General features: G+C 29.9%; 2 protein-coding genes across 2 annotated transcripts; one reads left to right on the top strand and one right to left on the bottom strand.

Annotated features, from left to right (window-relative positions):
- Positions 1-36,654: 36,654 nt before the first annotated feature.
- Positions 36,655-66,791, top strand: LOC129966880 (glyoxylate reductase/hydroxypyruvate reductase-like). The gene is made up of 9 exons (XM_056081486.1): positions 36,655-36,812; positions 51,090-51,220; positions 55,837-55,909; positions 56,021-56,137; positions 58,564-58,655; positions 58,755-58,835; positions 60,896-61,055; positions 63,063-63,193; positions 65,346-66,791. The coding sequence occupies exons 1-9, from the start codon at positions 36,742-36,744 to the stop codon at positions 65,468-65,470; spliced, it is 981 nt and encodes a 326-aa protein (XP_055937461.1). The 5' UTR covers positions 36,655-36,741; the 3' UTR covers positions 65,471-66,791.
- Positions 66,792-69,783: 2,992 nt separating this feature from the next.
- LOC129966207 (glyoxylate reductase/hydroxypyruvate reductase-like) lies at positions 69,784-106,390 on the bottom strand. The gene is made up of 9 exons (XM_056080620.1): positions 106,320-106,390; positions 100,728-100,858; positions 98,445-98,517; positions 88,505-88,621; positions 87,132-87,223; positions 83,105-83,185; positions 80,748-80,907; positions 75,875-76,005; positions 69,784-69,911 (listed from the first exon to the last, which is right to left on the bottom strand). The coding sequence occupies exons 1-9, from the start codon at positions 106,388-106,390 to the stop codon at positions 69,784-69,786; spliced, it is 984 nt and encodes a 327-aa protein (XP_055936595.1).
- Between the last annotated feature and the right edge of the window lie 927 nt (positions 106,391-107,317).

Genomic DNA, 107,317 nt, shown 5'->3' with positions numbered 1-107,317 from the left:
ATTGCTATTATTTCTCTATACTACATATTAAAAGAAAGTAAAAATTCTTTTAGGTAGATGACTATGTTAAACCGCCGAGGGGGGGGGGAGCATAGTATTTGAAAATCGAATTTCTGTTTTAGATGCATTTTTACCAACCAATTCAAGCAAAAATTTAACATAGAACTACGAATGTTGTCACCAAATCCCATATACAAATTTGATAGATTTAAGTCATTATGTTTCAGAGTTAATCGCGTTTACATGTTTCTGAAAGTACAGACAGACAGATGGTCAACTCCTAGTTGGATTTGGCTCGAAATTCGATGGATGTGTTGCGATTGGTTATAGGCGAGGATCGAATTCACAACCTTATGGTTCGTAGTCGAGTGACATGACCAAAAGACAAAAAAAATCTCTCATGTCTCGTAGCTGTTATCTGGCTTATAAAGCGTCACCACATTACTTTCTTTATAGTTTCTTTTATAAAACCGCTTGAATTCAATTTTTATATTCACTACATATAACCTAAAGTTATAATACAGTGTACACTTGTTCATTTAGCATAACATGCCATTCAGATGCAATCAATTCAAAGTTGAATGCATTTTCTGTCAAGAATGCATTAGGCTTAAAGATGCTCGAGTGTGAAACATCCAACAAAATCAACTAGCTCTGGTTTATAAAGTGGGAGTGATAAAAGGAAGAATTCCATAGAAAATTATTTTATCCAAAATGCTCAATTTATTTATTTCCTAAATTTTGTGAAAATAATTTCTTTTTTTACTTTCTCGTATAAGAAATATAAAATATGTATTGCAATCGTCAAAAAATTTCAACTCCAGATTTTGATGAATCTCCAAACACATTTTTAAAAAAATGTCTGTCTGTTTGTGACAAAAGTAATTAAAAAAACGCTGTGAGCTAGACGGACGAAATATGGTATTCAGTTCAGTTTCACTTCACATAGTTGGATTTCTATCAAATTTTGAATAAAATTAATTCAGAATACGTCTGTCTGACCGGCTGTCCGATTATACGTTATAACACGATAACTGCAAAACAAAGAGTTAGATTGAAAAAATTCGGTACACAGATTGTAGACACCTGTCAAATTTTTAGCCTATTACAATGAGGGGGGTGACTGTCTCTCGGCCTGTACTTTCAGAAACCTGTAAACGCGATAATTCATAAATACATTGACTTAATATATCAATTTTAATACACAATTTTATAACTACAAATGTATTTCTGTGCTATTTTTTTGTTTCAATCTGATGGGAGATGTACGTCTAACACATAAAATCGATTTTCGGATGCTATTAACTGTATGCCAGGGATTTATCGTCAAAGTGCTCGCCAAGGACCATAGGACAGATTCAGTAACAATCCTAAAATCAAGCCAAATGCTAATATTGCGTAAATACTATACACTAGTGCAATCCAAGGCATTATCCGGGACAACACCTTCATTAAAGAGTATGTGAGGAAATTTTGAGAAAACTACTCATACTATTTTTTTTTTTTTTTTAGCTTTGAAGAATGGAAGAAAATGATACGATCACATGTTTACCAAACAAAGAAAACGGCGACAATTTCAGGGTAATGATTTAATTTAATGTAAGGAAATCAGACATAAAATACATGAAATATTAGCTTTTGCAAAAATTTAGAATTTTTATAGAAACTATTGTGTGATCTTTGGCGAGATTTTTAGTGATTAATCCCTGGTATGCGCTAAAAGGCATTCAAAAATCGAATTTGTGTTTTAGACTCTTATTTCCCAACCGATTGAAACAAAATACAACTCAGAACTGCACTTCGCAACCGACTCATACAAAAACTAGAATTGTAGTCACAAAATCCCATACCAAATTTGTGTTTTTGAGTTATTGTGTTTACAAGCTTCTGGAAGTATAGACAGAGAGATGATCAACTCCTTGCTAGCTTTGGCTCAAAATTTGACAAGTGACAACATAATAGATGTTAAATCTGTACACCGAATCTTATCTATTTAGCTTTCTTTGTTTTGCAGTTATTGTGTTAACTTATATTCGAATAGCCGGACAGTTGGAATTCCTCTTAATAGATTTTACTCAAAATTTGATGAAACCCTGCAAATTTGGTGTAAAAACAACACACCAAATTTCAATCGTCTAGCTTCTCAAAGCCTTTTTGAGTTATCTTTGTCACAAACAGACTGAAAGACATTTTCCAAAACTGTGTTTTTCGAACTCAAGGAGGTCAAAATCTCTGGTTTTGGGATCTCGAATTTTTTGAAGATTACTATATTTTCTCTACTGCGTATATGAGAAAGTAGAAATGTTATATTCACCCTTTTTTATAAAATCTGAAAAATTGTATTTTCTCTGTTACTAAACGTTTTGGAAATTCAGAAATTTAATTAAATGATTTTAAAAAATTTTTCACCCAGTTATTGGAGTCATTTTTAGTAATAAAACAAAACTTCTGCACTGAAAAAGAAATAATTTTAGGAATGCACACCACTAAACATGGACTCGTGCTATTGTTTGTTCATATCTTTAGAGTTTTCGATTCGTCCTCCCGGATTTGGTTGTTTTGTGTAATTCATCGGTATTCACCGATTTTCTGAAGTGTGATTTAGTTTAGATTTTAGAATTAGTAATTTATTAAAAGCTGTTTGTGTCAGTTATGTGTTCTCAAATTTTAATTAAAGAAACTACTATTTCTAAAATAATAAACATTAAATTTTTTTAAATTATAATGAAGATAAATATTTAAATTTATGGTGATTAATTATTGATTGAATTATCTATATCTCATCTTCAAGTGTACTGTTATATAAATAAAAATACATTAACTATTACATTTTTTTATGTTTCAATACAATTTTGCTGGTTAAAAATGGGAAATAGGTCTGTTTAAAAAGTATATTGAATAAGAAGTAAAATTAAAATTGATTTCATGTATTAATTATGTTCCTGAGAAATTAATTTCATGTTAAAATTAATTTCATACATTATATGCCGCTTTACAGCAAAAATCTCTTAAAAGTATTTTTTATAAATTTTTGATTTTATTGTAACTTTCTGCCTTCTCTCTCTTTTTTTATATTACACAATTAGTTTGTCATAACATATGTTTTTTGTCTCTCGAATGACAGGTAAGTAGTAAAGTTTGTTTTATTTTCAAGAGGTCATCATTTATATACAGAATATGTAGTTATTTGATAGTATATAATTCGAGCCATTCCTTTTTATATTAATGAATTAAAGGGAAAGTAGTTTTTCCACAACTTTTCATTTGCTTTTTATCTCATGCAGTGAATATTTTATAGCTTTATATAAAAAGAATATTTTCTACATTTGTGCTTGGATTTATCAACTTAAAAAAAACTTCATATCCTGTGTCCATATTTAAAAAAAAAAAAAAGAAAAGGCAAAAATATCAATAAAATGTGGTAAAGCAGTAATAAGCTGAAGAATTAAAAAAATTTTCAAGTTGTTATTATTCTTTTTTAAATCTTTGCTTTTGTGTAACACGTGTACTATTTGTTTTTTATCTTTGATTGCATTATAAAGATTTTAATTTTCACCTGTTTTAATTAACATTCCTAATTTCAGGACATCTTACAAGTTTGCTAAAATTCAAAATGATTTTGAAATAAGCAAACATTTACATATATTTATTGAAAGTAGTATTATTTATCCGGATATGAAATTCAAATTTATATTCTAATGAATGAGAGAACTTTTTATTTTTATTTTGCCAGAATAAATTGTTGCTTGATTATTGATAGTGGACTGAATTTAATTGCATGAATTCTAATAAAAAACATTAATTAATGAACTAATGGAATGTTTTCCTAAAGAAGACAAACAACATTAAATTATAACATTAATTAAAAAAGATCATTTATATGATATCTAATGTTAGTAAATAACATATGTAAAACAATAAATAAAACACATTTTTGTATTTCATTGTTTTTTTTTTTGTATTTGTTTAAAACTTAAAATAAAATATAATTTATCTGTATCAAATAATTTGGCTATTTGTTAAAAATTTTTGATGCTATAAAAAAAGTTATAAACATTCTAAGTGTCCCGAATATATAATCTTATACGCTGTTTTTACATTACTTTCATATTATTGATGAGCATAGTTTTTTCATTTTTCCAGGAAATCTTTATTCTGATTATCTTAGGTTTTTTTTTATGTAACTTGTTTTGTTTTAAATCATAGTTTTCAAAAAAATTGTATTGAAGAATATATGAATTATCAGAACTTAAAATGTTTATGACTAATGACTAATTTATATTTATAACTTACAGCCATTAAATATTTTTAGTTCAATGTGTAGATATATATATAAAAAATTTCTTTGTGGAATTGTAAATCTCAATGCCTCTGGCATTGTGTATGCATGCTAAGAAAAATTTTAATTTAGGAAAATCTTAATATAGCACTTGAATATTATAAAAAGAATATTTGTAATAAGATTATGTTAATTGTATGTAGTAATTTTATATTATTACCCAGTATTGTCACTTTTAATGTGCAAACAGTTTCTGTGAATTTTAGAAACATTTTAAAATTTAAAATTTTAAACTTCTTAATTTTTTTTACTTTTGTATGTTTTTTTTTAAATTAGTATTTATGATATTCTATTAATTAATACTCTATTGTATCTGGATAATACAATTTCCTTTCAGTTGTTCAGTAAAGTAAGTATATGGATGCCACATTTTGAATCATTATTTAAAATTAAAATTTTAAAGTTCAAAATTTGGAAGTTTTTTCTCTATGCATATGAGCTTACTGAAACTTATAAATTTACAAGTATATTAAAATACATGATTATGAACTTTTAATAATCCACAACAATTTTAAGAACTTTTTTATTATCAAAGGCTGTTTTTATGTATATAATTGTAAAAATATGGTACTTGTTAATTAAAGGTGTAGGATTGCTGATTCGTTTGTGATAATATTGTCGTCTTTATTTTTTTTCATCTTTGACATCATTTATATAAACACCTTTTAATATTAGTTTGTAGATTTGTATATTATGCATTATAACATGCACTGAATTGTCTTCCCATTTTGCATACATTGGTTTGATTGCATTTTAAATTAAAATAAATAGGTCACACAATTTATTGAACTTATTAATTGTTGTATCATTAAAATATTTATTTTGTCTTTTTCAGATTTTGCTACATTAATGTCATGCCTATGATATTTTTAAATCATTTTCAAAAATCTGCTTAAATATGTTTGTAGATTAATAGATGCACTAGATAATAGTTTGTAGAATAGTGGGAAAACTAAACTGAAATTTGCAATTATAAATATTTTGATTTATTTCAATGATTTAATACATATTATTGTCACATTTAAAGTTATTATTCATTCTAGCCCTCATAAATAGTTTTTTGAGTAGTATAGACAGTTAAAATAAATCATGCAGATCAGATAATAATTATTAAAAAGTTAATTTATAATTAATTCCAGCTTTTATTTGCAAAACAAAATACTGTTTTTGGATTTTCTTTTTTTGCAATGGTTTTACCATCTAATTATTTGATTAGTATATAACTTTTAACTTGGGAAAATAACATATAACCTTTTGAAATGAAATTTCAAAAATATTCTGTTTGTTTAAAAGAAATGCTCAAGCAGTTTTTGTTTTGTTTTCAAAATTTATTTACAGAATAGTATATTTTATGAATTAAATAACTACACAGTTACTTTTTTCCTTTTCTATGTAAAATTATTTTGCTGTTGGCTGCTATGAAATTATTTTTTCATTCTTAATATATAAAGGAAGGAATATGCATATCCCCTCTCATATAAAATATGTATAATTTGTCCTGAAATGCCAATCTGTACAAATATGGTGAAGTGATTTTTTCTTACAGATGTTAAAAATTTAAATTGTTTTTTGAAATAATACTGGCCTGTTTAAATAGGAAGGTTTTTTTTTTTTTAATCTTAAAAAAAAATTTTCTGAATATCTACAGTAATTGAAAATGTGTTTAGATATTAAAAGAAATATTTTTTGTTTAAATATTAAAGAAATACTTTATCATAAAATATTCTCTTTTTATGTAAGTTAATAAAATGTGAAAGCAGTCAGCATTAACTTTTTTTAAATGCAAGAAACTATTTTTGCTGAAAAAGTAATAGATAATTCAATAAGACACATTATTCTTAATTAAGTATAAATTTCATTGGTTTCTTTAATTTTATGCTTATTACCTGCCGTACTAGAATTCCCCCCCCCCCTTTTGAACAATGATCTTTTACCTGGAAAGAAATAGAAATACATGAATTATATATGTTTTTTTAGGTAGTTTTGCCGTAATTAATATGAGTTAAATACAACTTACAATGTAGTTAATAGTAGTAGCAATTACTTAACGAGTTAAACACAACTTACAATGTAAATCATTAGTAGCAAAATCAAAACTCAGGAGAATGGTCTGTAGAAGAGCGATTACTTAGTTATCAAAAGAATGTGTTTAATGGTAAAAGTATCATGATAATTTATATATATATATAATAGTAAAATTGCTGATTATAAAAAATGTATCAATGTAAAAATTGTTACAAAATAAACAATCAGTTGCTATATTATAATAGAGCACGTGGAAACAAAAACATTTATTGAAATTATATTAGAAATAGCTTTATCCTTAGGATGTATTTTTAAAATTAAGCACAATAAACTTTATTATTTAAGACTTAGTTTAAGAATACTTTAGTAAAAATTAAGATTATTGTTTTCAAAATCTTAGGATATTCATCTATCCATTTTTTTGTGTTTAAATTAAAGTTCAATGCGTAAAATATAATAGTTATTTTAATTTTTATTAAAAAAAAGATCAGTCATTCTTATGAGCTATTCCTACTGTATGACAAGTAAATTTTATTTTTTCTTCTCTTAGATGTATGGAAGCGACCTGAATTAAGTGCTACTACAAAAGGAATTGTTCAAAATTCTTTCAGTTCAGAAAACCAAATGTATGCTTGCCCTTTTTGTAAATATACTTGCTATAACAAGGTAAATTTTGAGTACCACATTATAACTCATACTGGGGAAAGACCTTACAAATGCACAATATGCAATAAAGGTTTTACACAAAAACATAATTTGCAGTATCACATGTTAATTCATCGTGGTTTAAAACCTTTTGTTTGTGAGGTATGTAATCAAGGTTTTAGACGAAGCTATTGTTTAAAATTGCATAAGGAAAAACATGGGCATGGCCAATGATTTGGGCTTGCTAAATTAGAGAGAAATTTTCTAGGCAGCATATATTTGTGAATGATTCTAGCGGCCAAAAATAAATAAGTTATAGTTAAAAGATATCTGAAATTTCATATTTATCTGTAAGTTATATATTTTTCTGTACAAAATGTTTTTTTTAAATGTATAGAGTTTAAAAATTTTTGTTATTTAAGTTTAAAAAAAATTCTTTTCTGTTATATATTTTATACATATATCATTTTTTTTATCTGAAATCTTTTTCCTGCAAATTAATTAGTTGCCTTTTTTTTTTTTTTTAGATTTGATAATAGTCTCTTAAATATATGTATTATGTTGAGAAATACCAAATGTTGAAGCATATGGGATTTGATGTATATAAAAAGAGTGAAGGGGGGGGGCATGTTTCTTTTGTTAAACTATTATTATGTCAGTGTTTTCATATAATATATATATGCATGACATAAAGCAATGCCTTTTGATAAAATTATTATAATCTGTAAGTTGTAAATTTTTACAGGATATATAATTGTTTTTCGACTAAATGAAATGAAATGAATTTTAAAAGAACCATTTTTCTAGTCATTTATTAATTCAAGTTATTGAAATTCATTAAAAAAAATAAGAAAATAAGAAGAAGAGGGAAAAAAGATTAAAACCTTCCAACTTTGGTTAATCTTAAAATTAAAAAATCATTTGATCTTTACAGAATACAAAATATTGTTTATGGTTGATTCACATTTGAATGATAACCTAATGCCTGAAACTAATATTGAGTACGTATTTCAAAGTTGGCGTTTATGTATTACTGCTTTTAAAGTGCACCTTTGTGCTGATTTTTAATATCAGAGAAAATTTCATTCCAAAGCAATGAAATTTATATGATTTCTTTTTGATAACTGTCCTTTTAAAATATGTGAATGTTTTCGATAATGTTTTATTTCATAAACAGCTTTTTGCCTCATCAGAATTTGGCAGGTTGCTTTGGTGTATATGTTTCGAATTGAGAATTTTTTATGTGAAAGATATTTATATTAAATCAAATACACAACATTAAAAAATATTTTATAAACATCTAATAGTAAACTTTCTATATACTTCCCTCACTCAGGAAAACATAAATGCTTAGAATCTATACAAGTGTACCTTTCTCTAAGTACAATATGCAGTTGTTTATAAATTTTTAAATGTATACTAACTTTTAATGTGCAATTTTTTATACATTTTGTATTTTCATGGGCAAGTCATTTCTAGTCTTTCCTTTGTAAGTGATTTCTATGTGTTGTGTGATTGTCTGATTTTGTGGAATTGATTGTTAAAAAAATTTTATTATAAGAGTTTTTATCTTTTATGAATTTATTATTTATTCTATTTTCTTTCTCATAAATTCAGCAGCTAATATGAGTCTATCTATATCTGAATTTATGAAATATGAAAAATAGAGTTTGAATTGTTTAAATTTGTTATTGGTCAATTATATATCTTTAATCAGAAATAAGATGAAATTTAGTTGCTGTTTTCTGACCTATTTGTTGTGCATTCTATTTCCTATATACAGAGGCGGATTTAAAAAACATCTTTGAAATATTTACTGAAATTATTTTGGAAACTTCCTTTTTTTTTTAATGGTTTTATTATTATTTTATGGAGCAGTCTTTTGAAACACGTTATTACAATAATTTATGAATCTAAGAATAGTTAAAAAAAAAGAAAGAAAAGAAAGTAGAAAATGTTTTAATTGTGAAAAGAAAAATATAATGATAGATAAGTTATATTGGCATAAATATTCAATATAAAACATCTCATTTTTTGTGTTTATATTTAATTTTCATTTAGAATTAATTTGTGTTTGGGATTTATGATTCATTTAATGCTATATAGAAAATAAAATTTAATTATAATTCTAAAAATAATTTTTCCCACGAAAAAATATTTATAATATTATATTTTCTTGTAGATAGTGAATTTTGCTATTCTGATAATGCTTTTATAAATATTTATACATTCAAATTTCAGGTATAAATTTTAAAATTTTCATATTTAGAGCATGCTAATTATTATAGAAAATTAATTAATAAAATAATTATGGTGTATTATTAAAAGAAATATAATTATAACAATTAAAAATTGATTAAATTATTTAAAAAATGTAATTGGTTATTTATGTAAAAATGTAATGAATAACAAGTAGAAATATGCATATACCTATTATCTAGATTTTTTCTGTGTGAGAGATTATCTGAGATATTTTGATTGAAATATTTTCTCTGATTTCTGTACATGGGCTTGACAAAAATTGAATCTGCCTCTGCATTTATATACCGTTTCTTAGCAATTTATTTATTTTAACTCATGTTCAATGAGAAAATGTTCTAGAAATATAGTTCAGTGTAAATCATTTTTTTAAAGAAACGTTTTTATTACATTGGATTTGATAAATTTAACTTCATTGGGAGAATAAAGCTGGCATTTAAATATTACCTCACTATTATTTAGATGTATAATTTATTATTCCATTTCATATTATCTATGCAAATCATAAAAAAATATTTTTAGATTTTGAAATGCTATTTCAATATTATAAAATGATTCATTTTGATTGTGTATATATATATATATATAATATATTGCAGAGAAATAATTTTATGCATTTGACTTTAGGAACTCTTGTATGCTCTTACACTTCATAGTACAAATATACCGGTGATTAATATTATATGTCTAGATGTATGCATTTATTAAAAGAGTAGACATAACACACATTTTATATTTTAAATAATGAACTTCAAGTTCAAGTCAGCAACACTGTACTATTCAAAGTCAAATCTGTTGGCTTCCATAATATAATTCCAATTGTAATTTTGTGATACTTTTTGTAGGATAAAATTGTACAAATGCCAAAATGGATAAATTAAACATAAATTATGCAAAAACCTGTAACAAAAAAGAATGACATTTTTTTTGAAACCCATGTGTTATTTTTGTATTTTTTTAAAATACATTATTTTTAATATAATGGTGATTCTATGTCTTGAAGAGCAATAATAACTTTTGAACTCTTATTGTTTTATAATAATTATGCTTTAAATTTTTAAAAAAGAAAAAAGCCTTATTTAAAAACACATTTTTGATAAATATAGTGAAATACAGTTATGCAATATGTACTTTGATATTGCTTTTGTATTAAATATCAGTGCACTGGTTGTAAATATAATTCAATTTTTCCTTCCTAATTGTTCAGATAGCATTTTTAAGCTTTTAAGAGCTGAGAGATTTGTACAAAGTTAGAACAGCTTTTGATTCTTTGTCCACTCAGTTAAGTTTTTATTTATACAAACCAAAAGAAACATTGAAGCATTTCAGAAGTAAGTAAATTGCTTGTTGTAGTTTTTATTTATATGTATTTCAATAACAGAATTTTTTTTTTGTATCATAACCTGTAATTAAAATATGACTATATTAAAGACGACAATGTTTCTGATAAGATGTATGCAATGTATACAGATTGTAGAAATAAAGTTTTATGGCTTTCTTGAATTTATTTTCCTTATTGATGATGTGTTTATTCCATTTTCAAGAGAGATGTTACTATTTTCTTGTGAATTTATTTATTGAGCTAAAACATAAAATTTCAGATGAAGCTATATTTTTTATAATAACTCAGCGCATTTATTACTATTCAATATGTATATTTCTCAGTTACGATAAAATATTATTGATTGTTTCATTCTAGTCATATACATATCTATCCATAAAAAATACTACTTCTAGTATTAATAATTTTTTTCTGAAAATTCTCAATGAATTCTGTAGAAATAGATATCAGAAATTAATTTAATATTTCGATAATCGTTCACTGCCGTCTATAATACTGGATGGAGTTAAAAATATCATCCAATCATTTGTGTCATTATCGTGAACGCAAATCCTAATTTTTGTTTTGGCATCAAGAGAATGGGTCAGTGTTTCCCCCCCTTGTGCATAAACTGACTATTTTATCTATGTACGGATAAAGCTATTTATGAATAAAAATTAGATATGGTATCATAAATTCCATTCTATTTTTTATGCTGGTTTCTAGCAAAGATCAACAAGCTGAGATCTTCAATTTTATGCTGATTCATTATAGTCTCACTTCAAGGCCAGTTAGAAGTTAGCATTTTTTTAAAAATTGTTTTGGGCAATACAGTTTTTTTTTTCTGTTAGTAGATCACTGTTTGTTTCAATTCTATTTTGGTGATTAGTTTTTATTTGAGTTAGTGAACCGTACGCATAAGCAAGAATTCATTGCAAGGCAACGAAGGTTCGTAAGTGAGACAATTGCACCACAGACGGCGAGACAAAGCTAAATAACATTTAATCAGTTATAAGATATTGTTAATAGTATTACAACTTGTCAAGATGAACACATCTTCTAGTCTAATACTAATAAACGATATGAAGATATTAATAATGTATTTTGATGTTTTTAAAATTATATCAATCGAAGTCTTTAACACCATGGTTTTATTGCAAGCTTTTATTTTAAGCGATTGTGTTATGATGTAATTGAATTTTATGAAAAGAAAATAAATATATTAAATAGTATACATGAACTTATACGTAAAGACATGTTAGTGTGTCTGGCAGTAACTACGAAAACGGTGAACGGCGATTTCAGCAAAGATAGGGAGTGATCTCCCCTCACTTTCTCGTATATTTAGACAATGCAGCACTTTCTTGTAAGAGTCTGTATCCTCTTAACGTATATTTCGAAGAACGGAGGGGCAGACGGCAAACCACTGAATGTCATGACTAAGTGGGAAGGTTTCCCTTACCTCCGGATCTGACATATCATTTTCATATAGACCATTCACAGATCATGGAGATCATTTTAAAAGTATGTTTTTCGGACATGAAGATGTCTGAAGTATTGAGATTTGTCACAATCCTCAGATTGAAATTTTGATGACAACGATACTTTTTCTCCGTATTCGAAAGAGTAAAAAAAACCTTGGATCCCCCCCCTCCCGACTATTTAGAGAAAACAAAATATTAAATTGAAGAAAGTGTCATATTTATTTTTTGTAAGACGTGAAGGTATAATGGAGAAATTCATTAAATTTCTTAAAACTGTGTGCACTGAATATTTTATTAAACGAATATTTTACGAAAATTCTATTTCCTTTGTTGCAAATTTTCTTTATTTAAATTTAATCGAGTGGATGTGGTACCAATAATGTATGCAATGCCTACAGAATGTAGGCATTTTATTCAATACATGACTTTTTTTTAGGTAATGTATGACGTACGAAAATTATTACTTATTTTCCGTAGGCAAATATGTAATACTTAGTCATTCTATGTAATGGCAAATACTATTTAGGTAAACTGAAAAACAGCAGCATGATAAGGCTTTTATTCTGTTTTGAAACAAAAAAATGCACAAAATATTCTTACTATATTAGCGTGGCCACAAAAGATAAACATTTTTGATGACAATTTACATACGCATTGCGGGTTTCTTTTAAGCGTACACAACAGGTAGTAAAAACATAAATATTTTTTTAAGCATATCATCATTATCATGTTAGTTTAACCCACTCTTAAATATAATTTCATCTATTTTTCTCCCCATTTGAGAAGCATTTTATATTTTGCCGATTTCACATTTGGCATTTTGGAGAATGCCTTAGAGATGAGTGAAATGTTTTTTCATTTCATACATTGCCCGACAGTTTTCCGGCATTTTACAGAATCTTGGAATTTATATATTGACGGTAACATATATATTTGAACATTTTAAATTTCTTGCATATATCTCAAGCATTAGAGTCTATAAAATTTATTTCAGTTTAGAGATATATGGAGTCGTTTAGAGAAGTATAGAGTCGTAATGGATAAAAAAATAAATATATAAATCGTAAATATTTTTTAAAAATCATTAATAATTTTCAAAAAAAGCAATTTTTCTGAAACAAACTTTGGTTTAAATCTAATTTAATATACCTTTCGAGTTTGTCGCCTTATGGTAACCCAAAACAATCAAGCGGAGTAGTTCCACTAGCAACCTTCGGCTAATTTTTTCTCCCACTGCTGAATTGTACATCCACCGAGGAACGGAAATTACAAATTATTATTGATTTAAAACAATAAATTAGAATGTGAGTCCAATTTCTTTTTAATGAGATTATTTAGAAAAATAATAATAACCTTTTAACTCTATTTTTAAAGCAAATTTCGAAAAGATTTTTTTCTTTTTTCATGATGAATGAATTATTTTTAAAAAAATCGTCTGCCTTCAAGTTTTTTGAAATTGCTTGCTTTCATTTCGCAATTCTTCAATTAAGTTTTCGTTTCAACGGATTTCGTGAAATCCCCCCCCCCCCCCTCTTCTTTCTTCAACTGATTTTACGGTTACTTTGAAATTTTGGTATGATATTTATTGATAAGAAATAAAGGAAAAATGAGTAGATTTTTATTTTAAAATCCTTACTTTCAATATTCCTAGGAACCTACTGCGTTGCCTCTTTTCGATTACCGAAGGCATAGATTATTTTTTAATCAAAAATTCCGCTTGTTGATTGCTTGAAATGCAGCGGATATCGCGAGCTCTTGTAATTCTCCATAACAATGGTTGGCGCTACCGGATCAAAAGAATTCTTATTTTCAGAATTCAAAGGAATCGGAACAATTAAATCCTAAAAGCAGAGTTTAGAAAATGGGATTCAGTGTTTAAAGGTTAAAAATTTAAAAGATTATACATTTAAATTCTCTAGTAAAAATGAAATCTCAGTAATCTTTTAACTTTATTGGTTTCTCTGTAATATTATTTGGCATTCATATCTTTCTTTAGTTTAGTTAGTTAGCAGCTTGGCATGTTTTGAGAAATGAAAAGATAAATTAGATGTCTAATTAAAATTGATATTTAAAAAAAAATATTTTATTACGAAATTTTCTACAGTCTTTCATGAAATTTGGCCTTATAGTTAGAATAGTCTCCATTTTTCCGATATTTAATTTTTAGATAAAATCTAGATGAGCTATCATATAATAAGATACTGTAACAACTATTCAGTTTTACAATTCTAAAACTGGACAAAATATATTTTGTTATTGAAACGTCAGAACGGTCCAAAGAAAAGAAAATACCCGATGCTATAATTCATTGTGGTGTTGTAAAGCACCAAAAATTTCATTTTCCCAATAACTAGAAAATTTGATTTCAAACAGAAACATTTCAGCAATTTGCTTTTTTAACTAACTAGTTATTCAATAGATTGCATGTGTTCAAGTAGATAAAATCATAAATTCATTTATGATACTTTTTTTATAGATAATCTTATTTATATGCTCACATGTTCATGAAAGAATGACGGTTTATATAGTTGAAATAAATGAATTACATTTATATAATTATGAAAATATAAGCAATTATTCTTAATTATGTATGTGTCGAAATTTAACACAAATTAACTGCATAATTTACACGACGTGGCACTTGCACTCAAATTTAGTAGCATCAAGTACTAGAGAAAACAAACACTTAAATGCACTTTTTTGGAATCGACCCTATACCAGTTACGTCATGTTTGAAGCAGAAGGCAGTTTTGAAAATATAGATGAGCCATTTTACATTTTTAAATTCATTTTAATCCATCGGGAAAGCATAATTATTTACAAGCAGAGACGCGGACAAGGCACTTCCGCCACATTGCGACATAAAAGCAGAAGTAGGGAAGAAGAAGAGAACTAAATTATTCCTCGTCTTATATAACCTGAGATTTTGATAGGGAAAATATTTCTTTACTGTGCTAATATATTATTAAGATTCTGATAAGGATTTCCGACGCATGTCAATCACAAGTAAGAGAAACACAGATCTTTTAAAAAGAATGTGCTTACTGGGCATTTTCCTATTCCTTCAATCGGAGCGTGAGAATGTGTCGGCGTTCAGCCGATTCAGCAATTTTATAAAGCTTCTCTTGAATTAATTAAGTAGAGAAAGTGGAATTGGATCAAGAAATAAGAGAATAAACTTACTATGGGCTCAATTAAGATAAAACTTTGGAAATTAATTAAATTGAAATTAAAGTTAAAATATCATTACATATATATAAATTTTTTATTGCTAAATGTTGGCCATTTAAGTTAACTATCCTATCGACATTAAATTTGGATTTTAGAGGCTGATAAATTAACAATTCTTCAAGTAAAAAAATGAAAGATTTGATAACACAACACTCAGAAATTCAGCGTCAAAAATTCCTATCAGAATCTTAATAATATATTAGCAGTATGAAGAAATGTTTTCCCTATCAAAATATCAGATTACATAAGACTAGTGATCATTCGTTTCGTTCCTTTTTCGACTTCTGCTTTTGTGCCGGCATGTGGTGGACGTGCCTTCTCCGCGTCTCTGCTTGTAAATACTTATGCTTTCCCGAAAGATTAAAATTAATTTTAAAATGTAAAATGTGTCATCTATGTCTTCAAACTTGCCTTCTGTTTCAAACAAAATAATGGTTATATATATATATATATATAACCATTCCGCCACAGTTATATATATATATATATATATAACATTATTTTGGTTGAAGCAGAATGGATTTGAAGCAGTTAAGAGACATTTTACATTTTTAAATTAATTTCAATATCCATTCAGGGAAAGCATAATTATTTACAAGCAGAGACGCGGACAAAGCACGTCCGCCACAGTGTGGCACAAAAGCAGAAGTAAGAAAAAGGAACGAAACAAATGATCACTAGTCTTATATAACCTGGGATTTCCGGCTACGTATCAATTTAATACTCGTGTTGACCTTGAACAAGGGCAACGAAAAGTAAACATCGAAAGCGCAGTACTTTTTACACAGCCCCTGTTGAATTAATTAAACCGAAAATGGAATTGGATCAGGAAATAAGAGAATGAAATTACTATGGGTAAATTAAGATAAAGCTTTGGAAACTAGTTTGGTTTAAATTAAGAGTTTAAAATATCATTACACATACACACATACATATATATATTTGAAATTCTAGTCTTATTTTAGTTTTATTGAAATACAAAAAATTCTTTGACTATTCGTTTCATAAATTCAACAATTTGAGTATGGAATTTTTATGGAATTTGTTAAAAATAACAGTATTGTATTTATTTGACTCATTCCATGAAAATAAAGCATGATTCATTAATTTTTTCCTTATACATAAGAAGAATATAATATTATATGTCTCCTTGGACCTTATACTCATATTCGTCTAGTTACCTGTCTGATTTCCTTGGTTCTGGCTTCAAGACAGCGATCGATATGGTCTAGCCATACTTCGATAACTATTGCTTGTCTGATTTTTGAAAGTAACTTCCACAGAACTAATAACGTTTTGAAATTGCAAATTTAAAATGCCCTAATTTATTAAAAAATAATTTAAATGTTTTTTATCACGTATAGAGTTAAGAAAAATTAATGTAGCGTTATATTAATTTATCTGTATATTCCTAGGCTAAATGGGTTGTAAATTTATTATACTGATTTTGATTTCATTTTGGGCCAAAAAATACATTTAATTATGAATTTAGAAGTGTTAAAATAAAAATTTTAAAGACTTGTAATCGATTGCGCAGTAGGACTTGTAATTGATCCATCGATTTTATAATGTTATATAAGCATGTATACTAACTCAAAAAATATAATCCTTACCTTTGCGTATAACAGAAATTATCTACATATTAACAAAAATTATTAAATGACTACAGAAATTATAAAGTAAATAGCCGCACACTAATTCCTAATATTATAAGTAAAGCAAGATATTTATTTCTTTGATTACACTATATAAAATATTAAATGCTGAATTACAATTTGGAAAGTTCTGTTGATTATTTTATGTATAATTTTATTATATTAAATTAAGAACAGAATATTTTGATGTGAATATTTCTTTATACATTATTAACCAATATTTACCCACGAATATCAAATATGAAATAATCGTGATTATTTATTTTGTTAATAATTGCATTTTACGAATTTATTTACTCTAATATTATTCACATTTTTTTCTAAAATTTTTTTTTGAAACTAGATAAAAATAACTGACTAATACTAGTAATGTAATAACAGTAATAGTAAACTATAATTATATGTAACCATTAAAATAAATCATGTATATGATTAGAGGAAAATGGCAACTGGTTTGCAAAATATTCTTTTTGAAAAGTTTTCTATTTGCAAAATTGTAAGGTTGTATATATCAGTGAATCAGTAATGCTAATGCATCAGTAAACTGGTGAAATTTTTTTCTTGCTCTTTTAATATTTTATTATTACTGCATTGGGATATCAGTATTCAAATTCCTATTTTCGTGTGTGATAGTTATTGAATAATTTTAGCGAAATTTAAAATTTTGTTGAGACGGCTCTACGTAAAATATTTCCTGCTCTCAAATTTTAACATTATGTCAAACATACTCTTAATATGAAAGCAGGCTTGCTTCAAGATAAATCTGTCGGGACTGAGAATTTTACTTCTGGTGTGGTGTGGGAGTTGGAGAGAGAGTATCTACTCAGGCATTATATTCGTCATTTAACCAATGTTCAGAATTACGTGATCTGTCCTAAAATTACCCTAATTTTACGGGATGTTGATGTAATACAAGTGATTATCAAAATAATTGAAACATCTTAGATTTATAAAGAATCTTTTATTAGTATTGTGTAGGACGCCTTTGGCATGTAATAGAGTTTAAATTCGAATAGGAATTGATTCATACAAATGTTGAATAGTGTTTACAGGAATTTGCACCATTCTTCCTGGAGATATTGTGAAAGTTCTGGGAGAGATGCCGGTGGAGGATATCGGTTCCGTATTGAACTCTCTAAAATAAACTAAACGGTTCAATTATATTGAGGTCGGGTGATTGTGCAGGCCAAGACAAATGTTTAAATTCATCCTCGTGTTCATCAACCATGATTGACAACTGCCTCTGTATGGATACGTGCATTATCATCCTGGAAAATTCTACCTCTTGCTGTAAACAAAGTTTGCATCATAGGATGGACCTGGTCAGCTAAAATACTTCTCCACAGTGGTCCTTCCTTTCAGGAAAGGAAGGATTAGTCCAGCAGAAAAAAACGACATGGCTGCCTATATCATGACAGATCCACCTACATGCTTGGCAGTTAAAAGGAGATAAGCACGATCATACGCTTGTGATTGTGTCCTCCAAACGTGCACTCGTCTTGTTGTAGGGAAAAATGTGAAACGCGATTCGTCAGATGATATTACTTTCTTCCATTTATGAATCAACCAGATTTTGTGAGTGTGACACCACTGTAGATTACTTTTACTATTAACATCCGTGACAAGTTGGTTGACAATTGCTGCTCTGCCATAAATGTTCTGTTTATGAAGGTGCCTTCTAACTGTAATCACTGACATTGGAGAATCCAGATGGGTATTGAACTCTGCGGTCACTTTTACTGCAGTTGTTCGCTTTTAAGTCATTACAATCCGCTTCAATACCCGATGGTCTCTTTCACTGAGCTTCTCTTTTCACTCACTATTTTGCTTTTCCGAGCTTGTCTTGCCTCGTTGTGAGTATACTGTAATGTCTTTGGACACCGTACCTCTAGAAGCGCTTAAAAGTTGGGATGTTTCGGTCACACTTGCTCCAGTTAGACGGGCTCCTGCAATTTGGCTTCTTTGAAAATCTGAGAGGTCTGACATTTTACTCTTTTGTAAAAAATCCAAGAATTACAGAACTTAAATAAATCTAACACATACTGCCAGAATATATACATTGCTGTTTATAAAAAAAATTGGTGACTATTATTTTATTTTAATGCTTACGAAAACGCATTCAAAATTGTCACTTTTATTCACATGTGTTTCCATTATTTTGATAACCACTTGTATATTATAATATATATTAAGAATTGCTGTAAGAATCTCTGCAAAGTAGAAAAGAAATATTTTTTGGATGTTATATGTTGTATGTGTCATTTTTGGAATCTAAATACTAGTTCAAAATCCTCTTCAATTTTTTCCCTTTTTCTTCTTCTTTTTTTCCTCTTTTAAACATTTTCCTTCTTCTTTTCATTGCCTATTAATTATGCAGCCATATTCTCTTTCCATTGCTTTTTTATCAGGTGAGTAAATTAATATTTATTTTTTATTAACTGAGCCTTCGGTGATTTATTTTATTCTATTTTTTTTTTATTTAGTGAGGCGAATCCTTAAGGACAGATCTGATCTTTGATGGTGCATGTTAACAGTTAAAGAAAAAGTATAATTATATGAATCAAACGCAAATAAAAATAAATATCTCAAGATGTAATATTTTATAATTGACGCCATCAAATGATTTTGGACATTTTTTTGATTTATAAAAAAAATATTGTAGTTATTAAAAAAAAGCCGATTTTTAAAATTTAATACGAATACAAAGTAAATAAGCAAAAATAATTTTAAAGAAATCCGATCAATTTATATCAAATTAAAATATTTAATTTGATATAAATTAATATATCTTTTCTCCATTTACCAGCTAAACGAAGCATGTGTTCCCAGTTCCTCGCTACCATTTCCGATTGGATATCTTCCCATCATAAAAAGCATGTTTATCGAAAATATTGATTAAAGTTTTTTTTTAAAACAGATGTGGAACGCGAGTGTTACTGTTAGCTTCTAACACTCCTAGCAAAATTACGACTAGTCATTCCAAAAAGGATTTTTTTTCGAATCCGGGGAGATATAAAATGTGTTAGATTCATCAAAATCTCGAATCGAATGCAAAACGGAGAGAGTTAGTTGGACGGGTAAACGTCCTTTGTATTGATTTCGCTCCAATTTAATGTGAATCTATAAATTTCGAGTATATACAAAATGTCATTCAAAACGTTGATTGATTTATTGTATACACAGCCAGCCAGAAATAATTTCAAAAATGCGTTCTTCGGATTGAAGGAAGTTTGAAACTTGAATATTCATCAAAATATCAGTCAAATTTTTCGACGATTAAATTTATATACTTCATATATAAGAAAGTAACCAGCCCGAGTGGTCCCCCCAAAACTTTCTCGCATACTCTCTAATAAACTTGACATGCCGGAGGAGGAAACCTTACATGGCACTGGTGTACAGTAGTTGAGGAAACCTTAACTTTATGGCGTGGATTTAGCATTTTTAATGAATTCATCTCTTCATCCTTGGCGTATTATTTAGAGATTAATTCCTGCATGTGGTTAATAGCCTTCAGAAATCGAAGTTGTATTTTAGACGCGTTTTTTTCAACCGATTGAAACAAAAATTTGACGCCAAACTACACATGTAGTCAGAAAATCCCCATGCCAAATTTGATAAATTTAAGTCGTGTTTTTGAATGATCGCCTTCACATGTTTCTTAAAGTACAAACCGATAGACAGTCAACCCATCGTCGTATCTGGCTCAAAATTTGGCAGTATCTACACTATAGACATGACGGCGTCTTGGCATAGGAATAGCGCGTCTTCCCCGTTATCTGGGCGTCCTGGGTTCGAGCATAGTTGTCCCGGTTTGGGCATGGTTGTTCTTCCATTGTTCTATCTGTGAGATGTGTGAATGTGCCCTGTAAAAAGAGGTTGTGCAAGCGAATGAGTGATGCGTGAGTAGCTAAGTCGTACTCTTGGCCCTAGTTGGCGCTACTATAAAAACAAGAGACGCTCCCCCACCTGCTTAAATCGCTGTCTTATAACAGCGGGCTTGTCCAAGGCAAGTGCCATAAGAAACAACACACTATGGGCATTAAATGTGAGTACCAAATTTTATACATCTAGCTCTAATTGTTTAGCAGTTATCCTGTTACATTCGAACAGCCGGACTTCCTATGAACAGATGTTATTCATCATTTGAAAGAAACATGCAAACTTGGTGTAAACACCGTATACCAAATTTCAATAATCTAGCACAAAACGACTAGCGTTTTTTGAGTTATCTTTGCCACATACTGTTATTTTCTAAAAAATGGGTTTTTCGAACTCAGGGCGGTCTAAAACGTGTATATTCGTCAAAATCTCGACTTCGGACTTTTTGAGGATTACTATACTTCCTCTATACTTCGTATGCGAGAAAAAAAAAAAATGGAGACGTTAACTTTTTGCAAAATTAATTAATTGCACGAAACCCCCAGAAATGGCCTTGTGTGCTCACACCAATTGATGCTGTGCTCAATGACCCTTTTGTTCAATAAATTAGTAACGCTTTGTTCTCATTAGTGATTTGTCGTCTGTGCTCAAAACCTTTGTGTCCAAAGGTTTCTGGATGGAAAAGAGTCCTTTTACTTTTAAGTGTTTCTATTTCTAATTTGTATATATATTGTCACGTAGGTACTTTAGTGGGGAACTCAAGTTTAGTGACACACACAAGAAGTAGAGCTAAAGCAATTTATTAACTCAACTCAGAACACAGTGACTGACAGATCTTCTGCTTTTATACTAGCAGGGAAAGTTTACAGAATACTTTTCTGGAGACAATAAGAAAAGTCCAGAACACTTATCTGGTAAACTAACTGGTGTGATGTGGTGTGGAGAGGGGGATGCCAGCTCAGGTGTCGTCCTCGTCATCTGACCGCGGTTCAAAATGACGAGGTCCGTACCAAAATAGCCCTAGTGTTGCTTCAAACGGGACGTTAATATAACTAAACTAAACTGGTAAACTAAAGAAAGATCCAGAATCTTCTGGAACATGAAGTAAAGGAAAACATAAAATGAAGGAATTAAATAATTACACAGACTGCGAATCGCATTGCCTTCAGCGGGATTTGGACTTACGATCTCTTGATTACGAGACCAGTATTATGACCATTCGGCCATGAAGAGTCGACTGCCTCTTTTCTATGAGGCAATATTATCATTTGACGACATGATAAGGGCACCACTAAAAACATATTATTTTTTCCTTCAGATAAAGCTGCCTTTCTTTTATCGGAAAGATATTTTTAAAAACTTATTATTATTTTTCATTTATTTATGTAAGTTGGTTTTCTTATATATAATTTTTGAAATATATTTTGTAGCCAATAATTCTTAAGATGTCGATGGAACACATTTTGGTAAGGATATATAAACAATAACAAAATGAATTTTTTAAAACAACTTTGTGAAACGATGTTGATTTTCATTTTCATGTATAATAGAAAAGAATTCTCAAATTTATTTTTCGTATTGTGCAGAATCATAACATTGTCAGAATAGTAATAGCCAAAATTTAAACTGATGAAAATATAATTGGCCATAGCTCAAGAAAGATTGATTGGTCTGCTAATAATATTAGGCAAACAGAATAATGTAGTTATAAGTAATATCAGTTCAAAAACTCCTAAATGTAAATTAACTTAAAAATTTTTTTTTGCAATAAATAAATAATAGGAGTAATAACAATATATTCATCAAAATAATATTAACCATAAATATTAATTTCTCGCAATAAATATTATTATGTAAATTTCAATGAAATTGAAGTATTAAGATAATTAAAGAATTATCTGTATATTTAAAATAAATAGGAAAACAAAGAACCACCTTTCCACTAGCTACTATAATCGATTTCGCCAATTTTTATTCATTTGAATGTTTATGAGGTCTAGATATGTAATTAATAGTACTTCCCTCATTTTCGTGAAAAGTCTGAAAAAAAAAAAAAAAAACCAACAACTTCGTTATACAGTATCTACTGCAAAATCCTACGATATGGGTCCAATTACTAGGTCATTTGTGCTCCAGTTTTTATTTCATTTGAAATTTCATAACCTTTAGTATGTCGTCAGTGGTCTCCTGCACCCCCATATTCTCTATTTTCTAGATATATCGGAAAATAAAATCTGGACACAACTTGATCTTCTTAAAACTTTTCAACAATTGATCCGATTTCACGATTTGGCCAGCATAGCTAACCAATCGGAATGTTCTATTTTATTGTATAGACCTAATTCAAAGTAGTTTCATCTCATATGATCTATTTCATCAAAGTTCGTAAACATTACTTAATTAGTGCTACTAAAAAGCTGGTCGAACAGCTAGTCACCAAAGGCGGCTGGTTGATGTTTAAAATATAAACTAATGAAGATTGCAGAAACATGTTCTCCTTTTTTATGCATTACAAATGCAGTTTTGTTATTTTTGTGTATATTTGGGGAAACCTATATTTTTATTGCAAGCTAGTTTATTTCTCCTCTTTCATTGAAGTAATTTTGTTCATGAAATTGTTATAGAAAAAATTAACTCTATTGATTTGCTCTCCTGCAAACACTACAGATTATTAAAAGTATTTGAGCCTTATTTTATCTTCAATACAACATTTCGCTAATTGTTATTTTTATATTATAATATATTTTATATTATAATATAAAATATATTTATTTTCTTTGCTATATATATATATATATATATATATATATATATATATATAGAAATATAAATAAATAAATATATTTATTTATTTATATTTCTTTGCCCCTTCTCCTATTTTAAAATATTAATAAAAGAAAAGAAAATTTTTCAATGCAGTTATTGGATATAGAGGCAAAAATGCAAATCTTCAATATTGGCATTTTTCAGATATCTCGTGGATCTGTTTAAAACTGATTTTAACAAGATATTCGAAGGTGTTTACGATGATAAACTAAATGGAGTGGTCAACTTGAAACGTTCTCACACATTTTCTATTTTTTCTAATAAAGGTATTATTTCTCCTAAAAATTGTAGATTTTTGGCAACGCCATGAGCTCCCCGAGAGTTCAGAACTTTAGTTTTTGAGTCTCGCATATGAGCGTTTTGTACTGTTACATTATACTAAAGGGGGAAAAAAAAAAAAAAAAAAAAAACCGAGTATCAATTTGAACGGGTTTTTTTTCGATCAGTTGAAATCAAAATTTTATTTACGAGGTCACGTATGAAATTTAATTTATTTAAATAGTTTTTGGGCTATAGTTTTAACATGCATGCGAATGTAGTACAGACAGACAGACGGTCAACTTTTTGACGGATTTAATTCGAAATTTCTTTCAAATCTTTACTTTAAATGCTAAAATTGTTTACGAAATTTTATCTATTTAGCTCCTTGCATTTTATGGTCATCGAGCACATTTGCATTCGGGCAACAGACAAGTTTCTTGTGAATGGATTTCATTCAAAATGTGTAGAAATTCTATAAATTTGGTATAAAGGTTATATATCAAATTTCTTATGCCTAGCTCTAGCGTTTTTGATATCATGTTTACAGATAGACATTATTCTAAACGTAGGCTTTTCAGACACAAAATGGTCTGGGACAGGAATCAGGAGAGAAAATTTATTTGGCGATTATAATATTTTCTTTTTTGTATACTTCGAATATGAGGAATTAAAAATGTATTGAGTCATGAATTTAAAATTTTTTCCATTGCTACTGAGTGGCTCTTTATAATAATGTAAACTTTCCATTATAGATCCATTATAGATTTTCTTTTTCTCGATAATAAAAGAAATTCTGTCTTATTAGTAGCAAATCTGAATTAAAAAAAAATTTGGAATTCATAAATATTTATTTCAAATTAAATAATTCTTTACTTGAATATAATAGATAGATTGCCGAACTTTGAATTTTTATTTAAATTTTATATGAAGTTACGCCATTTTTTTGTTATAAAAGCGAAGTGAAGTATTATCCTCTTTTTTTTTTTCTTCATTGACACAAAAGTTTTATATTTTGAATACGGTTTAGTATAAATTGTTAAGTATAAGCCATTTTCTCAAATACAGTTGAAAATTCAGTGGAATAAACTGATGCTTAGTTAAAGGAAAAAAATTGAAAAGAGGAAGATAACGATCTTTAACAATTGGTCTATTATTGCAGTTCGAATTCGTAGAATATTGCTTTAAAAATTCTGTTGCATGCGAAAAAATAGACATTTTACTAAAAGGAAAAGCAGGAGAAAAAGAAGTGGAATTCCGGTTGATATATTCTTTCGTCAAGGTAACAACAAAAAAAATAATAATAATAATAACTACTTATCTTGAGATTATTTATTCTGTAAGAAATGAAATAAAACAACCAAGTTAAATTTGATTCGAGAAAATAAGTATTAAAAACTGATGGAATTTTAGACAATAGGCAGAAATTTAAAAATATTTTAAAAATTTCTGTTTAATTTTTTTTTTAATAATATTCTTATTATAACTTAAAAATGCTCTAAATGTCATTTTCGTTTGATTATTCTTTATAAAATAAACAATATTAAAAGCGTTCAAAATAAATTGTTATATTTTTGAAAAATAACCGACATTTTTTTGCTTGAGTTTTCAAAAACATTTGAATATTTTCTTAACAGACTGATTTTTCCCTAATATTATTTTATTTTCCATATGAAACAAATGAATAAACAACAACAACAAAAAAAATCATTTTAACAGAAAATGATGAATGACAGAATTATAAATTGTTATGATACGAATTGAAAGGCGAATGTCACGATTGAAATTTAAGGAAATTATGCGTTGCCGAATTTGTATTCTGACCATAAAATTAACAATAAATATCTTTATATCATATATATAAACCCTTTATATAAAATAAATTTTTTTTATCAAAAAGTATTTATAAAATATTTTATGTATGTAATATAGAAAAGGAGAAAAATTATAAACAGATTAAAATTCCACATAAATATAAAAGGAATTGCATTATCTTTAAGAGGAATTAAAAAGCCTTTCATAATATTGTTTTAACGATTGCGTTTTATAAATATTTTTTTTCTTGAAGTAGCACTATTTTGACACGCATATATTGTACATAATCGTGGGAAAATGCCAAAGTTCCTGCTTGAATTTTAATTAATTAAAATTCTAATTTAAATTTAAAAAATTGTTCCATGGTGTATTTTTTATCCTCCCAGGTCTGTATGTGTCAAATTTGGGTAATTTTAGGTCAAACAATTTAACTTGGAAAGTGTTCCCTGTTATACATTCACATTCATATTTATTATTAGTAGAGATTATCAAATCAGTATTAATTAATTTCATTTAAAAATGCTTTATCTTTTTTAGAAAAGTGGCATTTAAATAATGATTAAAAATCATTAGAGACAATTAGAGGATTAATGCATAAATTATCTTTCACTCACAATATTTCTTGCAATTAACATAAAATGGACATTTTTCTTTGGATATCTTCTTTAGTTAATCGCTTTTTCAACAGATTAGAATTGACATTTTAATGCTAATGTGGATGCGTTTACATTAACCCTTTCTTGGGTCGTGGGAAGTATGCTTTCCACCAAATTTATCAATCTTTGTAAGAAATTATGTAGGTTGGCATAAGTTCTAACAAATTTTTTTTAGTATGCTTAGATGCTTCAGTTCTTTATCTCAGACAAAATGATGTGTCTTGATTTGTTACTTCATTATTAATTAACCACATTAATTAATTAATCAAGTTAAATTTATCTAATAAGCTAAATGAATCCCTTTTCTTATTCTAATTTCAAGCCTAAAAATATTTTAACATAATATGACTAGAAAAAAATGGCCCTTTAAAGGGTTAAATTATTACAGTACATTAATTATGGATGCATTAAATTGAACTTTGAAATGCGCTTCATAAACTTTTTACTTAATAATTTTCTAATACCAATAACTCCTATATTTATTTGATTTAAAAAATATTTGATTTAAAAAATAGAACATGGCACAAATAATAAAGAAAAGCATATGTAAACAATATAATCAATTGGGCATTTTTAATATAGCTATCGTCGAATTGCAGCTAAAATAACAAAAACCGACGCCGATGTCGGAAAAAAAAATATTCTCGCCTCGAATTTTTATTACTTTTGTCATATAAGAGAGAGAGAGTTATGTATGCATAATGATTTGTTTTCTTTCACCGATTTCACTCATAAATTGACTCTGATCTGGAGTTATGATGTAAAGATCACAAAATAAGATTAATGTACCTAACACATTTGGTTTTTGTGTTGTAACTTTCGAAATTGAAGTGAGAATACACAGCATATCAACATATAGTTATTACACAATTTGGCAGAGACCCACAGTCTTTGCAAATATTATATGTAAATTTCTTCTACTTATTTGCATTTTTACTTTCTCTTATACACAGTGCAGAGATAACAAGTATATCAAGTAGGTATTATAATCATCAAAAAATTCGAACTCGAGATGTTCACGAATCTCCGAGTTTTTGATTTCTCTGAGTTTGAATAACGCATTTTTTTTAAAAAAATGCCCGTCTGCCTGTCTATGATAAGAATAACTGTGAAACGCTTTGAGCTGGATGGATAAATTTATTTATACTATCTTTACACCATATTTATAGATTTCTGTCCAATTTTGAGCCAAATGTGCTCAGGGGAAGTCTGTTTGTCCGGCTGTCCAAATATAGGTTAACGTGATAACTGCAAAATGAAAAGGGCCAGATGGACAAAATTTGGTACATAGATTTAACATCAATTATGTAGACATCTATCAAATTTTGAGCCAAATACAACAAAGGGCTGACCGTCTGTCCTTTCACAAACATATAAACACGCTAACTCAAAAACGCATTGACTTAAATATATCAAATATGGTATGGATTTTCTGACGAAAGTGTCATTTTGTGTCAAAGTTTTGTTTCAATCGGTTGTGAAAAATGCGTCTAAAGTACAAATTCGATTTTCGGATACTATTAACCGCATGTCAGGGATTAATCGCCAACAAAACTCGCCAGGGATGACATGATAGATCCAGTAAAAATGCTAAGTTCACGCCAAAGCTTAATATTTCTCAGCAATTGTACCCAATTCACTGGAATGCGTTTTCTAGGATAACACTTTTATTAGGGAGTATGCGAGAAAGTATTGGGGAGATCATTCTGGTTGGTTTTAACAATCATGTCACTTGAGCACTAACAGAATCATAATTTCATCTCCCTTTAATGGATTTTATCCAAAATTTGATGCATGACATTTTGTGCACTGTATTTCATTATTCAGTATCATTGCCTTCTTATTATGAACATATATGTAACATTATTTTGGTTGAAGCAGAGTGCAGGTTTGAAGACATAGACATTTTAATTCGCTTTAATATCCATCTCGGGAAAGCAATTTATTTACAAGCAGACGCAGCGCGGCACAAAAGCAGAAGTAAGAAAGAAGGCAAAAAGAGACGAACAAATGATCACAAGTCTTATATAAGATGGGATTTCCAATTTAATAAACGTGGTGACCTTTGACACCTTTTCAAGGGCACCGAAGGTATCACTTTCATTTAAGACGTAGATTGATTGTGCGGTAATTTTTACAAAGGAATAAATTAAATCGAAAGTGGAATTGGATCACGAAATAAGAGAATATTTTAGAATGAAGTTACGATGTGCTAAATTAAGATAATATCTTGAAAATTAATTAAATTGAAATTAAAATTAAAATATCATTACATATATTTAACTTGACTTGTTTCGTGTTTGTGAAGATAAAATTTTGTAAGAATTTCTTACTTACTTCCTGATAAGCTAGAATTATAAAGCTAGATTTTTTTTTCCATTTATGTGTTCTTTATAACATAATACTATTAAAAAAATTTCATAATTTAATTTTTGTTAATCGATTAATTTTATAAATTTTTGATCTTATTTTCGTTATATTATCCATCGTGTATTTATTATCTACCTGGTAATAAATTGATAGAAGAATTTATATTATTTATGAAAATAAACTAAAAATGTAAAAAATAATTAAATAAAAATATTTTAATTTCACATGATTTACGCCTGCCAATAGTGAATTTGTGAAGAAAAAATTATTTCTAGATTCCATAACATTTATAATTATTGTTATAACGTAAGACTGAAACAGTTGTAAGAATAAATATAATTCTAATTTCTTGGGCATTATTAGAAATATATATTTTAAGAACTGATTTACTAAATTTATTATTTTTACGGTCTGATATCAACAGTCAGACATAATATCCAAAATAAATTTCTTGGTCTCAAGAATATTCCAAATGTGAAAATTTCTTAAAATTTCCAAGTTGAATTTTTAAATATTCCTATATTTTTTGTGTACTTCATATATCAGAAAATAAAGAAATATAGCATAAATATATGAATTATATATTTAAAATAATCAGGAATATTAAAGAACCAGTCTCCGATCTATTGGTCTGACTTCGAAAATTTTTCATTTCATACGATTGCTTATGACCCCTAATACATCATCAATGATCATTTGACTCCCCCCCCTCCATTTTCGGGAGTAATCTCAAAACCATTTCTTCTCTGTATATCCTCTATGGAGTAAAACTTTGACGAAATTCTCCAGCCGCAGTCACTGTACCACTTTCGCCAACTTTCATTTTTATGAAAATTCTTAGCCCCTAAATACTCACCATGGTCGCCCTTGTTCACCGTTCTAAAATTCCGAGAAATGTCGCGTAATAACACTTTGGCAAAATCCCCTGTCATAACAACAAGATTAATTTCGTAAACTTTATTCACTAATATAGAGCGACGAGACTCTTTATAATTTCATTATGAGGTAGAGGAAAATAATAGATGAGTTTCAGGAACAGTTATTTAAATATTTTCTAAGTTCCACATTTCACAAGATAAAACAAACACGAACACGAAATACCCAACACTCACTTCGAATACATTCTAAGTGAGTATACCCCAAGAAGGATCATGGAAAATATACCTTGATGTTAATAAGGTAACGCCATCTGTTGTATCAAAAGAGAGGGTAATAGAGTTTTGTAACCGCTACACTAATTAATTTTACCAATTTGCAGATTTACTAATCTATCAGACTGCTGTATGTTCATTCTTTAAGTTAATTGGAAGTGATATTTTCTATCGTGGTAAAACACAGTTCGTCAAATTTGGTTGGTAGGACTAGGTCAATTCTATTAATAAGGCAACTGATAGAGTATTCTATTAATAAGGCAACTGATAGGGCAACTGATTTTTGAAGGTTACTGATTGATATAAAAATAGAAATAATAAAATAAAAATATCTAATCCAATGCTCCTTATGCGAATGAAATCTAATTCAATATCAGAAAACATTTGCAGTTGCAGTTGCACAACAATCACCTATCTCAAAAATACGCAGCATTTTTGTGTTTAAAATGCGTGCTAGAAAGAAAGAATAAAATCTACTAGGTGAATAATGAAATCTGTAAAATATGCTAAAATGCTCAAAATAAAATTCTACTGAGCTGTAACCAAATATTAGATTTGTATGAGAACTGCCAATTTGCTCATTCAAGTGATTATCACTAATCCGAAATAATGTTATATACAAGGGTCTCAACTTAACTGGAATTTTGAACCCTACATTCAGTCAGATTTGTTTTGTTCAAAATTCGTTGCAAACATGCATTATTTTGATGTATACATCGCATGTAAAGCATGCATTATACACGTACTTTACCTGAAAAATAGACACTATAGCTGTTAGCCTCGTCGATAATTACTTAAAAGAAAACTGCTTCAACGTTTCTTTTCATAATTCTACTTTCGTTCGAAGCCAGCGACCTTGCATAGGGGTAGCGTTCCTATTGATCTAGGCGTCCCGGGTTCGAATCTCGGTTTGGGGATGGTTCTTCTTCTATCTGTCAGGTGTGTGAATGTGCCCCCCCCCTCGTAAAAAGGGGTTGTGCAAGCGAATGTGTGAGTTTCATCTTCATATGAGCTAGAAGTCATATTTCTGCCCTCGGGTGCTCAGGGGTCTTTACCCTCAGAAGCTACTGCACCCCCTTTCCGTCGTAACGCGGACACGATATCATCATCATTCGACGAATGAAACTAAGATATTTAGCTTATATTGAAGGATAAAATCAGTAAAATAGCTATTAATCATAAAAAAAGAAATTTAAAATGTTCGATAACTTTTGATGAAATGCTTTGAATTAAGGTCGTTTTTTTACGGCTTGTTTTACTTATTTGAGAAATCTAAAAATAGCTTTAAATTGTCAAACAGCTCAATTTTTCATGAAATCTTGGAAACCTTGTATAAATTTTAGAAGTGACAGAAATAAACCTTGATGAGAATTGCAAAAAAGAGAAAATAAAAGATTTCGTATTCCATAGATTTTTTACATAAAAAAGCCTTTAAAATGTATTGCAAAGAATTTTAGTTTATGATTTGTTAATCAATTCATTCATTTCTTTTAATCTAACAAAATGAATTACTTGAATAGATTGTATATTTATTTTTGTGGGTATATTTTTTGCATACTGTCACGTAGATACTTTAATGTGGAACTCGATGACACACACAAGAAGTAGAGCTAAACCAATTTATTAACTCAACTCTCAACACCGTGACTAAGAGATCTTCGGCTTTTATACTAGCAGGGAAAGTTCCAGAATACTTTCCTGGAGACAATAAGAAATTCCAGAACACGTGTCTGGTAAACGAAAGAAAGTTCCAGAATCTTCTGGAACACGAAATAGAGGAAAACATAAAATCAAGGAATTAAATATTTACACAAACTGTGAATCGCATTGTCTCTAGCGGGATTCGAACTCACAATCTCTTGATTATGACACCAGTGTGATGACCATTCGGCCATGGAGAGTCGACAGCCTCTTTTCAATGCGGCAATATTATAAATAGAATATTTCAAGATAATGTTCATTAAAATTACAAAAATTTTAAGATGCCTTTAAAATTCTTGAATTTTGTAAATATTCAAAATAAACAGAGGAATTGCGATGGACTAATCAGTAAATCTTAGCAGGATAATGCTTGTAAGTTGACTTACTGTCTATAAATTACATGATACAAAATAAAGAGTTCAGAATACTCTATTTGGCAAACCGATGATATTTGATATGTAGTCATTTCATGGGTATCAAATGCTCACTTATAAAGAGCTTACAAGAATTTTAATTAGATTTTTAGTTTAAAGTTTATTGTTATTAATAAATAAAATTTTTCCCTCAATAATTTTGGAATATATCATTACATCCAAATTAATTTTGTGACACTTAAAATTCAAAAAATTAACTTTAAAATTATCCTAATTCTTTTCTACAATTTTTTCTCTTATTTTAATAAATTTCTAAAAATACTTTTAAGTATATTTTTACATCAAAACTTTTCATTCTTTTAGTTTCCTGGATTTATACTCACGCTCATTGGAATGATATTAAATACAATTTTTATTTGAATGTGCAGGTAATTGCTGTTGCATAATCAAAAGTAAATTTACAAAGTAAAATTATGATAGACGAATCCAACCTAAAATAGCATGATGCTATGATGTTGTGGACTAATGGTTCAAATTTCTTTTAAATTCCTCTCATTTTTTAATCAAATTTCAAGAGAGGAAAAAAAATATATCTGCCTTACTTTTAAATACTGAAATCTTGCTTTGTTTTCTTCACATTTTCGACGTTAATATTAAGAGAATCAGTCCCATATCATTTCAAGGAGCGATTTCAAATAACTACGAATTTTCTTATTATGCAGCTTTAATAAAGAGCTTTCCATAAGTCATGAATCTTGATTCGAAATCAAATAGTGAAATTAAACTTTTTAGTCCTGAAAACTATGCTAGCACTTACTATTTTTGATTTCAGATATTAATAAATGAAAATAATTTAATTTTATTGAAGACTAGATCTTTTTAGACGATTGATTAATTAAGAATATTAATTTGGATTAATTTCAGTTAAATCTTTTATGCATGATTTGATATGCAGGATTTTTTCAACGAAGCATTTTCAGCATAAAAGTTGTGATAGATATTAAAGCCTTTTTATTTTAGTAGTATCACTTGCTCTATTTATTTTGACAATTCACTTTTTAATGGAAGAGAATTTCCGTTACATTAAAAAATTGAATGTGTCGGTTATCTATTTCAGATCTCACATTTCAATCTACTGTTTGCAATTTCACTTTCTGATTCATTGCGTTGTTAAAAATATTTTTTTTTGAGACATTGAAGAAAATACTGAAATACAGCTTTCAAATATTTCATGATATATAGAAAATGGTTTGAATTTCTTTGCAATAATAAAATCTATTGTTAAATGGTACAAAGAAAAAATATTTCTTAAAAATTTTTTTTATAATCCATTGCTAAAAACTGAACAGTAACTGAATTGGTATCGCGAAAATGATATATATATATAATATATATCACGAAAAGATATATATATATATATATATATATATATATATATATATATATATATATATATATATATATATATATATATATATATATATATATATATGTATAGACAAAAGTAATAAAACCGAAGTTAATAGGAAAATCAAATTAAACCAAATAAAAAATGAATCCGGCCTGAAGACTTTTTCAAGGGTCACCCTCAGGCAGGGATTCAAAAAAAGGGATTTTTTCTGTGAAGGAATGCAGACTAAACAGTCTAATAATAATTCCTCGTGACCCGAAAATCCCCTGAAATTAAGCCTAAGAGATATACCATTTTAACAGAAAGGAAAATACAAAACAATAAATTAGAAGAATACATCCACTAATAAGAAAAAATACAGTAACAAAAATAACCAGAAAATAACACTCAAACCGGTAATGGAAACAAAAAGGAAAGTACATACCAGCAGCAGGCAAAGAAATTTTAAGCTTTCGATTGTGATTCCCGCTTTTTAACACCTCCAAGCTAACGCATTTAAGGTAAAAAACAATTGTAGGGTCCCAGCGTCATCTATTGAGTGATCTAATAATATTTTAAAATGGTTTAAAAATTAGTTTTGTGCAATAATATTTTCGGTTGTTATCTATCACAGAAAAAAATTAAAATCTCCCTTAATTGTTCATTTTTTATCAATTAAAATATCAAAAAATTTGCTTCAAGTTGCACATTTTCACTTCCAAATTATGTTTGTGGCAAATTTGGTTCTAAGTCAAATGATTTATCAAGTTGAGTGCGTGCGAGCCCACACGTACACACGCGCACACACACTAACTCTATTACTAGTAGATTTTATAAGTAACGACAATTTTATTCTTCTATAAACTTTCGCTAAAGAAAAATTTTTTGAATTCAATTTCTGTTTTAAAATTGCCCAGAAGAAAAATAAATTTTCGAAAACAATTTTATTTACTTCAAAATGTAAAGTATAGAGAAAGTAAAAAAAGCACTCACATCCTGGCTTCAAAAACAGAGATCTTAATAGCATATTCCAAAGGGAATAAAACAAATGCTTAAGTTTATACATCACGCAGAAATTTTAGGAATTTTCTAAAACGGATAATTTTACACAACGTTGCCAATAAATCTTTAATAGCTTAAAGAAAATTTGAAAATAAAACTTCTGAAATATAGAGAGTGAACAAGTTTTATTTCTTTTAAATATGTTTGAAAAGGAAACTCGTTATAAATGAAATATTTAAAACCAGCGGAGGTGGTCTCCATAAAACTTTCACGCATACTCTCTAATAAATTTGTTATCCCAGCCTTGTTTTTTGTTTTATTTGCCTTCCATTGCATTGGCGTACACTAATTACGTTCTTTTGGCGAGAATTTAGCTTTTTCATTGAATTCTATCGTGTTATCCTTGGCGAGTTATTTGGCGATTAAACCCTGGCATTCGTTAATAGTATCCGAAAATCGAATTAGTGTTTTAGATACAGTTTCCCCAACCAAATTAAACAAAAATCTGACACAAAGCTTCACTTGTAATCAGAAACTTCAATATTAAATTTGATATAATTAAATCATCATTTTTTAGAATGATCGCGTTTGCATGTTTTTGAAGTTACAGACCGACAGACAGTCAATTCATAGTTGGATTTAGCTCAAAATTAGACAGGTCAACATTACATATGTTAAATCTGTGTTCCGAATTTTATCTATATACAGGGTGTTCCAAAAAATGTATACACACTTTAAATAATTGTAAATTTGGGGTTTATTATAATTCGAATAATTTTCAACATGTTCTTCAACATGTTTCAACAACATTCTTCAAATATCATTCTATTATCTTGTTATCGCATGTTCTCAAACTGATGTCCGTTCTGCTCCAGACACTGCTGACAACGCGAAGCGATGGAATAGCACACATGATGGAACAATTCCCTTGGGATATTCGTACATTCATGTTCAATCGTGCCCTCAATTGAACAACTGTTGCAGGTTTATGGACGTCCTGAATATTTCCATCAGCTTATCTCTAATTCGAGTGATGGTAACTCGTTTAGGTGGTTCTTTGTTAAACTCCCACTTAAATTGTCTTTGCACTTCTACTGCATTTTCATACTTCCAGTAGCATTTTAGAATAAATTTCTTTTCTTCAAATTCAAGTCTGTCTGCCATCACTCGGTTCAATGGGTTCAGTCCGTAAAGAAAGAAGAAATAACTTAGTTATCAGCTGCTAAAATGTGTATACATTTTTTTGGGACACCCTGTAGTTGTCTTCGCTTTGCAATTATCGTGTTAATTTATATTCGAACAGATGGACTTCTTCTGAACAGATTTTACTCAAAATTTGATAGAATCTACAAAGGCCTTATATCAAATTCCAGCCATCTTTGAGTTATCTTTGTCACTGACAGACAGACAGACTTTTTCTAAACATATGTTATTCGAATGCAGGAAGATTTAAAACGTATAGATTAGCCTAAATTTCGAATTCGAATTTTTTGACGATTACTATACTTTCTCTATACTACGTATACGAGAAACTAAAAATAAATTTTAAAAAATGTTTGTATTTTTTCAATAAACTTTAAGGCATTATGATAAAACGCTTTAATTCTTAAATAATTTTACCTGCTTATTTATTCATATTCTGTTCTTTTATGAAGTTTATGTTCTTTATTCGTTAAGAAGTAGATAGATTTAAATATATCAAAAGTAAATTTGATACGATTGATGGCATAAGTTAACAGAAATCGTGTATTTATATATAAAGCTTTTGTAACTGTTGCTTTATCATGGTGAGATATTAATGCTAATATGAACGTATCTATTTTTTTTTGTCTGTCTCAATCACTTTGCTATTAATTAATCAAAACTGAAGTGGTTAGCATTCGCGATTTATATTTCTTTTCTTCATTACTTTGATGTCAGTGACAGCTCTCAATTCTAATAAACAAGCTTTACAATTAAAGTTTCACTTCAATAATCATTTACCAGCACTTTAATCAATTGTTATTCGTTTCCTTAACGTTTATGAGAAAATAATCATATTCATTTCATATTTACATGTCCTTTAGTCTGAAGAATTTAAATCTATTCATTTATGCAAATGAAGGTCCAAGCATCTCCCAATGTAGTCATCGCGACTAACTGAACAATGAAAACATAAATTATCAAAACCTCTGGTAAATATTTCTCATTCAAGTTCTCCGCTCTCGCATCTGTGACGTCATTACTCCGAGACGCGATCGTGGCGCCATCGCAACGCGAGATGACCTTGCTGTAAGGTGACTTCCTTTCTATCCTTCTGTCAAACGTTCACTTGAAAGGATCGTTCTGTCACTCTCTCTGCCTCCTCAGCGCAAAAGATGAGCAAGCCCAAAGTTCTCGTTACGAGGCCCGATGTGCCCGTCGAAGGAGTCAATTTGCTTAAGGAAAAGTGAGTATATTAAAAAAAAAAAAATTGTTATTTTGTAGTTTAATGTGGACATGTTGCGCTTGTATTAAAATTTATTGGATCTTCTTTTAGGAAAGGGTTGTGAGTGTGTTTGGAAGGTTATTAGCCTTGGGATTTGAATACGAAATATCATATTACGCTTTGGGCGTTGCGTGGGAGATTATTAAGCATGCATAAGAATTTTTTAAAAAGTGTTCTTTTATACCCCCGAATTTAATTAAGTGCAAATTGTTGGTAAAACGGGCAACAGATGTTCGAAGTTGGAAATGAGAAAGATATTATTTATTTTTAAGAAATATTAGTAAAGATAACAATTAAAATATGATCAAAAGTTGAAAAAAATTCTTTGGATTTTGTCTTCATTTATTGACGAGAAGAAATATGTGTTATTTAGTTAACTTAGAACTTTGCTGTGCACCCCCCTTTTTTTTTACTTTCTTTTTCACAACTGTCACCTTCAAAGTGCAAAGCAGTTATTTTTTTTTACGATTCAAATTATTTTCGGTTTGCTTGTGATTAACATTCCAGAACATGAGATCTTAAAAGAATGAATCTGTTTTTATTTTGAATAAATTCGTGAATGAACTGAAATTCGAGACGAGTTACGAATGCGCGAGTTACGAGTTCAGATACGCGTTTTCAGCGGTAGATAATCATAAATGGAGTACTAAGGAAATCGACCGCTACTCTACTTTGGATTCTTGTAGTTCAGCCAGACGCAAGCATCTCGCGTTCTGTCTGCTGTATCTTTTTCCACCCCTCTTTTCGCTTTTTGTTATTCTTTCTTTTCTTTTGCTCTTTATCGTTTGCTTCCACTTCCTTTCTAATGACGGAGGCAAGCAAAGCATTGCCATCTTCGCTTTTGAAAAAAATGGATCTAATTTAAAGCAGCTCTTACGTGTTGCGGAATAACTCTATTGCTCGAATAATTGAATTAATTCTAGAAGCAGAAATGGATTAAATTTTAAGGAAACAATACACACGTTTGTTATAAACTTAAAATTAAAGAAAATGTAAAGAAATATTAAATACTTTTCTTTTTAATTAAAACTTTGTTAGAATAAATTTTTTGTTTTCTAAAACTTTCAACAAAAGTACATAAAATCTTAATAATTAAATTAAAATTTCTTTTTTAAAAGCCAAAATATAAGCATTTAATGTGTTTTCTGCAGTATCTTCGTAAATAATGAGATATTGCTTTTATTATTCTAAAATTGAGAATCACATTGCAGCATAACATAATAACAGCTGGGGGAAAAATGCATTATTTATCGTAAAAGAATTATTACGGTCTTTTGAAATCGTCTGAATTTTCCACCATTTGTCATTTCTTGCCGACAGATGCCTTCGTTGATTGGCTTTGTAAAGTGTCAATTGCGAAAAAGAAGTGTTTTTCTTTCCAACTGTGGAGTATTATTAGAAATGGAAAAATTAAATCCGGTGAATATGAAAAGAATATTATTAATTATTTGTTACGTTCCTAATCAAGGCCGTAGTATTACTCTTATTATTAGTATGTTAAAAATCCACTGAATCAATAACATATTAATTTTAAATGTATTTATTATTTTTACATGAAGTTATTAAATTGATAAATAATTTATATGACATTGAAATGTGTTATATAATCTGAACAAAAGATCTCTTAAGAACAAAAGTTTGCATTTATTTTACAGCATTTCCATTTTAATGAATTATATAATGGATGATTAAATTAAATATTACACATTCTCTAGTATTTCGTTTGCAATCATGTATTTTTTAGCAAGAGAAATTTTTCTGGTTTATTGAAATTGAGTGTAAATTAATGACAAAATTAAATGCAATATTTTTTTCTGAATTAAATAAAAAATAATTTCTGTTTTGAGAGTAAAAATTCATTCACTAATAAAGCTATTTTTTAAAAAAAAATCGTCTGTCTCTTGCTGCATTTAAAAAACTAGTTTAAAAAGATATGAAAACGTTATTAAAAATTTAGCTGGTTTGTTCATCTGGAACATTCTTATTTTTTTTTTGGTTGTTAAATATTAATATGGAATATTATTTAAAATTTTACCTAGTCAGATGATAAGACTAAAAAATTCTGAATTTAATGGAATAATTGTATTACAAATCACTGAAGCTGAAATTAAAAAGCATACATGCTAAGGAGTAAAAGTGAAAGTAAAGACCCTACTACGGAGTTAAAGTTAAAAAAAAAAATCTTTTCTTAATTTAAAGGTTGGCAAAAGTAAGTTATTGAGTTTAATGAAACAGTGATATTAGTTTAAATTTCATTATAACAATGATATTGTTACATATATTGTAAATCAAATTAAAATAAAAAAATATTAAAATTAGAAAATGTTACGAAAATGAAAATTATATATTTAATAGATAATTTGTAAGTTTTATGATAGCATGAAAATAGTTTTTGTGACATATATTTTCGGAGGACATGGCCGAAAAACATCAAAAATGGCTTAATTTGAAAATAATTAATATTTTAGTGAACTTTTGAACTTGGGAAAAGTCGACAATGACCTTGCTTTTGACTTGAAGAGCACGTATGCAAATTTCGTCAAGACTGGATAAAAACTGAAGATTTGTTAAAAAAGCATACAAACTAATAAAAATATATAATGTTATAAATATATATTTCAGCTTAGGATAATATTTTTAATCTTTACTTTCATTTCACAACTCTTTGTCCAAATAGTTCTATTTTTAGCTTTTAGACAATTTCAATGACTTTAATCATTTGCTGAATGTCACATTATGAGTGAAGGTATGAATTATATTTTATACTCTAAATATTTAGTTAATTTCGTACAATTTAGATCACAGAGAAAAATTTATATTTATGTAAAAATTATTTTAAAAAAACTAAGCTTATAATTTCTGGTAACAGTTGAAACATTGTACTTAATTAAGTTGCACTGAAGAAATTCACTACGATGGTTTTTCAGTAGTGAAGCTGATGGTTTTTTAAAATAAACTATTAATAAGCTGATGGCAATGTTTGTTTTGTGTAAAATGATTATATTAAATATTACGGAAAAAATATCCTTGCGCAACTTTAAAACAAAATCTATTTATCTTTTCTTCTAAATTAAAAACAAGCAACTAACACTATAAATTTAAAATAGGAACTCACTAACTTTCAGAAATATTTTGTGATATTTTTCTTTGTATGTGAATTTTGAAGCAAAGGAAAACATTTGAAATGAAATTTATAACATTCTTCTGTCACTGTAGAAGATCTTATTCATTTACTAAGATTCATTCATAAGATCTTTAGTTGGTGAGAAATTTAAACTCTCTAGCCATTTTGATGTGAATAAATTTTAGAAATGTATTCACATAAAAATTAATTCACATTAGTTTTTATTAGTAGAGAAATAGTTTAGAATTGCTTTGTTTTTTTTCTCAAAATCAGCATAGAAATTTCTTTCAACAATAATAAATTGCGAAATGTAATATATCATTATGTCTTTCAGCTAAATCAATATTTTATTTATTTTTAGCTTTATATCTCTGCTTTTATATTTAAATAAATGATTGATTTTTAAATCTTTTATACTTTTACCATTTGATTATTGCAGTATAGTTAAATATAGCTCTTGCGCCAAAAAAAAAAAAAAATAATAATAAAGTTAGATTCAGAATTCTGATTCTAAATCAAAATTGAGTTAAATCAAATTCGTTCATGCAAAATGTTGTTCAAGAATAAAGCTTTCAATAGTGTTAAATAAATGAAGACTATGCATTTTATAACCATAGGTTAGACTTTGATATCCTAAAGTAAATATTAATAGAACTCAAGAAGGAAAAACGGAAGCGGAAACGTCAGAGGAGATAGAAAGATGGAAAAAAAAAAAAATGTGGCACTAACGAAATATCAACAAATAAAACTTGAGAGATTTAGTTTGATTCAACCATTGTATACATATACAATGCCGGTGTCGTGGCATAGGGGTAGCTCGTCTTCCCCTGTTCTGGGCATCTCGGGCTCCAGTCCCGGTTCGGGCATGGTTCTTCTGCGTTCTTTCTGTGAGGTGTGTGAATATGCCCCCCTGTAAAAAGGGGTTATGCAAGCGAATGTGATGCATGAAGTAGCTAAGTCGTACTCTGGACACTAGTTGGCGCTACTGAAAAAACAAGAGACGCTCACCTGGCTTAAATCGCTGACAGATAACTGTCAGCGGGCTTGTAAAGAGCTATAAGTCACAACACATATACATATACAATACTTTTTTCGAAAACTGAAACGACTAAAAAATTATAACTTCCTCTCTCTTTCAGAAAAAAAAAACTTTACGAAAAAAAATATGAAATGACTTTTTTTTTTCTCCTTTCTTGTAAAGGAAGTACATTGAGAAAAGTATTGTATTCGTCGAAAATTCAACTTCGTGATTTTGACGAATTTTTGTTTTCAATTTCCTTTTATCTTAAGGAAAAATTTATTTTTACTATTATGTCTCTCTCGATCTATATTTATCTAAGAGCACAATGACTCAAAGAAATAAATAAAGACGCTTTTAACAAAAGAAATGAAATTTAGTATGTAGGCCAAACGGCAAACTGTAGACTTTTGTTAAATTTTGGATGAAATCTGTTGAAGGAAAATATGATTATTTATTTGTTTATATGCATGCGAATACATAAAAAGCTAGAGGAAAAAATTCCTAATAAATAAATAAATGAAAAAAATTAAAAACAACAACAACCGTAAAGAGTTACAATTTGATGCATAATTTTATTTTCAGAAACATAAAGGTATATTAAATCTTGAGACATAGCTGTTGATGGACTGACTGACCATTTGTTTTCTAATTTATTCTCATTATGAGAATGTGATAAACTCATGAAAGAAACGATTAAGATGAATGAAATATGGTATGTCGATTTTTCATCAAACTTGTAGATATGTATTAAAACTTCAACCACAGTCAGTCGAAGTGAAGACATCCAAAATTCATTTACGAAGCACAAAATGTGTAGTGAATCCTGGATGAGAGGAGAGAACTTTCTCTTGCGGACTTGCTGTGACTTAGGAGAGTTTGCTACTTCCATATCTATCTCTACTTCATGATACGTTCAGGCGATGCAGAATTTTATAAGGAAAACAGAAAAGATAGTACTATATTTTCTAAGCATTTTCTCACTGGATTATCTAATTATTTCCCGTATAATGTTTGAGAGATTACTATTTTTGTTCTGTTTATATGTATCATTATGGGAATTATATTCTTCAACACATTTAATTAATTATAATAAAAAAGCATAAAACAACATGCTTTGGACTAAGGGTATAAACAATGTTATAAAATGATAAAAGTGCAAAAAGTGGTTTTTATTCTTTTTTTGCATTGAATTTTTTATAACAATTATTCATGCTGAAACTGAAAATCTGATACGTGAACAAACGCTATTATATTCGTCTTAACTTAAATTATATTCTCGTTTGTTTTTACAAATTAACCAATACGAAACTGAAAATTTTACTACTTTTAGTTCCGCTAGTAATGTTTCTTTTTATTTTCCTTTCGAAATTTCATTCCATGAAACCATAAACGCATTTTATAAAGTAACCTTGAGAAAGGTGTTTACGATTTGAGTGTGTTGGTAGATACGGTTGTGACATTTCTCGGATTCGTTTGATGAAATACTGGCGTTTCACATTTCAGGAATCGGGCTTCAATTTCACAATTTAGAGTGTAGCTGTTAAATCATTGTATCCGAAAGCTATTTTATATGACTTTTTCTAACACTTGCTAATTTTAAAAGGAGTAATTGGCGTCAATATTTTTAGTAATTATTTTTGTAATACACGAATTTAATCCTGATTTGATTAATTACATTCTAGAGTTATTTTAACCCTTTAAAGGGTCATTTTTTTCTAGTCATATTATGTTAAAATATTTTTAGGCTTGAAATTAGAATAAGGAAAGGGATTCATTTAGCTTATTAGATAAATTTAATTTGATTAATTAATTAACTTAGTTAATTAATAATTAAGTAACAAATCAAGACACATCATTTTGTGTGAGATAAAGAACTGAAGTATCTAAGTTTCTGTGTTTCTAAAAAGTTTTGTCAGAACTTATGCCAACTTACATAAATTTATACAAAGATTGATAAATTTAGTGGGAAGCATACTTCCTACGGCCCAAGAAATGGTTAATATATTTTCCGATGCGTAATAAGTATAATCATACATTTTCTTTTCTGGATGACTGGAAGTAAATATGCATCTTTTTATTTTAATAATTTTTTTTTGACAAAATTGGTGCTTAACTAATCATAATTGCTAAACAGAAAAAAAAAAGAAAAAAAGGCGGGAGTAGTCTTCCAACACTTCCTCGCATACCCTCTAATAAAGGTGTTATCCCAAAGAATGCCTTGCATAGCTTTGGAGCCTAATAGTTACAAAATAATAACCTTTGGCGCGAATTTCGCATTTTTACTGAATCTATCGTGTCATCTTTGGCGATAAATGCCTGGAATGCGGTTAAGAGTATCCGAAATTGGAATTTGTGTTTTAGATGCGTTTTCTCCAAAACATGTTTCGGATTGAAACAGAAATTTGACGCACCATTATTATTGTCGTCTCAAAATCCCATACCAAATTTGATATATTTAATTCATAGCGTTTTTAAGCTATCGCGTTTATATGTTTCTAAAAGTGCAGTTCGACAGACAGTCAACCCCCTTTTGGATTTGGCTCTAAAGTTAATGGGTGTCTACTCTATAGATGTTAATTCTTTGTACCGAATTTTATCTATTCATCTAAGTCTGTTCGTTATGTAACTATCGCGTTATATTCGAACAGTCAAACAGACATTCTCTGAGTAGATTTTACCCAAAATTTAATAGAAATTTACAAATTGGTGTAAAGTCTGTATATCAAATTTCATCCATCTAGCTCAAAGCGTTTTTGGTTTATCTTTGTCATAGACGGACCTTTTCCAAAAATGTATTTTTCATAAGTAGGGAGGTCTAAAACATGGAGATTCTTTAAAAAACCGCCTATTATTATACTTTCTTGGTACTACCGTTATGAGAATGTAAAAATCCATGTAACTTTTTCTTAAATAAACAAACTTTTTTGACCTGTCGATTATTTATATTGCAACAGATGTAAATATAACAATTTTCCATAAAAATCAACAGTTAAATCATTACTGTATGTGTTTCTCACAAAATGTAAATATTTTTACCGATTCATTACTTTTTTTTTAATTAATTGAGAGCTTTTTTCGATTATTTATGTATTTTGTGAGATAAACATGGAATGACAGATATGCAATCATTAATCAAAGGGAAAGAAACGAAAAAAAATAAATATAGAAATCAGTCAAACCTAAAACTGAAAGATAGGCATATTAATCAGGCATAAATGGTATGACAAAAGTGTATTAATTTTTATTCGTCTTGTAATATTTGATTTATTAAAATTTAAGATGAGGAAGTGATGGTAAGTGGTTTTTGACAGAAAACCAGCGAGAGTGGTCTCTTTAAAACTTTCTCGCACACTCTGTAATAAACTTACATGGCATTGGCATATAATAGTTACGAAATATTAACTATTGGCGCGAATTTAGCATTTTTACTGAATCTATCGTGTCACCTTGACGAGTTATTTGGCGATGAAGCTCTGCAATTAATAGCATCGGAAAATCGAATCCGTATTTTAGATGCGTTTTTCCCGATCGATTGAAACAAAAATTTGTTAAATATCTACACTTGTAGTCACAAAATCCCAAACCAAATTTGATATATTTAACTCTTTGAGTTCTGAGTTATGGCATTTACATGTTTCTGAAAGAACAAACCAACAGATGGTCATTCACTAATTGGATTTGGATCAAAGTTTGACAGATGTCTACACTATAAATTGTAAATGTGTGTGCCGAATTTTATCCATCTAGTTCTTTTCGTTTTGTAGTTCGAACAGCCGGACAGACAGACTTCCCTGAACGGATTTTGCTCGAAATTCGATAGAAGTCTATAAATTTGGAATAAAGAGCGCACACGAAATATTCTCCGTCTAGCTCAAAGCGGTTTTTGAATTATCTTTGGCATTTTCCAAGAATGTGTTTTTCGAACTCGGGTAGATCTGAAACCTGGAGATTCGTCGAAATCTCGAGTTCGAATTTTTTGACCGTTACTATACTTTCTGTATAATATGTATACAAAAAAGTTTTTTAAAAAATCAAAATTTTAAATGTAAAAGAATTTTTTTGTTTAGATTCCAAATATATTTTAATATCCTTATAGATTCTTAATTCGGTTATACTACAAATTTTGTTATTTTACATAAGTACGAATTAATAACCTATGATATTACAGGATCGCTTTCAAAAAGTTTAGTAAATGGCCTATTTTCGTCTAATATTCAGTAATAAATAAGCATGCATGGTTTTTTTTTATTTTTAATTAATTGCATATAAGCATATTTTCCAAACAATATATTTTTTAAAAAAATTCTTTTTGTTTATGAATTTGACTTTTTTGCGTATCACGATTTTAAAATATATTCCATTGTTTATGTTTATGTTTCACATAAGCAGAATGTATTCAAAAAAATTAATCGCATGCAAACTGTCGCAGTATTTATATCCTTAAAATAAAAAATAATAAATAAATAAATAAATAAATAAATAAAAAAACCAAGAGAATCACGCAAGCATAATACGCTGCACAGCAGTTTTCACAGTTGGAAAGAAAAAAAACAAGAGAATCACGCAAGTGTAATCCTCTGTACAGCAGTTTTCACCGCTGACATCTTATGACAGCGAAGCCGTCAGTATTCATTGGTTGTTTACAAAAAAGGCTTCCCTGTAAATAATCGATATTTACGGTGAAACCAACTCAAGGAGAAAGAGAAATGACCAATGGCGGTAACGTATTTTTCTCTCAGCATGACTGCTCGTGAAGATATTTGCACGTAAATATAGATCAGACAAAGGGAGAAAAATCAATATCTTTTTTTTTTTCTTCATATAGTTCTTGTTTCATGAAAAATAAAATCGTTCTACAATTTTCTTTTTTTTTATCAAAAAAGGTTTTTGAGTTAATCTCATTTACGAGAATAGAAAAATTCTGAAATGATAAAATAATATTAATTTAATTAAAAAATAAAATAAATTGGAATTACAAATATAGTGGTGTCTTTATTTAAGGAAGTCTCGTCGTTTTATTTAAATTCTTCTTTATAAAAAAACATTGAATAGAAATCTGTAAACTGAAGTTAAAGAAGAGGGAGAAAATACTTATTTCTATCCTTAAAAATTATAAAAGTCTGTCATATTTTGTACATGTTTTATATAAAAATCATACATTTTTCTTAAAAATTCATATTTTTGAAAATTGAAGCGCATCATCCTTAACATTTTGTTGAAACTGTGGATCTCTTTATATTGTCTCAATGCTTTTTGAGAAAGATTTTTAATAATCCCTTCATTATCATCTTTATTACTCATTGTAATGTCTTCATTATTTTTTGTAACTCTTAGCAGTATCATATTTCGTAGGAGAGACCCCCCCCTAGGGGGCATCTCGAAATGAGGATGAGATGCTTCCGGTATGGTAGATGGATCTTGCCACCCTGGAGTGTACACGAAAACGTGGGGCTTTGGCTCCTCCCATCGATGACAGGACGTACTTCCTTAGGGAAGGGTTGTATCGTGGCCGGTAATGGCCCTTAGGACTCAACAATAGTTCCTACCAGTGTTGCTGTTGCAGTGGTCCGGTCATTCAGTAATTATTATCAATGTGCTTTCGGGCGGGTCAGAGAGCCAGTGATAGGATTATTCCGTAGGTGATTCAACAATTAAACAACTCTGCAATTTCAGTAATAGAGTAAAATCGCTAGAGGTCTTGGTAAAATAGAAAGTTGCAAAAGGTTGCAACCCCCTTTCCCTCCCTAAACATCTCCAATTCCCCAACTCCCTCTGCAGAAAATCGGAAAAATTTTTTAGATATAAATCATGTCTCAAATATGGAAAGAATATTATGTAAATATTGTTCCAAGACAAGATTCTGTAGGTTATATATTTAAATGAGAATTTGTTAAGTGAAGGCTATTGCATTGTATTTTATTTCTGACGAAATGAATCATAAACCGCATGCACAGAATTCCTTTCAGTTTCGAAGACAAATCTTTTAAGACACATCGCTTCATTTGAGTAGTGATAATTATAGTTGATAAGTGAAATGAAAGATGTTATGTAATTTGTAATTAAATAGTCCGGAATATAAACCAAGTCTTATTAAATCTGTTGCAATTCTTTAAAAATTTTACTTCACATTAATGTAAATAAAAGTCATTCTAATTTTAAGGGCTTTTTTTCATATAACCTTTAAATTATTAAGCTAATTTCATCTAAATTAAGAGAAAATTAATTTAAAGTGAAAAGAAAAAAATTACTGCTGTCAACATTTCAAAATGCAAAAGTTAAGTATTCGATTAATTTAAAATTAATCTAAATTTTCACATGCTTCGGAAGAAACTTCAAACAAATTATCGCTCAAAATTTTTTTTAAAAAAATATTATTTTAAACTTAAAAAAAATCCTTTTTAATTATACCAATTTCATTTCAGTGCAATTTTTCCCCTTCAGTACTATTAATTTTTAAAATTTAATTTTTTAATGTGATTTGTAGCAGTGCAATTCATCGTTATGGTGAAATTCAAACCAACTTTAATTTTATGATTTTTTTTTAGCCCATCCATTTGGTAAAAACCTTGAAGGCTAAGAGTTAATTAAATTACGATATTTTTATTTCACTAGATCATTTTTATTATTAAGAGTTTTTTCTTTTAAATTTTTAACGTGAAGAGAAAACACAGTATGTGGCAGCATGCAAAAGCACAGCTTAGACCAAGCACAAGCCAATAAGACAAAAATTCCAAAAGCAAATGAATAAATAAGATGAGATGAGAACTGCGAAGAATGCAGATAATATTTAATATATATATATATATATATATATATATATATATATATATATATATATATATAGAGAGAGAGAGAGAGAGAGAGAGAGAGAGAAATATAAATTCTAAATGAATTTATAATTGAGATTGTGAACAACAATAAAAAAATATATAAAAATAAAAATATTAATTTAAAAACATATTGTAAATACATAACTTAAAAATTTATATTTAAAAGGAAAAATAAGTTTTATATATACTAGAAGTTGGATAGCTAAAGTGCAACTGTCAGTCGCTTTCATTTGAATTGAAACCAGTTGCTTAGTTTGAACTTCGTTTGAATGAGGTACGGTGGAAGTATAATATAATCATTTTTGAGGGTTCGAATGTTTTTAGTAAAACGCTTGTAAACCAGGAGTTTGTATAAATTTTTCTTTATTACAAATATACACCATACTATACCGTTCGTTGCTAAGTAAAAAGAAAAAGAGAATTATTCGTTTAGATATAGTTGCTAAGCAATAGTTGAGTTATAGTAAGCGAACTGGCGCCGTTTTGAAACATAGCAACGGTCCCTGGAACTTGTTATTTTTTTCTTATTTGTATCATAAATTGGTAGTTTTTTTTGGTATTGCATATACCTTGCCGAAAAATTGCAATGAAAATTATTTTACTGATTTAAGTTTTGTAAATAATTTTTAATCATATTCTCACATTAGAATTCCATAAACAATGAATTCCCACATAAAGTGTATAAATGAATTTATGAATTACTGAACACTGGCTTGAGAGATTCTATCAGATTATTAAAAGAAAAAAACTAATTTAGAAAGTTGCATAGAATGGATTACTTTAAAAATTTTACTGCCAATATATCTTACTTAATTTCCGTTTTCTTTATCAGTTATAGTTTTATTTCATTTTCCTGTTTATTTTCCTACATGTATGTACAGATAGGAGTACGAACATTTGTTTTTTAGAGAAAGGAAAACAAAATTACTTTTGAAAAGAAAACTTTTTAGAGAAAGGAAATTTTAGCGAAATATTCTGGGAAATTTTGCGATTGGAAAAAATTGTAAGAACTATTGCTATAACTCAGAGCAATTGCATATTAACGTTCAGACTTTAAAAGATAAATGCTATATGTGGTTAAATATTTCCATTTGTTTACTTCAGTTTTTATTTTAGCAGAAATAACAATCGATATAAACACCAGTAAATTTAAGATGTTTATATCGAATTGAAAATGTTCCAACATGTTTTTACTTTCTCATATTCTCTCATTAGAAGTATAAAGAAAGTTTTATAATTGTCAAAAAATTAGAGAGTGATTTTGACATATCTCCATTTTCATGCTTCTCTGAATTCGAAAGACCGCGGAGGCCTGGTGGTAAGGTCTCGGCTCGTGAGCCGTAGGGTTTCAGGTTCGAGACCCGCTTCCACCGAAGAACCGTCGTGTAAGGGGGGTCTGTTGCACAGTAGATCCGTCATGCTAAACGTCCTCCCGCTGGTGTGGTGTGGAGAGGGGGGTGCCAACTCAGATGTCGTCCTCGTCATCTGACCGCGATTCAAAATGACGAGGTCCGTCCCAAAATAGCCCTAGTGTTGCTTTACAACGGGACGTTAATATAACTAAATTAAACTCTGAATTCGAAAATCATTTTTTTTTTGGCATTATACGTTTCTGTCTATCAGTTTGTCTATGCTTTGAGCTATGTGAATGAAATTTGACGTATGGACTTAGAAGTAAATTTCATCAAATTTCGAATGAAATCCGTTCAGAGGAAATCTGCCTATTTGAATGTTCGATTACAAGTGAACTCGATAGTTCCAAAAAGCACTGACTTAGGTAGATTAAATTGGCACACAGGTTTAGCATACTGTACGATATCCCGCCCTAGCCTGCGGCCACTCAGGAAACTTGATGGGGCCGCCGAAGAGCAACCCCACCTAGCACGAAGGAACAAACTACACTTGGTGGCATTAGACCCTTGCAAACAATTAAAAAAAAAAAGAACCCTCTAGAGAAAATGCATATTGGTGCAGAAAAAGAATAGAAAAAAATATTACATTTTATATTACCTATTAAGTTGCAAAATATTAAAAATGCATAAAAACATTAAATGAGTGTTAACTTTTTGCATTAAGAAAGAGCTAAATGCAAAAGATTTGAGAAAATGTCCCTAATAGAAGATTTAATGACTGAAATTTTTATGAGGTCATTGACTTCAAGAGACATCCATTTTTTTGGTCATCTGAGTCTGTGTTCCCGAAATAGTGCACACAGGTTTAGCGCCTAAAATTAAAATTCCTATTAAATTTTGAATCATATGTCAAAGGATGGATCGTCTCTCTGCTTGTGTCTTCGCGTGCATGTGAACGTAATAACTCATAAAAGCAAAAATGCTAGATTCAAGCCAAATATCAATATTTCGTAACTGTTGTTCACCAATCCATTTAAGGCATTTGCGACCTTACCCAATGACCCCAATTTTTTGTGGTTGAAAGGGTTAAACCTTTATTGTAGTATATATTCGAAAGGTTTGGGGTATTATTTTCATTGGTAATAGTGTAATAGCGGAGTCAACAATTTAAAATCCATTGTTAGTTTTATTTGTTATCCAGCAGTATGAATCATTATGCTATCAGCGATTGTATTCTCTCCTCCATTTTCTCATATGTTTCCGAAATATGGCTGCAGGTCGAATTTTTTTTATGATTGTAATGCTTTTCATTTTGTGCATTTTGTTTAGCAGAAAGTAAAAAATAGCGTTGGTATAGTTATATCTAATTTTACGATAAGAATTTTAAAATGGTAATGTTTACAGAGTATCATACTGCATGTTGCATTATCACACTGTATAATGCGGCATGCTTGATGAAAGAATCATTCAAAATTCTCTATAACGCAAATTATTGGATTTAGAACAATCAAATTTAGCACATGGTTACTTCTTGGGTAGTAGATACAATCACTTAGCAAAAAAAAAAAAAAAAAAAAAACATTTAGAGGTACCGATTTTTCCCCTGTAATACATTTTTCAAAATATTTTTTTAATATACTTTACAAAAATCGTTTTCATTGTTCTAATTACAACAGTAACACGCTTTGTGGCGACATTAAATACTGTTTTTGTCTATACGTTAACAATAAATTTTAAAAATAAAATTAAGGTAGACGAATCAAACTAGACAAGTTTTCGTGCTATGATGTTAACACTAGAAGTTTAAATCTCTTATATTTCATATAATGACTTAAGAAATAAAGGTATCTGATTTTTAAAATTATCACCTATGTATTTTAAATAAAAGTGTCTGTCTTTTTTCCTCCGCAGATGCGAGGTGGAGATTTACGACCAAGAAAAGCCCATCGAGAGGGACGCCCTCCTCAAGATGATAAAAGGGAAGGACGCTCTCTTATGCCTCTTGACAGATCCCATTGACAAGGAGGTGATTGAAACAGCTGGTAAGGAGAAAGCACCTCCGTCCTTGTTCTTTTCCTTATTCCCTTACTAAAAATGTCGACGGACTTGTGTATCCAGGAAGAAGAATCGGGTTGACTGATGTTGATGTAAATATCATGTTCGAATGAGTCATCTTCGACAGGGGGAAAATAATTTTTAAAAACGTGCTTTGAGTAGTATGAAAATATTTATTAAAAAGAATAATTCTTTTTCCTTATTGAATGAATCATACTAATGGAATTTGTCTTACTGACAACATTTCAAAAAAATTGATGGCCGTATTTCTGATTTATAGATTACAATTCTTTCTTCTATCGAGAAAGTATTGTAATCGTCAAAAAATTCGAAATCAATCAATATTTTGATGAATCACCAGTTTTAGAACTCAATATTTTTCAAAAGGAGTTCAAAAACACCTTTTTTGGTATTATGACTGTCTGTTTGTATGTGAACACAATAATTCAGAAACACTTTGAGCTGGACGGATAAAATTTTGTGTACATTGTTTACAAAAAAATTTGTTGATTTCCTTCAAATTTTCATGCAAAATCTATTTAGAAATTTGTATAACTGGCTCTTGGAATCTAAGTTTACATAATGATTACAAAAAAAAGAGAGTTAAATGGACTAAAATTCTCTACACAGATTAACATCAACAGTGCAGATATTCATCAAGTTTTGAACAATATTCTACTAGGGGCTGTCAGTCGGTATATACAGAAAAATATTTTCAACGATATGACATAGAGAAAGATAAAAAGATGTAAAAAGATGACACAAATTGTATTAATAATAATATTTATGATTATTGTAGTATTAATATTATTATTTATAATTGTACTGAGCATTTTAGTGATTTTTACAACAAACCTTTGATTTGGAAGATTTTCTTTTAACGTTAAAGATACCACATTAGATATATTCAAATAAATGCAAAAATTTTTCACTTCAATCTGACATAGAAGACTTTAGCATTGTGGTTACAAATATCGCAAAATCATAACTTTCACAACGCCTTTAAATAAGTGAATAAAAATAACTTTTTTCAAAATCATCAAAAATGATGTTTTCCATCCACCACTTCTTTATAAGCACCATTTTATAAATAAACAAAACTGTTAAATTGTAGACGATAACTTATATTTTCAAAAACGTAACTGTTATGAAAATAAATTTTCCGCACAATTTTTTTTTTCTATAGAGAGTACAAAATCGTTTGGAAAATGTGTGAACAGTCTATGTATTTTGTTGTTTACTTTCGTTCAGCCTTTTTTATGATCAGTAATTCGAATTTTATGGGTAAAAAAAGTGTAAAAATGAAATATAGTACAAAAGAATTCCAAATAAATCTATTTCACTAAAAGTATGAAAGAAAATATAAATAAGAGAAGTTTTGATTCAAACTCTCTGAACAATTGAGATGTTTCTTTCGAAACATCTACAAGTATTTGAAAAAGAATGTATAATTTTGAATCGTTTTAACACAACTGAAGTTTATTCTGTAATGAGGAAATGGCATCTTCTTTTCAATGTTTCTGACTGATGATAACCACGAGTTGCAAGGTAGCGTCAAGGTTATCGTGTTTACCAAGGCTAGCATCTTTCAAAATAATTCAGAATATTTATAAATGAGTAATGGGGTTTTTAAGGAAGAAAAAAATATTATATAAAATATTTCAGTCACTTATGAAACTTATTTTTGTAGTAAAATATTTCCATTTGCTCGGATAAAAATGCGTATTCTGGGATTTCGATTTCGGTTACTATATGATGGAATTCAGCCGCTTCATTTGATGCTAGCTTATTGTATGTATTGAAAAGTCTGAATCAAGGTCATATTGAATAGAATTCTGAACTTTCCTTGCGTAACAGATGCAGCTATTGTTTTGATGATGAATAATTCAGGTTTTATTTTTTGTATTATAAAAGATAAACGCAAAACAGAACATTTCATTCGAAAATTCAGTAAAGCATCATTTATACACCTTTCAGGAGATTGATGTAAAACGATGCATAAAAAACATAAAGTAGAAATTCAAAGCAATCAATTTTAATGCTTCTAAAAAGTAAAACGACATTACAACTTGTTTACTTACTACTACTACTACTAGCAGTTGAATGTTGTACTAATGCTATCAAATTTCTACTTCAAAACTGATAGCATTAAACTATGTAGTGATCATTAAACAAGTATTTTTATGCGCATCTGAATACGTTGATTAACGATCACACGTTTTAAAAATAATGTAAAGCGAATGATAGCTTTAACTACAATCCCATTAAACTCTATACACAATAATTAAATTTTAAAAGTAATTATTTATCATAAAGACGTAGAATCATACTTTTATTGCCTATTTGGAATACTAATTGCAATAAACTTACAATTTTACACAATTATATGCATTTAATAATAATAATAATTATAATAAAAAACTTTGATTGTAGGTTGTTGTGCTTATTATTTGTGAGCTTTATAAACAGTTTTACGAATCGAAAAAAGTTCATTGAATCTTTTTTCATTTATATTTTTTGACAGAAAAAAATTAATGGGGTCCGTTGCGTTTTTAAAAAGAAGAATAACTTCTTCGCTTTCTTCATCATTGCTTAAATTACTTATAGAATGCTTGTATTTTATTATTAAAAATTTTTTTGCTTCTCCAAGTTTGCGGTTAATACATTCCTTGCAAGTTTTTCTTGCTATCAGCAGATTTTTGTTTTTTATAAAGCCCAGAGCGACGCATCACCGAAATTTTTCAGCCGTTGGATTAAATAAACGAAGTATTTCACCGTTGCACTGCTTACGAATGTATCAGGAAAATATGTAACAACATATGCATGTAAAAATTGTTAAACGAGAAACGTATAAAGTCATTTTATTATAATTTATTGTAATGTCATTTTATTGTATTCCAATTTTTTTTCTCGAATAGAAGTAAAACATGAGTACTATAATCATAAAAAGAAAAATCAATTTCAAGTCTCTATTTATAGATCTCTCCGAATTTCAAAAATAGTTTTTAACTTATTTATAGATTTCTCCGAATTTTAAAAATAGTTTTTAACTTATATCTTGATGCTTGTCATTTTGCCGTTTGTATGTGAATAGCTGAAACACACACACACACACACACACACACACACACACACACACACACACACACACACACACACACACACACACACACACACACACACACACACACACACACTCAAATAACAAGATGCATGCGATTTGGCAACACCAAAATTATACATTTAAATCACATCTTAAGCAAGATACGTCTAGAGAAGTTTCTGTTTCTTGAGATATGCATATATGTACTTTGCTATTGTGCAATGAACGCATTAAATATATTTATTAGTATGCAAGTTTTTATGGCTAAACTTCAAAGGAATCAATCAAAAATGCTCATTCCGACCCGACCAAAGGCCGAATGAATATTTGAATAATCACATAGGCGTGAACTATGGTTGAGTATTAGGGCCATCACCGGCCACAGTTCAATTCCTCCCGTAGGAGGTACGTCCCATCATCGATAGGAGATAGTCGCCTCACATCATTTTTGTATTCACCAGGATGGCGAGAACCAACCACCATACTGAAAGTTTTTCACCCCCAAATTTTAAATGCCACCCTGGAGATAAATTTCAGAAGAGAGAGAGAGAGAGAGAGGGAGAGAGAGAGAGAGAAAAGGAAAATCGAAAAAATAAAAAAAACCTGTGGCATTCAAATTGGCTCTAATGAATAAATATTACTTGACATTTTAAGATAACACAATAATTACTTTCTTAGAATAATATATTGCGAAATTATAACCGTCAAATTACGAAACAAAAACTATAATGGAAAATTTGAATACATTTTAAATACTTTTATTAATTCTGTTTCCGAATGTTTGCTTGCATTGCATACACTACACCACATCTCCATTTCTAGAGGTCATGTGGCCCTTTTCCGGTTTGGTATAGATGCAGGTGGACTTAATAAAAACACACAAAAAAAAGTAAGAAAGAAAGAAATAAGAAATAGAAAAAGAAAAAGAAAGAAAAAATTACATTGAATCAATTTGAAAAAACAACAACATGCAAATGACAAAATACGAATACATATAACATAAAAAAATGTCTGTAGTACAATAAAACTGGATGAATGAATAAGACAGTGTACAGTATGAGTGAAAAAATAAAAAAAATTGTAAAAATTAAGTACTTGAAAAGGCTTAAAGATATATTATGAATAAAATGCGAGGAGTATAAAAATATTGTACGGAGAAATTTATAGGGTTAATCTAATTGGAATAATTCGTCTTAATCAATTAGGAATTTAAACATGCTTATGACTCTTTTTTTAGAAGATGAATTATTAAGCACGCTTTTGTACCAAGCTTAGACTTTCTAGCGAAGATGAATTGGTAGGATGCATTACTTACAGGCAAAATCATGTTTAATCACTTTTTATAAATAGTACCTTTATGAGTATCTTTGTCACTAGATAACAGTGAAGAGGGGGAGGGGGGGGTGATCACTCCCGATATTATCGTGCATTTCCTGTCTAAAATGAAATTAACTTCTATTGAAGTTTTGTCACTCATGCCTCTGAATGTATATATTACAGGTCCTCAACTAAAGGCTATTGCCACCATGTCCGTTGGATATGACCATATTGATACTAAAGTATGCAAAGAAAAGTTAGTACGATTTCATTATATTAATTTCTTTAATTAAACATTGATTTTATGCAGTTTATTCAAAGCAATATACTAGGTACCAGTTTTATGTTCATGTCCCATCCATTTCAGAAACATTCCTGTCAGCAATACACCTGACGTATCTACAGACTCTGTTGCTGAAATGACCGTTACTCTTTTGCTAGCTGCTGGAAGAAGGCTTATAGATGCTTCAAAAGCTATTAAAAAGTGAGTTCGATTGTCAAATTTTTGTATTATTTATCTTTATAATTTCGTTCCGTATTGTTAAATTTGGAATATTTATTTCACTCTGATATTATGTATAGTATAAGAGGTGAGTGGTTATTTGGAAGTAATTGCATAGAAAATGGCTTCCGGTAGCCGAATATTGTAGAACATACTTAATTACTTTTCTTATATGCACATATATTTTAAAATTGAATTGTTTGAGTTCATTTATAAAAGTACCTTTTAAAATATTTGTTTCAACAAAGATTGATGAAAAATTATTGGAAAATAATAAAATTATTAATGCAAATTAATATAAACATTTAGAATGGATTATTTGATCAATTTTTTTAAAGATCTTCTCATGGATACAAAAAATTTCGAATAATAAATTCCGAAATTGGCTTATTTGATTCAGAAGGGACATAAAACGCTCTGAACAAAAGCCACTACAGAAAATGTTCTGCACTGCTTTTGATTTATTCGTATTTGTATTTAGTTTGAAAATATTCGCATTTGAGAATCTGGTTTATTGTTCAGAAGATATATTGGTGTAAGACAAAGAAAATCGCATAAAATCGCGATACATTTCGAAGCAGTGCTATGTGGGAAAAGTGTGTAATGTGTAAATGAATTTATTTCATTTGTTTCTTTTTTATATCGTCAAGTGGGAGTTAATTCTGAGGCATTAAGCTCTACAACGGAAGCGTAGAAGAGTCAATTTCTCTACTTGTTCCTTTATTTGTTGGAGAAATAAAACGCAATGTATTTCGGAAATTCTTAATCTCCTCGACTTTAATTTAAAAGAAACCTTCGAACTGCTCTTATCAATGGTATTTTTAATTCAGAAAGAAAATGTTCATTTGCCAGAAAGAGAGAGTGGTTACTATTAATCTTCATATGAATTGAGTAGAAATAACTTTCACAATGTAACCGAATAGAAGAGACTTTTAAAATTTTAACTTCGCTTTATTTCATCCCAGTAGGTCTACTTGTATAAAAAACGAACGATCATAAAAGATACGGCAGTCTACAAGAGCGAAAAGACCCAAGTGTTTCCCTTTATTGATTTTACTATGAGATTTTGATGGGGATTTGCTTGACACGTGTCGATTTAGGAAAAGGAATTTTAGGTATCTTTAAAAGAATGTTGTAAGGATTAAGGATTTTTATCCCTTCACTTCAATAAAAAAGTGGTATTTGGATAATATTAATATCTTCAATATTAAGGAAGTTATAGCGAAAAGAAAAATTCGATCTCCCCACCAATTCCACTCCCTTAGAGCTAGGTGGCCCATTTACGAATTCGTCCGAGATTTTTACATTTCTAACAACATATTCCAGGCCAGTTAACACTTTATTTACTGACGGTACTTGAAAGTACCATTTAAATCTGGCTTACATCTTCGTAATATGACTATGTTTGCTGATAGTATTCTAAAGAACACGGAGAATGTAACCGAAATAGCAAAGAGTTCATATAAGCTATTAAGTAGGAATTAAAAATATTTAATTAATAATTAAATTAATTAAAATATTTCTATTAATTAATTTTTTTTCTTGGGTGCCCTGGTATTATTCTGCAAGGAAATTTAACTACTGGTGAAAAAATGAAGGTGAAAAAATTGATGGCAACATAATTCGGTAAATAAAGGGTTAAAATGCAATATTCACAAGATAACAAGATATATATATTGCAGTTGCATGGCCGAACAGAAGAAACTTTTAAAATTTTAAAACTTTGATTTATTCCATCCCGGGAGGAAAGTAAAAGAAACGATCATAAAACATGCTTTAATCTATATCGCGACACAAGAGCAACAAAAAGCAAAAGAGACCGAAACTGGTGTTTTTACTATGAGATTTTGATAGGGATTTCCTTGACACATGTTGATTTAGGAAAGGGAATCTTAGGCATCTTTAAAAGAATGTTGCAAGCATTAGGGATTTTTATCCCTTTGCTCAGAGTGTAAAACTGTTGAATTCAGCAGTTTTACAGAGCGCGTGCAAAATTAATTAATTAAAATGTGGAATTGAATCAAGAAATAAAGAGAGCATTTTAAAATGAAGTTAGTGTGAGTTAAATTAAGATGAAAATTAAGAAATTAATTTAGATTTTAAAATATCATTTCTTTTAGAAGATGAACACATTCGCTCCCACATATACAACTTTTGAACAAAGGGTGGTTTCGGGTTCTGGGGACCATGATCGGCGAAGAACTACAGAAATATTCCTGAAACCTCGTCATGAAAACCATTGTAATAAGTAGTCTTCCTATAGGAATCTATATAAAATTAAATTAGCGTGGAATAATTAATTGTCAGAGCCCCCTATAAGCATATATTGAATCCTTTACGATTGTTGACTGCAGAAATAAATAATCTAACTTCTAGACGCCTTTACATTATCTTTACTTTTGCTTTAGTGGTGAATGGGTCTATGCCTGGAGTCCTCTCTGGCTCTGCGGTCAAGGGTTGACCAATGCCACTGTTGGAATTGTTGGTATGGGAAGGATAGGTAAGAAATATTTTCTTTTGAGCTTTTTATTTATTCCATTCTGTTGGCATCACGATACTTTTTTTCGAACATTTATCGTTAATTTTTTTTTAACTTTAGGTCAAGGTGTAATGAAACGAATCCTGCCTTTCGGGGTTGCAAAAGTGCTGTACTTTGACGTATTCCATCCTATCAAACCAGGTAATGCTGAGATACTGATAAATTTATTACTTTTACTAAAATTTTAGAGTTTATTTAGATGAAAACACACTTTACAGAAAACTTGAAATATAGAATACATTACAAAATGAATATCTAACATACAGATAATAAAAGCTATAGATAAAAACATTAAAAACGTATTCAAAATTTAATATATGTATACAGTCAATATAAAAACAAGTAAAAATATGTTAAGAATTTAGAAGTTGTGAACGCTGAGTCTTTGAAACGTCAAAAAAATGCATAAGCGATTTAAAAGCTAAATATATTCAGTCTTAAAAATAGTAAAAATATATTAGCTGAAATTTGGAAGTTGTATATAATTAATCAAAAAATGTGAAAGTTAAATATAATCAATTAAAAAAATATTTAAAAAAATACTATTTTAGGAATTTAGAAGTTGAAACACACATTAGGATTTGAAAATTTAATTTTATAAGTACTAAAAGACATATTAAAATTATCAAACTCTTTAGAAACATGTTTACAATTTTATAAAATTCATATAATGAGAATTTATCCTCATAGTTAAATTATCCTCATAATCCTCAAATTAAACCTGCTGATTGTAATATTCTATTAGTGCAGTTAAAGAATATAATACTTTGTATTTAAAGAATAGTTTCAGGAAGAAAAATCAAGGATGCCGTTATATTTATTATAAAGAAAATGAAGAACAATATGAATATTATGTTCAGACGATAATTTTTACTGAAATGCTGCTATTATTTAAGATTTTCTTATTTTAAATTCAAAGATATATTTCCTAACATATTTTCTTCCTGTTCTCCATCTGAACTGTTAATTTTTATACCATCTGTCCAAAACAAACAACTTTTACCACAATTCACTTTTATAAAAATGTATTTTCTCCTAAACATATATAATAGATTCGTTTTTTTTAAGTATTTGTTTTAAAATATCTGAGACTGTATTGATGCCTTTCTACTCATTTTCACCATGAAAATCAAACCATTCGATTTTCTAAAAACACATCTATTAAATAAATAAATGCATTGCACATTAAATTACCATCAGCTATTAAAGAAATTTTATATCTAAGTCCAAATAAATTATAATTAATAATTATCTATAAGAAAAGGAAGGTAGCTCATTTATGGTGAAACATGTTCGCTCTAAATGAAGACAAACATTCATTAGCAGGACGGACATTCATTAGAAAGACGAACATTCATTAGTAAGACGGACATTCATTAGAAATACGAACAATCATTAGCAAGAAGGACATTCATTAGGAAGACTAACATTCATTAGCAAGACGGACATTCATTAGGAAGAAAAACATTCATTAGAAAGACGAATAATCATTAGTAAGACGGACATTCATTAGCAAGACGGACATTCATTAGCAAGACGGACATTCATTAGGAAGACTAACATTCATTAGAAAGACAAACATTCATTAGCAAGACGGATATTCATTAGGAAGACGAACATTCATTAGAAAGACGAGCAATCATTAACAAGTCGTTCATTAATAAAAGAATAATGATACATGCATGCATTGTCTTCTGCTTGTAGGCAAGATAATAAAAAATAATTACATAATGATAGATTGCTAAAATAGATAGATAATAGATTCATAATAGATAGATAGACAAAATAGATAATAATAATTTGTATTAATAAATGAATGCAAGAACATAATTCATGAATTATGTTTCTAAATAATAAATTTTATATTTTATATTAAAAAAATATTGATGAAAGTAAAACTTTTTAAATGAAAAAGAACAAAAAATCATAAGTAATATCATCATAACAATATATTTTTAATGTAACCACCTATTGTTTTAAAATCTAAATATAAAATATTTATATTTATTAATTTGCAAACAAAATCTTTAAACAAAATTAAAAAAGTAATATTTGAAATGATATTACAAGAATTGATATTTAATATTAATTAGACCGTTTTGATTTTCAAAATTGTGGCAATATTTGATTATCATGCTGCTCTATTTTTTTTTCTTTTTCCAATCAAATAATAGTTTTTATTTTTAACATTTCTTTTGTAGCTGAGGACATGGGTGCTCAGTACGTTGAATTTGAAGAACTTGTGAAACAGAGCGACTTCATCGTCGCCATGTGCAACTTGTCTGAGCAAACACGAAACCTTTTCAACAAGAAAGCTTTCGATTTGATGAAACCCACCGCAGTATTCGTTAATACCAGCAGGTGAGTGCAACATAATGTCTTGATACATGTCTGATACACATGATATCTGTCTGAACACATTCAGAATTGTCTCAAAATGTGTATACATATTTCGAATAATTGTTATATAAATAATAACAACCTAATTATCATGCATAAAACTTCTGCATCTGTAATTAATATTTTAATTATAATTGAAATGAATGAATTAATCTCATTTATAAATTTATTCCAAACGTATATTGATGGAATTCTGGTAAAATCATATTTAGGGAAAAACTGATATATAAAGGCACTGAATTCCTATTACATGCCTAGGATCTTCTACTTGAGCCATTTTTATTTGAAAGTAAAGAAAATGGTCTAAGCATCAACAAGTTTATGCCCAATGTAATTCATTCAATTATACTGGCAAACAATAATAAAAAAAAGAGCGTTCACATTCTTCTTGCCCTAAATAAAATATGTTTCAGTTCCAATATACACTCCATTTTACTTTCGCATAAATGGTAGCCTAGAAATTCCACAATTTTCCCATGGAGAGGTTCCGTACTATGTTGCAATATAATTCCATTTTTATATTGCATATCAAAAGTATAAACTCCAACATTGTTTTGCATATAGGTGGCAAGATTAAAAATGTCATTTTTCGTAAAACTGTAGCATAGCGATTAATTAGATGTTATCAGTTACAATTAAGGTCCTAAAATTTTTTAAATACTTGTAAAAAAAAAAAAAAATGCGCGAACTGTAAGACGTAAAGTTAGATGTATTTTCCTCCCCCCCCCGTGCATACAGATCCTATAAACGCTCGTTGAGCCTCTGGTAGAACGGCTAAATGAGCTAAAATGGGCTAACTATGCGCTAATTATACATTTCTTCCGAATCGTATAAAAAGACTTACGATTAGATAACAAAAACATACTTTATCTCTCTTGCCAAGTCAGGATGACCATATTGGTATGCTTAACAAAATTGGAGAAAACTAATCAGGAATTACTCTTGTAAATCTTAAGTTTTTCTATAGATTTTTCAAATATATAATATTTATTTATCAGAAAAAAAAACACCCAATGGGAGTGGCTGCTCAAAACTTTCCCGCATGATCTCTAATAAAGGTGTTATCAACGTTATAACGTTATGTTATAACGCCTTGTATAGAATTGGCGTACAATAGTTACGAAATATTAACTTTTGACGGGAATTTAGCATTTTTACTGAATATGTCGTGTGACTCTTGTCAAGTTATTTGGCAATTAATTCCTGGGATACGGTTAATAGTATCAGAAAATCTAATTCGTGTTTTAAACATGTTTTTCCCAACCGATTGAAACAAAAATTTGATACATACTACACTTGTTGTCACAAAATACCATATCAATTTCATATATTTAAATCATTGCATTTTTGATTTATCGCGTTTACAAATTTCTGAAAGTAAAAACTGAAGGTCAGTCAATCCTTTGTTGGATTTGGTTCAAAATGTGAAAGGTGTCTAAATTATATATGTTAATGTTGTATATCGGATTTTTATCTATCTAGCTCTCTTCGTTTTATAGTTATTGTGTTAACTTCTATTCGAACAGCCGGACAGATAGACTTATAGACTTCCTTTAAGCGAATTTTCCTCAAAATTTGATAGAAATCTACAAATGTGGTTTAAAGACCGTATACTAAATTTCATCCATCTTTCTCAAAACAGTTTTGAGTTTTATTATCGCAAACAGACAATTGGACATTTTCCACAAATGCGTTTTTCGAACTCAAGAAGCTCTAAAATGTGGAAATTCTTCAAAATCTCGAGTTTGAGTTTTTTTTTTTGACAATTACTATATTTTCTGAGTACTATATATACGAGAAAGTAAAAATTGATTGTATAAGAAATTTTATTCAAATGCGAAATAAAAGGTGTCATTTTTCTGAATTCAAAGGCAGTGTCAAAAGAGGATTGCTGAGAACATTTTGTCAGTTTATATCAACCAATGTCATTTTCTTAAAATAGCATTTTAAGCACTCATGTCTTTGCAGGGGCGGCGTCGTGAACCAAGAAGATTTGTATGACGCCCTGAAGAACAAGAAAATCCGCGCTGCCGGTTTAGACGTCATGGTCCCAGAGCCCTTGCCTAAGGATCATCCTCTCACTACTCTTGAGAATATCAGTAAGCTCCTCTTTTTTAGTCTCTTTGCATATAATATGTCTTCAAAATTAAAGGAGATTTGAACTTTTAGTCTTGAATGTTGCAATATGATATTTTTCATATTAATTCTTCTATATTCATATTATTTGTGAAATTTACTTTTAATTATAATAAGGATAACATGCACACTAAAAATGCATTTAATAATTGTCGAAACGCATGTATTATAAATACGCAATTAAAAAAGAATGAAATATATTGTTGTAAAATATACTTAAAGACATTTCTAAATATTTATAAAATTAGTAAAAAATTGTGTACAATAAAATTGGTTTCACTGAAAGGTTAATTTTTAAATTTTAAACTGATGCAAGAATGATTTTTATGCTATAATGTTCTTCGAAACTACAGAGCAAAAACGTTTACACTTCTATTTTTAAAAAAAGGCTGTTTAAAATTTTTGAAACCCTTGACGCCTTAGTAAGGCAAAAAAAAAAAAAAAAAAAAAAAAAGGTTAATGTATTGTTTAAAAAACGTTTAATGTTCTTTCTATTATAAAAGTAACTATGTACCAAATATGGTACTATAAGTTGCTCTATAGAGCATTTTGAATGACTTGCAGCATGCATGTCACCATTTATAGATAGTATCTAGCCTATAAACATTATTGTGTTAAAATAGGCTTTTTTTGGATGCTTGAAGATTATGTCAATTTGGTTTTATAGAAAATTTCCAAAAAAGAAATTAACAGCTTTAATATTCAATACATAATATCAAAATAATAGGGGTTTCTCTTATTGATATTATTTAATTTATAAATAGTGATATTTAAAATTTGAGGCATAGAAGCAGTTTTTTAGAAAGAAATTAAGCAAGCTAATTCATTACAACAATTTACATTAATTGAATTTCGTTTCGTAAAGACGAATTTTTCTTAAATATATTTTTTTAGAAATTTTAAATTATATTTGTTAAAGTTATAGATTTATCAAATGAATCTAAAGCGAAAAAGACAAAAATTTTATTACATAGAAAATTAGTTTTTAAAAACTAAAGAAAATATGTATTTACGACTTCAGTTATATATTTATGGTATGATGTTTATTTTTAATATTTTTAATTATTAAAATAATTATACTTTTTTTAATAAAAAAAATGTCATTCTATAAAACATTATTTTTTACTCGAATACTCGTAAATTTTTCTTAAATATTTTTTTTTTAGAAATTTTAAATTATGTTTGTTTAAGTTATAGATTTATCAAATGAAACTTTCTAAAGCGCAATAGACAAAAATTTTATTACATAGAAAATTAGCTTTTAAAAACTAAAGAAAATATGCACTTATGACTTCAGTTATATATTTATCGTGTGAGGTTTATTTTTAATACTTTTAATTATTAAAATAATTATACTTTTTTTTCAAAAAAAATGTCATTCTATAAAACATTATTTTTTACTCGAATACCGAAACTGTATTCTTTTTTTTTTGTTTGTTTTCGAATCGTAATAAGTTATTTGTTATGAATTTTCGAGCAGCGCTCATATTAAACCACCTACTGCGGCACAACAGAGAGGTACGCCAATCTTAAGAGGATAATGTGACTTAAATAATTTCTTTTTTTTTGTTTGCTTTTTTTAAATCTTTTATTAAAGTTACAGATTTTTCAAACGGAACTTTCTAGAACGAAAAAGATAAACATTTTATGGTACAGAAAATTAGCTTTTAAAAATTAAAGAATATATGCACTTATGACTTCAATTATATATTTATAATATGGCATTCCTTTTTGATACTTTTAATTAATAAAATAATTTTTTAAATGACATTCTAGTAAAAAATTATTTGTCACTCGAATAACGAAAATGTATTCTTTTTTTTTCTGTACGAATCGTAAAAATGTCATTTACTATGAATTTTTAAGCATTGCTCATACAAAACCAACTATCGCGCCAATCTTAAGAAGATAACGTGATCTTTATAGAATAATTATTTGCCACTTTCCGGATAGTGTTGTGTCAGCTGCTCACATTTGCGGAAAGATAACTACAGCGCGCAATAGTTATTCTTGCATGAACGCAACTTTAATCAGAAAAGAGATACAATATTTTCAAATATTCTTTTCATTTGAATTTAAACCAGTTCAGCTTTTAATTCCTAATTTTATTTTCAGTTTTGACACCACACGTTGGCAGCGCTGAGGTCTCTGTTCGTGTTCAAATGGCTAAGTTGGCTGCTCAGAATATTCTGGCCGTTCTGGATGGCAAACCCATGGTCAGCCCCGTTCCTCTGGGATAAATTGCTCAGTTATGTACTTTTCCAGACTCTATGACTGTAGGTCCGCTTTCCTCTGTGCTTTCTGTCGGTTCACAACATAATTGACGCCTGCTGTATCGGAAAAATGTCCGCCCAGACTGTATTTCTTGGAAGAGCTTTGAGTGCATTTCAACAGTGAAATATGCCCCATTTTGTGAATTATTAAATATAAATTTTAAGCGAACAGCTTCTATTAGCGTATTTTGGTAATTAAGTTTTTAAATGCTTGCATTTTCTGCATGCAACTAAGGATTTTCGAAGTTGGTGCTAATATTTCGATCAAAAGGGCTTATAATTGTTTAAAAATGATCATCAAATGTTTTTGAATTTAATTTAAATAAAAAGGCATTATGGTTAGTGTATTTAAAGCACTATTAAGCGATCTAGACAAATGCTGAAAGTATATATTATAAAGAAAAAATTGTGTTAAAATTAAATTGATAAATGTTCTATAACCACACGATGATTGGATAATTTATTTTCTAACTGCACGCGTCAATTAGCAGTAACTTTTTTTTGTCGTGCTATAGAGTAGCTTCACTTCATTTCTTCATCTGTGAAATGTATTTCCTTCTCGTCAAATTTTCGTATTCCTATTTGTGATAATCTTTACTTCTAGTCGATTTTCGAATAATCTTCACATCCACTGGATTTCTGTTTAGAAAATCTATTAACTATCCAGGTGCAAAGTAAATAAACTCCTTATGCAAAGTAAATGTTTGTGATAGGTTTACATATGAATGTTACGAAGTGTTTAAAATCTTATATCTATTTTCCAACCTTTTCCAAGCCTTGCCACTAAGTAATATCTCCTTGGTGTTATTTTTATAAACTCTTAACGAACATAAATTGTACATATACATATGAAATATTTTTTATTTTAAATATCTCTCAAATAATCGTCATCCATAACTTTCTGCGGCATTTAGATTACATTAGTGAATGGTGCTATACGAAAACAGACACTTTTCTCATAGGAATACAAATACCCTCTAAAACTATATTTTCTGTGCTTTTACTTTTATGTACTACTTATTAAACAGAAATTTATTAGTTAAAAATGTTTTAATTTTGGAACTTTTATTTACAATTATTTTATGTCAATTGTGATTTTATGTTGTTTAAGTGGTTTCATGTCCATAGGAATGTTGCGTTAAATGAATTATGCATTTAAAAACTCGAGAGCCTATATTAAATTGTCATATGCCTACGCCTTTTGTATGTTTGCTTGATGCAGGCTTTTGTATCTGCGTGATCGTGATCAGTGTATACTCATTGGAAAAATAAATCTATTCCTTTCCTATCGATTTCTCCTTTTTTTGTCTTCTGTTTTGTCTGCTGTCTTTAGTATTTTCAAATGGCTTTTGTTACAATATATTCTGAACTTAACTTTTAGTCTGGGAGAAAAATGAAAACTCTAAAAATCCATTTGGTCATAAGTGCACATTCCTACCTTTCGTAGTATAACTGTTTCAAATTTGGCAGTTGGAAGAAAAATGATTTTTCCTTTAGAGTGCCAACATATATATATATACACATACATAAAGAAAAACGCGTGCACACACAAGCACAGAGAAACACACACACACACACACACACACACACACACACACACACACACACACACACACACACACACACACACACGTCTTAGATTGACTGGGAGAGACAGATAAAAAAAATCCACTTGGTCAAAAATGCACATTCCCTCCTTCCGAAGTATATATGAGCCAAATTTGGTAACTGAAAGTAAAATGGTTGGGTCTTTAGAGCGACAACATACATACACACACAAAGAAGCACACAAGCTCACACACAAACTCACACACAAAGAAACACACAAACTCACTCACAAAGAAACAGGGTTACACAAGGAAACGCACTCACACACATATGCAAGGAAACACACGCATTCATTATTATCAGTAGTAGAAATAAGATATAACAAATCTCAGTTTTCTCTAAAATAATTTTATTCTTTCCTCTATTAAAATTATTTATCATTAAAATAGAAATTAGCGAGATATTGGGAGCAAAATCTAATTGCTCTGATAGAATATAATGCCTGATTAATTTGATAATAGTTCGGAAAACGAACACATTTGAAAAAAAATTAACGACTCTTTAACAACCACTTCATTCAATAAACTTCATTCAACACAAAGAAGAAACAACGTTGTATATAATATTTGTAAATATGTATATTATACAACCATTTGATGGCGCTGACGTAGAAAAGATTAGTTAAAAGTCAAATCTCAAAAGGTTATCAAGAGCGCCATAGTAAGTAGTTGAAAATAAAATCAAAAGTGAGAAGTGGGAACTTGTATATTTTCTGAATGATTTCTTGAGAGGGATTCTGATTACAGTATGCGGCAAAAATTCATAAAGCAAATCAAAGAATAGAAGTTAATTAATTTCTTTTTAATTTTTGTTCGTTTTTTTCTATTATTTCAATCATAAAATATTTTATAATGTATTTTTAGTTAACAATTTGTTTTGGCCTTTTTACAATGCCAAGCAAAAGATATGCTATTTTAGAGTTGTTTAAGCAAGGAAAACGATGATGTGTAGTAATTCGTTTGCTTACCTCGACAAATAGTGTCTAATGCAATCTATCGTTTCAAAGAGCTTGGCAATGATGGCCAGGAAGTGAATGAAAACGTATGGTGAACACTTTCAATAGCCGTAAGGTTATCAAAAAGTGAGTTCTATGAAATTCGAGGATTTTCATGAGAAACATCGCTCGTGAACTGAAAATAAGGGACCTATCGGTGCAACGAATGGCAAAAACAGAGCTTGGACTGAAGCCTTACAAATTCCAAAAAGCTCAGCTTCTCACTGAAGGAAACTAATTCGTGCGGCTCCAAAGATGCTGAAAACTTTTGAAACGGAGCGCAAGTCATCGCTGAGAGAGATTCCTTTTAACTAATAAAAAGCTTTTTACTGTCCAAAAGCTTGTTACTCCTAGAACTGTAGGATCTGGTCTGTAGATGCTCCAAACCCTTCAGCAATTGTTGAACATCGCTAAAATCCAAAGTCGGTCATGGTGTTGGGCGGAATTTGTGTAAGCGGAAAAAAAACAAAACTAATTTTTGTGGGCGAGGGCGTTAAAATAAATCAAAGACTGTACTAGCGGGACATTCTAGAAGCTGTTGTATTTCTGTGGGCCAAAACGCACTTCGGAAATATGAAGTGGAAGTTTCAAAAAGACTCCTCTCCAGCTCATAAGGCTAAAAAGACAGAAGGGGGGTGGAAGACGCATTTTCCGGACATGATATCATCTGGAGAGTGGGCACAATACTCGCCGAATCCCACTCCCATGATTATATAGTATGGTCCATTTTGGAATCTAAGGCTTGCACTAAACTATACAGAGGTTTATACTCTCTAAAGCAATGGCTTCTGAGAGAATGGGATAGATTAAAGGTAGAAGACTTGCGGGCCTTTGCTGAAAATCTCAATAAGCGTTTGCGCCTCTGCATCATTGCAAAAGGCGGCCACTTTGAAACAAATTACATTTATTTATTATTAAAAGTCTTATATTATTATTATTTGTTATATTTTGTTTGTTTATTTATTTTTAATCAAGTTATATTAAAAATGGTGTGTCCGGGTTTTTCTGCCGGACAAACCATTTTTAATGTAACTAAGTTTATAAACGTTTTGACTTTTGCTAAATGCTTATTTCTACTATTTAAGTTTTTGAATGTGTCTTTTAAAAGTTTTATTTAAAAAAGAAAATTCAATAAAATAATGAACTTTAAAAGCGTAGGTGTGGAAGCACATGGACAGGAATCAAACAATAGAAATGTATGCTGTTACATATAAATAAGTATAAATAATGCGTATAAATGCGTATAAATAAGAGTGTTAAAATATATAATTATAAAAATTACAATTTTTTAAAAATTTTTTTAAAGTATTCAAAATAAGTTATTCGATTTTCTGTTAAAATGTATGGTAATTCAATGATAGCTTAACGAACAGTTCACATACAAACATCATTTTGGACGTCATAAACTTTTTGCCCACTTGTATTCTATTCTTCATTTTTCTCACAAAAATTAATTGAGAAATAAATGTTATTTTAACTATATCAAATTTTACAAGCAGTTATCTTCCTTAGAATTTTTATTAATAAATAAGATCTTAAAATAGATCCGTTCTCGATGTTTTACAAAAGTTTTATTAAAGATATGCCAAAAACAGCGCAAATAAATTTGTTTTTATATTTATTCCTAATTTTAATCAGTCATTTTTTTTCCCAATTTGACATGAAAACAGCATCAAAATCATTTGGGCATGGGAACTGGTGTCTTCAAATCTTTGCCTTCCACCCCAAGTAAAATATTTTCTGCCGCTAAATCTGCCATTTTGATGCGGACGTTCGTTTCTGCACTGGCTACGTGAGGAGTAACAACTAAAACAAATAAATAAATAAGTAAATAAAAACATTTAAAAAACGAATGCATTAATGAAAGATATAATTAGGTAAATTAAAGCAATAATTTTATAAAATCAGTTCATTCAGAAAATGCTTTACATAGCATTGGTGTACAACTATGAAATGTTAATCTATCGCGTGAATTTAACATTTTTTTATGAATATATCATGTGATCCTTGGCGAGTTTTTTGGCGATTAATACCTGGTATGCGGTCAACAATGTCCAAAAACTAAATTTAGGTTTTAGATCCTATACCAGATTTGATACATTTTAATCATTGCATTTTTGTGATATATCGATTACATGTTTTTCAAAGTACTCTCTGACAGACGGTCAATCCTTGTTGCGTTTGGCACAAAATTTGATAGATATCTTTACTGTAAATGTAAAATCTCTGTACAGAATTTTATCGTTTGTAATTCTCGTGTTAACTTATATTCGAACTGCTGGACAAACAGACAGACTTCCATTGGACGGATTTTGCTCAAAATTTGATAGAAATCTACTAAATAAGTGTAAAGACCGTATACCAAATTTCATCCAAAGCGTTTTTCAGTTATCTGTTACAAACAAACGGACAGATATAATACCAAAATTATGTTTTTCGAACTCATAGAGATCTAAAACCTGGAATTTCATCAAAAACTCAAGTTCGAAGTTTTTGATGATTACAATACTTAGTTCATACTTCGAATAAGGAAAAGTAAAAAAATGATGCATTATTACCTTCTCATATAGAAGTCAAAGAAAAGAAATAGAATTTAGGCTTTTTGGGGCTCTTTAATTCCGAAAAGCTCGTTTTCATTATATATATGTATGTATATATAGACACAATCAGAGGCATAGCGACAGGATAAAAATGTACGACTCCAGTCTTTTGAGCCGCCAAGGTGACAAAATATTAGTCCATTTATATCACTATTTGAAAAGAAACACGTGTTAAGGTGGGTTCGCTCGAGGCTAATAGTTGCGCGCAATTGTTGTATCTCTGCTATTGTCCCCGTGTGAACAGTTGAGACAACGTCGATGGGACAGTGGCTAATAGTTGTCCCGACGGAACAACCATTTGCCATTGTCCTGTTGCAGTCACGTGATTTTCCTGAAGTAAGCGTGATCTTCTATTGCGCGCAATAGTTGGCTTCGTGTGAACCCACCTTTAAGGGAGAAAAATAATATCCTATCTCGGGGGAAGGGGCATTTGCTTTTAATTAGTTACAAATGACAACTAGAGGTGCGAAAAAAGATATTTTCTTTAGGACGCCCCTTATTCTTGCTACGCCACTGAATGCAATAAAATAAAAATGCAAAATCTCGGTTTGAGATTTCTTAGCTGTGGCTTGAATAACACTGAGCAACTTATCTTTAAATTATAGCGCAAAATTACAGAACAACAGTTTCTTCTACCCTTCCTTTACAACATTTATCTAAAATTTAATACATTCTAACAATTTTTATGATACAACTACCTACCAAATATCATCATTATAGATATTTGTGTTTTTTAGTTTTTGTGCGCAAATGTGTAGGAACAAATAGACTTCCTTTTGATGAATTTTGATTAAATTACAATCTACCAAAATATATCTACAAATTTGGCTTTAACATTACGTACCAAATTTCATTGCTCTGACTCTAAGCCTGTTTTTAGACATCATGTTCACAGACCGAGGAACAATTTAATACTAAAAAGGTGTTTTTCAGACTAAGGGAAATATGAAACAAAGATCCATCAAAATCTTGGATTTTTCTGGTGATTACATTATTTTTCTATTCGTATGCTACATATAAAAAAAAGGTAAAAAATGAATAAAACTAATCAGACGAACTAAGGTAACTGATGATTATGTACACTCAACAATGACTTGTTTAGTTAACTGACAGAATTTTTACGTTGAAGTTATGATATTTGGCATTAACACAAAATCAAACTTTTTTCTTTTTTGTTTTCAAGGCAATGAACCAAAACAGCTGCTATTTTTTCAAAATAAATATAGGGGTGGGGTTTCACAGGTTGGAGAATTATTTTTAGCCATTCGTCCGGAAATACACATATCACTGTTTTAAAAGGCTCTAAGAAGTTATCCACCTCTCTTTTTCTGCTAGACGATGAGTCTAGCTTTCTGGTATCTGAAAAACAAATCAAGTATTCCTGTAAATTGATTCATTTCAAAATTTTATGTGGATTTACAGTTTTAGTGTAAATTACAAAATTTTCCTCATGTAGTTTGATATGCTTTTAATGTATAGTATTAATGAAAGACGTAAACATTACTGAGATGTGTTTTTATTTTTCATACACTTTTCATGTGCAAAAAAAACAAAAAAAACATAAGTATTGAAATTGCTAAAATATTTGATTTCAAGATTTTGATCAATCTCTTCATTCTTAGACTTCTTCGAAACAGATAAATTGGACTATATATAAATATGATTATTCAAAAATGGAATAAGTTAGAGGGAAGAAATGTTGATTATTATTTTAAAAGTAAGACTTTTAATCAAACTTTATAGGAATCCCGTTAACAAGAAATCGGTCTGTCCGACCGACAGAATGTATAATAAAATTCAAAAATCACTCAGATTAAGCAACAAGCTGCATAGATGAAATTTGGCATACGTTTTTATCATTAGAATAGTAGATATATGTCAAATTTTAAATCAAATCCACTAAAAGATTTGCTTTCTAAGTGTTTGCTTGGTAGTGTGAACGTGATTATTCAAAAATATAACACGGTTATGTTTTTACAAGGTTGTAGCCAAGCTAGCGGTATATAGGGTGTCTCAAAAACCTTGACCGCGGCTTTTATTTCTGAAATATTGATCGTAGACATATACTGTAAGTTACAAAGTTGCGTAAAAAAAGGTGCAAATTGCTATGAAATGAATTAAAGTTTTCAGGGGATTAAACTTTAAAAAATACAAAATTTAAATTTTTATACGGACCCCGTACAAAAAAATTCCCAGTGATGTGCCCCATCCTCTAATAGGGTCATGCACAAAATTTCAGAATTTTATCATGAAAACTCTCAAACATATGAAACTACATAAATGCTGATTTTAAAAACTTTTCGATGCCTGTATATGAGTTCGCAAAGACGAAAATTCAAGTTGGATATTCGTGTTTTAGGGTCGTACACAAATTAACAAAGAAAGTAATGATTGAATAAATAAATAATAATATTACTATTTATTGGCTCAAAAGTATTAAAAATGTGTAGAAATAATAACTTAAAGGAAAGATTACATAAAGGAAAGACTGCATAAGGAAATATTACTTTAATGAAAGATTACGTAAGATTTGTTACAAGTTCACTGTCTGTCCTATTTTTAAGTTATATTCTGTAATTCATGATATGAAATTTTAAAGTATTTTTCAGGAAGCATAGATTTTAAAATTTGTATTTAAAACTAAGCATATGAAACATGTTTAATTTTCTTATGATGCATCCCAGCGTCGCGTCATCTGCATTGAAGCTGTAAACATCACCATTTTAATTTCTGATTGATCCTTTTCAACTTTGTTTTAACATATCTTTGAGAATTTTCATGATAAAATTCTGAAATTTTGTAAGTTACCTTATTAGAGGATGGGGCACATTTTACTCTTTGAGAATTTTTTTGTACGGGGTCCGTATAAAAATTTAAATTTTGTATTTTTTAATGTTTAATTCCCTGAAAATTTTAATCGATTTCATAACATTTTGCACCTTTTTTTACGCAACTTTGTAATTTATATAAATATGTCTGCGATCAATATTTAAGGAATAAAAGCCGCGGTCAAGGTTTTTGAGACACTCTGTATAATAACATCTTAAATAAAAATATCTAATATATAAAAATCTCGTATCACGGTGTTTGTGTTCGTACTCCACCGAAACGGCTCGACCGATTTTCATGAAATTTTTTATGTGTATTTGGTTGGTATGAGAATAAGTCGTAAAGTATATTTCATAATGCTAGGTAATTAGGGTGTCCCTATCCACGTTCAACATACGCTGATGAGATCGATGCTTGCTTGAAATCATCGCCACTGTGGCGTAATGTTGAAAAAATCCAGCTAAAAATAAACATGCGCGTCCAAATGCTACAAGATCCATCTGCTGACACATTCTCGGACCAATTGTTAGATATCGGTGATGGAAAAGTTGCTGTCTATAAAAATAATGGAGGCATAAAATTGCCCACTCATTTCTGTACTGTCGTTGATTCGCAAAATGCTCTCATTGACCGCACATTTCCCGATGTAAGCGCACAATACATAAATCATAATCTTCATAAATCATGCGTGGCTGGCAGCAAATAATGTGGACGTCGACGATTTAAACTTCAAGATACAGCAGTTGTGGTATGTTCTTGCGTGGGTAAACCATCGAGCTTATTTGTATTGGCTAAAGACGGACTGACAAAAAATATCCTACACTTAATTGCTCTTCGAAATGAATATTGATTTTCTTTATCATTTTTATACTTTAGAATAAAAAGTATATTACTTTTTTCACTTTACGTTTAACTTTTAAGAGATCAAACAATGTATATGTTCGTTACGTTAATGAAATACATTGTATTGAGAAAATGAATGATTGGTGGTTTTCTGTTTTTATCGACGATCATCGTCCACAGCGCTACATTCCTCTTTCTGTCATAGATCACATCCCCACACATTTGCAATACATTCGGGTTTTTTTTAATTAACCACCAGAATATTCACTAGAAATAATTTATGTGGCAGAACAACGTTTGCCGGGTCAACTAGTAGTATTATAAAATTCAGTATGTAGTCTTGATACCGATTCTGTCGATGAAAGTCGAATTTTCAAGATAAACGATCAAAAAGAAGGGATGGAAAATACATTCACTCTTCTCTTGATTATACGATAAAGTTAAACATAAAGCGTGCAGTAATGTGACAGTATCCTAGAAAGTAGAGGACTAAATATCCAAGGTCAATTTTTCGAACTCAAAAATGCCTAAAATTTCTCAAAATGCCAAATCGGGGATTTTTTTTGTACATTTATTTACTTCGTGCTTGGAAGATAAAAATAGGAATGAAATACGCGTTTGTACGTCAACAATAATAATAATCTATATATAAAAAAAACGCTAACGTACGTAGTATAGAAATCATTCTTATTACATATTGGCGAATGGCAACAGTCAAATGTAAACAAGTCACTCTACGAAGGTTTCAGACAACTTCAGTGACTGTTTTTACAGCTGCATTAAATTCAACACTTCGCTTATTAATGAAGCTGCAAAATATTATTAGAAATACTTTAAATACAACTCATCAGAAACTCTATTTAATCAGAGGAAAGATGTAAAATAACTCGAGAAATTAGCGTCAAGCAAAATTTAATCGAGTGCGGAAATAGATTTAACAATTGCCAGTGGGTATGATTTACTTATAGAAATGAATGACCATATCTTTTAAAAATATTATCTCACAATATTGGTTTTTGCGTTATATTAAGAAATTAAATCAAGAAATTTCATTTTTAATGATATCAGTTTTTTTGTACAATACTTTATTCTTAATAATTTTTAAAAATATAATACATAATTTGTACCAAATATTTTTTATTTTATTTTATGATGAAATTCAATTTTATACTTCTAAACATTCAATCCCGTGATTAAAAATTTTAAAAAAACTTTCTTTTGGACAGTCATTCTAAAGTAGGGATTTTCAATTTTTATTTCGTAACAGTTTTGTTCCGTAGTATATATGCAATTTTTGATATGCACGCGTTATAATTTGTTTTGACTTTTTCAATTAAATTCATGATCTTAAATCTAATAAAAGAGTGAGATTTGTTTTAAAAATTTGCATTCCACATTAAAATATCAGAACCTAAAATATCAATCTCGATGTTTAAAGTAACTAATAATAATAATAATAATAATAATAATAATAATAACAACAACAACAACAAGTACTTAGATTCGGAAGTGTGAGCAACTCGTGATCTTTAGGAAGAGGTTCGGGAATCGTCACATCTAACGCAGCTGCACGGAATGTTTTCTTCTTCAATGCTTCGTACAGATCTTTTTGGTTCACCACACCACCCCTAAGAAAAAAAATCGACAAGTTGGAAAACATGAATGTGAAGATTGGTAAACAAGGTATGCAACCGCTTCAGGCTATCGTAACTAAAAGTAAACAAAATACGAAGACTGTTTCTTTTTTTCCGATACATTACAATAAACGACAAAAAAAGAAAACAAAATGTATCATTACCAAAATTTTTGGACAACATAATTGCTTTTCTCCGTAATCTTCGTGAAGATTTAGGCATTTATTACGTTGTTACTAGAGATTCGGGATACCGAATACCGGTATTTTGATCCATTTGTACAATTTTGTAATACCGGTATTCACAAGTTTAAATACCGTTTTTTCGGTATTTACTAGAAATTTTTAAAACTGTCTCCATTATATGTTCAGGGATTGCCAACATAGTAAAATAGTATACGTTTTTGTTTTTATGTCTCCCTAATAGGCAAAATTAATTAGTTAATTAATGGCTTAATGAATTGCTTAAATCTAAATTAGCGAAACATGGATTATCCCTGAAAGAAGATATTGTATCCATAACGACTAATGGAGCAACAGTTATGAAAAAAGTTGGAAAGTTAATTGGTGCAAATCAGCAATTGTGCTATGCTCATGGAATTCAATTAGGAGTAATAGATGTATTATACCAAAAAAATAAATAACAGAAAAATCCAAATACTGTAGATATAAAAACTTCGTATTCCAACTTTGAAGAGAGTAAGAGTGAGAGTGATATTGACACTAAAGATAATGACAATGTAATTGTTGAAGACGATATTGCTAATGAGGTTGAAATATTAACCCATCAAGAATTGCTTCCTATTATTTATAAAGTTCGAAAAATTGTTAAAATATTTAAACGTTTCCCTATAAAAAATGGCATATTATTAAAATATATACTAACTGAAAATAAAACAGAATATATGTTAATATTAGATTCTAAAACACGTTGGAACGGTTTACTCTTAATGATGGAACGATTTTTGAAACTGAGAAATCCAATCCAAAAAGCAATAATCGACTTAAGCCTGTAAATTAATTTTTCAGATAGTGAATTCGACTTAATTTACAGAACTGTATCAGCTCTACTTCCAGTAAAACTGACTATTGAGGCATTATGTCGGAGAGATTCTAATTTATTAACAGCTAATGCAACAATAAATTTCATGTTGCAGTCACTGAAAGAACAGCACACATTACTATCTGAAGAATTATATATTACACTGAAAGATCGCACAGAAGAAAGACATACCGAAATAGAAAATGTCTTATGGTATTTACATAATTATAACGATTTTAAGAATGAAAATTAAAAAGAAGAAAAGAAAATAACCACTTCAAATCTGATCAAGTTTATAGTAAATTTTCTTAAAATTTTTTACCCACAAACCTATCCACATTCGGTTCAGTTATCGAAGATTATGATGACACTAATGTCGATAATGAAAAGGAATTGTCCCTTGAACAAAAATTAGAATTAGCGATAAATAAGAAAATTTTAACGAACCAAAATACAATACAGATAGCAGCTATATCCAAAACCATCCGACGAGAAAGCGATTTATTTGAAGATGAGGGATTTAGAGGTAAATACTTGGAAAAAGTATATCGCGCATTGCTAACAGCACCACCAACTAGCGTAGATGCCGAAAGAGCGTTTTCGACAGATGGTAATTTTTGCACAAAATTGCTTTTCAGGCTTAATGGCAGTGCAATTGATGCATTATGTTTTTTAAGATCACATATCAAAAATTTGTAATAGCACCACCGACTGAATAGTGATATTTACACTTTTTTGTGATTTAAATAAATAAGATGTTCCTTTCCTTTTTTGTGATTCTTTATATACTGTTATAATTTATAAGTTACAAATTATTTTTTGTGATATTTACATTCTCTAATAAAACTGGCAAATAAAACAAAGAAACTGCGTTTTCTTTCTTTTTCTAAAATTTCTAATACTGGTGTTAAAACCGGTATCCAGGTATTAAGATCTAAAAAATACCGAATACCGGTATTGAAATTCTGGCCCGATATTGCAATCCCTAGTTGTTACATCAAGTTTCCTATCCCCCTCTTTGAAGAATGTTGCTACGAGGATGCAAAATGGGTCTTAACGCTCCTTTAAAACACTTCCTCTCACTGGAAGCTTTTAAATCAGAACCAATTTTTCATTTCAGGGAAGAAATGAAAATCTCTCGGCTTTAAATCGTATTCTCGATGGAGGACAAAGATAAAACTCCTGTCACAACAGAAGATCTTGTTCAACGGATGGATCGCATGGCTCTAATGAAATGGACATTGATGGAGTGCCAGGCAACGAGATGGCCGACCCACTTGGGATGAATGTTTAGACATTCCAGAATGTTTATATACTCTGGTCTACATTCTAAAATAAAAGGAAATTCAAAGAACCTCCGAAATAATGACCCATCTCATATAATTTACGGACATATTCCACAAAGAGGTAACCGAAAACCTGGTTCACTCATACGACCAATGCCTGTATCTTTATATCAATATGCCTGAAAGTAAACATGTTGGTACATAACTTTTTTTTTTTTCAATAAATTCATTTTCTCCTCTGTTTTTCTATATTTTATGGCTTATCAGAGCTTGAAAAAAAAAACTATTCTCATAGTTTATAAATGTAGACCTTTCTATAGCTATAATGATAATTTCAAATCGATCATTTTATTCAAGTGCATATTAAGTTTATCCCAAACCAAATCCCACTACTGTAAATAACGTTTACATTAATGCAACCTCTTTTGTACTTGTTCTTATCAGTCATTCCAACAGATATTGTTACAAAATTTTTCTATGCATTTAATCCCTAATAGTTCAGCAACTTGCTTGCTTGCTAATCCTCTAGTCTTTTTACTCGTCGGCGACTCCGACCACTCTCATACACACAACTTCTGAAGACCCATACCACTTCCTTGCAGATTCAGATTTCCCATCTTTTATAGTTCCGGGAGGCGGGGCTAGAATCTTCAGACCAATCAGGGCGTAGCTGGCTGTACCTCATGCCTTAGTGGATGGATCGTGAAAGCTCTCGAACTTTCCGGTATTATCCATTTAGTCGCCAAACTCGCCAAATTTATCGCCAAATGCTCCCCAAGTCTGTCGCCAAGCTCTAAGTTCATTGATCTCAGCACGTACAGGACCGATCGTACAACGGTCTTTCTTATGATGACTCTATTCGTGCCGGGTAGCAATATTATAGGTTTGTAACAATATCAACTGATAATTCATCTCTTATGAACTGTCAGTAAATTACTCTGTATAAAAGTGTTCCCAATATTTCCTCATAAAAAGAAAATCCATTGGAATAAGATCTGGTGTTTATGTATCTGATGCTAAATTAATGCTTTATTTTATTTTTTTATTCACCAGAATTCACTCAAGATAATATCTCAAGCTGCGATAGCAATGTGATGGTTCTGCATCTTTTTTCTCAAATATCTGCTGAATGCGATGGTATAACACATCTCTGTCGCATGCACAGACAAATTTCAACAATCGCGATTTTCTCGAATTAGAAAGATCCAATTAATTCAAACGCAGACGAATCGATTCCGGCGGTATTTCTTATTATATTCTTCTGTCAAAAGAGGATTAGCCTTTGCGTTGTAATTATAGTTATGAAAAATAATTAAATCATTAAATTTAAGAAAATATCTATTAGCAAAAGCCCGGTGGCGTAGTGGTAGCGCTTCGTTTTCCCAACGTACAGGTCCGAATGTCGATCCTTGGGTTGGGCAAGGTCGACTCATCTCTTCAGTGAGTCGATAAACCGAGCGCCAAGCATGCTTGGGAGCCGAACACTTGGGGATCCGCGTTAGGCTGATCACCTAACCTGGACATATGCATTGCACCCCTGGACCCTGGGTCAAGAAAGCAGATATGGGCCCTGTAAGCCTTGAATCCCATGGACTGTCGTGCCATTGAGTTTAGTTTAGTATCTATTAATAAAAATTTGAACTATAAGAAATGATATTTTTTATATTATTTAATTAAATTTTGAAAATTATGAAATTACGAAAATTACGGCAACGGCAACGTCGTGATGTTTCGGAATTCCGCGGTGGGACGAAGTGGGCACGAGCATCTCTAAATCATAATTTGGAATAGCAATTATAATTTGTAAGTTTGAGGGGAAGTTTGAAATTAAATGACACTAGTTTAGGCGAGCGCATAAAACTCTAGCTTCATGAAATTTGGTATAATTATTTAATTAATTGTTTTGATCTAATTATTAATAAAAAAATAATATTTTGATTATTTATGGGGGGAATAGAGAAATTTTATAGATTTACGTCACACGTGCCTTATTAATTACGAATTATGAAATCTCCGATTGATTGAACTATTCTACATTTATTTTAATTCATTTGAATCGCATTCAGAATTTTATAAAATTCAACTGTATGCTGTTGTTTACATATAATTATTCAAAGTATGTAATAAATTTTGGGGATGCCCTGTACTTTGTAGCATAAGAGATTTTGGAACTGTTTGTTCATAAAAAGTATTCTTTCTTTAAATAGAAGCTATTTTGTTATAATACGAAGGGCTGAAGAGAAAATTTAAGATTTGAAGGCATTAATCTAAATTGATTTGGAGTTTTATAGAAATGTTATACAGAAAAGTAGTTGCCATTACATTTCTTACGTTGGCGTAATGATGCAGTGTAAAATAAAACTTATCAATGAATAATCAATGAATTTATCAATGAATGTTCTCACTCACCTGCTAGTATTGATGAATACTGCTGTGGGCTTCATTAATTCAAAAACTTTTTTGCAGAACAGGTTCTTGGTTTCGTCCGACAGATTGCACATAGACACAATGTAGTCTGATTTCTTGATTAAGTCCTCAAACTCCACAAACTTCGCTCCCAATTCTTCGGCTGAAAGAGTTGGGGTTAACTTTCTCTTAGGCAAAAAAACTGATTAACGCAGAATAATAAATTATACATTCTGAATCAGAATAGTCAAAATTTCTTGATTAATTCCACAAATTTCGCTTCTAATTCTTTAGCTGAAAGAGTTGGGGTTAAATTTAACATTAGACAAGCAAACCGATTAACACAAAATAATAAATAAATGAATATATTCCGAATCAGAATAGTCGAAATTTCTTGATTAATTCCACAAACTCCACAAACTTCGCTCCCAGTTCTTCAGCTGAAAGAGTTGGGATTAACTTTCTCTGAGGCAAAAAAACTGATTAACGCAGAATAATAAATTATACATTCTGAATCAGAATAGTCAAAATTTCTTAATTCCACAAACTTCGCTCCCAGTTCTTCAGTTAAAAGAGTAGGGGTTAATTTTCTCTTAGACAAAGAAACTGATTAACTCAGAATAATAAATAAATGAATACATTCTGAATCAGAACAGTCGAAATTTTATAAAACATCTTACTCATCAAATTATTAACATATTTTTAGAATCTAAAAAATCGTCATCCAATCTACGATTATCTTCGTTTGCTATCACCAGAATATTATTTAGGATGCTTCAATCACATATAAAACCAGTGGGAATAATCACCCTGTAACTTTCTTGTATACTCTCTCTTTCAGGGTAAAAAAAAGCAATTCTACCCCTTCCACATAAAAATTGGGGATCTTGGGCAAAGCCGTGAACGCTACGAGTGCTCAGTTTTTTATTTTCTGAATCCCGCACCTGAAAGCTATATGCTTCGTTATACAGTAAAGCAAAGCGGTACTTTTGCGTTATTAAATGTATGTTATTTAGCAAAAAAAATTAGGAAAGAAACTATTAAAGTGCTATTTCGATGATTAATCACTGGTATATGGTTAATAAACAAGCGTCAGAAAATCGAATATACCTCTTGAACGCATTTTCACAATCGAATGAAACCAAAATCACTTGTTAAAAAGTCGCAAAATCATTTACTAAATTTCATTTATTTACGCCATTGCGTTTTTTCAATTATCGCATTTACATGCACGTGAAAGTACAGAATGACAGGTGGTCGACCCTTTGACAGATGTCGTTCAAATTTTAATATTTCTTCCATTTAAATGCCAAGTTTAGCTAAATATTATTCCTTTAAGTCATTCCGTTTTTTAGTTATATGCATGTGAAAGCACAGACCGACAAACAGTCAACCCCTTGACGGATTTGGTTCAAAATTTAATACTAATTTGCCATTTAAACATTAAACTTATGAGCCAAATTTTACCCATCTCCCTCCTTATATCTTGCAATTGTTCCACCGCGACAGCAACACTGGCGAGATCTGTGGTTGAGTCCTAAGGACCATCATCGGCCACGGTACAACCCTTCCCTTGGGAAGTACGCCCCGTCATCGATGGAAGAAGCCAGACCCCCACCTTTTCGTGTATCCACAGGAATGGCGAGCACCAACCACCATGTCGGAAGCTTCTCGCCCTTAATTATGAGGTGCCCCCCCCCTTCCCTTGGGACATTATATTTCTGTAAAAAGGAATTTTACCGATTTTTTTCTGGAGCATAAGGTGATGGTTAATTTTAATAAAAAAGTCCTGAACATCACATTGTTTTATGTATTGATACAACTGAAAACAACTGTTTTATTTAGGTATCAATAAAAATAAAGTACATATTAATTATAATTTCTTCTGTTTTTTCTAAGATCTAATTTGAAATGAATCTCGTAATTTTCAACTGTGATCAGATAAAAACGATGTGAACAGAAAGGGTCAAACGCTCCCCAAATTTACACGCCACAAAAATGCGAAAACGTTTTATTTTAAGGATATTCTCAGCATTCATCAGGTCCATATGCAGGATAGATTTGTGATGGAAACAAAAGCCCCATATTCATTATCAAGGTACAAAAATCTGTAAAAGAAGTGTCAGGAGCAGCATCATGTATTACAGATTTTCGAATTCCAAATTTTTGAATACTTATATAATTAGACAGCACTTTAAACTTGGGAAAGAATTATTAGCGATATCTGTATTTGGAAGACATGAATTTGCAAGAAAGTTGGAAAGGAATTTCAGGCGGTAAATCAAATGGGTGCACGCTAAGAAATTTAGTCAAAAAAAGTTGTAATACAGATTAAATCAGTTAAATTTTTAGAAACTCACCAGGTTTTATGGGATGATATATGTCGAAATACAAGACTTCTTTCACTTGGAAAGGCAAAACCCTCTTCATGACACTTTGCCCTAAGATTGAAGAAAAAAAAATATTTATATTCTTACATTAAAATGTTGTAGAGCCATCATCTAGTACATTCTGACTTTAATTTATATAATATCTGACATATAAAAATAAACTCTTGTTTCTTCGTATTTAATGCGCTGCCGTACCGTTCATCCAATTGCGATAAAAATTTTACCAACTTATTGCTTGTACTTGCGCGATGGTTATAGGCATAGTACAAATATTAGCATTTATTTTAAACACAATAAAATTTATAAACAAATCTTTTCGTACGTTTCTATTATTCAACATTATTTTAAAATTGACAATCGACAAACAGTAAATAGCAAACGGCACATGTCATACAGAGTTAATTGCACATATATCAAACAAAATAAAATTATTATGACTGATGCCAATCAATGTGAGTGAAATGAAATCGAGAATATTTAGTGCAAGCACTAATTTTTTTTCTTTTCGTTAATGAATAGTCATCTACACCAAGACATTGTCATTCAATATGCACAATATTTTGACTCCAGCGAACCGCATATATTATTCAGAGTTTATCTCACACATGCAAAATAGAATTATTATTATTATTATTAATGTCGTTTAAGATAAGTTATATATAATGGAAATTTTCCAATGCAAACAGTTGTTTTTCTATTTATTCAGTGAATCCACAAACGATATTTCCGATTTACAAATGTATCGTGTTAATTGCTTCGTAAAAAAAAAAAAAAAAAAAAAAAAATGCTTCTTAAACGTTTGTTACTTAGTAGATCTAAAAATGCTGCACATAGAAATAATCAAAGCTCAAATAAACGAGAAACGACAAGCGAACAATGAAGCAGATCGTTTACGAATCGCTAATTCATGTGCATCAGAATCTCAAGATCAACATACGGCAAGAATTCGAAAGACAACGTATATTTGCTACCTGATCACGCGCATCAGAATAGAAAACTAACATGCGACAAGAATTGAGGCAACTATTGTTAGTGAAAAGGCAAATGGAGGGGAGCTCATTCCACGCATTCCCATTATTCTCACCGACAATGCCTTTTGATTTTAAACGACTGCAGTTTCCCATTCGAATTCCATTCTCGATGACCTTCAACAAGGTGCAAGGTCAATCACTTCAAGTGTGCGGATCGAACCGATCGAACCAGGAAAATCCATGTTTTCTACATGGCCAGTTGTATGTTGGATGCTCACTAATCCAACAGCCAAGAAATTTATTCATTTTTACTGAAGACGGAAAAACAAAAAATATTAACAACCCTAAAACACTTAAATAATAAAGTAAATAAAAAATGAATAAATATTGTTTATACTTCTAATTTATATATCATCCAATTTCAATGAACGTATTCATTGTCGACAAGAAAATAAATATCATTCTTTCTATCACTTCTAAATAAACAAAGTAGCTATTTCAAATTTTAAAATCATTACTTCTAAGGCAGGAACGCGTGAGGTACCAGCGTGTTCATTACAAAAATACATTCCTTTCTTTACATTCCTATCTTATTCATCATAAAAATACATTCCTATCTTATTCATTATAAAAGTACATTCCTATCTTATTCATTATAAAAATACATTCCTATCTTATTCATTATAAAAGTACATTCCTATCTCTTTCATTATAAAAATTGATCATGATATATTTTTCTTTGCGTATGGTTTTGTTCCAATTCTCAATTAGGCTCCTGTTATTATACAAGGGGGACACAAAATCTCCTGATTACAAAATATTTTTGTAAAAAATCTAGTATAATTTGGCATATGGTTGCTTCGATATAATGTCGAGATGCTGTAAAGTTTTAAATAAAACTACTTGCATCAATAAATTTCAATAGGAACACCTATGGTAGCTCTAAGAATGTCTAGACTGCATTTTAACTCTTTTAAAGTATTATACAACATTTCGGCTATCATACTAAATAGAGCATCTAGGATCCTGTCTTTATGGGCATCAATATCTTCAACCAACTTCGTAAACATTTTGTCTTAAAACTCCAAAATTGACGATAACAACAGTAATGGCTGATTGACTTAATTGAACAGAAGGATATGTTGAACTTTTTACTTCTTCGACGCCATTTGGATAACAATCGACTGTGGAATAACGATTTATAACCAGTTGTGCTATCTGTTGGACTAAAAAAAAAAAAAAAAAAAAAAAAAAAAAAAAAAAAAAACATGTCAAGCCCGCTGTTACGAAGACAGCGATTTAAGCTCATAGCAGGTGCGTTGCGTCTCTTGCTTAGTACCGCCAACAAGGGTCAAGTGTACGACTTTACCACTCGCGCATTAGTCATTCGCTTGCACAACCCCTTTTTACAGGGGGGAATAATCACACACCTCACAGATAAAACAGAGGAAGAGCAACCATGCCCCAAATGGGACTCGAACCCAGGACGCCCAGATCACGGGGAATATGCGTTACCCTTATGCCGGCACACCAGCCGAAAATAGGAAAAAAAAAAAAAAAAAAAAAAAAAAGAGAGACCATTTCATAGTAAAAATGTTACAGCATTGCATTCATCAATTTTTTTTATATTGTTCTCTATATCCCTGAATATTTCCTTTTTTCCCCCCTGCGTATCATATATTCATCTACACTTCTCATATTTGTCGCTTCATTTAACTTTGATAAATTTAGTTAGTTTTGCAGAAACTGACTATATCATGTTGCAGGATTGGGAAAATACTCGGCATCTAAGAAGAGTCCTGGTTCGAGATATTAAATAGTCATAAAAGTATTGTTATAGTCTGTCTGTGAGAAGCTGGCGAAGGCTAATATAAGTGAAATGTAGATTCAGTGATATCAGACGAATTTATTTTGATAAGTTTAGGAGACAAAAATAAATCGAAATTTGCCAAACCTGGCTGAGTTTGATCTTCCCTAATACGAATATAAATAATGAGAAGTAATAAAAGCAGGCGGGAGTGGTCTTTCCAAATTTTTTCCGCATATTCTGTTATAAAGGTTCTACCTCATAGTACGCCTTGTATAGCAACAATATAATAATTACGAAATATTAATCTTTGATTTGAATTTAGCATTTTTGCTGAATCTATCGTGCCATTCTTAGAGCGATCGGTTCCTGGCATGTGGTAATAGCATACGAAAATGGAATTCGTGTTTTAGGCGCGTTTTTCTCAGCCGATTGAAGTAAAAATTTGACACATTGCTATCTTGTAGTTGCAAAATCATATATCAAATTTGATATGTTTAAGTCATTGTGACTTTTAGAAACATGTAAACGCAATGACTCAAAGTGCAGACCGTTAGATGGTCAATACGTGATTGGAGTTGGCTCAAATTTCGATAGATGTTTACACTATAGATGTTAATTCTGCGCATCGCATTTTATCTATCAAGCTCTCTAAATTTTGTTGTTATCTAATTTAACTATATTCGGACAGCCAGACTTCCTCTGAGAGGATTTTGTTTAAAATTTGGTAAAAATCTACACATTTGATATAAAGCCATACACCAAATTTCAGTCGCGTGCTCAAAGCATTTTTGAATTATCTTTGTCACAGGTAGACAGACAGACGGACATTTTCCAGAAATGTGTTTTTTGAACTAAGGGATGTCTAAAACGTGGAGATTTGTCAAGATCTCGAACTCGAATTTTTTTGACGATTTCTACATTTTTCCTATATTACGTATAAGAGAAAATAAAATAAAAAAATAATAATAAAGCATTGGGCTCAATCCACTGGGACAGAGGGATTCCGCATCCGAGAATGAACAGTCATTCAGCCAGCGGCCTACCTTCTGCTTCGTTATCTGTGTTTTGCTACAAGGTAATATCAATTTAGATTAACAAATGAAAGAAAAAATAGCATTTTAAAATTAATAAACATAAATCTTTTTTAGTAAATGATATTTTTTTTATCGAGTAATGATCCCGTAACCACTTGGATAGCACTTATGCGCATGCTTACCTATTCTTCCCATTCCCACAATTCCAATGGTTGCATCCGCCAGACCTGCCCCACACAACCACATCGGACTCCACTGGTAAATCCATTTTCCTCTAAAAGGGAGTTATTTATGATAAGTCCATGCTTTTTAAATCATGATTAAAAAATAAAGCTATGATTATCATGAGTTTAAAGGAGATGGTATTTATTTAACGCGTGGATATTTTTATTTCAATTTTCATTTATTCGGCGAATTAAAAAAATAATGCTACAAGAAAAATTCAGTATTGAATTCTTTTATAATAATCAAATTTTTCTAAGATCCTAATTAAAAAATTGCATAAAAAACGTCATTCCACAGATTTCTGTAAAGCAAACTTTATTTTATAGCTGGTATTGTTCTGGTAATTTTGTCACACAACTTGTTATCTTTAATATATTATTGCTTATCTAATTTTTATGTTTTTAATTTCACACATTTTTGCTTTGTTTGCTTTTCAAAAATATCATATGCAGTGCAGATTTTTTATTCAATGATATTTTAAATTGGACATTCAGATGCATTAACTATCTCTTCCCCCTTTATATTTGTTTATTTCGATAAGTTTTAATTTAAAATTATTCTTTTTATTGTTTCATACTATTTGCTTCCAATAAGCAGGGCCACTTTAGATAAGTCACATTAAAAACCGAAGCTTTAGTCTTCTGTTAACTTAAAAAAAGAAAAGAAACTAAAATTATGTGCTATGCAAAAATTTTGGTACTTATTAATTAACGCCAAAGGATTGACGATTCATTGGCGAACAAAAACGAAATGTATATTACTTTAGATTTTGTCTCTTCTCGTAAGTTAGTACCATACTCAAGAATATGCCGATGAAGGAATGTGCCCGTAGGTGGCACATTCCTTCATCGGTAGGGGCTAGTCACTCCACAACATTCCTGTACCCACCAAGGCGGTGGAAACTTGGTTGGTACAGGAATGTTTAGAAGCCATCATTTTAGAAGCTTTTCATCTTCAAATATGAGGTGCTCCCAGAGAGGGAGGGATGCTGTGAAGTTAAGTACTCACATTCTGTTCCCATGATGTTTAGCCATCTAACAGCTAGTGATATTTTAGCTGTAATCTTACATAAGCAATAATACTCACTGAAAATGTTTTTCTGTGAGATGTTACAGAGTGCGCAAGTGGCTCAAAAGTACCTATTTTTCTCATACTATTCATTGGCCTGATTTATTTGCGCAAATGCAAAATTTAAGTATGAACTTAAATTTAGTAAAGTGAGATTAACAAAGCAAAAGTGGTATATAAGTAAAATAAAGTTTTTGCGAATTACAGTAGAAAAAAAATCTCTCTGTATATTCATGAAATAAAAGAAGGATACGCATCGTACTTTTTTATAGCCGTAGCCGCCTCCATGAAGTTGCGCCCGGCACAAAGCATCAACGTGACTGTCCATTCTGCCACGGAGTCCGACGAAACATCAGGAGTATTGCTCACTTTTATATTTCTGTAAAAATTAGTAAAGTCATGATTCAAGTCAGAACACTGATAATGGTTTTAAGAAAACAAGTAATATAAAAATTTTTTGTCAATTCCTCCTTAGGTCAAAAAAGAAAATTTTTATTTTAGTTACTTTTTATTAAATTATTACAATTAATATAAATATGTATATACAGATGACAGAATCACAATATTAAGTGGCAAAAGAGAAAGCGAATTTCCTTACAATTGTCCATTTCCCTTTCTATATATGGTGTTGGACTATTATTTTTCTTTTTTACTATTTATTCGCTTTCTATTTGTTTTCGTCTTTAATTTATGAAGCTGATGGTGGTCTATAATTTCTCATTCTATCCATCTCTTGTAATGCTTCATTATTGCAAAGAACCTTTCCAATCAGTTTCGAGCAATCCATTTCTTCAATTAATAGTCCATCTAATGATTTCACACGACGTCAAGGCGACATATGCTTGACCTGCTGCGAAGAGTTTCCGACCTAGATATATTACTGCATAATCTACAGTGCTACCTTGCATCTTATGTACTGTTGATGCCAATGATAGTATTAATGGTAGCATTCTTCGTTCAGAAGTACCGTAGCTGCGTTTGGCGGGGAATTGTACTGATATTGGCTCGATTCTAATTCAGTTTGTTTGTTTAGTTTATTATTTTCATTCAATTAAATTTAATAATTAATGAATTAATATTTTTAAAAAACTGAATTAACATTAAGTGTCATCCTCTACAAGTTAAAAAAATGTATTTGAACTTGAGTGGATGAATAAAAAGTATTTTATTAGCGAATTGAAAATTTGAACAAGATATATAAATATATACAGGGAGAGTGCGAACTAATAGTAGGAATTGAAAAAAGGGGAGAGGAAAGAGGAAAACAAGGAACGGGTCCATTCCAAGGCTTCTTAAATTACGGTTTCTAAATCCGAGTGGTGTCGATTTATGAATTTTGGTCCTGAAAGTAATTACAACAATGGCTTCAATTAGATTTACCTATACAAATAAGTTAAGTCAAGGAAGTTTAAACCCAATCCGGGGTTTTTGTTCCTCAAGACCTGTAAGTGCTCCTAAAAGTGTTCGTAGACTTAGAAGTTTGAATGAAATAATATTCTACCCATTATTAAAAATTAATATTTTGTACTGAAAAATTTTAATAATATTTATAAATGTTTTTTAACGAAACTTCGTCGAATATTTTAAGAATAAACAATTTTTTTTTAAAAAAATCATTAAAAAAAGTTATCATACAAAAGTTTTTGTAGGTTATAAAGAAATCTATTCATATTTATAATTATTGTATTATTTTGAGCAATTAATACTTTATAGGAAGGATATCTTGTTTCAACTACAACAACTTTTAAATTTCTGGAGATAGACAGAATTTTTTTGTAATTATTTTTTGTAACAATGTTTCTCCAGTAAACCATTACAACTATTTTCAGTTTAGTTTTCGTATTACTACTGCATCTTTGTCCTCTAATTTCCCCCAAATATATTCCATAGTTCTTAAATCTTGTGACTAAGGTGGGGTTTTCAGAGCTTGCAGACAATTATAAGCGAATGTTAGGAGAAGTTTACTCAAGATTGTTATATTGGTAAAAAACAAAGCCGTTTCCATTACCCAAATTTTGGACTGTTAATTTTAAATACTTTATAAAATATTTAAAGACAGAACTGTCTATATGTATACTTAGTTTACGATTTTTTTTGTAGTCTTAAATGTGTGTGTGAGTGTTTTCCAAATCAGAATGGCCTTTCATCTACTTTCCAAAAGAAGAATCATGATTGAAAAAGGTTTCGGAACCTCTTTTTCAAACAATTATGCCTGCTTTTATAATGCATAAGCTCGATTTTCTCTTTTGCCATTCATTATTTCATTATGATTTGTTAATTTATCGTATAGGAAGTATAGAAAAAGTATTGTAATCGTCAAAAATTTAAAATTCCAGATTTCGACGAAACTCCACGTTTTAGACCTTCCTGAGTCAGAAAAACACATTTTTGGGAAATGCTCGCCATGTCCTTTGCCTGTGACAAAGATATCTCAAAAATACTTTAAGTAGACGGATGTAATTTGGTATACGGTATTTGTACCAAATTTGTAGATTTATATCAAATTTTGAGCAAAATCCACGCAGTCTATCTCTCAAGCAGTTCGAATATAAATTAATAAGATAGCTACAACATGAAGAGAACTAGGTAGATATAACATCTATAGTGTAGACATCTATCAAATTTTGAACCAAATCTAACAAGTGTTGACCGTCTGTCTGTCTGTCTGTACTTTCAGAAACATGTAAAAGCGATAGCTCCAAAACGCAGGGACATAAATTTATCAAATTTCGTACGTGATTTTGTAATTACAATTAGAGTTCTGTGTCAAACTTTTGTTTCAATTAGTTTCAATTAAACACAAATTCGATTTTCGTATATTTTTAATCTTATGCCAGGGATAAATCGTCAGAAAAAAAATTCTCCAAGCATTACATGATAGATTCAGTAAAAACGGTAAATTCACTTCGATAGTTAATATTTCGTAACTATTGTAGTCCAAGCCATGCAAGGCGTTATCTGGGTATAGAAAGTATGCTAGAAATTTTTCAGGAGAGCATTCCCACTGGTCATTAAAATTTACATTAAAAGAGGACCATTGAAAGTCAATTCACATTAGTGCAGCTTCCAAACATTCGTCGTTTTTAATGAAGAAAAAAAATCAAAATCGATATTTTTTTATTAACAATGAATATTTTAAGCTTAAAGCATAATTTTTAGATAAGAAATCGTAACCAGTATTCAATTGACACACTAAATACGACACAAATTATTTTTAAACTGAACAGCACAACTTAGTCTTTATTTATAACTTAATATTTCAATACCTAGTGTTTTATTTCGTTTGTCAAAGATAGTTCTTAGATTGAACGTGTGAGGAAAATCTAATAGTATATATATATATGTATATTAAAAAAAATGGGCTTTTTTCACTTCGAAAAAAATAAAAAATAAAAAGAACTATCATTCTCCTATCAAATAAAATCTGTGAGAAATATATTTCTTTTCCATTTTGACCAGTTTAGGACTCAGAAATGATCAAAATCAACAAAGACTAATCAAAGAAGAGCTAATAACATAATAAATGAATGTAATGAAGTCTAAATGAACCTCCCTTATTTTATATTGATAATATTTTAATGTTTATAATTCATAGAATTTGTAGTTTTTTACAGATGCATTTATTTGGCGAATAGAGTAGTAACTTTTTTATTCTATCTGCCTGTAGTCTTCTTCAATCCAGCGGCCCTAGACAACTGCCTATTCCGCGTAGTCCGAAACCCACCACTGATTCTGATTGAAGAACAACATCATGGCTGTTAAAAATTGGCTTTCGTTTTAAATTTTGAAGGATTAGCAGATATACGAAGGAAAATAATAAAATTTGCTCCAGTATTTGTTTGATGGACTTGGTGATGGAGTGGTTTATGAATTTTCACAATAAGAAAGGTTTTTGTAGATTTACTAGCCTTAGTTTTGATTTACGAAGGAATCTTTGAAAGAAAATATTAAAACCATTACATAGAAATAGATAACAAAAAGATTACATTCTTTCAATGAGATAAAAAAATTATTGAATATATTTAACTAAAATAAGAATTTGTGTGGCGAAAAAAAAAAAAAAAATCGCAGACTACTTTAATAACAAATTTGAAGACGAATGAGGCAAAAATAATTTTACTAATTTTGTCTTCTTGATGGGAATACTACAATTAATTTAGTACGGTTAGGAAACTCGCCTCAAAGTCCTACTGAATTACTAGTTCAGTTGGCATGCCAATGCAGCTGCATTAATCATGGAATTCTCTTTATATCAACATTTTTAACTGCTGTTTCTTTTCCTAGAATGAATGCAGGAAGATTGAAAAGAATGTGACAGATTAAAGCGAAATATTATAATTAAATGCATATTTTACATGAAACGTGATCCATTCCGCAGCTAAATCAATAACAGTATATGATTCTACTTCGCAAAGACGAGATAAGTAAGACTTTTGAAATAAAGAGCAGTTTTGAATTCATTTAAACTTCTGAAGACAAAATTATTATTTGTGAATAAAAATTAGAATATTGAAACTAGCTGGTCGTCTCCTCAAAACTTTCTCGCACACTCTCTAATAAACTTTTCATTCCAAAAAAGTTTAGGCGAAAAGGTCCCAGTGCCATGCCGCCTTGCATGGCACTGGCATATAATAGATATGAAACATTAACTTTTAGCGTGAATTTAGCATTTTTACTGTATCTGTAGTGTCATTTTTGGCGATTAATCCATGGAATGCTGTTAATAATATCCGCGAAGCGAAAGCGTACTTTAGACATTTTTTCTCAATCGAATGGAACAAAGATTTGACAAAAAACGGCACTTGTAATCACAAAATCGCATTCCAAATTTGAAATATTTAAGTCATTGTGTGTTTTTGAATTATCGCGCTTATATGTTTCTGAAAGTATACACTGACAGACAGTCAACCCGTTGTTGACTTAAAATTTAGCAGGTGTCTATATTATACACGTTAACTATGTGTAACAAATCTTATGTATCTAGCTCTCATCGGTTTAGGAATTATTGTGTTAACTTGTATTCGAACACCCGGACAGATGAACTTCCTCTGGACAGATTTGACTTAAAATTTGATAAAAATCTGTTAATTTGTTACAAAGGCCGTGCACCAAATTTCAATCGACTAGTTCAAAGCATTTTTTTTTAATTATCTTTGTCTCAGATAGACAAAGGGATATTTCCCAAAAAAACGTGTTTCTCCAACTCTGTGAGATCTAGAATGTAGAGATTTGTCAAAATCTCGAGTTCAAATTTTTTGACGATTATTGTATTTTCTCTATACTATGTGTAAAAGAAAGGTGTATTCGAAATATTTCAAGTTTAAAATTATTAATTTCGTTCAGATTAATTAGTCAGTTAATATTCAAATCTATTAATCAAAATTAATGATTTGTTTCGTTATTCATTCAATCATCATTCCTTTTTTTTTTTATCTGTGACTAGTTAAGCCAAATTTTTGCGCAGTACCTTCTGAGGGTAAAGACCCCTGGGCACCCGAGGGCAGAAGTCTGGCTTCCGGCTCATATGAAGATAGCACACACACACACTCGCTTGCACAACCCCTTTTTAAAGGCGCGGCTCATTCTCGCACCTCACAGAGAGAACACAGCGAAGAAAACACCCATGCCCGAACCGGGACTCGAACCCATGGCGCGCAAGTCACGGGGGAAGACGCGCTACCCCTATGCCATGACGCCAGCAGTCATTATTCCTCCATCGACAAATATGTAAGCACAAGTACAAACGATAGCATTTTTATAAATATAAATTATATTATTTTTTGGGAATTCATCATCGGGCAGGATGGATTAAATTATGCTCTTTTTAAGTCTTTTGCGGGGAAATATTCAGTTATCTTTTATTACTATAACAAGATTATTATTTAAATTGAATATCTTTCAGTATAAGGAAAGGTTCCAACATCACGAGAGCTTTATTTTATTCTTTCTTTAGGAATAATTTAAAATGCATTGCATTTAGGTGAAAATAGATATCATGACTTTTTTTTTTTTTTTGCCTTTTTTTATGTAAAAGGAAACTAGAAATTTCGATCTAGTCTTTTCAATACTTAACAATTAAAATGAAGCAATACTTAATACTTAACAATTAAATGAAGCATTGAAGAATTAAATGAAGCATTAACATTAATGAAGCATTAAAATGAAGCATCTAGCTAGATGACAAAATTTTAATTTTGGAGAATGATAATACAAGCTCATTTATTACCATTAGTGCCAAGAAATAAGATGCAAAAACTCCAAATAGAGCCGAACTACAAAAGATCTTATAAAAGGTTTTTTTAAATTCATTAGATTGAAATTACATTCTATATAGAATATTAATTTTTCTGCGTTTTAATATTGCTATGTAAATAAAATTAAATTTACTTTTTATTTTGTTTTGTTGTCATTTTAATGAAAGGTGACTTACAAAAAAAATGTTTTTCAAAATATTATTTTCTGAGAAATATTGTCTTTAAATAATTAATAAAAATAATTAGTAAAGTGAAGGAAATAAAAAAATCTAAAAACAAAAAAATTCCTCACGGAAAACTGGAATGAAAAATAGATTCTTTAACACCTAAGTTAATATTTTCGTGTGGTAGATTTGTATATAAATTTTCAAAATCCTAAGTATTAAGTTTATTAGCATTATTGTCTTTTAGAAATACCAGAACTTCTTTGTTGGAAACTACTGCGCTAAAAATTCAGATGTTTGTATCATTCAATAGAACTATTTCAGATTTTTACAAAGACCAATTGGCTTGAATTATGCAAAGTTAACATTTAGGAAAATTATAATTTTAATGGAAATAATTTTTGTAAACAAGTGAGGGAATTCTTGTGGGAATAACTTTTTCAAGTGCCTAGCTAATATTTTTCTTCATTACTATAAGAAAAAGAAATAACTAAGCATAATTTAATAAATGGTTTTAGATATATTTATGATTCAATTTTGATAAACTAAGATAATTCTAATATTATTATTGATTATTATTCAAAAGAAATTACATGAAATGAACGAAAATCAATGCAAAGCTATTTATCTGGATTTAAAAATAGAAATTTCTAATGGAAAAACTTGGGTAGATATTTAAGATGAAAAGAGACGAGATTGACTTCAAAGTAATTAAATTTAGTAATAAACATTCTAATTTAACCTCTAAAATTTTCAAATTCTCTTTATTTAAGAGGATTAAGAACATTTATAACAACAAAGTTTCTTAAGTTGAAGCGCTAAGCAATTTTATTGAAAACTTAAATGTAACGATTTTTCTAAGAACTAATATAGAAATTTCAGTAAGGGAAAATTTATCTACTGTATTCTAATCTTTATACTAATGTTATCACATTAAAGATATGTTTTCTTTTTTTGGTTTATAATAAATTAACAGATGTACTGAGATAATTCTATTATTTTTCCATAAGCTGACGAAACACTTTCTCAGCTGTAAGCGCAGGAAAAGTATTGTTTGCCAGCAGATTCTAACATTATTTCGCTTCTCATCCCTTAGTGAGATAGAATATTCGAAAAATGAGCGTCTCAGGAGACTGAAACGAACAGCATAAAGTTGACTGGAATAAATTTAATTTTTCTTGTAAAGAATTTTTATATTCAACTGGTATGTTTTTTTTCTTTGCTTTATGTTTGATTTTATTCTTAATGAGGATTTTTGGCTTTATTGTTTGATGATTTTTTTTTGTGTGTGCGTGGTTTGAATTGATTTGATTTTGCAGTGGCTTTACTTGGTTGGAATTTTGAAATAATTTTGTATTTGTTGTTGTGTATTTTGATTATTATCTGGTTTTAATGTCTTTCCTTTGTGTAGATTGATTCTTCAAGAAAGAAAGGGGGGGGGAGGGGAATCCTCACTTGCTTGGGATTTTCGGATCCCAAGCAAGTGAGGGGTCAATATTTAGGGATGAGGGGTATGAGGGGTCAATATTTAGATGGAAGTCAGATTTCTCAGAGAAAAAATCATCGGTTTGAATCCCTGGTTGAAAGTGACCCTTGATAAAGATTTCAGGCCGGATTCCATTTTTCCTTCATTGTTTTTTTTTTAATTTTAAACTTTATATTTATCTTATTTCATTCATTCCGTTGGTGTTTCAGATATAGCAGCATTGGCGCGCTGTAAACACAATGTTCCTTCCTCATAAAATTGTTTGACTCTAAAAAGATTTACTTTATAGTATGATTTCATAAATATTGCTGTGGTTTTTGGTTACTCTAAATTTAATTTATAGAATAAGTTGAGATACTGAGTTGGAGCGTTTACTTGTATACAAATTTATAGACTGACATACGGGGAACCTTTTGACGGATTTGATTCGAAATTCGATAAAAACTTGCACTTAGAATGATAAACCTATTTACTAAATATGTTGTATTTATCTAGCTCTATATATTTTTGTTATCATGTTCCGTGGTACTCTAATAGTCAGATAGACCGATTTCCTGAGAATGGATTTCGTTCAAAATTTGATAAAAAGCTACAGTTATGGTGTAAAAGCTACAAATCAAATTTCATTCGTCTACTTCAGAGCATTTTTTAGTAATCTTGTTTACTTAATACAAGCAAACGTAATTTCAAAAATGTATTTCTTCGTACAGAGAAGTCAGAAGAGAATTCTAATTTGTTGAGGATTTCAATACGTTCTTTTCACATACTTCATGTACATGAAAAAAAAAAAAGAGAGAGAGAGAGAAAAAAGCAGCCAATGAGTGGATAAAAATGAATGAAAAAGCAAAGATGATTGGAAGCTTTCTAATGTATATTTTTTCAATATTTCGAGTGGTTGTTATTCTTATTAGCACAAGATATTTTCCGATATATCCACGATGTTCTCCGATATTCTGAATGCTGGTCAATATTATAGAGATAATGTAACAGTATTATGACATTTTGTGCCGATAGGGATATCTACATTCCTAATAGGAGGAAAGAAGAATTTCACCAAGCAGTGGCCTAGTCTGGGTAGATGGTGACTGATATATCACACGATATTTTCACTCTTTGCCATCATTAGTAAATTAAAAAATTATGTAAATTATGCCAGACATGAATGTAAATGTCAGACATGGAGGCAGAAGTTTGCCAACGAAGAGTCAAGACAAATCCGACTAGGGAGCAAGCACAGTTTCTCTAAATTCGCTTCAAAATAGCTCATAATTCATTTCACATTGAATTAAAGAAAATGAAGATTATTTAGTTTTTTTTTCTGATGCTGACTTCTGACATCTGAGGACTTATCGTCATCGATATACATCGCATTGAGTTCTTTGTCGACCGACTAAAAATAGCCGGCTGCATGTGATATCTTATTCACTTGTTACCATGTAGGTTATGCTGCCAAATATAGTCAAACAGCTTAAACTTTATTTAGATCTTTCGATTGTTTGAGATATATTAAGAGGGTTTTTAAAGTATCATATTCGTTAGCCCAGCTCTCCATAACCATCCTGAGGTGATGAAAAGTTTTGTGAACGAAACTCGCCATCTCCCTCTGGGGCGGGAGGGGGGGGGATTCCCCCACCCTTACTCTCCTACTGTTCGTCAACGAATTCTGAAACGACCGCATTTCGACGACTCCATCTCATTAAGGGGTGAGACGCGGAACGTGAGTGCATTTCCGGTATTCCCTTTGACCTTGGATTTCCCCTATTAGATACTAGTAAATGTAAACATCTCCTCCTTTCATTTTTCCTTTCAACCCTACTTTAACGGATTAAACCTGTCCTAACGCATGCGCAAAAGCGCGGATTGTTTTACAATCCGTCGCTGAATAGTAAAGCCGCCTTTGCCGGATCTGGTATTAGTGTAAAAAATAGCTTCTCTATAGTTTTGATTCCATGGCGCCCCAGTAAGACTGCCGTTCGGAGTATCTATAGCCCCCCTCCCACTTTTGCAAGGTCACCAAGTGCCCGAAGCGATTTTCGTATGCTCTAAAAATCAGCCAGTTGAACTAGTTTGGTAACTAGTACAACTACGCTGTCATCAAACTAGTTGAACTGAAACTCGGTAACTAGCACGAAGCCCTTGGCGACAGTGCTGACATTGACTTGAAATTCCGCCAAGCTACAGTCAGCAGGATCTAGTGAAAGAGTCGACCGTTTGTGTTACAGATTCTCCTGCATTCACAGTTATAGCAAAACATTCTCAGTATTAATTTCACATTTAAATTATTTTTCAAGAACTTACTTAGATTTACAATGGTTTAAATCGATATGCTCGTAGCCAACGGACATAGTAGCGATGACTTTTAGAGTTGGTCCTGAAAAGAAAAAAAATAAAGTTTTTCATAAAAGAAAATTTATGATATTAATTTCTAACTAAAGTACCAACATTGAAAAAAGATCTCATACAATTATTAAAAAAAATTGCATTATTTTCTTATAGAAAATAGCTATGTACATAAAATTAAATTGAAGTTTTACTAAGCTGACGATTGTCTCTATTCTCAGACAAGTTTGATTACAGATACCAAAACAAATTCTTTGATAAATTAGAAACTTTGTTTCATTTAGAAATTTCATGTCCACTCTAAATGTAACAACAAGAAATTTTCAGATGAGAATATCAAATTGATTCTTCCTTGAATTCATATTGCGCTTCAGAGGGCTGGCTCTCTTTTAACCCTTCTTTGCATAATGAGGGACATTTCCATCATAACATTAAGTGAAGAAAAAATTGTACTCAAAACCGGTGTACAGTAAATTGATTGTTGCTGGCAATTTTTTTCATGACTATTGCGTAATAAGGAACATAGCTGTAGAAAAAAAAATAATCAAGTGTCACAATCATTATAGAAAGTTTGAACTTGTCATTCCGTTGTTTGCTGTGGTTGGGAGAAACGTCGATTTCTAGAATATTTTTTTATAACTAATCTGAGACTTTTTTTTGATAATAAAAACGATAACGAGTGGAGATATTTAGAAGCGAGGAACATTAAAGATGTTGCACTCAGCTCAACATGTACATTTGCATGATGATCGATATTTCCATCATACTGTTTTTTGATTATTTTATATAATGTATTTATAACAGGATTTTAAAAATATTTTGCCTTTAATCTAGAGCATGAATTATATCACCTTGATTTATTTCACAAAAAAAGAAGAAAGCGTGCGTGGTTTTACCCACGATTGCATCAAAATAATTTATTGAAAGCATTTGGGTGACGGTAAGGCGTGGATCAAAAAAATGGAAATTGGAATTTCCATTGACAAATATTGTAGCATGATGATGTTTCGCTACATGATGATCTATCTTTATATTATTTGTAAATAATAACAAATACATGCAAGCACAAAATATATTATCGTAGTGCAAAATACATCATCATAGTGCACATGTGTACAAATGCAGTTACTAAAACTATGAAAATTATTGTTCTAAAATATACTTACAACTTTATTTAGTAGTTTACTAAAATCAAAGAAAAATTATGCGTAGGTAAAATTTATAACATTGTAGAGCTTATTTTTGAATTTTAGTAAAGCTGCGTATTTTTCACGTATTTTGCCTGCATCGAACTTACAAAAAATTTAATCTCTACTAATACCAAAGGCGAGGGTATGTCTGTGTGTATTTGTTATTTTTGACCATTCCTCTTGACTCAGAACTATCAATTTTGATGAAAACGTACTTTTGAGGGTAAGAATATGTATTTAGGAGCTATTTTTTTAAATTATAAACAATATTACAATATATAACTTTTAAAAATAGTTTCGCAAATTTTTTTTATACAATTTCAAATTTTAAAAATGATGCCAATTTATTAATAATGTAATGTTTTCTGATGTTTGGTTATTTTGAAACTAATTTTTTTTTGCAAATTTTTTTAATAAAAGGTTTTCTTGTCAAGTATTCATAAAATATTAATTTGCGTAATTTTTTATTTATAAAATCATAGGAAGTAAGATCTTTTTTAATATTCTTGGAATAAGAACATGAAGCAACAGTACTGCGAAAATTAAACTGATAAAGTGGACATCTACATTTTTAATAACAGTATGATGCTGTAAGACATGACTCCTCTACAACGGTTAACTTATATAATAAATATAGAAAATATAAAGCTTTTCAAATAACACTACTCTGGTTGTCACAATATGAAGCTTAAAAGTACTTTTTTTTGTAGGAAAATCAGGAACAAAATAAAAATTATGCATAAGAGACTTCGATGAAATTAAACATAAATTTCCCAAAGATCCAACTAGTCACCAAAGATGGATAGTAAAAAGGTAGAACTCTTTAAAGTACCCCCTCACATCGCCCAGGATGCTAATAATGTCAAGTCGCCAAGTCAAAAATAAAGATGGCGATAAAATAAACAATATTAGGCATCTTGTTGCTAGAAAAATTACTCTGGTTTTTTTATTATTATCATTATCATGTTTGGCGAAAACTCAAGGGATAGTTTAAAGTAGATTTCAATGCTAAATTATAGGAGCAAAGAACAAATGAAATAAAATCTCTTACCTGCGGCATCGATTACTGTCTTATCAATTGGATCTGTTAAAAGACAATAGAGTCCGGCTTTCCCTGGAAGGCGCTTGATAAGTTCTTCTTTAGGTATAGGTTTATCTTCTTCGTATACTTCCACATCGCAACTGGAATGAAACGTTTTTGAGTTGAAAACTATTTTAATGTGCTGTTTGAGTTTATCGCCAAAATGGCAACACAAACAGTCAAAAGAAATAATTCCAACTAGGAACAATGGACAAACTCAAAACTTACAATAACACGTTGACAGTCAATCGTTTCACCTGTGAATCACATCTATATTTAATTGTACTACTTCACTATCTGCTTAATAGAGTAGTGAGTCGTGTGTTAAGTCAGTCAGCCATGTGACTCTCCGACCGGCCACGAAGGCACACGGATTTAAACCATAAAAACTGAGTGACCGGACCGCCGTAACAGCAACATTGGCGAGAACTGTGGTTGAGTCCTAAGGGCCATCACCGGCCACGGTGCAACCCTCCCCGAAGGAAGTACGTCCCGTCATCGATGAGAGGAGCCAGATCCCCCCACCTGTGTAATTTCCAGGGTGGCGAGATCCAACCACCATGCCGAAAGCATCTCATCCTCATTCCGAGGTGCCTCCGCGGGAGGATTGAGTCGTGTATTAAAGTAGATGAAAATAATGCCAATATCAAAAGTCAATAATCTCCCTTTTTGGTATGGTATGTTTGGGATCATTGGCAATGTGATATGGCAATAAAGTAATTTCTATCAGGTTTTGCATTAGACTAAAATAGAAACGACAAACTACAAAATTAAAGCGATATTTATGAAAACAACTTAAAAAATAAATATTTTCTGGGTTAAAAACTGTTAAAAGGAAGATACGTTGTATTTAGAGCGCGCTAATGCTGCTGCATTTAAAACATAAATGAACTTACCCAAATTAGAAATAAATATTGAACTTAAATTGCAAAAAGAAAAAAAAAAGGAATTAAATGGAATTAAAAAAAAGAAGGAATAAAATGGAATTAAAAAAAAGAAGGAATAAAATGGAATTAAAAAAAAGAAGGAATAAAATGGAATTAAAAAAAAGAAGGAATAAAATGGAATTAAAAAAAAGAAGGAATAAATGAATTTGAAAATTTTTATCAAAGGTCACCCTCAGGCAGATATACAAACCGGTTCTTTTTTCTGTGAGGGTTCTGACTTTTGTCCAAGTATTCACCCCTTATGAACCGAAAATCCTAAGGACACGAAGGATCATACTTGGATGGAAGTCAGAACCCTTACAGGAAAAAAAAAAAAAAAAAAAAAACTAGTTTGAATCTCTGCTTGAGGGTGACTCTTGAGAAACTCTTCAGTCCTAATTCATCATTTCCTACTTTTTTATTCCATTTTTTAAAAATTTAAGCTTAATATTTATTACCAAAATAGAAAGCAATATACAAAAAACATAAGGTTTGTCTAAAACAATAGATTCTATTTTAGTGTAAAATTTCATATTACTGATGATGCCAATTCGCTAGTGCTAAAAGGTAAGATGGCTGTTAAGACAAATATTGTACTGAAGCAATCAATAGTTGATATCTAGTTTAGAATGCGCCTTCACCTCCCTAAGGATGCTAACAATACCAAATCCCCGAAATAGGGGGGGGGGAAACCAAGATTACTGATATTAATTGTTTTACAATATTGTTTTTCTGGTAAGTTGGCGAAACTACTACTACGGCGGATTAAAATCTATTTTAGTGTACTCCTTCATATCGCCAAAGATATCATTAAAGTGAAATCATCGAATTAGCAGGTGTAAAACTCAACAAGACAATCGATTAGAGCACAAATCTTCAATAAGGTTGTCAGTTACTCAGCTTCCTTCTTTTAGTTACCATACTGGAGACAATCTCAAGTATCATATTAAAATATTTTTTCAGCTTGGGAACAAAATAATAAGCATATTTAGCAATAATGAATAATATTGCATCTGTATATCTACTAATAATAAAGATGAAAGGTGTGTGTGCTAGCGCTCAACAGGTCAGATCATTTGAATTAGAGATACCAAACATGACATATATCTACTTAAATAGATAAAAATGTACACTTCGGGGCAATTTTTTTTTTTTTTTTGAAATTTTAGGGAATTAAAAATGAAGCGAAATTTTACATCTTTCGGCAGTAAATTTTGAAAATATTATTGCACAAAAATAAATTTTACACCATCTCAAAATTTCAAAATTTTTTAATGATATAAGACTTAACAATTGCGCAGATAAATAATAAATTTTGGCAATTGGCAATTTTTTTAAAAAATATGATACTTCTTAATTAACGGTGATGAATTGGAGATTCGTTGTCGAAAACAAGCAACCAGACGAAATGATTATTAGTTTTTTAAATTATTTTGGCTTTTAACAGCGTAAACAGATGCTTGTTTTCTTCTCGAAAATTAGAAGCCTGCTCATAGGCTTGCAATGCCAATTGATTTTGGTGCTACATTTGACGAGTTTTGTCTCTTTCACTGATAATGAATGAATACCAAAAATATTTTCTTCCCTGATTTCCAGAAATACGTTACATTATTGTCCTGAAATTCAAATATTTTCATTGTTTCATCAAATATTTAATCTCTCGGTTTTTTTCCCGTTGTTGAAAACTTAAGAAGAAGGATTTTATTTATTATTTATGTAGCTTACAAGACGAATAAGCCAGCGGGATTACTCACCTCCCAGATTTCTTGTGTAGTTTTTGTCCTACCCTACATGAATTACTCTCTGTCCTACCCCATATCCTCCTTACCCCAGATGAAATTATGCAACATTAGTTAAAATCGCGAATGCTTTGCAAGGCAATGGCTAAGAAAGGTTATGAAATATCGCTCTCTGACTTGAGTTCAGCGTTTTTACTGAATCTATCGTGTCATCTTTGGCAATTCGTAAAAGTATACAATTGGGTGCCCTTTGATATTTTTTCAACGCCAAGGGGATTTTCGGTCGGTTATCCAACAGTAACGTCAATGAAAACAAAACATTATGAAAACCAGAAGTAGTGCTTCATCACTGAAATTTGTCGCCAATCGAAGGAGCACCGAAATCTACACCAGAACCGGCAATTTTATTGGCGGTTAATCCATGACATACGATCGATAATATTCGAAAATCGAATTTAGACGTATTTTTTCCAATCCGACTGAAATCAAAATTTGATGCAAAACTGCAAATGCAGTCATAAAATCCCTTTCCAAATTTGATATATATAAGTCATTGTGTTTTTGAGTTTACATGCTTCTGAAAGTACAGATCTACAAACGTTCAAGTTGGATTTGGATAAAGTTTGATAAATGGATATACTTTTCCGTTAGCCGTGCGCAAATGTCGCCAATTGTGAACCAAACGCGAATTTGGCGGAATTCTACAATATTTAGCGATTTTTCGCATGCGCCCGGCTATGGAAAAGTACCGATAAATGTCTACAATATAGATGTCAAATTTGCGTACCGAATTTTATCCATCTAGCTCTCTTCTCTTTCTAGTTATCGTATTAGATTATTTCTAACAGCCGGACAGACAGATTTTCTCTGAACGTTGTTTGCTCAAAATTTGACAAAAATCTACACATTTGGTATAAAAATCGTATACCTAATTTCATCCATCTAGTTTAGCTTACATTTGAATTACTTTTTGTCACAGACAGATAGACATTTTTCAAAAATGCATTTTTCGAACTCAAGGACAGCGAACGTGTGGCGATTCGTCAAAATCTCGAATCCGATGTTTTTTGAGGATTTCAATGTTTTCTCCATACTACGCATTCGCGTGAGTAATAATGAAGTAAAGTTCTACAAATTTGATATAAAGATTGTGTACCAAATTTCACCCATCTAGTTCAGAATGTTTTGACTTATCTTTGTCACAGACAGATAGACAATAGTTACGGTTACCATTTCCCGCCATATAATTAGGACTTTTTACTGATAAGTATTGTTTTTTTTTTAATACTTCCCGGTACCTTCTACAGATGCCAAGGCATATGTAGATGGCCCCTGGCAGAATTTTTTAACTTAAAAAAAAACATCCTACGGCTTCGCTAGCAGCGGGAGCGGGAACCTAGTAGCTTCGCTAGCACATTGAACATAAAGACTGTGTGGATAACAGAAACAGCATATAACCAAATGAAAAGAAAAAAACTGAAAAATAAGCAATCGGAACATTCTCCATACAAAATTTCAAACAAATATACTTTTACCAACTTCATCAACTCGTAAAAAAGTATATTCCACTCACTTTTCATCCATTCTGGCGGTCCGATATCAAACCATTCTCAATACAAAATTTCAAACAAGCATCCTTTCCTAACTTCATCAACTCGTAAAATATATATATATGCATATTTAACTCATCCTTCATCCATTCTACAGATTCGAAATACTCCCGACATAACAAATTATGAAGAGAACCAACCGTTATAATTCCAAAAGAATTACGAGAACTGCGAAGAATTCCATTGCAGCTGTCTTATAAAGTGAGAATGCAGACGATTTTTTAAAGCGCATACTGACAATTAAAAATTGCAAAAGTATAAATATGTTCTGTTCGTATGCACATTAAAAAAAGGAAGAAGAAAATAACTTTTAATTATAAACTTAACTTTCTTTATTTAATAAATTTTATTTATAATAAAGAACAAAATGAAAATCTTTAATCAATATTTTTTTAATATTTTTAATTTAACATTTTTCATAATGTAATTTTAGTTTATGTACAACTCAACCATTGCAAAAAGTAAACAAAACAGTAGTACGGTTGCTATAAGAGGGATCCGATGGATTGCAATATTGGCGACAAACAACTGGTGCACACTAATCTTCACTTAGGCCCTAACTTTTTTCATAATGTAATTGTAGTTTATGTACAACTTAACCATTGCAAAAAGTAGTAAACAAAACAGCAGTACGGTTGCTATAAGAGGGATCCGATGGGTTGCAATATTGGCCACAAACAGCTGGTGCACACTAATCTTCACTTAGGCCCAAAATTGGTTCTAGTGTAGATTTGGGTGCCCTTTCGATTGGCGACAAATTTCAGCGATGAAGCACTACTTCAGGTTTCGATAATGTTTTGTTTTCATTGACGTTACTGTTGGGTTAGCGACCAAAAATCTCCTTGGCGCCAATATTGGCCTAAAAAAAATTGCCAAAAAAATCAGGCGGCACCCAATTGTAAACTTTTAACACAAAATTTTTGAAATAAATTTTTTCTTGTATTTAAAATTAATTTCATTGGATATAAATTGATTTGTTTTCTCAACATCTTAATTTCAATTCCTATTAATTAGTTAGACTTAATTTTTGGGAGTTAAAATCCTTTTGGCTAGGCAAAAACAATAGAAAATTTATCTTTTTGAAATGTATTCACATATTTTAATAAATAAAAGTTCTTTAGAAATTTTTAGTAATTTCTTATTGATAAAACCAGGGATGAAAAATGGTTAAGCATTATATTTACAGTGATATTGTCAATTTCATTAAAATAATCGTACAATTTTTTAACAAATAAGAAAATTGAGAATGAAATAAATTTACACAAAAAAATATAAGAAAACCCTTACTGCTCTTTCAGTTTTTTAATGCTGTCTTCAGGTACATCAATGCGTGTAACAAGAACTTTTGGCTTGCTCATATTTTCATAAAGATTTCGTCTACCATTAATCGAATGAAGTTTTTGATGCAGTTTAAAAAAATATAATACAGAGCGATAATTTTTTGAAACGACAGTTCTAAGCATTTTTTGCAACGATCTGTTGCCACCGATCGTTTAAAAATTATTCTCACGTTTGAGTTTTCTTTATAGGATCCAAATTTTAATCCAACACGTGATGCTTCAAATATATTTGATCTTTCAATAATCAAGCAAATATCAGATTAGAGGACGTTGCTAATTACGAGATTGGATATTTAAGAAAGAAAATGAAAAATTAATCAGAAAATCGCTGGATTAATGAAGATTAATTTAAAAACCCAATTTAACAGTCAGTTGAAATGTGAATTTGTACAAATACACTTTAGCATAAATTTAAAATGAACCTATTTTTTAACACAAAATGGTTATAATTAAATTTCCCTTATAATCAGCATCCTACAGCGCAAACGGGTGAACGGATTGCAACGAAATTTCTTATATAGACAATACACGAGATGCGGTCACGGAATTTCGAAAAAAATAATTTTAATTTTAAAATATCCACCAGAGGGCGCCTTTGCCGGAAAAACATTAGTTTAAATTAGCCAGAGAGAAACATTTGATAGCTTACGACTAGTTAAGAGATTTTTCTTTCATTTTTTCCTTTTATATACATTTTCTTCTGAAAATAGTTTAATGCATGAAAACACAATTTCATAACATTACTAACCGTTAAATTTTTTGATTTAGTTGAAAAAAATTAAAAGCTGACAGCAAGTACACATTTAAAGCTCAAAGTTGTAGATTAAAAAAAAAATCTAAAGACTCAAAAATTAACTAAGACAATATACAAAAATTAATTAAATAAAAACAGTAATAGATTATGGTTTAAATGGCAGCATTATCTTCTTTAAGAATTCCAATCGC

This window comes from Argiope bruennichi, chromosome 4, assembly GCF_947563725.1.
Source record: "Argiope bruennichi chromosome 4, qqArgBrue1.1, whole genome shotgun sequence".
Taxonomy (NCBI): Eukaryota; Metazoa; Arthropoda; class Arachnida; order Araneae; family Araneidae; genus Argiope; species Argiope bruennichi.
The sequence above is the reverse complement of the archived record's forward strand: the minus strand, read 5'-3'. Positions and strand labels throughout refer to the sequence as shown.

What these genes read in the sequence shown, in the direction of transcription:
- LOC129966880 (XM_056081486.1), top strand. Translation starts at nt 36,742, where the DNA reads ATGAGCAAGCCCAAAGTTCTCGTTACGAGGCCCGATGTGCCCGTCGAA. An exon ending in GGAGGTGATTGAAACAGCTG is followed by an intron (nt 51,221 to 55,836) that starts GTAAGGAGAAAG and finishes TATATATTACAG; the next exon opens with GTCCTCAACTAAAGGCTATT. An exon ending in ACTAAAGTATGCAAAGAAAA is followed by an intron (nt 55,910 to 56,020) that starts GTTAGTACGATT and finishes CATCCATTTCAG; the next exon opens with AAACATTCCTGTCAGCAATA.
- LOC129966207 (XM_056080620.1), bottom strand. Translation starts at nt 106,390, where the DNA reads ATGAGCAAGCCAAAAGTTCTTGTTACACGCATTGATGTACCTGAAGAC. An exon ending in GACAGTAATCGATGCCGCAG is followed by an intron (nt 98,518 to 100,727) that starts GTAAGAGATTTT and finishes TTTTCTTTTCAG; the next exon opens with GACCAACTCTAAAAGTCATC. An exon ending in GCGGCTACGGCTATAAAAAA is followed by an intron (nt 87,224 to 88,504) that starts GTACGATGCGTA and finishes ACTCCCTTTTAG; the next exon opens with AGGAAAATGGATTTACCAGT.